This window comes from Esox lucius, chromosome 17 (genome assembly GCF_011004845.1).
Source record: "Esox lucius isolate fEsoLuc1 chromosome 17, fEsoLuc1.pri, whole genome shotgun sequence".
In the NCBI taxonomy this organism is placed as follows: domain Eukaryota; kingdom Metazoa; phylum Chordata; class Actinopteri; order Esociformes; family Esocidae; genus Esox; species Esox lucius.
Window position 1 is genome coordinate 10,971,924 of NC_047585.1, and position 144,179 is coordinate 11,116,102.

General features: G+C 40.5%; 3 protein-coding genes across 11 annotated transcripts; 1 reads left to right on the plus strand and 2 right to left on the minus strand.

The window, feature by feature from the left end:
- Positions 1 to 24,969: 24,969 nt before the first annotated feature.
- On the minus strand, positions 24,970 to 30,433 carry LOC114828859. The gene is made up of 2 exons (XM_034287368.1): positions 29,148 to 30,433; positions 24,970 to 25,374 (listed from the first exon to the last, which is right to left on the minus strand). The coding sequence occupies exon 1, from the start codon at positions 30,130 to 30,132 to the stop codon at positions 29,182 to 29,184; it is 951 nt and encodes a 316-aa protein (XP_034143259.1). The 5' UTR covers positions 30,133 to 30,433; the 3' UTR covers positions 24,970 to 25,374; positions 29,148 to 29,181.
- Positions 30,434 to 30,887: 454 nt separating this feature from the next.
- On the minus strand, positions 30,888 to 93,358 carry LOC105008641 (adenosine receptor A1). 9 transcript variants are annotated; one of them, XR_003777258.2, is made up of 4 exons: positions 37,145 to 41,248; positions 36,711 to 36,805; positions 34,340 to 34,407; positions 30,888 to 31,027 (listed from the first exon to the last, which is right to left on the minus strand). XR_003777258.2 is itself a non-coding variant. In XM_020044453.3 (4 exons), exons 2-4 carry the CDS (start codon positions 57,388 to 57,390, stop codon positions 43,516 to 43,518), a joined length of 870 nt encoding a protein of 289 aa, XP_019900012.1. In that variant the 5' UTR covers positions 57,391 to 57,591; positions 78,127 to 78,363; the 3' UTR covers positions 42,425 to 43,515. The 9 variants fall into 9 exon arrangements, 3 of the variants coding, with proteins under 3 accessions (XP_019900012.1, XP_012988460.1, XP_012988459.1); XR_003777256.2 differs by having other exon boundaries at positions 30,888 to 31,030; XR_002196334.2 differs by lacking the exon at positions 30,888 to 31,027 and adding an exon at positions 34,060 to 34,213.
- Positions 93,359 to 102,971: 9,613 nt separating this feature from the next.
- LOC105008158 (adenosine receptor A1) lies at positions 102,972 to 131,944 on the plus strand. Its single transcript, XM_020044454.2, has 3 exons — positions 102,972 to 103,468; positions 130,678 to 131,628; positions 131,856 to 131,944. The coding sequence occupies exons 1-2, from the start codon at positions 103,113 to 103,115 to the stop codon at positions 131,324 to 131,326; spliced, it is 1,005 nt and encodes a 334-aa protein (XP_019900013.2). The 5' UTR covers positions 102,972 to 103,112; the 3' UTR covers positions 131,327 to 131,628; positions 131,856 to 131,944.
- Positions 131,945 to 144,179: the final 12,235 nt, after the last annotated feature.

The following is a 144,179-nucleotide window of genomic DNA, read 5'->3' on the forward strand; positions in this document are numbered from 1 at the left end:
TTTAGACAAGAAGAATAATGTTAGATAGTGTGTGGGAGAAGGGATCTGGTCTTTGCTTACCTGTTTATGGTCATCATTGAATGGTAACAGTAGATCATTAAGGTCCTCTGTTAATCTGTTTAAACCATCAGTTTTGTATCAGTTCTTTGTCTTGAAGGTATGTGGCCCATCTCAGTTGAAAAGGTCATATACCATGCCCATTTTGTCCTTTGGGGGAAGGCGGGGCAATTTGCCAACTTGGGTAAACACTTAAAAAGGGAACAGGTATTGTACAGATGATTCTCTGAGCTACCTCAGAGATGTTTCACGGTTTACTATGTGAACTATGATTTGGCTTTCCTTGCAAGTAATAAAACTGCTAATTGTGCCAAGATAATTTTGTCCCTGTACCTAATTCCAAATGTGTTCTAGTCAATGGAATTTCCATCACAACACCCACTGAAAATGCATTCTCAGTTTGACATCAGTCCTAAAACATTTAAATCAATATTGTGGCCAAATGTACAGACAACAAAAAGTCTTTTTTTGTATTTTTGATGTCTTCCAACAGGAGGTGGCAAAAAAAAAAAAAACAGGCTTTGCTTTCTGTTAAGGTACGTCACACTGATTAGTGTCACTATTGGTCCAATGTGTAAAAGTGTGATCTCGTTGCACAGTATGAATGCTTGTACATTTTCTAAGCAGTTCTTCAGTTGGCAAAAAGATTCGGAGCAGGACGTGACATTGGGTCAGAAGGATGCTCCGCCCCCAGAGTAGGATGTGACATTGTGTCTTTGGGAACTCCGACGTGGTGTCAGTCAGCACCACCACTGCCCTGGATGGATCATTCTGTCTCAGATGGTTTTCAGGACATGAGATTCAGAGTGGTAGTGGTTAATCATTTCTTTTATTCATTTTCAAAACCAACAAAAAAAAAGGAGAGTTATCAAACATGAAATTATGGGCACAAGGCACAAACAATGATCCACACTATAGTGGGAATCAACAGAACTTAAATAGGATCCCCAATTAGAGGAAACACAGGACAAAGTCAATATTTCTTATAGGCAGTGTAGTGGCGATTTGTCCTCAACTTAAATCAAAAAAGAAATTAAAATAAAATATACAAACTCAAAATCAAACGGCCACTGAGGCACTTAAAGATTAAATCTTACGCAGGGCACAATGAGTCCAATGTCCAGGCAAGCGTATCGCTCATGGGGTTTATTTCCCATTTGAGCAAGCATACACTAACGTTTGCATCCTCTCTTTCCCTGGTAAAAAACCAACAACCTTTCCCAGTGCCTGCCTGTCCTAAGTGTAACCACCATTTTATACATACAAACAGGTGCTCAGTACTATCAAAATAAAAGTCCCAAAAATATGCTCAAATTGACTAAAATAATAACATTAACATTCTCTTTCTACATCAATGAAATACTCATACAAATTATTTAAAGTGAAACTAAATAAAGTAATTTAATTATTAACTTAATTACAAAACAAGGAAATAGCTCCAACAAGCAGCTTTGGCAGTAATTACATCCATAAGCCTCTACCAGCTTTACATGTCTTCCAAGTCTCAGGTCTCATGTAAACCTGTAGGTTTTCTTCCAGGATTTCTCAGTACTTTCCTGCATCCATTTTGCCTTCTATCTACACAAGCTTTCTAGGCCATGAAGCATCCCCTCACCAAATATCAGAATATTAATATATATATATATATATATATATATATATATATATATATATATGGAGAATAATGCAGCCACCACCATGCTTAATGGTAGGGATGGTGATCCTAGGATGATGTCCTGTATTATGCTTGCTCCAAACATAGTGCTTACTGTAATTTTCCATTTGCAAGCCGCGGCAGATTTTGTAAACATTTTCAACCACTCACATACATGGGTGCGGCTAATACACTGTTTTTTAAAACCATTTCCACCAGTGAACGTTTTTATACATGATTGTTTGATGACATAGAGGTCTCAGAAACTCATACAGTGGGGAGAACAAGTATTTGATAACACTGCCGATTTTGCAGGTTTTCCCACTTACAAAGCGTGTAGAAGTCTGTCATTTCTATCATAGCTTCTATCATTTCTATCACATTGTATGATTTTTAAGTAATTAATTTGCATTTTATTGCATGACATAAGTATGTGATACGTCAGAAAAGCAGAACCTAATATTTGGTACAGAAACCTTTGTTTGCAATTACAGAGATCATACATTTCCTGTAGTTCTTGACCAGGTTTGCACACACTGCATTTTGGCCCACTCCTCCATACAGACCTTCTCCAGATCCTTCAGGTTTCGGGGCTGTCACTTGGCAATACGGACTTTCAGCTCCCTCCAAAGACTTTCTATTGGGTTCAGGTCTAAAGACTGGCTAGGCCACTCCAGGACCTTGAGATGCTTCTTATGGAGCCACTCCTTAGTTGCCCTGGCTGAGTGTTTCGGGTCGTTGTCAAGCTGGAAGAACCAGCCACAACCCATCTTCAATGCTCTTACTGAGGGAAGGAGGTTGTTGGCCAAGATCTTGCAATACATGGCCCCATCCATTCTCCCCTCAATACGGTGCAGTCGTCATGTCCCCTTTGAAGAAAAGCATCCCCAAAGATTGATGTTTCCACCTCCATGCTTCACGGTTGAGATGGTGTTCTTGGGGTTGTACTCATCCTCCAAACACGGCGAGTGGAGTTTTGACCAAAAAGCTCTATTTTTTTCTCATCAGACCACACGACTTTCTCCCATTCCTCCTCTGGATCATCCAGATGGTCATTGGCAAACTTCAGACGGGCCTGGACATGCAAATGCAAATTAATTATTTAAAAATCATACAATGTTACAGACCTCTACATGCTTTTTAAGTAGGAAAACCTAAATAATCTGCAGTGTATCAAATACTTGGTCTCCCCACTGTATAGCAAATATGATACAATTAAAATTACAGGGTTTTCTGGAATAAAACATGTTATTCTTTTTTTATTATTATTAATTAATCTTGGTGGCACCCTATGACAGATTTTCAACATTAATGTACAATGCGTGTAGGAGTCATAAATGACCTTTTGCAAAAGCCCTACCTATTTTAGTTTCTGTTGCTATGCCCATCAAGCTGCGCTTCTTTGTAAAGTACTGTAAACAGCCAAGCACGGAGGAAAAATGTAGCATATTTCCGGTCAGTGTATGTGATTCTTTTTGGAGTAATACCACCACTATATCCTCCAGATTTAGGCTTTACAAAATACATTAGAGGGATTGCAATATGCAGTGGAAGGATATGTTCACAATATTCAGATAAACAAGGAAGGGGACACAATAATTGAAACAAGCATATAGATCTCAATCAAAGAATGAAAAACCAGATGAACTCAAATGTGACCACCACAGCCTTGTGGACCCGCCATGCTCTTGCACTGCCTCATATGTTTTGTTTATACAGCTATTATTGAACTCTTTTATCAGTCAACATCATCCTATCAATGTCAGCAGAAAGTCACCTGTTAAAGTAAAGCCTACGAGTGCCCTGATGTAACAAGCTAATATTAGAGGATAGCTATCTATCTAGCTAATGTAGTAGTAGCAAGTAAGCCATATTAATGGTCACGTTTGCACAAATAACTATAACGTCAGAGTTAGATAACATTGTCGTTTGAGGGAGGGGTTTTGCGAAAGGTCAATAATCTGGGGTTATTTAAACCGCACCCATATATACGGTTTATATATTGGTGCGGTTAATACTCAGGTTTGTATACACACAAAGCTATAAAATGAATGGTGTGGTTTATAGGTGGTGTGGCTTATAAATGAGGAATTACAGTAGCATTCAGGCCAAAACACTTAATTTAGGCTCATCAGATCAAAGAATCTTATTCCACTTCTCAGTCTTTCACAAGGCTTTGGTCAAAAACTCTAGTCAAGATTTTTATCTGAGTTGTTTTCAACAATGGCTTTCTTTCTCCCTCCTCCAGGAAGGCCCCTTTTGTGAAGTACCAGGGCTGTTGTTGAAGTATTCACGGTCTTTCTCCCCTCAGCAGTGAAAGACTGTAACTCTTTTAGAGTTGGAATAGGCCTCTTGGTGGCCTCCTTGACTAGTTGGTCTGGATTCTCAGTTTTTGAGGACAGCCTTTTCTAGATAGATTCAGAGTTGGGGCATAATCTCTTTGTTTCTTAATAATGGAATTTACTGTGCACTGGGTGATATTCTCTGTCTTACTAATGTCCAAATGGATGTTTTTCAAGAAACTTATTCCAGGATTTGCTTTGAATATTCCTTTGCCTTCATGATGTAGTTTTCTTTAGGAATTGTACTAACCAACTGTGGGACCTCACAGAGATAGATGTATTTAACCTGAAATCATATGAAACACCTACAGTAATTGCACACTGATGGACTCCATTCAAATGATTATATGCAGTAACTTCTGAAGACAAGCTTGCACCACAGCTCATTCAGATGTGTCATGGCATAGGGGGTGAAAACCTATTTTCTATTTGTAATTCCTTTAGAACAATTTGTAAGATTTTATTATTCACTTTGATAGATGTTTTTGTTTTGATCAGTGACAAAACTCTTGATTAAACGTGGAAGTCCAAGGGGGTGATAACTTTTGAAAACCACTGAATAGATGATCAGCTTAGCTGTAAGATGCTTCTGTGAAACACGGCCCTGTGTAGCTCTTCAAATTTAACAGTTGACTTTGCAATACAACTTAAATATAACAGTTTTTATCTATATAAATGAAAGATGCACCCTGCAAATGTATACACTAGTGCAAAAACCCAACAAAAAAGTATTGATACAATATAATATTAGAGCTGATATTAGAGGAATAGAGTTCAAAGTTATTCACCAATGTTAACCTTAATAGATACCTATACCCAGTGAGCAATCGATGGCGGGCCGCAGGAGGCTATAATGTCCTACAGCGAGCTTTTGACGCTTTTCTCCTGATCTCAATTTGCATAAGCTAATTTGCATCTCAGGTGGCTTTCCACTGGCGGCCCGAATGCGTTACGCTGGTGGCTAGCCACAGAAGAGAGGGCGTGTGCTGTGATCTGCTTTATCTGCTTGTGTTGCCATTTTCCTCCAGCAGAGATGCTATTGTTCCCCTTTTATTCTTCTACTGATTATTTGTATCATTATTTTAATATTGTTAAACTTAGTGTACAGAATCTTGGTCAACATTGGTAGTTTATAAATAAAATAGTATTTGACTTTTGCACTATTGCTTGTGTAAAGGGCCTTTCTGTAGATAAGTACAGTAAACACATAGAAACAGCCGTCTCTCGCGATTGCTTACCATAATATTTTCCCGAACTAATGGCCATTTTCCACTGTACTGGTAAGTGTGTAAGGTATAAGCTATATGTTCTGAATTGGACAATATAACGTGGATTATCACATTGTTTTACTGTAATTTGATGAACTCCCGAAACAAACAAAGATCAAGATTTTTTTGGACATCGGATGGAAAATTATTGAACGCTGAGTCACCTACATAGTTATGGTGAGTTCTGTTCTGCGATATTATAAATAACTAGCGTTAAGTGTTGTTAAGTTACTGAGTATGAACGTAATGACTGTTTTGTATTAAACAAGGACTCTCTTCTTTAGTTCTATTGACATTTGAATTCAAAGTCACTGGTAGCTGAACGCAAGTTCTAAACCATTGGCGGGAAAACAAGTTATGGAATCTGAGCTTGAAAAAATCAGCGTTGGCCTGAGATGAAATTCCTACAGTAATCCTTGTTTCTTCATGTGTCCACAAGTTTGGTTGCTTACAATTTTTTGTTTCTTTGTTTATCCTCAAGTTCGGATGTTTTGTGCTTCTTTGCTTATCAACAGTTGAACAGGTAGGTAACATTGTTAGCTAACTTATCTAAATCGTGTTTCTTAGTGTATCAACAAGTTAGAATGTTATAATATGTGCTTATTCCTTGTAACATTTATCAACTGATACGTAACATTAGCTAAATCGTGTTTATTTGTGTAACATTATCCACATCGTGTGGATAACATCGCTCTAGGCAGTAAATTTTGCTAGACTAGCTAAACCTTCACTTGTTACAATTCCGTTACTGAGGTGTCTTTGTGTATCCACATTGTTCTTAGCTAGCCTGTGTGTGTCTTATGCTGCCGGTTTTTTAAACCTATTTTCTAAACATTGCCTTCAGGTGATGATGTTTTCTGTAGTTTTGTTCCCAGAGGAGGATGACTGTGTGGCAGTAGTTCCACGCCTGTGGCTCAAAGGGGGACTTTGCTACTGGCCACCACACAGCATCACCAGAAGGAAGTCCTTCAGCCACGACAAGTTTGCCAGTACTTGTTCACCACCTGAAGACAACTGGGAGGCTGTCCCTTATAAGCTCATCAAGCATGCATGTGAATTTGAAAATGTATTAACAATTTGAAACTTGGAATGAAAATGTTTTGCAGGGTAAATGCTTACAAAACCTAAATGTTTCCTAGACACGTTAGAGACCGGACGAGTGAAAATCGTTCCAGTGTGGGCAGTGGTAGGGGGAAGTTTTAGCTCTGCACTTGAAGGTAAGAATGAATGTTTGAGTTCACTGCGATTTGAGTTCTGATTGTAAAATAACCAGATATTTAGGACTGAATAACTAACTGTCTGTCTTTACTTTCAGAACATTTGAAGAAGATCAAGTGGGGCTGACTGAAGAGAAGGTCGAGCTGAGGGCACAGCTGGCTCTACAATCAGGTAAAAACAAGACTATAGTTATGCTTGCATCTTGTCTTCATGAAACTGCATTTGTCTGAATGTGTGCCCTTTACTAAAATGCAATACTATACAGCCTTTCTGAAATTACATGTATATGGCAGTTTTATTTATTTCACTATTAAGCTATTGACATTTCATTGTGCTTTTTAGCTTCTGATAAAGTTCTGACTGAAGAGAGTGTCAAGCTGAGGCTACAGCTGACTCTACAATCAGGTAAAAACAAGACTATAGTTATCTGGCATGTTGTCTTCATGAAACATTTAATTTGTCTTGAATGTCATGCAATTCTCAAAATCATGTCAGACCATTTAAGTACAATATCTGATTACTGGAGCCATAAGGAAGAATCCTTCCAACCGGGATGCCACTGACGAGGCTGTCCAGAACCAGGTCCCCAGGTACCAGAAAGGGGCAGCTGACCGTACAGGTGGGAGAAGACGTTGTGGCGGTAAAAGGGACCTGCCGTGAATATGAATGAGATCTCCAGCACAACCAATATTGTTGCTAAGCTACAGTAGTCTATTGTTTTTTTTTGTTTTTTACTGCTGCTATGTACAGTGATGTAGTGTTATGCCACCATTCATAAGCTTATTGCACTGATGTATCTATGATTCAATAACTATTGATTGCTGCTAGGTCATACTTATGTATATTACTGCCATTCTAGCCCTTGTTTATTTTGTATTGTATTGTTTATTTTGCACTTTTTCACATTCAAATACTGTAATTTTACTATATCTGTTGCTGGACATGTTTTCTTGCACTATTTAATTTTTGCACATGTTTATTTTGTATGCTTGCTGTATAATGCATGTTTTTTGTATGCATCTTGCACTATTTGAAATAAATTGTTTAGATTGAATTCAGTTCATTGTCATTTGTGATATGACCAAAATTATTATTAAGGATTATTATAAATAAAACCTAATATTGGAGCATGAGGCATCCCGCTGGGTTTAGTGCATAAAAGCAGCTAGCCGCCGTCGGGTCGCTGGTGAGCCGATGATCAGGATATTGTTAGAAGGCATTGTAATGAAAGCGGCCCACAGGTGGCCCGACTGCAACGCAGGCTATTAAAAAAAGCGGCCGGCGGTGGTCCACTGGCGTGTTGCTTGGTGTGTAGTGGTTAGCTAAGCTAACAAACTGGCTAAATAGAAAACATTCGGACTGAACTAAAACAGTTTCTGTTTCTACATAGTGTTGTGTGTGGAATTAAAATGCTGTCCTACAAAATGTAGGAAGCACTGTTTGACAGTATTTCACCAAAACTACACTAAGTTTCAGAAGTTGAGCAATTGTAGCTCTTGTAACAGTCTTTTTAAACAGAGCAAAACAAACATTAATTGTCAAACTCCAGTTTGCGGTGGCTTTGGACTGATTTGCATGACCTTGACCACTAAATGGTTGATTGTCCAGTTGCTAGACTGATTGTTATGGGGCTGGACATCTGTTCCTCTTTCACTTATGGCCTGGAGAATATGTTTTAGTCTCCTTTAAGGATCCACAGTGAGAGCAGCAAGCCCATTTCTATCTAACACAATTACAGCTGGACTCATTCATATATGGATATGTGTACATTCCTAAAGACCCTGTGTGTGTTAACTAGTGGGCTGCCTTTTCCCCACTCTATCCAAGGGCGGTGTGAGTGGATCACAGACCAGCCAACACACAGAGACTGTATCACTGCCTTTCAGAGACTTTTTAATCTCAAAACCACTCCCAACTCTTTTGATTCCTCCCCTTTCTTTTTCAAGGGACACTTCAGGGTTTGAGATTTTGTATAATTTCCTACTCACTCAAAGTCTGACACATTTAGTGATATCACTTGTATGTCTCTGAACACACGTGAAGGTAGCATTTGGACACAGCCACAGGAAAAAAGGCTGTGGCAGCCCTCCGATACAGCATCATCACCCCTGCCGAGATTACGGCAGTCCATTAGTTGGTCGTCTGTGCTAGTGGTTGTCACATGTCACTATGGCTGACAGGCTCATGTCTCCCATGCATTCAATAATTCCACCCCGCGATCAACCATTATCAGCACATCTTTCTCAAAACATCTTCCTATGGCAGTGCTTCTGAATAGTTTAGCTTGAAATCTTCAGCAGTCAATCTCCTCTCAAAAGAACTTAACTATATATAACTAACTTTTAACTTCTTAACTACTTTAAAGCTGGGTGTCTGGTTATTTATAATGTTACAAAACTATTCACAGTATTTCTAAACTCTCTACACATGCATTCATTTTGAATGTGTTAACAAATTCAATATTTGAACATTGGTGCGTAAAAAACAATTCTATTGATGTCCTATCATGGTGCTTAAGTGCATGGTCAGCTCTACTGAGCCAGCTTTAAGTTAGACTTCTTGATGATCTCTATACAACTGAACAATAGGTAATGGCAGTTGGGGCTCCTGATCCCTTCTGTTCCCTTCAGGGAGAAAGTGTATAATAGCAAAATTATTTTTTAATTGAATTGGCTAACATACCAATACAGTATGTGAAAATAATTGTTAGAATTTTAAATTAAGAAAATTAACACAAGAGGGCAGGGTAAAAGGACTGCCATGCACAAAACTCTTGAGTTACATACTTTTCAATTTGCAAAAACAGAGCAACCTCTAACATGTTGTGGTTAACTTGCTTACTGTATAAAGTGGTCTGTGGATAGTTTCGTTAAGCTTGTTCCTTCCTCACTAAAACTCTTCCTGTATGTGGCCAATGCAGTCTGAAAATGTGTTTCTACTTATGTGCCAATCACCACTGATCTACTTTGAGTGACAGTGTAGACCCAGAGAGGGAGTGAAACATTATCATGCCCTGTTATAAATAACTCAGTGTGCATTTGAGACTTCTTTTTTTGTGTCCTTTTGTCCATTTATAGGAGATATTCCTTTTTTCTATAGGCTATGATAGGAATTTATAGCTGGACTGGAATTTTTTAAAATTGGAAAGTCTTTAAAGGGCTGTTCACCTCCAATTTGTGATTGAGAGCTTACAACAACTCCCAGTGGACTTGTGACATTCATTGTTGAGATTTGATTCTTGTAAAGCACACCAAATGCCATGCTAGTTGTTTTTACTGATATGAATTGAAGATTATACAAACACACAAAGGAGTGCTAGCAAATACAAAGAACATAGATCACAAAACTAGTTCTATGACAGAGACTCTAGGATAAATCCTGCAGCGGCATCTACGCACAGACATCACAGCAATGCTAAATATTAGGTACAGAACAGGGGATATTTGTACATGGTGACTGATGAGACATGGGGAACAGGTGTGACGAATAAACCAGGGATGCGTTTGAGTGAGGGAAGTTGCAAGTTGTGACCGTTGGAATGGTGATGGCTAATACGAGGGTGGATAGGAGTGCCGTGGTGCAGGGGGAGACGTGGCATGCGTTACAATGAGCAGGATCTGAACCCTGGTCTCTCACAACTTGCTATGCATTTTAAAATAGATTTCAATAAAAACTGCAACTAGACCACTAGAAACACATTTTGTTTTAATCCTGCTAATGTTTGGACTTTAAATCAAACAATTTCTATGAGGTAATGTAGATGTAAACTTTTATTTAAGTGTTTGTGTATATACCGGTTTCACAATTTACAAAAGATAACACTGTTTATATATAGTCCACCTATTTCAGGGCACAAAAAGCAAAAAAGTGACAATTAGTTTGACAAGTGTTTCTAGTTAGTCTGGTGTGTCCAGTCATCATTTAGGCAGCCACAGGAAATCTGTCAATATCTAGTCTTGACTCTGGTTGACTTCTGGTTTGGGTCAACTATTTATGTTTGTTGATATAAGAACAAAACAGGTGTCAATTAATGACTTATAAACCAGGGGACAATGATTAAGTTACGAAAGCACTTTTTTTGTGCTGCCCCAGGTGAACACAATGTCACAGCTCACTCTACCGCTACGCCATTTGCAAGCCCCAATTTCAAAATTTCCAATTGATTTTCACTACTTTTACAAAAAACTCACATACAGTGAAGTGCAACTCACATCAGATCTGGGTTTATCCTTTACATTCCCACATACACTACTGGCACTTGCACTATGATAATTATGTAAATACATTATAATTCATTAACACTAAACCAATAACTAAACTTATAATTATAAGTTCTAATAATGATTTAGTATATTAAATCCTGATATGTTTTTAACTGTGCCCAATTAGAAAGAAACTGCCCTTCTCAAATAAAAATGTTCACATGTTGAAAAATATCACTAACACTCTTAAAAGCTAGTAGTCCCAAAGGCAATACAAGGCAAGATTATTTGTATAGCACATTTCATACACTGGGGCAATTCATAGTGCTTTACATTAAAATAAATATAACTGCTATGTAAATACATATTAACAAGGGTATTAACAATGTAATGCCTCAGGTATTACATTATAATTATAGTAGAATAATGATTTCCATGATTAGCGGTATATCAGTGTCTGAAATTTTCTTTTTGTCTCACCTGCCAAGGGGAATTGTAGAAGAAAATAATCCACCAACCAAGTATATTCTTTCCCAGCCAATTATTTTTATATATGAAAATTTTAATGGCACAAACCAGCACAAACGAAGCACAAACGAACGAGACAATTTTGGGTGAATTTGGAGCATGTGGGGGGGCTGAGTGACCTCAGATTGACCAAAAAATATTATTTTAATATCTAAAAAACGGAAGCAGCACAAACGAAACTTTTTACAGCACAAACCAGCACAAACGGAGCACAAACGAACAAGACTATTTTGGGTGAATTTGGAAATTGAAATTTGCCTTCCGGTGTTGTGCTGGTGGCTGGCACATGTGGAGGTGTTAGCCTGCTGACTTAAGATTGTATAAGAAAATAATGTCCTAAATTTAATAAGAGGGATAGATTGGAAATTGGTATAATGATGCTTCTCTAATTTGGTAAAATATGGTCTTGTGGTTTCGTAATGAGGGGTTAAAATAGTGTTTTCTTTCTCCTTGTATGGAGTAGAATGGCCAAAGTCTTTAATATTAAGATCACATGCTGTTTTCCATAAAGACTGGATTCGCAGCCAATATAGACATAGCCTGCAAAAGAGGATAAAATGGCCACGGCCTGTTTATTCCCCGAATAAATAAACCAGTAATATTAGACGTCCTATTTAAAATGTTCAATTGGATTTGGTTAATTAATGTAGTTTCACTTAGTTTGTATTTACAATGATACCTGGGATAATACTTGTGTTCTCAGACCTACGCCTGATGCTCGTTACTGGCGTTTTAAATTCTAGCCTGGTAAACTGACAAATGGGGTTGATTGATGTGACTGTGTTTAGAGATCTAGGTTGGAGTATCCTGGGGATCACTCCCTGATTGTTCTTTGCTTTAAGTGACTTCGTGCATCTGTTTTCTTTTAACTTGGCCTCTCTTGAGAGTTTTTTCCCCCTACTGTTGCTGTATTGATTAGATAGGCGATGTTTTGCATACAGCAACGATATTAGATGGGTAGAGCAATAACTCTGAATTTTTAGTTAACGGGATATCGGCTAAGTTGTAGGCATGACGTCTTTTACTCCAGGCAGCCTGAAGACCATGTCACATTTTTGTGTGGGGAATTTCATTGGCTCCAGGAAGGGGAGCAGACCCCCTGGGTTGGCCTTTGCACTAAGGGTTCCGTTCGAGTGTTCTGCCTGTCCTCACCTGTGGTAATTTCCCCTACGTTAGTATGTTTAGTTTTAGGATACTCAAACATAAAGTGAAAGCTGAATACATTTTCCTCCCAATGGCTTTAATGTTGAAATATATGATTTGGAAACCAACTGTAGTAAGGGTAGAGACCTTAAGTCATCCAATATTGTTACTTGCTAGAACAATCTTGATGTCATTGCATGACAGTAGGGATTTTTGACTGATCACCACCATTCTGAATAACAAAGACATGCATCTAAGTTGAGAAATTCCCTAGACTTTAGGAGGTTCACTGTGGAAATGCAAATTTTGATATGCTACTTTGGGCTATAGGTTTTATGGGTTCCTTCACACGTGTGGCACGGTTGTTTTTTTAATTTCCTTTGTGAACGTTATCATTTTCATATTTGTTTTTGTTAGATGTTCAGTTTGCGACTTTTATTGAATGTATGTTAGATTCCTCCCAACTATCGATTTTCTTTTCATGTCGGTTCTGCTTTCACACTTGGAGTCATTTTCCATTGACTCCAAGTGTGAAAGCAGGGGAGGATTGTATGAAATGATTATCTATGATGAAAAGTAGTTGAACTTAGAGTTCAAAGCGAATTAAATAGGTATTTAAAGAGTTACGTGAAGAATTTAGTTTTTCTGTTTCCATAGTTTGTCTAATTGGGTTTTTTGAAAAGTTTGTTTTATACAAAATCGAACATGATTATGGTTGAGTAGAATACATCTTACCATTTTGACTAGGTTCAGATAAGAAATAACTAATTTGATGGGATGAATAGGTGACTATGGGAATGTTACTGTTCAGTTTGTGTGATATGTGATTAAATGTAATCATATTAATCTCATGCATTATGGAATAAGTGGGTGAAAAACGTGCAGGGAGCACATTTTGTTCTTTCTTACATGTTTACTAAATTTTGCCATGTTTTAATTGATACTGAGAAAGTAATTCTGCGTCACGTTGTATTCTAGAAAACCAAGTTGAGAAGTTTACATAGTCTAAATTGTAAAGAGAAGTACAGACCCCCTGGAGTGCTCAACTCACTCACACAAACACCAGTCTGTGGTATGGGGGCTGTATGAAATGTGTTGTTGACTTGTTTTAACTCTTTAGAAGAGAAACAGACTTACTGGTGACATTATCAAAATTGGGTATTCTAATTCTAATTTAATTTCTGTCCTAGTAGGCAATCATTGGAATGTTAATGGTTAACAGATGTTTCTGTGAAGTGAATGATGAGACAAAAAGGTTTGCTTTCTATTGCAACTAATCTTCTCAAAGAGAATTCACAGACAGGTACAGGACACTTAAAAGCGATTTAGCGATAGAGGACTGGTTGGAGCCCAGAGAGACTTGGCTTAAAGGACAACTGTGAGGTGGGCTGGGATGAGATGGATCTCACAGACACACACAACCACACACACACACTGTCCTACAGCTACGAGCGGACTCTACCCTGGGGCGCCGCACGTCTACAGCGATGGCTGGTTCCTGTGAGAGGATGGAGGCTAAGGAAAGCTCCGGTTTTGGACAACGTTTACGGGGGCGTGGAAAGACCAACTGCACGACATCATGCCACGCTGATTGGGTCCATACCAGGTACATCTCATCTGCTGTCCAGGTAGCTGACAGAGGAACCTGGGGTTGACGACACACACTACAGGAGGGCTTCGGTGTTTAAAGATAAGGCACAGTGAATTGAAGTCACTGAGGGAAAAGTGAATTTTCTGGTACTAGTAACCATTACTTCCGACCCGGCCTGCAGCTATAGAGCCTTTAGCTAAAACTGGTCATCTTGGCATTCACAAAGGAGAACACACAGACTCTCCTGACTTGGCTCATAAAGCAGCTAGTATGAAGACAACAAGAGCTGTGTCATGATTACCTGCATTTGAGCTATGAAGGACAACACCTTAGAATATACATCTGACTTTTACGTTCTGTTACACCAGCCTGCCAAGAAATGGTTCATAACTGACTGTCAGATGTTTGGAGGAGCAGAACATTTGTGATGACTTTGGAAGTACATCTAATTGGAAGGATGTATTCAGTGGTAGGTGTTTACACACCCATGTGTCGATGCTACATACCCCATACTGTCAATATATGTGTCACCTGAAATTATTTCCTTTGACCAATGATTTTAACATAAGGTTTTGCTGTACTATGTTATAATTCTTTATAATGAAAATGTGTGATTTTGGAGTTACACCGAAGGTAATGGTCTAGAACCATTTAAATGAGGATCCAGACATTTCAGATTTGTTCTGTTCTCTAATCATTAAGGGTAATTATATTGACTGGGTCATGTTGTTAAAGAGTACTGGTTTGTTGCATTCTACATCCTAATGTGTAAACTGTTTAAGGATTGATCCCAAGGTTTGACTTGGTATCAAGAGGAAGGATTGTTATGGAAATTTTGAACTAAGGTGCATTTAAGAAATTTCTGTCTTTCCATTGGCTGGTATGTAAATCTTTACTTTGATTGTGACACACATGTCTGTATGATATCAGAGGATTATTAGGTATTTGGGCCATGTCCTCCTGCCTAGACAAAGAAGGGTGTCAGTCCTCTCTGTTCCTTAGCAATGTGGTCCTTGGGGGGGAAGTAAGGTCAGTTGGCCCCTTTAGGTAAACACAACAGTAAACATTATGGCAGGAAGGATAAGGTGGGGGGGGGACAGCCTGCCCTTTGGGTAAAAACCTATGTGACAAGACAGATGGGCAACAACTTACCACGCCCCTTTTTACTGTATTAAATACTGTTGAATGACCTGTATTGAGTTAGAGACTCCTCGGACGATTATGTTTGTAAGCATTTGACGCGTCTCTCTTATTTGCAAATAATTAATAAAACAGTAAATTGTGCCAAGAGAATTTTGTCTCTGTTTCTTACTCCTTTAAGAGTGTCGATCGATGGAATTGCCATCACAGCAATGACTACTAATGTATCTCTGATCGAATGTGCTGTCTGAGCTTGCTACCATTAGCAATAAGTGTCATGCCAATACCATTGTTAGCAATGTACTGCATCAAGATGTAACCATCGAGACCTTTAGAGTTCTGTGCTATAAATGTGTAGTCATTATATTTTGGTTGCCTAAACTTTTGGAAAAAAGCAGCAACGCAACCATCTCCGGCTGAACACCATGTCTTGCATCAAAGCATATTCCGCACACAAAATGTGCAGTGTACACATCATTGCAGTGAGTTTGCATCACAGAGATCAGAGGAGATCATGTGAAAAACAGGGGCTTCTAAGCTTGGTTAACAAACCATGCCTCTGAGGATTATTGTGATCATCGCTGTGTAACAAAGTAATGGCCGGTTCATTTGTATTTTGCGGTGTGGTCTGTTGATTATGTGTAGATGTTGGTTGTTCCGTGTCTGGTCTGTTGTTAGCATTATCTTTCGCCATTTATCTAACTTAACATGTAAATAACGATCCACTTACAGGTTAAAATATTCTTTGACTTACACAAAAAGTATCTGTTCAGGTTGTGTATGATCACAACCTCCAAGTCCAACTGTCACTGATGTTGGTCACTTGGTCTGAAATAAATACAAAGAGGGTTAACAAGTGTATACAGGTAATTAAAACTGATTAACAATAATGTCAAAAGTCTACTTACCAAGGCCCAAAAATGTGTTTACCAAACACGGCTGCGTTTAATTCCACTCACACTAAACCAGAGATTTAAACAGACAATATGAAAGACGGATAAAAGCGCATTAATTGCTCAATCGTAAAATGTATTTACACATTCTTGAAAAGTTCAAATGTGTCATTTGTTAGCATTTGTAATTGCAACACAATTCAAATCAGTTACTTCAAATGAAATAACTTTTACTTACAACGTAAACGGCAAACTCCGCGCTGGAAACAACAGCTGACTTCTGTGGAAGCCGTGGATTTAATATTGTCTTTACGTCGCAGCCGAGGCGCCTCCAGCAGGTCACACCTCTTAACTTTGGTTACATGTCATCATTCTTCACGTTAGATATAAATTGTGTATAAAGCTTACATATCTAGTTCAGATAGTTGTTGATGTTTGACAACCAAATATATTGATTAATGTTTTGATTACCTGAAATAACATATCTTGATCTGTCAACAATTTACTGTTCAAAAATCACCATTGCTCATACATACATACATACATACATGTACCGAAATCATTGTTTTTATTTTTAACAATATTTTAAACCCAACCACGATACAATCAACCTAGTCACAATGTGTGTTCGGCCCACGCCATGACTGTTCCTCCAAAATAATAGCATGCAATCTGCTCATGCAATGTTTGTTTACTATAGTGCTTTGTTGGACTACAAAACCTTGGGTGAAACACAGGATGTTTTTCAACCAGCATATACTACAGTTTGTATTAGTGGTTTTTAATGGAACATTACTAGGGGCAGATCTTGCACAAAAAAGCATGTTTCTCACATGTAATTATGTGCTTGTGGAAAAACACCATACTACCATGCAACGTGACACAATATACCCTACATTTACTACTCCTAGGCCATCTTTATGTAGAGCAACAATTCTTTTTTTCAGATCCTCAGAGAGTTCTTTGCCATGAGGTGCCATGTTGAACTTCAGTGACCAGTATGAGGGAGTGTGAGAGCGATAACACCAAATGTAACACACCTGCTCCCCATTCACACCTGAGACCTTGTAACACTTACGAGTCACATGACACTGGGGAGAGAATATTGCTAATTGGGCCCAATTTGGATATTTTCACTTAGGGGTGTACTCACTTTTGTTGCCAGCGGTTTAGACATTAATGGCTGTTTGCTGAGTTATTTTGAGGGGACAGCAAATTTACACTGTAATAGATGCTGTACACTCACTACTTTACATTGTAGTAAAGTGTCATTTCTTCAGTGTTCTCACATGAAATGATAAAATCTAATATTTACAAAAAGGTGATGGCTGTACTCACTTCAGTGAGATACTGTATAACCATATACAGTTAAGGCTTACTATAACGTAACTATAGTAAGCCTGAAATAAAACAATTTACTGTTATATTGTGACTGTTTCTGGTGGATTTTCGAAATAAGCATCCGTGCATGTGTTTTGGGTCAGGATAGACTGACATGTTTGCTGGCTTAACATACAGTAGTTACTTTATAGTAAGCCTTAACTGAAACTGTATATGGTTATATTGTGACTGTTTCTGTCATGGAAAAGTTCATCTTCAGTCTCGCTAGCAATTGCTCAATTGTTATGATTATTCCTAGGAAGTTAGTAGAAAGTAGAAACTGGCTAATAAGCTGTTAAAATGGCCAGTGGCAAAAGCAATACAGTTCATAGACGCTATAGTGGAGGTAAACTTAATAAGAAACGTTAGTAAATTTAACACAATCCTCAATGGAGTCTAGTGACTGCTGAAATGTGTAATGCCATGGCGTTATTAGATACAGGTAAAGCATATTACTCGCTAATACACTCTTTAAACGGCCAGTGACAAACGGCATACATAGACGTTATTTGTGGTGGAGGTAAACTTAGTAAGAAATATTAGTCAGTTTAACTGTATCAATGTCATTAACGAATGGCCAATGAACTATTAAAATGGCCAGTGGAAAAAGAGGATTTATTCAGGATATACAGATGCCGGGTGTCAGTATAGACCAAGACTGTAGCCATGGAGTCAACATTGGGGGGGACCAAATCAGCTGGGGGTCTTGGTATCCCCCCCAGAAGAACATTAAAAGGTTTAAAATATTTATAAGTCTCTTAACCATCAATATTTACACAATCTGGTATCACCGTTTTGGTATTGTTCCTAAAACATCATAATTAATGTTTCTCCAGGACCATCATTACAAATGACCTGTAGTTAGTTACCCCAGTCCAAGAGAGAATATTCCCCTGCCCACCACTATTTAACCTAACCCTAACCTCAGAGACACCTGTGCCTAAACCTATCCTTAGTGGTACCTGTGCCAACATGAATTGTGATGTTATTGGAAAAACACCAACATGGCAACCAACAATAAGCAAATATAGCTATACGAATATGCAATCAATGAAAACGCCTACTGTCTGCACAAATAACACATGCAGCACAACATAAATGATTGACACTTTACTCAGGCTTCATGTGGGCTTTCTGACATTCCTAACAAAATCATTAACGTAAGACATTAACGTTAGTTGAATACACACATGAGCACCATTGTGATGGTTGATTGACTAGCACTCACAAATTGGCCTCTTTTACCTAAAACTTTTGTTTACACTCCATGCAATTACTGACGCTTTTTAGTAAACTATTATTTATTTCCACAGTTCCAGCACAAAATGACGTGTTGATGTTAAAACTATCCCAATCAACTGAAAGATATACGTTGCACTCATATTCCATTTTAGTTTTCCACTATTTAATATATTTGAAAGTAATAAGAGAGTACAGTGTTCATCATAGATAATAATCGACTGACAACTTCTGCTGGATTACGGCAACAACACTTGAACAAACCACACACAGAACTGCATTAAACAGCAAAACTAGAACTGGTAGTAATAATAACGTCAATTTGTTAAGTTTAGTTATGATTATGTTTACATTTGCTAATGATTATTTTTGGACGGCAGTGCATGGTTGCCTGTCTAGCATAGCAAATATTTATTTTATAAATTGTATTAATAATGTACACTCACCTAAAGGATTATTAGGAACACCTGTTCAATTTCTCATTAATGCAATTATCTAATCAACCAATCACATGGCAGTTGTTTCAATTCATTTAGGGGAGTGGTCCTGGTCAAGACAATCTCCTGAACTCCAAACTGAATGTCAGAATGGGAAAGAAAGGTGATTTAAGCAATTTTGAGCGTGGCATGGTTGTTGGTGCCAGACGACCCGGTCTGAGTAGTTCACAATCTGCTCAGTTACTGGGATTTTCACGCACAACCATTTCTAGGGTTTACAAAGAATGGTGTGAAAAGGGAAAAACATCCAGTATGCAGCAGTCCTGTGGGCGAAAATGCCTTGTTGATGCTAGAGGTCAGAGGAGAATGGGCCGACTGATTCAAGCTGATAGAAGAGCAACTTTGACTGAAATAACAACTCGGTACAACCGAGGTATGCAGCAAAGCATTTGTGAAGCCACAACATGCACAATCTTGAGGTGGATGGGCTACAACAGCAGAAGACCCCACCGGGTACCACTCATCTCCACTACAAATAGGAAAAAGAGGCTACAATTTGCACAAGCTCACCAAAATTGGACAGTTGAAGACTGGAAGAATGTTGCCTGGTCTGATGAGTCTCGATTTCTGTTGAGACATTCAGATGGTAGAGTCAGAATTTGGCGTAAACAGAATGAGAACATGGATCCATCATGCCTTGTTACCACTGTGCAGGCTGGTGGTGGTGGTGTAATGGTGTGGGGGATGTTTTCTTGGCACACTTTAGGCCCCTTAATGCCAATTGGGCATCGTTTAATTGCCACGGCTTACCTGAGCATTGTTTCTGACCATGTCCATCCCTTTATGACCACCATGTACCCATCCTTTGATCCTTTGAAATCTCCATCAACTGCAAGATGCTATCCTATATATGGGCCAACATTTCTAAAGAATGCTTTCAGCACCTTGTTGAATCAATGCCACGTAGAATTAAGGCAGTTCTGAAGGCGAAAGGGGGTCAAACACAGTATTACTATGGTGTTCCTAATAATCATTTAGGTGAGTGTATATATCAGTATATTGGGGGGACATTTTGAGCATAAGTGTTCCCGCCCATTATATAGTAATTATGGCCTTGGTATAGACAAAAGGCTATACTGACAACCGGCATATCTATAGCTCCGTGGTGTAGGGGTACACGACACAGCCTTTCACGTGGGCAACCTGGTTTTGAATCTCGAGATGGCAACGCTTTCTATTGCAGGCTGGCTGAACTAGGCTTGCCTGCTTTCTTGATTAGCAATATTTATTGTTGTTCAAATAATGTCTAATTTAGACTACTGCAAAAGTAATAGGAATAGGAAAGAAAACACTTCTCACCCACAAACCGTTATGATTCAAAACATTGTGGAGGAACGTTTAAATTAAAAGCAAAAGTAAAGCGGGATACGAAACTCGTATTTTACTTTCACTTTTCAAGTAGCACGCTGTTATGGAACTTTTTAACTAAGGTGCATTTGAGAAATATCTTTCTTTCCATTGGCTGGTATTTAAATCTTTACTTTGATTGTGACAGACATGTCTGCATAATATCAGAGGATTATTAGGTATTTGGGCCATGCCCTCCTTCCTAGATAACGAAGGGTGTCAGTCTTTTGTTCCTCAGGAATGTGGTCCTTGGGGGAAGTAAGATCAGTTGGCCCCTTTAGGTAAACACAACAGTAAACATTATGGCAGGAAGGATAAGGTGGGGGGACAGCCCGCTCTTTGGGTAAAACCTATGTGACAGAAGACAGATGTCTAACAACTTACCACACCCCTTTTTGTATGTGATATATACTGTTGAATGAGCTACATTGAGTTAGAGACTCCTCGGACGATTATGTTTGTAAGCGGTTGACGCGTCTCTCTTATTTGCAAATAAATAATTAATAAACTGTTTATTGTGCCTAGAGAACTTCGTCTCTGTACTTCCTTATTTAAGAGTGTCGATCAATAGAATTACCATCACAACGCACACCAAACTGTTGAGCCACGAAATACGTTCTGTTAATGTGAGAAAATGCGTCTCTATGGACACTGAACATCTGATTATTATTTCTGACCGGCAGATGTCACTGTCCAGTAAATGTTTTGAGCATTTCGTAAAGCCTCGACAAAATTGTTTCGATTGTATCTGTGTTTTGGAAAGCGTCATGTTGCCCATCACTACTCGACAAAGGGCTGACAGAACTGAATAGGGTGATAATGTGGGCTAACAACAAACAGGTTCAAACAATCAGAACAAAAAGGACAGGCTACATTTAAGATCAAAAGCAAAATCCTAACAAAATTAAAAAGAACCTCATGTCTACCTCTCTAGGTTTGTAAAGACTAAATGTTTTATTGCCTTTTACAATGGGTCATGAGGTATGAGGAAAATGCCATAAAAATGGGGTTGAGCATTAAAGGGGGGTCCAATATCCTGAGTTGAATATTCAAAAATTTTGCAAGCCCCAGAACTTAAAATTCACTCTCTGCCTGAAGAAATCAAGAATTTGATAAATCTTAAGGCTAATCTCGGGCCAGTCATCGAGAAGGAAGCTAAATATTGGTTCATAATATTTGGATTGTTTGGACAGCTCCCAATAAATGGGTGACTTTACAATTACTGTAGTGTAGGAGCTGTTCTACTGTACGCAACGAAATGCTGTAATTTTTGTTTGGACCCCACGCTTTTCGATTGAAACTCTCATTGATCGTAAAACTTTCCAATGAGATTCCAATGAGAAGTCTGGAAAAAATCCCATGTACAAACTGTGTGTTTAATTCTGAATAAAGCTTTAGTCATGTGCACTCATTCCTAAAGTGGTTTAAATTAACCTTGCTAGAGTGTTTCTTGTATTTCTTGAGTAGAATAAACTGTAATAACAAATTAATTGGTTCATAGATAAATGTTATGGTATTATTATTGCTCATTTTGATCTCTTATTATTTCTACAGGCGTGTCTTTAAATCCAGTTAATGTCAGGCAGAATGAATGCTTTATTCTAGCTGACATATTTTAGGTTAGATCAGACACACAACCATTACATACAATAACCATCACACGACACAGAGTCTGAAACACTCACACAGGGAGGGGCTAAAACTAGTTATTAAACTAAATCCGCCCGCAGCTCTCTTCCTAGTGTGAGAGAGAAAGCTTGACCCTATGAGTCTACCCCTGGACAACCCCCCTTCTGAGGGAAAAAGGGGCAACTGTGATGGCAATTTCTAAAGTACAAAACAGTTCTGTGAAAATGGTAGGTAAGACAGGAGAAATCAATTGCGCAATAAACGGTTTTAATAAAACTTGCAAGGAGAGAGTACGCAGGTTACAAAGTAACAGTGAATAGACTCTAAATAAAAACAGGCAATCGACAGTATTTAAAGACAGGCGAGGGGTGTGACAAATCCTGGACATTCCAGCTCAATCAGGACACATTCCCTTTGTTCCATTATAACCTAAACATCACACAAAGGACAGCTCTTCTTCCTGCCATAAATACCTTCTTCAACTCTAAGGGTTCCAACTGAACCCGAACAGACAATAGATGCCCTGGTGAGTTTAGACAGATAAGGAGATAAAGAGTAACCCTTTCATCAGCTGATACCAGTCAATGATGCCCCCTATGCAAATACCAGATCCCCCACATTCCTCTACCCATCTAAACAGTGGGACTCAGTCCTTTAATCAGTGAGAATACATTGTATAAAGAAATTTCCACAACAATCTGCCCTATATCATGAAAGATCGTGTAGTAGTCACATGCAACTTTTAACCAATTTTATTCCTAAGACAAAAAACATCAACTCACTAATCTTCAAACACAATCTTACACAACATGATTTTTTATGATATCATCATCCCAGTAGTTTGGGAACGGAAACACCTCCGAAATGTCTAACTCCTCATTTACATGCTCCTGGACCATTACCTGTGTAGCAAATTTAGAAACACATAGTTTGATTAAACAAGACAAGAATATACCACAAACAGACAATAGGGCAATAGCGGCTAAGGCAGTAGTCAATAACTTGTATATTGTCATCCCCCAGGGACCAATCATAGAAGTCAACCCTGAGGTCCCATCCATGAACTGTATGAAGTATTTCTATTCCTTCCTTAGTCTCTTGTACCAAATAATTTACCTTTTGTGATGCGTCTGAAATGTATGTACAACACTCGGATCCCACCACCTTACAGACACCGCCCTGAGAAGCCAAAATCAAATCTAATGCCATCCTATTCTGCAAAGCAACTGAGCGGGTTTCACTTAACTCCATGCCTTTTGCTGCAATGGTATCACTGGTCAAATTCATGTGTTTCTCCAACACTTTGGACAGGGCCATTATCTCTTCCTGTGAGGTGTATGTGCCATATCCTGGGATCAACACACTAAATATACATTGAGTTCTAGTAAGTGTTCGCTTACGGCGAGATTGGGATTGATGTAAAGCTCCCATTTCCCCGTGGTCAGCCCGCCTAATCAAAGGGACCAAGTACGCCATGTAGCATACTCCACCTGTGTCTCTAGGGATGCAACTGTATGCAGTCCCACCACAGACTATATAGACCTGCTCCGGCAAAGCTCCTAGAGCCGTGAAGTTGGCTTGAGTCGTGGTGGGACAATCACTTTGTCCTAAACTCCGTGTGGCTCCTGGAGCATCTGTAATACAGAGCGAGACATTATGCAATTCATAAACAGGTATTGATGGCCAAGTCTGGGCACAATCACGAAAACTGAGCTTCTCAGATATCAAGGGAGTAGAACATGCAAATTGATGGTCATTGAATCTATGTTCATGTATGTTTCCCATGGGATATAGTTAACCACTGCATCAATACGAACAGAGAAACCTGTTGGTAAGGGAGTACAGGTCCTACCTGTTCTGATTCTATGCTCCATAGTGCGACAGTCTGTCTGCACCAGGGTCATTTGTATCCTTACAATTAAGCCACCTTTTCCTATTTGCTCAGTGTAGGTTAACTTAAATAATTTGGAAATGTTTACCCCCATAGGACGACGGTGATTGTTAAATTCTGCTATCACCATATAGACCAAATCTAAGTTAGCCCCACCCGGCTGGTCAGGAATGGCTGATGTGGTATAACAGTCCTTATCTGGTGGTATCATTTGGGCTGCCACATCTGTCTAACCATGTGTCTGCCAGTCCGCTACTGAAAATGGGATAGGGGTTAACATAGGAGAACGTGAAGATGTTGGTATGTGTTGGCAAATCCAACAATTAGTCATGTTCTTGTGTTTTGCATAGTCAACCATTATCCTAAGGGCTATGTTGTCTGGCTCTAACAGTGCTCTCCTTACTCTACCTGGTTCAGAACGACGTGGTGCAGGAGTAGGAACTACAGTAGTACGTGCAACTGTTAAGGGACATATCATAGCGGGTCTACCTTTAGGGAAGTTGGGTGATCTGCAAGGGGTGGTACCCTCATTGGTACTGAAACACCAGTAATCCTGGATTACCCCTAGAGGTTTGGAAATGTTAACAGCACAATAATCATTATCATAACATCTCCACCTATTCACTTGGTTGGGAAAATGGTGTGAGGGGAACATAGTGTTCCCTCCTGTATTCAGGTGAGACCAATACCACTCATTATCCTTCAACACTGGGCTTGTCAGTACATAGCAATCCCCATCCGGGGGGCAACTCATCATGTCACAAGAGATTAACATAGTCTGTTTAAAATCAAACCCTGTCTGTTTCTGTGGTTCGGGCCTCTTCTCACGGTGTACAAATGTCTCTTTCCTTGCTTCATCAGGTGTCATATTTACAATCTGTCCATGATCATCACAGTGTGGTTTGGAAATCCACACTATCGGTATGACGATGATAATACTTAAAATCAGCAGGCACCCGATGGTGCATCTCATTCCTCCAGACCTCCTGAAGGGGTTCCATGGTCCTTGTCTCTCTGGCTCCATGATCGCAGGATGAGTTGGAGTTGTTAGTTACTAGCACCACAACCCACGCCGCCCTTAGGTAACTTCAGTTTACCTATTCTTTCGCCGTATCTTCTAATGCTGGAGCCTTCTTACAGTGCGTGGCGTGGACCCAGGTACCTCGTTCAGCAACTTTGACCGCAGACTGAGTGACCAGTTGAACTTGGTATGGACCCAACCAGCGTGGCTTGCTCCAGTGCTTTCTCTTGCAGTCCTTGTTGACAACCCAGTCTCCAGGCTTGATGTCGTGCAGTGGGCCTTCAATGGGAGTTGGTAGAGCAGCTCTCACACTCCTGTGGATGTTGTTCAGAACCTTTGACAGATTAGTGCTATATGTTAACATTGTATCATTCACATGTTCTGAGGTGAGGTCTGTGTGAGTAGGGGCGCCTAGGCCTGTGTTCATTGGTCTTCCAGTGATGACCTCATGAGGGGAGAGGCCTGTTTTCACCCTGGGCCTTCCTCTCATGTATGTAAGCACAAGTGGGAGTGCTTTAACCCAGTTCAACCCCGTCTCCTCACCCAACTTTGAGTTTCATTTTAATAGTCCCATTTTCTCTCTCCACTGCCCCCCCACTCTGCGGGTGGTAGGCACAGTGGGTCTTCAGATCAACTCCTAGGTACTCAGACATCTTCTGAATAGCTCCGTTCACAAAGTGTGATCCATTGTTCCATTGCCGGGAAAGCCTCAACCCATTTGGAAAACATATCAACAAACACAACACAGTATTTCTTACCCTCGCAGGGGTTTAACTCAATAAAATGAATCATCACATGGTCAAAGGGGCCATCAGGGGAAGGATGGCTGGACTGGGGGACTACTTGTCCCCGCCCTATATTAAACCTCAAACACACAAAAATGTTGAGCATAATTCGTAAAGCCCTGTGTGTACCAATACTTATTTACAATATTCACCATCCCCCCTTTTGAAGTGTGATCTCTGCCATGTGAGAGCACCGCGTAGAAGAGGAAAAGACATTTAGGTAAACAGGGGTTACCGTTAGGACCAATCCAAACCGTGTTTACATAGGACGCCCCCGCCTTTTTCCAGGCGGTTCTCTCCTTAGGTGAAGCCTGAGATTGCGCTTCAACAAGGTCAGAGAGGGACACCGTGGGGGTCAGATGAGTCATCTGCAGAGCAGAATGAGGAGGGGCCTGAGCAGCAGCTTTGGCAGCCGCATCTGCTCTGCGATTCCCAAGGGAAACAACATCTCTGCCTGTAGTATGGGCCTCACATATACATATCGTCACTTCCATAGGTAACAGGACATCTTGCAACAGGTTACGAATAAGTTGCCCATGTTGGATCTGAGTACCAGAAGACGTAATAAACCCCCACATTTTCCACAATGTACCGAAATCATGTACAACACCAAAAGCATATCTACTGTCTGTGTAAATGGTAACACTTAGACACTCAGCCAGGATGCAAGCTCGAGTGAGAGCAAACAGCTCCGCAGCTTGAGCGGAGAGGTGATGTGGCAGTCTGTGACCCTCAACCACATCATGATCAGTGACAATGGCATAACCAACATGATTAACAGTGGAAATAGGAGATTTACTGGCAGACCCATCAACATAAAAAACAAGATCACAATTCGGCAGAGGTTCATCAGACAAGTCATCACGAGGGGTACACTGTTGGTTAATAGCAGCAAGGCAGTCATGCGGCTCGCAATCTACCTCCGTAAGGAGGAAAGTGGCTGGATTTAAAACAGGACTCCTTACAACAGTGAGATGGGGCAATGACAGCAAAATGTTATGGTAATGTAGAAACCTAGCCCCAGACAGATGACTAGTCTTGTGTTCCAACAAAATAGAGGCAACAGAATGACAAACCCATAGCTCAAGCGGCTGATAACACACCAGAGGTCGTGAACGCAGAACAGCATCAGCCGCCGCTGCCACAGCCTTCAGACAATAGGGAAGGCCTTGTGCCACAGCATCTAATTTAGAAGAAAAGTATGCAATTGGCCTCAACTTATCCCCATGTTTCTGCATTAAGACAGAGGACATATAACCATCCTTTTCACACACTGCTTGGATAAACTTATTTTTATTATCGGGGAGCCCTAAAGTAGGAGAGGTAGTTAGGGCCTGTTTTAGAGAAGTAAAGGAAGCATCCCCCTCAGGAGTCCACACAACTCTATCATGTGAAGCAAGCTTCTGGCCATAGGCCATGTCCTGCAAGGGCTGTACCAAACGGGCATATTCAGGAACCCATTGCCTACAGAAACCTGTCATGCCCAGAAAGGACAGAAGTTGAGTTTTAGTAAGAGGTTTTGGGATGCAAACAATTGCTTCTATTCTATCTGTACTGAGACTTTTACCCTCTGGTGTAAGTTTATGGCCCAGAAAAATAACCTCCTTTTGGACAAACTGCAATTTATTCAAACTGGCTTCATGACCTTGGGAGGCCAAGTGCTGTAACAACAGCACAGTGTCTTTTTCACACGTATCTTTATCTGGGGAACAGACAAGAAGATCATCAACGTATTGGATAAGGGTACTACCATGTTGAAATTGAAACCCCTCCAAGTTATCTTTGAGCGCGGCCGCAAACACGGCAGGAGATTCACAATAACCTTGAGGCAATCTCGTCCACGTGTACAATTGGCCGGAAAATTCAAAAGCGAACCAAAATTGCGATTCCTTGTGCGATTCCCCAAAAAAAAGCGTTAGCTACGTCGACCACTGAGAAAAAATTACTATTGCTCGGAACCTGAGTCATAATTGTATATGGATCAGGTACAATCGGTGCACGCGCATATACTGCTTCATTAACTTTTTTAAGATCTTGTACAAACCGCCAAGCCACAGGTTGTCCAGCAACCTTGGCTTTCTTAACTGGGAAAATAGGAGTGCGACAAGGACTGTTTGGACATGAAACAATTATGCCTTTTTCTAACAATGCTTTAAACACGGGAGCTATCCCTTCAATAGCCTCTGCTCTCAGTGGGTATTGAGCCTGGCATGGTCTATGGGGTCCTCTAGGTGTAACTACAAGAGGCTGTGCATTGTGAATTAACCCAACATCATATTCATGCTGTGACCACAAGGAGGGTGGAACTTCCACTAACCTAGGATCTGTAGCAGCCACCTGGACTGCGCAGACCTGACGGACCCAGTCGTCATGCAGCATAAGATGTACTTCCCGTTTACCCAAAACGGAGCACCCAAACCTCTCCCTATAGGCCTGGGCTGCCGCGGAAAATTCCACTCCCACCATGTGACAAGGGACCCAGTCCACTACTGTATTGCACCCCTTCACCCAAGGACCCAGGCTATCCCATTAGCCAAACACAAGTTTAGCAAGGGGAACATGGGGTTCTGAACCCTCCACATCAAAAAAGCGAGACACCTCTCTCACATTCCGCACAGACCAGGCACAAAAACCCTCCACAGACCAGTATACATATTCACCCGCCAAAAAATCACTTTTACCATTATCAAACCACACCTTCTTAAAACCAACATCCTGACTTTCTGAAAACTTCGCCGAGCAACGCAAGTCGCTCACATCCATAAACAAAACCAAACCAGTGTCTACTCTATTCATCGCCTTATTTACCAACTCATGTGAAACAGCTCTATGCCCTGTTCTTTCTAAATCCCATGAATATCAATAATCAACAGGTTGAACACCATTTTGAACTGCTTGCAAAACAGTACGTTTAATTCGCATGCCTTTGTCTGAACATTCTAGTGTGATCCCTAACTGTGTCATCAAATCCCTAGCTAACAAATTAACTGGACAACAATTGGAAAACAGAAATGAATGTTTTGGATAACGCTTGCCCTCGTCGTCTACAACCGACAGAGGGGTTGTAAATCGCTCAGTGGTCTGTCCCCCACTAGCCCCTACTGTAACTATAGTTCTACCACTTAATTTTGGAAGCGGGTCCCATTCCTGAGCTCTAAGGACAGAATATCCCGCTCCGGAATCAACCAAAAAATCTGTTTACCATTAATTGTAAGAAACATTGTGGGTTTAACTTGGTACTCTACAGTCTCTCTAAAAGCTTGTACATTAAGTGTCTGCATAACATCAATATGTGCGGGGTCCTGTAATGGGTCGATCTTACCGGCTGATGTGCTCTGGACCGCCCCGCCTGACCGTCAATACCCCCTCACCCTTGGGTTGTTCACTGTAAATCCACTGGAATTAAAATTGTCCCTATTCATTCGTCCATCCTCTCTTGGGTCCTTTTCAGGACACTCGCGAATCCAATGTTCAAGGGAACCATAACGGAGGCAGGCATTGTCCGACTTTGAGCGGTTAACATAACCTCGTCCTCTGCCTCGAATCGGTGCCCGTCCTCTAGCTCTACCACGTCCTCGGCCTCTCTGGTCATAGCCGTTGTAGAAACCTATTTGGGCCATCTGTAGTCTCGTTTCACGCTTTTCCCTGTCGTCTTTTTTCTTATCTTCTCGGCCCTCGTAGACTCTTTCGGCGTTATTGATATACGGCCAAACGATTTCTATGCGGCCCTCGTCCAAGGCCACGCAGTGCTCTTTTACATGTTTCCGCAAATCTGGGAGCAACCCAGCCACCAGTCTTATCTTACACTGTTGTTCCCAGGGAGAATCATTAGCCCCGTCTGGTTTTCTGTCCATCCCGCTGTGAATTTCAAATTCTTTCTCAAGTCTGTTACGATAGTCTGTGACTCTTTCCCCCAGCTTCTGTTTGCAGACAGAAATTTTCTCCCAGTTCATCCGTCTCAGGAAAAAGGCACCTATCCGTCCACACAGCGCCATGATGGTTATCCTGTATTGAGAACCAGCACCCCAATTATACGGGCCATTCTGCACGGGCCAGTCTCCTTTCACCCTTCCCCACCTGAGCCTTAGAGCTTTCATCATTACCATTTCGATTTCAACTATATTTGGTCTATATTGTTCAAGCATCTGGAGAAAAACACGATTGAATTCTTCTCCTCCTTCCAAATCCGGGTTGGGTTGTGAGACGGCCACGTCTTTAAGGTCGGCAGGCGACCATGGCCGGTAGACGAAAATAGTAGAGGGCCCATGTTCTTCACCTCCCACGGATGGATTAGCAACTTCTACCATCGGGAAATGACCTTCAGGCTTCTCAGACGACGTGACGCTCCTGGTCCTCCAAGCAATTGGGGATGTCGCACAAAAGTCGGCCGCGAGTGAAGGATAAATCTTCCGGACAGGAGTGGGACTCGCAACATTTTCGGCGACTTTTCTGTTTGTGGTTCAGGATCTGCTGTGGACCTTCGTGGTGAGGCAGCAGAATATGAAGGAGGGCCGCCAGACGGAGGGCAATCCAGATCCACATCCACCTTAGTAAGAGGAGCCAGAACACATTGATCAGTAGTCCCTACACTACTCTGCCTAAATCTTTTATCAGTCTCTTCCTTCCACATACCATAAGCTTTCCAATCTACTTTCCGTCTCCCCTTCTGTATTTTCTTAATTTTCCCCTGCTCGTATTCCTCCAACTTCTCTTTCAACCCAAGCAACTGTCTTTGGCTAAAGCTGCCATTCTTTGGAAAACCCAAAAACTCCCAGAGGTACAATTGTTCACATGTCCAAACACCATACTTATCTTTCATTACCTCTGCCGGCCCAACGTAACTACAAGGGACGTTCAATGGTTTACTGCCGCACTTTCCCATGTTCCCGATTCACACAGTAAATCTAGTTTACCTCAACCAACGTGCCCAGCATGCGTTGTTGAGCTCGTCAGCCCACAAATGAGATATTATAAAAGGTCCAACCTTTTACTGCAGATATTAAACTATAAAGTCCAACTTTAAGTTTTTAAACCGTTAACCGTATTGCGTTCTTACCTCCAAATTCAATATCCGCAGGAAACCTGTACTGATCAGGCACGAGTCACAGCTCCAGTCAGGTACTCTCTCTCAACCCCTCACAGGATAGCCTATTAGGACGATAATAGAGTCCAGAGAATGTTCTCAGGCCGTGCACGGTAAACCTGCTGTGGAAAAAGACTCGAACCGATCAGGATTTGGACAACCCGGGCGTGCCCCCAAAATGTGATGGCAATTTCTAAAGTACAAAACAGTTCTATGAAAATGGTAGGTAAGACAGGAGAAATCAATTGCGCAATAAACGGTTTTAATAAAACTTGCAAGGAGAGAGTACGCAGGTTACAAAGTAACAGTGAATAGTCTCTAAATGAAAACAGGCAATCGACAGTATTTGAAGACAGGAGAGGGGTGTGACAAATCCTGGACATTCCAGATCAATCAGGACACATTCCCTTTGTTCCATTATAACCTAAACATCACACAAAGGACAGCTCTCCTTCCTGCCATAAATACCTTCTTCAATTCTAAGGGTTCCAACCGAACCCGAACAGACAATAGATGCCCTGATGAGTTTAGACAGATAAGGAGATAAAGAGTAACCCTTTCATCAGCTGATACCAGTCAATGATGCCCCCTATGCAAATACCAGATCCCCCACATTCCTCTACCCATCTAAACAGTGGGAATCAGTCCTTTAATCAGTGAGAATACATTGTATAAAGAAATTTCCACAACACAACTCATGACCACAACCCTTAGGTTTCCTAATTCCCATCTTCCAAGTGTTAGAAATCCGGCGTTTCGTATAGTGGTTGAAATAATGATTGCATACCTGGTTGTCAAGGGAGAGAGTAATTCAATTATTTATTGCAGCGTTTGGTAGTCTATTTTTCAAGATGTTACAGACTCGGTCTTCATACACGGGTCTTACAAACTCAATCTCATCTAATTTCAAAAAACATCTGGTCATACCTCAGATTTATAGACATCCCAACCTGCAATACACATCTCAGTACTATAAGTGTGACAGATTGAAAAGGAACATGTATTTTAAAAATGCACATGTCTGTGTACATGGTGATATATAATTAGATTCACTATTTTCAATAAGTAGAAAAGTCGATAAAAAAAAAATGTAGTTTATAGTTATACTGAGTTTATCTGGGATCAGTTTATGGGCACGATAAGTTGGACGATCGATTGTTCTGGTCTGTGTTAACACTAGGGGGAGAGCTCACAGGTTTTCTCCATTCTACATAAAGCTTGCAGTGGAAAAACAGTGTGTGAGTTTTGTGTATTAATCTTCTCCCCTTTTCAGGTATGAAGTGTGATGATTAGTTAAAATACTTTAATAGGATTAATAATATGTTTAAAAGTACACAGAAGCAATTGTTATATTGATGTGTGTTTGAAATGTGTAGTTTAGTAATGCGCAAGCTCAGGACTCCATTTTAAGCACGTTGGGTATGGCGTTGGGGCTATATCAATCAATCAATCAAATTTATTTATAAAGCCCTTTTTACAACAGCAGTTGTCACAAAGTGCTTTACAGAGACACCCGGCCTTAAACCCCAAGGAGCAAACAACAGTAGTGTTGAATTTCAGTGGCTAGGAAAAACTCCCTAAGAAGGTCGAATTTTAGGAAGAAACCTAGAGAGGACCCAGGCTCAGAGGGGTGACCAGTCTTCTTCTGGCTGTGCCGGGTGAGATATTAAGAGTCCAATTGGAATAATAAATAAATTACTCTGGGCTAAATCCAGAGTCTATTTGATTTTAGACTAGGTCAGAAGTATGACCAGGTGGACAAGGACAGTGACAGCAACGGACCCCCCAAACCAGGTAATCCGCAGGTGTGGACCAGGACCTAATCTCCTCCTAAAATTTAAAACTGGAGGAGACTGAGAAAAGTTAGTAGTGCATTCCTCATATCCCTCAGCACAATAATATAGCAGCGTAACACCTTGGAACTGAGACGGGGGGGTCTCAGTATATAATGGCGCGAAGCTCGTGTATGTTCAATATTTGTGTATTTAAGGTGTAATCCTGTTTATATAGTGCTGATTTGTCGACTTGCTTAAAATATGTGTAGAGTAAAAGTACATTTTGAATTTCAGGCTAAAACAGTTACATTTACATGCTTATGACTGATTTGCCATTGAGTAAATATGCATTTATGATTTAATAGAGTAAAATTTAAAAGAGCTGAGTCTCAGGGAACCGTAAAATGCTTTAAATGTTTTATTGTATTTCTGTGTATACTTTATAGGGTCTTGGGTTTCATAGAGCCTATATTATAAAGGAGTGTACTCACGTACTTAAATATGTGTACGGTACAAATTGTTGAATGCTGATATGATAATATGTCAATGAGTTTAATTTGAAATAGAAATGTTTAATTTTGTTATTACAAAGAATGACCATTCTACATAAAGCTTGCAGTGGAGAAACAGTGTGCGAGTTTTGTGTATTAATCTTCTCCCCTTTTCAGGGCTACAACATAAGCCCATTGGCAAATTACTGTCACTTTGAAAGAACGTGACTTCCTGTGTACAGATAACACAAGAACATCTGTTTATCTAAACATAACAAGCATACACTTCAAAAATCCCCCCCATCAAACATTTTAACAAAAAGCATTACATGTTTGATAAAACATAAAAAATTCAATTAAATTCCTAATGAAAAGAAAAGGCCCATACACTTATGTTACAAATGACTAAGACAAAACAACAAAAAGGAGTATCTGACCATCATCATCATCCATGCTACAATATCATACAAAATACTAGTGCATATCCTCCTGAACCTATAAACAAATTCTGCCTTTAATAAGGAAGGATTCACTATCCAAACATACCGTGATAGCTATCATAATATCAATAATTAAGCATCATCACAAATACGTCAAAGTCCAATATTGGGATTGTCATTATACAGAGTTACCCACTTGTCTTGCGCGAAACAAACCTTAATACATATGAAATCACCCTATCAGGTAATTTAGGAAAATCTTAGATTGTAAGGAATTAAGTTAGTTTCCAATCAAGTGTCCTTAAGTTCTTGTCTTCAGTTTTCTTTGTCTTGTATCAGTGATGTAAATTTCCAATATCAGTTATTGCAGTCAGTGTGTTGTGGACCCAACAAATTGCCTGGTTGTCCCAACAAGTCAGTGTAGGTTTATAATGGAACAGTGAGCTTCCAACACTTCACTAATTCAAGATTAACACCACAACAGTGTTTTCCACTGTGTTGGGACCATGTGACCTTTCCTGTCAAATGGCCCATGGTACTCTGACACGTAGTATATGGAGTCCTTCAGGTGGATTCTGCTCTCGCTGTTGATGATTCATCTACAGATGGAGTGTGATGAAGTGATCTGACCCTGGCATCGTTCTGACATGTGAGTGGTCAGGAAAATTTGGAAAAGATTCAACCAGTGTGGAAAAATCTTTAATGAACATGTTGCTGGTACTCACACACTCAGATGTCTGTTTCCAGTCGGTAATGTGATGTATCATCAGAAAAGGGTTTGTGATGTCCGGATCTGTTGAAAGTATAACCGCAAAAAACAACGATTAGTGTGGTACAACAGTCCAAACTACCATCCACTGGGTATTGTTCCGTCAACTCCCAACAACAAGACAATAGATCAGTCCTGAAAAGGTGTGGATCTCATTAGAGTGAAGCGTACACCCTATCAAGGCAAGTGAACCCTCAATTCAATCCTGTGAATGGAAGATGTAAAACATATCAGATGCCATTGCTCTGTTATAACTATGGAAACAGGAAAAACAAAAGTTTTCATGTAACTCCTTATAAGCACCAGTTTGATTCACTCTGAACTCTCGGTTCAGCTCTTTCCAATCATAATCAATTATTATATCATACATCCCCCTGCATTCACTTCATTAAGTCAATGGAAAGTGACACCATAAGTGAAAGCAGAACAATGACAAATACAGCCACAGGAGGCGCCATCCTAAACCCGCACTGACCATAATTTAAGACAGATATGAATAATAGAGAATTGGTAGTAGGGATGCATTCAATATGGAGTTGCATACTGTATATTCATCAAAAAACAAAGTGGAAATGTTAAAAACACAACATTCACAAACACAGTCAAAGACGTCAATGTGCAACACGGTCACTTGTGCGAAGGAATTATAAACCATATAACCTACTGACAAATGTGTCTTTCATATCCAAACAGCTGTCAAATGTAACTTTACCTCAGTACCTTCACACCGGTCTGCGAACTTGGCTACCATGCATTCATAAACCCTTGTAGTTTCTTGGCACATGCCTAACTAGGGGATAAGCTGCTCAACTAAATTGTAGGAGAGAAAAACTCCAGCCCATGTACAGTGGTTTACCTGCTGCAACCACCAGGGTGATTGTATTTGCATATCTACAGCACTCAAATTTAGAATTTTCACAGGCAACGGCTAAACTACCTCAGACAAACAATGTCTTGATTAACATAGGAATTTCTCCAACTTCATTTCAATTTTATTTTAAATAGTGGCAGTCAGCCAAACCCTAATGAATTTGAAAGATATTGAGCATGAAAAGTAATTGAATTAACTGACACAATGTATTAGAATACTAACTATCTTTGTATGGAGGACACTAGGTAGGAAATGTGATGCCCCATTACTGATGGGTCCCAAACACCCTGTCCATACCTCCTGATAGGCACAGTGTATGTGACTGTCATAGGACTCTCTGAATAGACCCTTGGGTCATAGGTTGTAATACGCCATTCAAGGGTATTTTGTAGGACAAACTATTTCTTTTAATAGTCTGTGTAATGGTTGGCTATGAACACTGACCACCTCCTGGTATAAAAGACGTTGTAATCATTTGGAGAGAGAAAAATTAAAGAAAGAAGTTTAACATTGTAACCTCATGCTGAATAAAGATGGCTCTCCCCTGACTTCCTGTTGCATTCATTTTGTTCATGGATCAGAAATGGACAGAATCTAACAAATTTGTTGACCATGTCTGTGGTTCTATTGACATTAAGATTGTACTATCATCAAAAATCGGGGATGACTTTTGGTCTCTACCCTTAGTTCAGTTGGTTTCAAAATGATACATTTCAATGTTAAAGCTATTGAGAGGAAAATATATTTTAGATTTCACCTAATGTTTGATTATCCCATTACTGAAGATGTGTCCTACCCATCTAATATTGTTTGTATAAATGTGTTAGTCATATCTACACAGGAACTCAGCATTAGGGAGTAAAAATGTGCTTGTCATATCTACACAGGAACTCAACATTAGGGTGTAAAAATGTGCTTGTCATATCTACACATGAACTCAACATTAGGATGGAAATTTAAGGCAACTCATAAGAATGGCGATGTAGACAGAAAACAGATGTATGACGTCACTAAAATCAAGGTACAATAAGTAATCCAAAGGAAACTCAATGTAGGCCTTAAACACTGTTATATCAATTCTCTATTTGTTCATTAGTCAATTTACCATTTTAGAATATAACCTCCATTAACGAGTATCAGGCGCCTGTTTAAAAGCACAAGTATTATCTCAGTAATCATTGGTAAACACAAACAAAGAAAAACTACATTATTTAACCAAACACAATTCAACATTTAAAATAGGTGATCTTATTTTATGGGGAATAAACTCGCTTTGGCTGTTTTACACTCTTTTGTAGGCTACGACAATTTAATTTTCAATTATTATCATGTGGATTCTTCATTCTACCACTTATACAATATACAAGGAGAGAGAAAACCATGAGACTATTTTACCAGATTAGAAAATGATAAATGTACCAATTTCTGATGTATCACTAGATTTAGATGTACTCACGTGGGCCAGCGAACAGCTCAGCACGCAGCAGAATATTACCATGCGGTGGGCCTGGTAAAGGCCTAACCACATTGTCGTGAGACCTCCCTTGAAGCCTAATGGATTATAACATAACCAAAGCATTAAATGTGTTTGACTCTTAATGACATCAGACATGACAAAGCACAACAAAACAGGCTATTTCTTGAATACCTATTAAAACATGTTCAAGCATGACAGGACAAAAGAGGATCTTTTGAATGCCCATTAAAGCATGCTATATACCATCAAAGTGCTTTTCAAACTGCATATAATATTCAATTAAATAAGCTTGGCAATTACCAAGGAAAGTGATCAGGTTTCCTTGATAAGTTCCAGCTTTATTCAAAGGTTAGGTATGATACATTTTAGGAAATAAACATTTAAGAACTGAATCAATGATTTTGAAAGCTCACGTCAGTTCCTTGTATAGTCCATGATTCCGTGGTCCCACCAAAGCGACTCTATCCTGTGACTGTCATTGGTTGGCCAGGTGGTCAAACTAAATAAATCTTCATCCATTTTGAATGTCTCCTTTGTCTCCTTTGTCTCCTTTCGACTGTTGTCCTTTCTCGGTCATCTTAACTTTCCTTAGTCTTTTCTTTATTTATGTACCACACTCTCCATCGGTCCTCCATTCACGAATTCCTCAGAATCCATCTTGTTTAGCCAGAAAACCTTCTCAGGTATTGTTGTGAATTATTCTTTTCATTTGCGCCATGATATTTAAACATGAATGCATCATGAGTGTCAGAGGCTGCAGTCCTCCTTCTATTGTATTTGTACAACTGGACGGCATTATATATTACTTGTACAAGTCACTGTATGATCGCCAAAAACACAAAATTGCATTATGGTCTTGCACGAAATACAGTTGAGCGCTTCAACATACCGGTCTACGCCCTAATCAGCTAGGACAGACTACCTATTCTCACAGACAGTTTCTGCACAATCAAAATCCTGGCCTAGACGGGGAGGGTACTAGGACTTGTTTGACTACCAAAAACTTTTGCAATCTTGACAGTTCGTTATATGGCTGTATGACTCACTATTCATCTGTATCCAAAACTCCTTGGGTTAGTCAGTTGGCAGTTAGCTAGTTAGCTCAGAAGTTCAGTCAAAACAGTAGATCTTCTAAACATAACAAGCACACACTTCAACACAAGGAAGCATTGATCTCAAGAATTCCCATAGTCAACAAACACAAACACACAGACCATTCAGCTTTACATAGTCACCATTTATGCAAAAGAAAGTAATTATTAAACCTGCATTCAGGTCTCTTCTTAGTGTGTGAGAGAGGATACCGCTTTATACAGATATTGAAACAAGTCACCACTGATCCAGAAGACCCTATGACTCAGTGAAACCATCTCTGGTCAACCCCCCTTGCGGGAAAAAGGGGCAACTCATGGCCATAACCCTTAGTCAAATCACACCTTTCTATGCACAATAAGACCATTTCAATACATAATTCCCTTAGACACCCTGAGAAGGTCATAAAGACATAAAACCTAAAGTCTCCGCCTGTAAGTCTCTTCCTAGTGTGTGAGAGGAAGCTTGATCTTTGTTAATGACGTACAGTACTTGAAGGGGTCTTGCCATTGGCCACCCATTCCTGGCTTCCTAACTCCAACCTTCCAAGGATGTATTGATCTCAAGAATTCCCCTTAGTCAAAACACACGTGCATATGCACACCCCATTCAGGTTTATACATAGTCATCATTGATCCAGAAGACCCTATGGAACCAACCATGGTCATTCCCCCTTCCCGGGGAAAAATGTACTTCTACCCTTAGTCAATGCACATACACCTTTCTAAACATATGCACAAATAGCCACTTTTATTCCATAAATCCCATAGACATCCTGGGAAGGTCATAAAAACAAAACCTAAATCCGCCCGTAGGTCTCTTCCTAATGTGAGAGAGGAAGCTTGACCCTATGGGTCTACCCCTGGACAACCCCCCTTCCAAAGGCAACTCGTGATCCCTTAGTCAATGTATACCTTTGTAAACATTTGTACAATAAGGCCATTTTAATACACATTTCCCCTTAAGCATAAACCCTGAATGACCTGTACTATAACTAGTCCGGAAATTACCTGAACGGTCGTAGAAATTAATATCTATATGTATCCCTCTAATGTTTGTTTTCTCACTTCAACAAACATTTTGTGAACTATGTTTATTTTTCACAACCAGCAAATGAGGGATTCTGCATGGCCCAGGATACCAATGTTCATCAATGTGCTTAAATAGGACATGAACACGTCTTAAGGACAATAAAGGTGCAGATTTTCCATTTTGGTCCAACACCATGTCTGCATTGTAGAATGTGCTTAACATAATTCCTGGCTGAATAAATATTGTGAACACTGTCCTTTCACTCTACTGCAGATTTATTAGAGACATTTTCTGATATTACCCCTATTAAGTTAATAGAAATATACAAAGTGGGTGGACAAAATAACTGAAATACCACAGAAAAGCAAGGACTGTTACTTTGAAGTTACTAAATCACAATTTGAAATGTTGCACCACAAGTCACATTAGGTTGATTGCCAATTATCAACTATAAAGAGATCTGACAATCAGAACTTTGACATTTGAGTTCTCAAAGTAGCCTGAAGAGGCCAAGTAGTTGTTGCCCAAATAACTAAATTATTCAATTGTCAAGGAGAACAGTCTTAAAAATCACTACAGCATATGCAGAACATGGACAAATTGCATCAGCAAAGAAGATAAACCTTCCAAACAGGAATATGCCTCAAAAGCACCGCCTCAAAAACTACAAATGCATTGTTGCCAGGGGTTTCAGCAAAACAATATTTGAAAAAAGTTATCATTGGGACTCAAACCAGGCTTTCTAAAGCAATTGCTGTAACGCTGCAAGCGAGGCTGAGGCAAATGCAGGGTTGCAAGTGCCATGCAATACTGATACAAAGTAGACTCTACACAGAATCATGGAACGCCACAATACAACACAATTACTGCCAAGGATGGGGCAAAAATGCCTGAACTAAATACACAGACTAACAAGATGAACAGAAACAGGTGGGGGCTAAACACGTGAAAGGAATTAACTGATTAACTGAAATGAGAACAGGAAAGAGCAAACAAGGAACTGACAAACCACAGACACACAACATAATTACGTATCCGTCTACAGCTGTTGAGCTATCGGCCAAATGATATCCAACAAAAAATTCTAAGATAATTGTAACAAAAGTCTATGTTGTGGACTGATATGAATGAATGATGTGTAGCACAATTTTTTTTTACATTTACCTTTTAATTTGTGAATCTCATTAGTTCAAGACTTAATCATTAGTTGGTAGACTAATGAAGTTTCATATGTATTAAAGCAGGGTTAGAAAGCACCATGTCATGTTTTAAAACCTTAACAGAAGGTTGAGTGAAGTCTGAAGCTTCAAATGTCATCAATCACGTGATATTGTTGCTTGGATGCAAGCCTCGGCTCTTTCACTTTGAGCAGACTGGGTTGAGATTTTGAAGCAAGACTCGAAGCATCAGCTTTGCGTGTCCCATCACTGGTGGATGTTCCCTGTGTTTTGCCTCATTACAATATATGACAAACCAACATGTTAATGTATATATACAGTGCCATGAACAAGTATTTTCCCCTTCCTAATTTCCTCTATTATTGCATATATGTCCCTCGGAATGGTTTCAGATCTTCATACAAAATGTAATAAAAGATTAAGCGAACCCGAGTAAACACAACCTTTTGTGTTTAAATTAGAATTTTCTATTTTGAAGACAAAAGTTACCAAACACCAACTGGCCCAATGACACTGGTCCTGTTATGACATCAGGTGTGAAGTAAACATAACATCACAATAAGAACATAATCCCAACAGTCAAACCTGGTGGTTGTACTGTGATGGTGTAGGGATGCTTTGCTGCCTCAGGGCCTGGAAGACATGAAGGAACCATGAATATCTGCTCTCTACCAGACATTTCTGAAGCAGAATGTCCAGTTCTCAGTCCGTGATTTGAAGCGTAATTTGGTTATGCAACAGGATAATGATCCTAAACATAAGTATGTCCACCGCAGAATGTCTCAAAATAAATTAAATTAAGGTTTTAGAATGGCCTAGTCATGACTTGAACCCCACTGAGATGCTGTGGCAGGACCTTAAACAAGCAATTCATGCTCAAAAACCCTCCAATGTTTCTGAATTACAGCATTTCTGCAAACAGTGTGCCAACATTCCTCCACAGCGATGTGAAAAACAGACCTCTAATTACAGGAAGCATTTGGTTGCAGTTGTTGTTGCAAATGGTGGTGCAAGCAGTTAAGTTCAGGGTAGAAACCACTTTCTCACACAAGGCCAGTTGATTTTGGATAACTGTTCTCCTTATATAAATATAATTATAATTTCACCACTGAATATTGTTTACTCAGGGTCTTCATATATATTACATTTTAAATGAAGATCTGACACCATTCAGTGTGACAAATATACACTAAAAGAGGAATTATAGATAAAAGAGGAAATCAAATACTTTTTCATGGCACTGTGTGTTTATATATACATATTATATACAGTGGGGAGAACAAGTATTTGATACAGTGCCGATTTTGCAGGTTTTTCTACTTACAAAGCATGTAGAGGTCAGTAATTCTTATCATAGGTACACTTCAACTGTGAGAGACAGAATCTAAAACAAAAATCCAGGTTAATCACATTGAATGATTTTTTAATAATTAATTTACATTTTATTGCATGACACCTACCAACCAGTAAGAATTCCGGCTCTCACAGACCTGTTAGTTTTTCTTTAAGAAGCTCTCCTGTTCACCTGTTTGAACTTGTTACCTGTATAAAAGACACCTGTCCACACACTCAATCAAACAGACTCCAACCTCTCCACAATGGCTAAGACCAGAGAGCTGTGTAAGGACATCAGGGATAAAATTGTAGACCTGCACAAGGCTGGGATGGGCTACAGGACAATAGGCAAGCAGCTTGGTGAGAAGGCAACAACTGTTGGCGCAATTTTTAGAAAATGGAAGAAGTTCAAGATGACGGTCAATGTCCCTCGGTCTGGGGCTCCATGCAAGATCTCACCTCGTGGGGCATCAATGATCATGAGGAAGGTGAGGGATCAGCCCAGAACTACATGGCAGGACCTAATCAATGACCTGAAGAGAGTTGGGACCACAGTCTCAAAGAAAACCATTAGTAACACATTAAAATCCTGCAGCGCACGCAAGGTCCCCCTGCTCAAGCCAGCGCATGTCCAGGCCCATCTAAAGTTTGCCAATGACCATCTGGATGATCCAAAGGAGCAATGGGAGAAGGCCATGTGGTCTGATGAGACAAAAAAAGAGCTTTTGGTCTTAACTCTGTTCGCCATGTTTGGAGGAAGAAGAAGGATGAATACAACCCCAAGAACACCATCCCAACTGTTTTAGAATCCGTCACTCACAGTTGAAGAGTACCTGTGATAAAAATTAACGACCTCTATATGCTTTGTAAGTAAGAAACACTGCAGATTTTGCAGGTTATTAAATACTTGTTCACCCCACTGTATATAAACATATACATATATATATATATATATATATATACATATACATATACATATACATACCTACACATGTATACATATATATATATATACACACACACACAGTATATAAATATATATACACTGTCTGGCCCCCCAAAAAGTCACAGTTTGGATTTAAATAATCAAATACTTAAATGCCTATGATTGAATAATTACTGCAGTGACTAATATGTTTCAGCAGGCAACAGTTATTTTATCACTAACTGATGCGGTGAGTAGCTTCTCATTTCTTAAACCACCATGTTGTAAGACATACCCCGTGGTCGTGGAAAAGATGTTACTGTGTTTCAGAAGGGTGAAATTATTGGCCTGCATCAAGCAAAGAAAACAACTAAGGAGATTTCTGAAATAACTGGGATTGGGTTAAGAACTGTCCAATGCATTATTAAAACCTGGTGAACCATCAACCTGGAATTTATATATATTTAAATCTTGAATGACCATGATCAATGATCACTTATGCTTGGTGAAGTTGCTTAGTGAAGTCGAATCGTAAAAAAAATAGACAGTAGCACTCACGGCCATGTAATAGTGAAAGTAAGAGCATTTCCACATGCACAATGCGACGAGAACCGAGGATTGGGACTAAACAGCTGCGTGGCCTCAAGAATACCACTTGTTAGTGAGACTAATCGGTAAACAAGCCTTCAATTTGCAAGAGAGCATATAGATTGGACTCTGGAAAAATGGAAAAAGGTAATATGGTCTGATGAGTCCACATGTACCCTATCAAAGAGTGCCCACTGTACAAGCCTCTGGAGGCAGCGTTATGATCTGGGGTTGCTTCAATTGGTCAGGGCTAGGCTCAGCAATGTTTTCTTCCCTGATGGTACAGGCATATTCCAGGACAACAATGCCAGGATTCCTCAGGCTGAAACTGAGTGGTTCAGGGTGCATGAGGAATCATTTTCACACATGAATTGGCCTACCACAGAGTCCTGACCTTAGCTCCATTGAAAGTTTTTGGGATGTACTGCAGAACTTTACGAGATCAATACAAGATCTCGGCCAAAAATGTATGCAACTCTGAATGAAAATAAATGTTTTGACGTTGCATAAGGTTGTTGAAACAATGCCACGTCGAATGTGCACCATAATCAAAGTAATCAACTTTTTTGGGGCCAGGCAGTGTATGTACATTATCATTATCAGTAAAAAATAAGAAATAATTTCTAGTCATCATCTATCCATTGATCACAATATTAGGGTTGCTGCTGATATTGTTCTCAGTGGTTTGATTGCTCTGAGAGCCCTGATTGTAATCTCTACACATTAATAAATTCCTCCAGATCCTCATGTACGCTTCCTGGATCTTGGGTATCTTAAAGGCATAGACAATTGGGTTGACTGCTGAATTAGAATGAGACAGGAGAATTCCCACGTGGAAGCCCATCCGGGGTACATCTGACTCCTTGCCAAAGTAAGCAATACAGTTCATTATGTGCAGGGGAAGCCAGCCAAAGGCAAACAGCACCAAGACTAGAACCAGGGATTGTGCCAGACTCCTCTCCTTCTTGAAGTAAATGTGGGATGTGGAACCACACCTCACTCTCCCCCTCAAGTTGCTCTGGATCGCAAAGAAGATATAAAAGTACAAGGCAGCCATGACAAGCAATGACGTGAGGGTGCAGAGGAAGAAATTAAAGTATACAATGTATGACATGGGGATAACCTTTATGAAACGGCAGTTAATGGTTGAATTCCTTGATTGTGAGGTTTCCTGGTTGTTCCATCCAAATATAGGTGGGGAGCTCAATATAAAAGCAACAAACCAACATGATCCTACCACCAACCAAGATCTTCTCTCTGTTACAGTCTTTTTGTACCTGTTGAAGCAAAAACATTGTTATAATCAATTGCTTTGTAAAATAAGTAATTTGATTCCACTCATGTATGATATTCTTGAAAATTGAGACAGCTTTGTGGTCAATGGATTAATAACATACCCACACCAGAAAAGAATACATTAAAGGCCCAGTGTAGTCAAAACATGACTTCCCATACCATGACAATTGTTTTTTGTGAGAGCTTTTTACATCTTCAGCAGATGACTCTTTTACTTGACCTCATAACATGCCTTTGGGATTTGTTTTTGTCTGGTGATGACAGGTTATGACATATTGCAATCTAGTGCCATATATACAGTGGGGATAACACGTATTTTAAACACTGCCGATTTTGCAGGTTTTCCTACTTACAAAGCATGTAGAGGTCTGTTATTTTTATCATAGGTACACTTCAACTGTGAGAGACAGAATCTAAAACAAAAATCCAGAAAATCACATTGTAGGATTTTTAAATAATGAATTTGACATAAGTATTTGATCACCTATCAACCAGTAAGAATTCTGGCTCTCACAGACCTGTTACTTTTTCTTTAAGAAGCCCTCCTGTTCTCCACTCATTACCTGTATTAACTGCACCTGTTTGAACTTGTTACCTGTATAAAAGACACCTGTCCACACACTCAATCAAACAGACTCCAACATCTCCACAATGGCAAAGACCAGAGAGCTGTGTAAGGACATCAGGGATAGAATTGTAGACCTGCACAAGGCTGGGATGGGCTACAGGACAATAGGCAAGCAGCTTGGTGAGAAGGCAACAACTGTTGGCGCAATTATTAGAAAATGGAAGAAGTTCAAGATGATGGTCAATGTCCCTCGGTCTGGGGCTCAATGCAAGTTCTCACCTCGTGGGGCATCAATAATCATGAGGAAGGTGAGGCGTCAGCCCAGAACTACACAGCAGGACCTGGTCAATGACCTGAAGAAAGCTGGGACCACAGTCTCAAAGAAAACCATTAGTAACACACTACGCCGTCAGGGATTAAAATCCTACAGCGCACGCAAGGTCCCCCTGCTCAAGCAAGCGCATGTTGGGGCCCGTCTGAAGGAGGAATGGGAGAAAGTTATGTGGTCTGATGAGACAAAAATAGAGCTTTTGGTCTAAAATCTGTTTGCCATGTTTGGAGGAAGAAGAAGGATGAATACAACCCCAAGAACACCATCCCAACTGTTTTAGATTCCGTCACTCACAGTTGAAGAGTACCTATGATAAAAATTACAGACCTCTATATGCTTTGTAAGTAAGAAACACAATGGATTTTGCAGGTTATCAAATACTTGTTCTCCCCACTGTATATAAACATATACACTCACCTAAGGGATTATTAGGAACACCATACTAATACTGTGTTTGACCCCCTTTCGCTTTCAGAACTGCCTTAATTCTATGTGGCATTGATTCAAAAAGGTGCTGAAAGCATTCTTTAGAAATGTTGGCCCATATTGATAGGATAGCATCTTGCAGTTGATGGAGATTTGTGGGATGCACATCCAGGGCACGAAGCTCCCGTTCCACCACATCCCAAAGATGCTCTATTGGGTTGAGATCTGGTGACTGTGAGGGCCATTTCAGTACAGTGAACTCATTGTCATGTTCAAGAAACCAATTTAAAATGATTTGAGCTTTGTGACATGGTGCATTATCCTGCTGGAAGTAGCCATCAGAGGATGGCTACATGGTGGTCATAAAGGGATGGACATGGTCAGAAACAATACTCAGGTAGGCCGTGGCATTTAAACGATGCCCAATTGGCACTAAGGAGGCTCAAGTGTGCCAAGAAAACATCCCCCACACCATTACACCACCACCACCAGCCTGCACAGTGGTAACAAGGCATAATGGATCCATGTTCTCATTCTGTTTACGCCAAATTCTGACTCTACAATCTGAATGTCTCAACCGAAATCGAGACTCATCAGACCAGGCAACATTCTTCCAGTCTTCAACTGTCCAATTTTGGTGAGCTCGTGCAAATTGAAGCCTCTTTTTCCTATTTGTAGTGGAGATGAGTGGTACCCGGTGGGGTCTTCTGCTGTTGTAGCCGATCCGCCTCAAGGTTGTGCGTGTTGTGGCTTCACAAATGCTTTGCTGCAAACCTCGGTTGTAACGAGTGGTTATTTCAGTCAAAGCTCTTCTATCAGCTTGAATCAGTCGGCCCATTCTCCTCTGACCTTTAGCATCAACAAGGCATTTTCGCCCACAGGACTGCCGCATACTGGATGTTTTTCCTTTTTCACACCATTCTTTGTAAACCCTAGAAATGGTTGTGCGTGAAAATCCCAGTAACTGAGAAGATTGTGAAATACTCAGACCGGCCCATCTGGCACCAACAACCATGCCACGCTAAAAAATTGCTTAAATCACCTTTCTTTCCCATTCTGACATTCAGTTTGGAGTTCAGGAGATTGTCATGACCAGGACCACACCCCTAAATGCATTGAAGCAACTGCCATGTGATTGGTTGATTAGATAATTGCATTAATGAGAAATTGAACAGGTGTTCCTAATAATCCTTTAGGTGAGTGTATTTCATATTTAGTTTTCTTTAATTTTCAGTATCCAAACATAAAAGTAATTTCACCTTACAATCATTGATTTAAAATTTCAGTGTTTCGAAATCAAAGAGCACAAAATATCAATGTACCATTTACAGTTAATTATTATGGTAGATATGGTCCGGGTTCTGGATACTTTTGCAAAGTACTGTTCATCTGCAATAATATTTATATCACTCATTAATTATCAGAGGGGACAAGTCACACAAGGTCAAGTCCAAGCAAGTCTCAAGTCTCGAGTCAAGTCTCAAGTCACAGTTCAGATAAATCAAGCAAGTCAAGTCAAGGGTTCACCCTAAGCAAGTCAAGTCGAGTCCTTATAAGTTTCAAGTCAAGGCAAGTCACAGTACTAAAGAGATGAACACACACACACACACACACACACTGTCCTCTGTTTCTGACGTGCGCTCGGTGCGAAGCTCGATTTCAAAATTAAATATTTTTCTCCTCCGTGGTAAAAATTTTTGGGGGGACGAAGCGGAGGAATCTTGAATCAGCCTGAAGGGGTTGTATTCGCTATAACAACCGCCTCGCTATACCTTATCCCGCTTATTACATGGCTATAATACATCTATAATTTGACACAAAATATTTATTTCAAAAGGAATGTATTGATTAAAAAACGATTGTATTGCTTCCTCTAAAGAAAATAGTCCGTTCCGTCTCTGGTTAGAATCCTGCTTCGTCCATACCAACGCGCTGTTTTTCATGGCAACGGTCTGTTATCAAGAAATAACACGCATTCTGCACTGGAATTCAGCCAATCCATGTAATAAGGGCTAATAATAACAACGTTATAAACTAATTCTTGTGACTGAAACACTGCCTAATATGTAATTACGCTGTAATTATTCTTGTCTGTATGAGTAAAAAAAAAATAATATTCGAAATGTTTAGGTGCTAGTAATCACATCGGCGCCTCCATGTTAGCCTTTCATGCAGTAATGTTAACTGTTATGGTGTAAGCACAATGCTTTTTAGTTTCCACACGCAGTCCACAAACACTTGAAAATGCCCACATTTAATACAGACATTATAGCCTACGTGTAATAATATACATGCCCGCTCATTTTAAGATGCCCATCAACATTAAAATTCAGGCTGTTATAGTCAAATTCCCTTACATCTATTTACCAGACGTATTCAGTAATGATAATGGTCACATTTCTAACAAGAAAAAAACCAAACATAATATGCAACATAAGGCCAAATTATGACAAACAAAAGATTAATTAATTACATTAGTAAGTTAATCGTTATAGATCTTAGTGAAACTGAATATAAAGAGATTACTTTCTTACCTTTCCTTGTGGTTCTTAAAATAACGAACGAAATTGACGTTGTTGCATATTTTGCATCTGGCAAATCTTTTTTTATTCACACGGTCCAGTTCAAAGTCCTTGTATCCAAACGATACTAATTGTGGAGCTCGACTAACGTTACTGTCTGCCATGTTTGGCGCGGTTTGAATTGTGCAGCGTTAAAGGGACATAAGCTGATTAGTGGTGCTGATGTCACAACATATAAAGTAATTGTATTGTATTTATTATAAGTTCAAGTCATTGTCGAGTCTTCCACTTCAAGTCAAGTCAAGTCTCAAGTAAATTGTTCTCAAGTCAAAGTCAAGTCATTTTCATACTTTAATCAAGCAAGTCACAAGTCCTGAAAATTGTGACTCGAGTCCCCCACCTCTGTTAATTATTTTGGGTGGATACAAACATTGCTTCCGGATATGTTTTGGTCAGGGGGTGCTGAGAAGGAGTGGTAATGAACAGATACCTAAAACATGTGAGGGATGTCACACATTCATTTGTGATTGACAGGCAGTGGTGGATCTAGCTTGTATGGATCCCTGGGCGATCCCTTATAAATATTTTATTTTTTTACTAAAAAACAAGACTCATAAATATTGAAGTATATGAAGTAAAAAAGACAAATACAAACAAATATTATATAAATACAAATAAAGAAGAGAATTTAATATTTACTATTGCTAGCAAAAGATACACAACAATAACTAAACTGCACATAGCCTAGATGGCTCCTCATCCTGGCCAGTGCAAGAGGGTGCTCCAAAATCTTTCGGAAGTGCCCCTGAATTTGCAATGAAATACTGTATACGAGTCTGACACTCTGTATACATTTATTGCACAATTAAACTTCAGAATAAGAACCAAATACACCATACAACCTCCTTAGCTAACTATTGGCATAAGACACCCCAAAAGAGTAAATATATCAAAAAATATACCAAATATCAGCATAATAGATGTCTTTTAAGTTAGCCTACAGCATTGGAAATTCCCCTTACTGAGCTCAATACCTAGTCAATACAATTACTGAAATCCTTCATGATGTCACCTCAATGAAAGTTAACCAAATGAATAATGTGCTAGTTAGGTTGGAATTGTATGCTGCAGGCTACACACATTATCATGGTAAAACTATGTGAAATTATATCAAATGTTATTTAAGCTAGTTGGTGTCACGGACACCTGTTTTCCCTCATCACGAACCCTAATCAAGTTCAGCTTTCCCATTGTGTCTTATCGATCTTTGTATTGGTTTTACCCATGTGTAAAGTAATTTTATTTTCCTTTGTCCTGTGATTTCATTTTGGTTTTTGTCATGTTTTAGTCCCTTTTAAATGTTTTTATTCTTGTGTCCTACCTCACCATGCTCAACGGTCTAGTTGAACAGAAAACTGAATATTGTTGCCCTCTGTGCAATAGCGTAGCAAGCAACATAGACTAACAAACACAAGTGTTATACTAGCCTATTTCATTTTACATGCATAATATTATGGTCATAGAGCGATGACATAGCTTCTTTGCATATTTGTCCTCTTTCCTTTTTTTCCTTAAACTGGGCACCTGATGGCTTAGACCTTTTCTTATCCATTTGTGTTAATTTGGCACTCGAGCATCAATACATTACCCATCCCCTAGCACTGTCAACCAAGAGTCAAGATTAAACCAATTCACCTTGGTGGTATGAAGACTGGTTTTATACAATTCTTAATGATTTTGCACAAACCAGAACATTTTTTAATACTATGTCTATGAAACTACATTTTTACAGTGTTATGAATGAATTGTGGTTAATTTGCTAGCATTTAGCAGTGTGACTGATTTTACTAATTGCATTACAGGGGCGCTATTTGATTGATTCCCCCAACCCCCCTACCTCAGGCTTCCAGTGGGGATACCTTCCCAGGCAGTAATCTGCCTAGCTCACAGACTAGAATTAGGGTCCTACTCCGACAAGGCTAATTGACTCACAGTTCCATACGATGAAATGAGGCAAATGAGTGATAGAAAAGGGATCACGCGGGAGTTGACTTCCGGTAGGCAGATGGAGTAGACGTGTCTGCGTGTCTCTCCCGCGTTTACTTCTTCGTATAAGCCCATTTATACGTGTATTTCAGTTTTAAACGGTTCATGCAGACGACATTTCTACCCCTTAGCTAACATGACCTCCAAAGTGAGCAAGCAAAGCAGAAAAGAAACTAAAACGGACCTCGCAGACGTCGATTCCGGTGAGCTCAACATGGCGGGGATTGCCAAACTGTTAGACGAACACCGTCAGACCCTCTTGTCCGAATTTAAGTCGTCCATATCCGCACTCGAGGCCAAGATAGACTGTGTCCGGTCAGCAGTGTCTGACCATTCCAACAAGATTGCTTCCCTTGAGGCCAACGCTAACTCCCTGGATGAGCACGTGCTCGCGCTGGAAACAACTTGTTCCGCGTTGTCTGACAGTAACGCTAAGCTGCAAGCTAAAGTTTCGGACCTGGAATCTCGCAGCCGTCGTAATAACATTCGCATAGTTGGTCTGCCGGAATCGATCGAAGGACCTCGTCCTTCTGACTACTTTTCTCAGCTCTTGTTTGACGTCATGGGAGAAGATGTTTTGCCTTCTCCACCCGAGATCGATCGTGCGCATAGGGCTCTCGTTAGTAAACCCGCGGCCGGAATGAAGCCTCGCGCGGTCATCATCAGGATTCACCGCTATCAGCAAAAGGAGCGGATTATCCGCGAAGCTCGTGTTAAAAGAGGCAAGTTGATGTTCCAAGGTAACCCCATCGCTATATACGAGGATTATGCGCCCGAAGTGATGGCACAGAGGTCTAAATATCGGCAGGTGATGGCGGATCTGTATAACCTGGGACTCAGACCAACTGTACTCTTCCCTGCGAGGTTGTCCATCAGGGCCAAAGATGGGAGTAAGAGGTCGTTCTCGTCGGTGACTGAGGCTGAAAAATACGTGGCATCTGTACGAGCTGACTCTACTTTGTGAAACGATTCGTTCCATATCCTTTTTCTTTTCACTTAAACTTTTGTCTGTCAGCTGCTCATTCCTAACACATGTACTGCAGATGTTGGATTCTAACCTTTAGGTGTATGGGCGCACAATGACAGAGGTTGTGTTAAAATACACATGTTAATATGTTATATTCATAGGGTTTATTTTTGTATTTGTTTGTTTTGTCTGTAATTTTTACGAGAGCATTTGTTCTTAAAGACTTAGGTTGAAAGTGGGCTATTCACTACATCTAGACTAATATTATGTTGGATCATGAGCTTGGTTTTTGATAGGCCATTGGATATGTAGTCACAATATCTTTGAATTTCATGTTTCATCTCAAGTTTAATATGTGCTACGTACGTAGACGTTAGCAGCTTTGTTGGCTGTTTTTTTTTTTTTTTTTTTTTTATTGTATATATATATTTTTTTTAACTAACTGGTACTAATTCATATTTAATTTAGCAGCAGGCCACTTATTGTATTTATATTAATACTACATTGGACTTGTAATATGATAGTGCTGCTGTGTAATTTATGTTGGTACTATTCATATTAAGTTAGACCATTGGCTGAGGGCTAAGTGGCCATGTCATTTTTGAACTTCATGCTTTATTTTAGGTTTGATGTATGCCTTTCTGTAAGGCGGTTCATTTTGTCAATTTCATCTTAAGTGCCTCGCTTAGTCAACGTTTTATATATATATTTTTATTTTTTGTTCTTCTTTCTTTGCATGCTTATCTCCTACGTTATAGTATGGTATGGTTGAAGTCATGTTCCTGATTTCTTGTTTTGATCTGTTTCTGGGTGTATGTAGGTTCTAATTTTTGATAACGTAAGGGAGGTTGACCCTAGTGAGATAGGTGTGTGGTTTACAAGGTCAAGCCTGAGTGCTCAGTCGAGTTTTCTAGTGTGGGGGGGGGGTGTTTGTCCTTTTTTTTTCCTTTTTTTTTTTTCTTTTTTTTTTCTCTTCTCATCAACTCTCTATTTTTGCATTCTCTTTATCCTCAGTTCCTTCAGAATGGACCCTATCAGGATTTTATTATGATCTTAATTTTACATGATGGCTAGTGTCACTACGTTGACAGGTCGTGGGCTCCGTCTGGTCTCTTGGAATGTCAAAGGAGTGAATAATAGTGTCAAGGCTGCCAAGGTCCTATTGCATTTACAGAACCTAAAAGCTGATATTATGTTCTTGCAAGAAACACACTTGCAAAATACAGATCTGCTCCGTATTAAGAGATCCTGGATGGGTCAATTGTATCACTCCAAATTCTCTCAGAGAGCCCGTGGAGCTGCTATTATTATACATAAAAAGGTCATGTTTGAAGAGACCCATACTATTTCTGACCCTAATGGTCGCTTTGTGTTGGTCACAGGTAAACTTCTAAATGTGCCAGTCGTTTTAGTTTCAATATACGCCCCCAACTGGGATAATGACGAATTCTTTGTTACATTTTTTTTAAGCCTTCCAAATGTGGACGATCATCAAATAATTATTGGGGGGGATTTCAATCTTGTCCAGGATGTTTCGCTTGATAGGTCTTCTTTTAAGCAATCTGTTTTATCCAAGTCAGCCAAAGTAGTATCGGAATATGCCTCCCAGCTGGGACTCTCTGACCCTTGGAGATTTAAGCATCCTCAAGATAAAGTTTTCTCGTTCTTTTCACACGTCCACCACACATTTTCGAGGATTGATTTCTTCCTCCTGGATAATAAATTGTTAAATTCTGTTACCGCATGCACATATCACACAGTAGTCATTTTCGATCATGCTCCTGTGTCTATTGATGTCGTTTTTTCTCCTGGTAGACTCGCACCTCCTACTTGGAGATTTGACTCTTTTAGATTATCAGACAATAAATGTAAAGATTTTGTTGCTTCTCAGATTAATTTATATTTTGAACTTAATCAGACTCCGGGTATTAATAGTTTCACTCTTTGGGAGGCTTTCAAGGCTTTTATTCGTGGGCAGGTAATCTCTTACGTTTCGCATTTAAGGAAGACTGAAACATCTAGACTGTCTGCTATTACAGATGATCTTTACAAGTTAGATGCATTATATGCCTCTTCCCCCTCCCCTACCCTTTATTCTGAACGAGTACAGTTACATGCAGAATATGATCTCTTGATAACAAACATAACAGCAAGGCACCTTAAACAATGTAGGCAACGTTTTTTTGAACACGGTGATAAAGCGGGGAAGCTTCTGGCACACCAGGTTCGTAAGATTAGTGTATCTAGATGGATTTCAAAAGTTAAATCAACATCAGGTGAACTGATATCAGATCAAGTGGGGATTAATTCTACTTTTTTAGATTACTATGCTACACTGTATATGTCAGAGAGCTCCTCTAATTCTTCTGCTAGTTTTGATTTTCTCAACTCACTAACGTTTCCGAAAATTGAAGACCACTCCAACAATCTAGGTGGTCCAATCACTAAATTGGAGATACAAGAGGCGATTAAATCTATGCAATCTGGAAAATCCCCTGGCCCAGATGGGTTCACAGCTGAGTTTTACAGAGCTTTTCTCTATTCACTAACCCCTATCTTAGTAAGGCTATACAATGACTCTTTTAAGGAAGGCCGCCTCCCTCCAACCCTATGTGAGGCCTCCATCTCCTTGTTGCTTAAGAAGGATAAGGACCCCACCGCATGTATCAGTTATAGACCGATTTCACTCCTTAATGTTGATTTGAAGATTTTAGCCAAAGTCTTATCCTCTCGTCTTCAGTTGGTACTACCATCTTTAATATGCCTGGATCAGACAGGTTTTACACCAGGGAGACATTCGTTCTTTAACACTAGGAGGCTTCTTAATATTCTTTGTTCCCCCCCATCTGAGTCACCGGAAATAATTCTGTCTTTAGATGCCGAGAAGGCATTTGACAGAGTTGAATGGCCTTATTTATTTTTTATTTTAGAGAAGTTTGGGTTTGACTCTAACTTTATTTCTTGGATTCAACTTCTTTATTCTTCACCGGTTGCCTCTGTACACACTAATGGCTTTCATTCACCCCATTTTTCTCTCCAACGCGGAACCCGTCAGGGCTGCCCCCTCTCCCCTTTACTTTTTAACCTCGCCATAGAGCCTCTTGCTATTTTGCTTCGTAGCCATAATGGTTTTGAAGGAATATCACGTTATGGTTTAGTTCATAAACTTTCTCTTTATGCTGATGACCTTTTACTGTATATTTCTAACCCTGTCTCCTCCTTGCCAGTCATTTTAGACATTCCAGAGAAATTTAGTTGTGTCTCCGGTTATAAGATAAATTTGCAAAAAAGTGAACTATTTTTTGCCAACCCTGAGGCCAGTAAGATCTCATATTCTCTTTTTCCCTTTAAAATAGCTTCAGGTGGGTTTAAATACTTGGGAGTCTCGTTCACAAATTCGTTTAACCATCTATTTGAGAAGAATGTTCAACCACTAATCGATAAAACCAAGTCAGACATGTCTAGATGGGCTTCACTTCCTTTGTCTCTTGTGGGTCGCATTAATCTAGTAAAAATTGTTATTTTACCTAAATTCCTTTATCTCTTCCAACATATTCCAATTTGCATCAATAAATCTTTCTTTACAAAATTTGATGGTATTTTGCGTTCATTTATCTGGGGTAACAAACCGGCACGACTCAAAAAATCAGTTCTTCAGCTCCCCAAGTCTAAAGGCAGTCTTGCACTTCCCAACTTTCAACAATATTACTGGGCTTGTAATATTAATAAAATTCTTTACTGGAACAATTCTGCCCGCACTGATAAATGCCCCCCTTGGGTCCATTCAGAGACTACTTCTACGACTGGCACTTTGTATTCTGTTATTTGTTCTCAACTTCCCTTAGTTATTAGTAAAATATCATCTAACCCAATTGTCAGTAACACTATCAAAATTTGGGTTCAGTTTAGGAAACATTTTGGTTTACAGAAAACCTCTATTTACTCACCTATCTTAAATAATAATTTTTTCTCCCCGTCCTGTTCTGACCCTGTTTTTCTAACCTGGTCAGCTAACGGACTTGTCGTGCTGAATGATTTGTATGAAGATGGGGTGTTTGCATCCTTCTCTTCCTTGTCCGCTAAGTACAAACTGCCCAATAGCCATTTGTTTCGTTTTTTTCAGATTAGACACTTTGTTCAGAAGTTGTTTCCCCACTTTCCCAACCGCCCGCCTGAATACCCTCTTGATAGTTTTCTCACTTTAGGTGTAGGCCAGAAACGTCTAATTTCAGCTATTTATAACTTAATAAGTACACTTAATGCAGATCCAACTGTTTTTCTGAGAGAGTTGTGGGAGAATGACCTGGGTGTTTCGATCACTGATGATCAATGGGACGAAACTCTAAGATTGGTTCACTGCTCTTCCATATGTGCTAGGCATGGCCTACTGCAATGTAAGGTGCTCCACCGAGCTCATTTAACTAATGCCAGATTGGCAAAATAATTTCCAGATATGAGTGATGCTTGTCATCGTTGCAAGCAGTCCCCTGCCAATCATCTTCATATGTTTTGGAGCTGTCCTCAGTTGACAGACTTCTGGTCCAATGTTTTCGATACACTTAACAATGCTCTTAACATAGAGTTGGACCCCAATCCCTTGACTGCACTGTTTGGCATTCCTTCGAGACCTGACCTGTCTATCGCATCTCGCCAGGTTATTGCCTTTACTTCTGTTTTAGCCAGGCGAGCCATTCTTCTTAAATGGAAACATGTGACTCCCCCATCACACAACAGGTGGATCCAAGACATTTTTAGATGTATAAATCTTGAGAAGTTAAGATTTTTGCTTTCAGGATCCCTTAAAACTTTCCAGAAGACCTGGGAACCTGTCCTAAACTACATAAAAGGTTTACCGTGCTCCCCTGACACTAATGTACAGTAACTGATTGTTGCTGGTAAAAGGAAAGACCAATATCAGAGAGAGGAGTATTTATTTTTTTGGGCAATATAGTTAACCCTTCTTTATTTATCTTTTGATTATTATTTATTTATTTATTTATTTTTATTATTATTTATTTATTTATTTATTTTTTCTCCTTTTTGGGGTGGGAGGGTTATGGTAGGGTTTAAACTGAGACAGTCTGTAATTTCTTGCTTTTAAATGAATATGTCTTGTATTGTCTTGTTAAATACCAATAAAAAAAAGAATAAAAAAAAAAAAGAAAAGGGATCACGCAAATGTCACCATTCTGATTTTTATTTTTGGCCTGCTCGTACTGCCCCTGGCAAGATGCCGCCCTGAGTTGTTGCCTATGTCTCCCAGAACTAAATCCGCGGCTGTTGACATGAGCTAAAGGTTAATTTTGGAATCTTCTCAGGGGGTGCTGAGGCTGCGACGGGGGGTATAATAAATTGGCGATTTAAGCAGAATAACACACTTTACGCAGCTGTGCATAGAAAAAGCACCTTTCTATAACACAGACTTTCAATTGCCCAACAAAAGCCGGACCAGCTTCTGTGTTAAATTGAAAAGCTGCACACTCTCTCTCTATCATCATCACTAAGAGACCTGGTCATCTCTTCAAGCATGTCATAGAACAATGGCAGACTGGGCCAAGCTACTTCTTAATTTTCAAAAATTCTACATAGTCAACTCAGCCATTGTGTCCTCTAAATTGCTGAAATATAAAAAAAAATTACAACTTATGGAATTGGCGGACCAGATGTGTAAGTAAAACACTCCAGCAGGAGTGGGCAGCAGAGGTTGTGTGAGTGGTCTTTTGAGTCACCTAATTCCCACATGAAGAATACATTCTTGACACAGCAACCTTAAATATAATAATGAAATATACACAAAAATCCTTTACATGTATTTTCCGTACTGTGTGCTTAAGTGTGAGTATCTCTTGTACTCGAAAGGATTGCAAAAATGTTAACTTGAAATAGATTCAAACAGGCATAACAAAGCAGTGATAGCAAATGTATTACATTTAACATGTCCTAAAACCCATAAATGTATTTTCTTCTGGTATGGGTGATGTGTACCAATGGAAAACAAACTTTTATATGTTTAAATGTTACCTGAGAGGGATTAAGACTCGTAGGTATCGGTCCACAGCGATGGCTAGCAGAGACAAGATGGAGGCCATTGTCAACATAATGACCACACAGCTAATTAATAGACAGACGGTGAATGAGGTGCACACCTGTCCGTCAACAAGCACAGCAAATGGCACGGCCACAAAACCTACAAGGAAGTCAGCCACTGCAAGTGAAAGTATAAAGCAGAAGGTTGGCTCCCTCAGAGCACTGCTTGACCACACAGCCCAGATCACCGGCGCATTTCCAAGACAGCAGGTAATGGCGATCAGCACCTCCAAAACTGTGTAGACTGTGGTCTCTTCAGACATCATTGTTGTTGTCCGATTAAAGTGGACTTGATGACTGTGTGCTCTGTGTGCTATATGCAATGTACTGTTCCTGAGGAAGTACCAACTATTTGTTGTTTGGACCGCAATGCTTTTAAAGGAAGTTTGCTTGCTCAATAAGAAAGTCGGTTAAACTTATATAACTAACCCCTCTGACCTCTTGGTGGACGTTGTTGATGTCGGGATCTGAAAGTAAGAATAAATACAAATATCACAGTAAGATACATATCTAATATTATTATATCAATTATGCCTAATTTCAATTAATCACATCAATAAAATGCAAAATGTAAATTCCTTTTCCATGAGATCTCAATTAACAATACTTTATAAATGCTGCAGTTCTAAAAAAAAGGTTATACATTGCTAAGATGTAGGCATGTCAAATTTAAGGACACTTATGTTGTTGAAATATTCTGAAAATATGATGTATTACATTTTTTTCATAATCAACTGAAGTCTGGGAAAAGGCCTGGAAATGCTGCAAAAAACACTTAATTTATATTAATACTTAATTAATAGAAATATACTCAAACTTGGTTACAGTACTAAAATGGCACCATTTTATGTCTGACAACGACCCTTCCACTGGGGAACCACATACACCATTCAGTTGGATGCAGACTCTTATTATTATTTATGAAACACAGCCAGAACCCGTTTTGAATAACTGTAAGGTCCCCTTGTCTGACAATATTTCACTTCAGATAATTTTTTCATATACAGTGGGGAGAAAAAGTATTTGATACACTGCCGGTTTTGCAGGTTTTCCTACTTACAAAGCATGTTGAGGTCTGTAGTTTTTATCATAGGTACACTTCAACTGTGAGAGACGGAATCTTAAACAAAAATCCAGAAAATCACATTATATGATTTTTTTATAATTAATTTGCATTGTATTGCATGACATAAGTATTTGATCACCTACCAACCAGTAAGAATGCTGGCTCTCACAGATCTGTTAGTTTTACTTTAAAAAAGCTAACAGTGTTCTCCACTCATTACCTGTATTAACTGCACCTGTTTGAACTCATTAACTGTATAAAAGAAACCTGTCCACACACTCAATCAAACAAACTCCAACATCTCCACAATGGCCAAGACCAGAGAGCTGTGGAAGGACATCAGGGATAAAATTGTTGACCTGCACAAGGCTGGGCTACAGGACAATAGGCAAGCAGCTTGGTGAGAAGGCAACAACTGTTGGCGCAATTATTAGAAAATGGAAGAAGATCAAGATGATGTTCAATCTCCCTCGGTCTGGGGCTCCATGCAATATTTCACCTCGTGGGGCATCAATGATCATGAGGAAGGTGAGGGATCACCTGAGAACTACACGTCAGGACCTGGTCAATGACCTGAAGAGAGCTGAGACCACAGTCTCAAAGAAAACCATTAGTAACACATTATGCCGTCATGGATTAAAATCCTGCAGCGCACGCAATGTCCCCCTGCTCAAGCCAGCGCATGTCCAGGCCCGTCTGAAGTTTGCCAATGACCATCTGGATGATCCAGAGGAGGAATGGGAGAAGGTCATGTGGTCTGATGAGACCAAAACAGAGCTTTTCGGTCTAAACTCCACTCACCGTGTTTGGAGGAAGAAGAAGGATGAATACCACCTCAAGAACACCATCCCAACCGTAAAGCATGGAGGTGATCATTCTTTGGGGATGCTTTTTTGCAAAGGGGAAAGGACGACTGCACCGTATTGAGGGGAGGATGGATGGGGCCATGTATCCCGAGATCTTGGCCAACAACCTCCTTCCCTCAGTAAGAGCATTGAAGATGGGTCTTCCAGCATGACAACAACCCGAAACACACAGCCAGGGCAACTAAGGAGTGGCTCCGTAAGAAGCATCTCAAGGTCCTGGAGTGGCCTAGCCGGTCTCCAGACCTGAACCCAATAGAAAATCTTTGGAGGGAGCTGAAAGTCCATATTGCCCAGCGACAGCCCCGAAACCTGAAGGATTTGGAGAAGGTCTGTACGGAGGAATGGGCCAAAATCCCTGCTGCAGTGTGTGCAAACCTGGTCAAGACCTACAGGAAACATATGATTTCTTTAATTGCAAACAAAGGTTTCTGTATCAAATATTAAGTTCTGCTTTTCTGATGTATAAAATGCAAATTAATTACTTAAAAATTAGATTTTCTGGATTTTTGTTTTATATTCCGTCATTCACAGTTGAAGAATACCTATGATAAAAATGACAGACTTCTACATGCTTTGTAAGTGGGAAAACCTGCAAAATCGGCAGTGTATCAAATACTTGTTCTCTCCACTGTATATTGTATAATGACTTGTCTTATTCTCACACTTTTCTAATTCTGTTATTGGTCCAAAGACAAATCACTTGTTGAACATCCTTCACATTTTACATGCATAACTCTAAAAAACATGAGTCTCTGGAAATGCCTGGAAAAGTGAGCTGTAAGGTCAAAACCACAAAACAACCACAGCTAGAGTCCAGGGTTTCAGGACTCAAAGCGTTTTAGCATGAAAACCAGCTCATAAATCTGGGAAAAGTTAGGATTTGTCAAGAAGGGCTGGCAATCTCCCTCTTAAACAGGTTGATGTTTAAGAAAAATGTATTGGCACTGAGTTTTAACAAGTAACCCTTCAAAATTGCGAGGTTATTATGATCATAGTAGAGCTAGTCAGGGATGCAGTCACTTCACCAAAAAACAGAAACAACCCAGTAACATTGGACATCAAGGCCGTGACATATCTATGTTGCTTGGCCAAAGGGAAAATGCAGCAATGCGTTGCAGACGAACTACGTATATCTCAACCATCTGTCAGTAGAATATTACATAAAATAATAAATGCCTTTCCCAGACCCCATATCGTGTGACAAATATTTTGGTTTCTTCTTGATGTTACAAAGAAACCAAGCCAACTTCATTGCCATAGCTCTAACACCCGGTTTAGTTGGTCCTGGGACACATAATTGCACAAATTATTATTATTGCACCATCAAAAGATTAACACACATTTCTTTACGATCTACCAGACATGTAAGAGGCTGAAAATTTGTTGAACATTTGTTGACTAGTCAGCATATCATTCTTGGTTTCATGTTTAATCAGTGACTCTTAGCCCACATTTTAATAAATTTATTTCAATATGGCAACATGACACTTTCTTTTACAGTATTGCTATGATAAATTCACTGAGAGAGACCCCTCCCGTATCTGCCAATCACTGTGGGCATAGTAGGTAAGCCTGTTCCTGGAACATGACATCATCCATAGCAACAGCCTGCCCTTTCTCTAAGCTTAAGATTTCTCCCCAACCCTTAGTAAAAGTTGGGCTTAGCAGCTTTGTGAATAGGAAGAAACTTTTAGCTAGGAACTTTTAGTGCTCTTTAGGACTTCTCCTAGTAATAAGATAAAATGTTTTGTGAATATGGCCCCAGTAGTCCATTTAAATGCACACAATAATGAAAATGTTTTGGACAGCCCAACATTGTAAAGGATGCTTGATACAATTCCTAAGCTTGCAAAATAAAATGTTTAACCATTTAACCTTAATTTCACTCGGGGCACAATTCCTAGTAGTTAGCACAATTCCTTAGCTTAGCACAATTCCTAGTAGTCTTTGTCGATAGTCGTGTCCTGTCAAGTCTGTTAGTCCGTTGTGTACTAAACACTGAATTGTGTTATTAAAGACCATCCACCTGCATCTGCATCCTTCTCTCTTGCCTCTGTATGTTACAGTATACATACATATTGTGGACAGAGTGCCCCTGCCCCCTACACTCTGAGAAGAGGGGTGGTGCGGGTCTTCTCCACACCTAGTCGCTGGCACATTTCGGCGAACACCCTGGATTCAAAGTTCCTCCCCTGATCACTGTGGATTGACTCAGGTACCCCAATGACCGTCTCTGCCTTCTGGTCAGGAAGGGCATATGCTTCGGGCCATTTTGTGAAATAGTCCATCGTGGTCAACACCCACCTATTTCCTTTCTCTGAAATTGGTAAGGGGTCCAACACATCCACGTCCACCCTTTCCAAAGGTGCCACCACAAGGAACTGTTGCAGTTGGACACGTTCTTCTGCACAGCTGTCACACTGTCTGCAGTAGTCCTTGACATCACGTCTATGTAGCCCCCAGTAAAACCCTTTCCTAAGTCGTCTAAGCTTCTTGGATGCCCCAAAGTGCCCAGAGCCTAGTCTGCCATGTAACTGGCCTAACAAAATCTGCTGCAAAACGTTTGGGACCACTACCTGCCAGGAGACCTCTCCTGTTGCTGGAGTCTTCCATCCATCTGCCTTTTCCCAACAGGAAAGTGAGAGGTGCAGCGATGGTGGAAAACCCCCTCACGAACCTGCGGTAGTAGGATGCCAGCCACTGGAAGCTCTTAACGTGTTGTTTTGACTTCGGGGTCAGCCAGCCCTTCACAGCCTACACCTTCTCCGGCTCGATGCTGATGCCCCTCCACCCTACACGCTTACCCTCTTTTTAAGGAATTACGACTACAGGGGCTGACCGCGGGCTATTAGACTGCTCAATGAAACCAGACTTCTCCATCCACAGCTTTGTCCACAGTCTCATGCCTTGCCAGTGGGATGCGTCGGGGTCTAATTTTCACTGGTTGGGCGTCACCAGTGTCAATGTTATGCTGTACTTGGTAGGTAAGGCTGACATCATGCTCCCACCACGCGAAACAATCCTTAAACTTCGTCAGGAGATGTCCCAGCCATTGCTGCTGCTCTGTGTTGAGTCCCTCACAGTTCCTCCAACAGATCTCCTCCACTGCTGCTCGAGAGACGTCAGACATCCCCGTAGCCTGTTGGGGAAAAGCTAGGGCAGGTGACGTGAGTGGGAGCGTGTCTGTGGTCTCTCTTGACACAAAGACGGGGGCAACTGGAGACAGCTGGTGGACAGGAGTGGGAGTTGAATCGCTCTCCACCCCCCTCCCCGCCTGCACAGGAGGCGTGAAGCGGCAGCCCCCCCTCTAAACAGCTTCCCCAGTGCGGAAATTTTAACCTCAGGCACACCCCCAAAGCAAATGGTGCCCAGGTCCAAATGACAGCCAACATCCCTGAGAAAATATACAGGGGTCCTGCAATCTAGCCACCAACAATAGGTGCTGCACTGTCTTACGCTGTCAGTGACATAATCTTCTTTCCTGACATAGGGGCGGTCTCATCCGTGACAGTTGTCCACCAAGGCCATGCAAGACATCCCTTCCACTGACAGAAGTCCCCAGCCGTGGTGTCCCACCACAACAATGTTTTTATCTGTAGCAGCAGTCCCTGCTGTGCCAGTGTGCAGTAGCTGTCCTGTAAGAGGGTCTAGGGTACGAGCGCCCTCCCATTTCCCTGTGATTTGTCAGCAGAATGACAGTCTCGGATCAAGTGACCAGGTAGGCCACATGCCCAACAAACCCAGTTGTTAGGGCGACAGCGGGGAATAGCTTCGGGCTGACGTGTGGCAGGCAGGGAGATGACCCGAATCAACTCAGTTATCTCTGTTGCCCACGATGGCTTGTCACCACTCACCCTGCATTCTCCTGCAGTTCTCAGCATGTCCGGAACCTCTGCCCTTCCCCCTGTAGCTTCTCACCAAATTACTTCATGACGCCTTGCAGTGTCGAGCACTTCCTGTAGCAAGTGAGGGGCAGGCCAGCTGAGTCTGAGCTCAAAGCTCCAGAGGAGACAATGCCAGGATGAAGCAGTTGCGGGCCAGGTTATCCTGAATAGCCAACGGCATGTGATCATACGCCCAACAAGTTAAGTGCTCAATATCGTTAGCCAGCTCTCGGAGAGATTCACCCGGCAACCGTGTTCAACGGCCTAGCGTTGACAGTGTGAGCTCCTGGTGTTTGTCCCTCCCGAAGCCCCGTTCTAGTACCGCTACTAGCTCTCTGTAGCTGCTTCGTTGCTCAGGTGGTAGCATGAGCAGGCAGGAGACAGCGTCCCTTGCGAGGCACATTGCTAGCTGCAAGTATTTTTTTCCTCTCCCCAACTGGCCGAAGCCACTAGTAACTCAAACTGTGCCAGGAAATCTTCCAAGGATGCGTCGCCGGCGAACTTTGGGACCTTGACAGAACAGTTAGCAATAGTAGGTAGCGCAACGCCATCTTTGTTGTTGTACACACTGAGGTAACTTCCGTAGCGCTGTGACTCCTGCGCATGCTCCGGGTTGACCCCTGCACCACCAGCCACAGTCAGAAGCTAACACGCCCTCACCTTATGGTGATGTCAATTCCCGTGTGGGGAGCCACAATGAAATCAGAGGTTTGACTTCGCCACATTAAATTCTAAAGTCTGCCTATCCTTCTTGAACTTCTGACACCAATGTAATGTCTGGGACGGACAGAAGGAGCTGGAGGCACAGGAGTGGTTCTTTATCAATTTAATTGGTAACAATACTGGGCAGTTATCGGCTATTGCCTACGCCAAACCAATCTAATAATGTCTACTGTTGATGTATAACACTTCCCCAAGTTGGTTTGTTGGAAAGGAGAATAACACACCAGGAGTCAGGTCAATTACCGTACCGTAAATTCAGTTTATTACAAAAGCTTTTGGAGACAGTGTCGCCGCACAATGTCTAAAGATCAATCAGTAACATCAGCATTATTTATACTTCAAAACACGCCTAAAAGTGGCGGTTGAATATGCCAAGCATGTGTGCCATTGGTCCAGTTTATGTTCTATACCTTATATGTGTAAATGCAGTACAAGCGTCATCTAGCCCTTTGTGGTTTCTGTCTTGTCTATTCTTAATCTGATACACAAGCTCAATTCTGCTCTCTCTCCCCAGCAACAGCCTAAACAAGATTTCCTGTTTTCTACTTGCAACTTTCAGTTTCAGCTTATGCTACAGACAATCAACATTTTGCTTCAATGCTCACAACAGTTTGACAGCTTATACACTCAATGGCCCTCATTTATCAAAAGTGCGTACACCAAATTTCCAGCGTACACCCAAAACCACGGTGACTTTGAGATTTATCAATATGGACGTTGGCGTACGGCACTCTCAAATCCAACGCCAGCTCAGGAGGTGGTGTACGCACGTTTTGAGTTAGTGCGGAAATGCACAGAAAAAAAAATCCTAACGCACTGATCGACAAACTAAGATATGATATATTATGACCCACTGGAAAAAAATAAAACTACATAATTACAAACTTCAGTGTTTATTTTTGTGCAACATGGACTTCAACGTTTAATTTGTGTGACTTTACCAAAGCATTTGATTTATATGTATTCCTTCAGATGCGAGCCTGTGCGCTTTACTTGACATTTCAGGGTTAGGCCCGGCAGTTGCGCACGGACTGGGTTCAGTAATAAAAGGCTTTTAATGACCAAAATATAATTCAGACTGACAAAATAATAAAAATGACATTCTTCTTCTTTTAAATAATAATAATAATAGAAATAATAATAATAACAACATTCTTCTTCTAAATAACAATAAACGTCATTAATAATAAATATCATAAAATAATAAGACAAATATTACAAATTGTCATGCAATTATTAATGTGAATGAATGGTACTCCACATCACATCATCATCTTTTATTCCGCTTTTTAAACTGCCAAATAAAACAATTTTATTTCTTTCTACCTCCCTGGTGATCGTCTCAATCTCCACGTCAGAGAAGTTTCTCTTTTTTGCCGTCTTCCGTGTGTCCATGGCGTAAAATGAGGGCGTGGGGGAAGTGGAGACTTGAATATATAGGGGCGTGTTATTCTAATGACGATCGTTTTCAGCCGCGGCATTTATCAAGGGCAGGTATTGTGTACACCTGGATTTTAAAGGTACGCACAGCTTCATAAATCAGGCGGTGAGAGGAGTGTAAGCAAAATCTTACACCAAAATATACGCCCGTTTCTACGCAAGAATGATAAATGAGGGCCAATGTATCCACACTACACACCAGAACATAATTCAGAAAAGATGCTAATACAGGGTTTTCCACTTCTCAGGTCGCAGGTGTTTCCCACACAACATGAAATGTCCCAAAAAAAAAAAAAAAAATACTGCCAAAACTCCCCTAAATAAAGGTTCCTACTCGGGTATACCAGGTAAGTCCAGCCCTCAGAACAATCTAGAACTTTCTTAGTCCAATATTTTTGTTTGCAGCATTTCCCATTTTACAATATTGTTATTGTTTAGTCAATAATAAAAGCTTTGCTTTTCTGTAGTTCTTGACCAGAACTACAGAACATCTGTGTCATGGGGATGCAGGCAGAACTTTGCAGGGACAAATTATTGTATAAAAGGGCTAACCAACTTAACCTTTGATTTATGTTGCCCTTGGGGTCCATTTTTAAGAAACACAATATTTATTTTCCCTGCTTTGCTGATCATGTACAAATCTATTTGTCTTCATAATTAGATAATGATGATATCATTGTTCATTTAAATGTTCAAAACGTAGCCCCATTGTCTTACTGAGTGTTTGACAACGATGGTAATCATCTTATTTTCTTCAATCAAATTTTCAATAAAATGTATTTATAAAGCCCTTTTTACAACATCAGTTGTCACAAAGTGCTTTACAGAGACACCCGGCCTTAAACCCCAAGGAGCAAACAACAGTAGTGTTGAATTTCAGTGGCTAGGAAAAACTCCCTAAGGTCGAATTTTAGGAAGAAACCTAGAGAGGACCCAGGCTCAGTGGGGTGACCAGTCCTCTTCTGGCTGTGCTGGGTGAGATATTAAGAGTCCAATTGGAATAATAAATACATTTCTCTGGGCTAAATCCAGAGTCTATTTGATTTTAGACTAGGTCAGAAGTATGACCAGGTGGACAAGGACAGGGACAGCAACGGGCCCCCCAAACCAGGTAATCCGCAGGTGTGGACCAGGACCTCATCTCCTTCTAAAATGTAAAACTGGAGGAAACTGAGAAAAGTTAATAGTACATCCCTCATATCCCCCAGCACAATAATATAGCAGCGTAACACCTTGGAACTGAGACGGGGGGGTCCGGTGACACTGTGGCCCTACCCGGGGGAGGCCCCGGACAGGGCCCAACAGGCAGGAAATCAATCCAACCACATTGCCAGGCATCAACCAAAGGGACACCCACCAACCGCAACCCCCCTGAATGAGGGCCGAGTATTGCTAGCGGCGTACAGCCCAATTGCACAAGTGCGCAACAGAGAGTCAACAACAAGCCAGTGACTCTTCCCCCGAAAGGCATTGGAGGGAGGGCATCGCAGTGGCGACGAGAGCCCACCTGGCAAGACAGCAAGGGGGGACAGTATCAAGCCTACTGGTCACCTTCACGCCCCCGGGCCAGGCTACACCTAATTATAAACCGTGCTGTAGAGATGAGTTTTTAGTAGACACTTGAAAGTTTGCACTGAGTTTGCATTTCTAACCTTAATTGGCAGATCATTCCACAGGAGTGGAGCTCTATGAGAAAAGGCCCTGCCACCAACTGTTTGTTTAGAGATTCTAGGTACAATTAAAAGGCCTGCATCTTGCGATCTAAGGTTACGTGTAGGTATGTATGGCTGGATCATTTCAGCCAGGTAAGTAGGAGCAAGTCCATGTATTGATTTATAGGTTAAGAGTAAAACCTTAAAATCAGCCCTAAACCTAACAGGCAGCCAATGTAAGGACGCCAGGACAGGAGTAATGTGTTCAAATTTTTTTGTTCTAGTTAGGATTCTAGCAGCCGTGTGCAGCACTAATTGAAGTTTATTTATTAATTTGTCTGGATAACCAGAGAGAAGAGCATTGCAGTAATCTAATCTAGAAGTAACGAAAGCTTGGATTAATTTTTCTGCATCAGTTTTTGATAGAAAGTTTCTAATTTTTGTGATGTTTCGAAGATGAAAATAAGCAACTCTTGAGAAATATTTTATATGTTCTTCAAAGGAGAGGTCAGGGTCAAGGGTAACGGCAAGGTTTTTTTTACAGTTTTTTGGGATACGACCATGCAGCCGTCGAGGTTCACAGTGAGATCTGCTAGCAACGCTCTTTGTTTTTTGGGTCCTAAAAGGAGCATTTCTGTTTTATTTGAGTTAAAGAGCAAGAAATTCTCTGTCATCCACTTCCTAATATCTGAAACGCATGCTTCCAAAATAGCTAATTTAGGGGCTTCTCCATGCTTCATTGAAATATATAACTGTGTGTCATCAGCATAACAGTGAAAGTTAATATTGTGATTTCGGATTACATCGCCCAGAGGGAGCATGTATAGTGAGAACAATAATGGGCCCAGAACCGAGCCTTGAGGAACTCCAAAGCATACCTTTGACTTGTCAGAGGATATGCCATCCACACTAACGAACTGATATCTTTCAGATAAATAAGATTTAAACCAGGCTAGAACATGTCCACGTAGCCCAATATTGGTTTCTCTAAGTGAAGGGAGTGATCAATAGTGTCAAAAGCAGCACTAAGATCAAGAAGCAAGAGGACGGATGCGGAACCTTTGTTTGAGGCCATTAGAAGGTCATTTGTTACCTTCACGAGTGCAGTCTCAGTACTATGATGGGATCTAAAACCGGACTGGAATATTTCATAAATGTTTTTTGTCTTTAGGAAGGCATTCAGTTGTTGGGAAACACATTTTTCTAAGATTTTTGAGAGGAACGGGAGGTTCGATATTGGCCTATAATTGTTTAATATGTCGGGATCTAGATTAGATTTAGAGGCTTAATTTCCGCAATTTTTAGAGAGTTTGGTACGCATCCGGAGGAAAGGGAGCAATTTATTATGTTCAGCATTGGCTGACCTAGCACAGGAAATAACTCCTTAAGTAATTTTGTAGGAATCGGGTCTAGCTGAGAGTTTGTGGGTTTAGAACTCATTACAAATTTTGTAAATGTGTCGAGCGATACGGTATCAAAAAATTCAAGTGTCCCCATTGACACCTGGTCAGGGAGGTTCAGGAAATTTTTTGGACAACTGAGATTTTGAGGACCATAACTATTTAAGGAGTCAGTTATTTGTTTTCTAATGGTGACGATCTTTTCATCAAAGTAGTTCATGTATTCATTACAACTAAAGTGAAGAACCACTTCACTTGCTAAGCTTTGCTTTTTTGTTAACTTTGCAACTGTATCAAAGAGAAATTTTGGATTGTTTTTGTTCGCCTCAATCAGGTTGGAGAAATAAGCTGATTGAGCAGACGTGAGTGATTTTCGGTATTGTACTGTACTGTCTATCCAGGCTAGTCTAAATACTCCCAACTTGGTGGAGCGCCACTTTCGCTCCAATTTTCTGGAGGCTTGCTTAAGTGCTCTAGTATTGTCGGTGTACCAGGGAGCAAGTTTCTTGTTGCGTATTTCTTTAGTTTTTAGTGGTGCAACTATGTCTAATGTATTTCGCAGTATTGAGTTTAGATCCTCGATTTGATCGTTTACAGATTTATTTACTCTGTCATTAATGAGCGAACTAGTAAGAATATCAAGGAATTTATTTGTAGTCCGAGAATTTATAGTACGGCTTTTGAAACTCATTGTTTGGGGGGCAAGTGGATTTCTTGTTTTAACGGTAAATGTAATAAGACAGTGATCCGATAATCCAGGATTTTGGGGGTAAATTATTAGATCTACAATATCTATTTCTCGTGACAGGACTAAATCTAAGGTATGATTTTGGCAATGTGTTGGACCTGAGACATGTTGGATGAAACCCATTGAGTCAATTATGGCTTCAAAGGCTTTTTGAAGAGGATCATTGGAGTTTTCCATATGAATATTGAAATCGCCAAAAATTAGAATACTATCTGCCATGACTACAAGGTTAGACAAGAATTCTGGAAACTCATTGAGGAACAATGTGTATGGCCCGGGGGGCCTATAAATAGTAGCTATGTAAAATGATTTATCGGCCTGGTTAACTTTCATGAGTAAAATTTTGAAAGAATGAAACTCTGTGATATGTTTGAGAGTAAGTTTATATTTACTGTCATAAATATTAGCGACACCCCCTCCTTTTCGGGACGCACGAGGGATATGATCACTAGTATAGCCAGGAGGAGAGGCCTAATTTAAGGCAGTGAATTCATTAGGCTTTAGCCACGTTTCACATAAACCAATAGCATCTAGTCTATGATCAGAGATTAATTAATTTACTGCAACTCCCTTTGGAGCAAGAGATCTAATATTTAGGAGTCCCATTTTGAGATGCGCAGTGATACAATTATTTTTATTTCTGACCGAGGTGGAGGAAGGCTTTATCTTAATAAGGTTGTTTTTGTTAGCACTACCTTGTTTAACTTTTCTCAGCCTGTAACGAGTCACAGTGGCAATAGGTAAAGCTGTACTAACTACTCTGGCTATGCTATTGACAGACTCCACTATGCTAGCAGGCTGGCTAACAGCCTGCAGCCTGACCTGCACCCTATCTCATGTTAAAGCTATAGGAGTGAGACTCCTGTCAATGTTCCTAGATAAAAGAAGAGCACCACTCCAGCTAGGATGGAGTCCGTTGCTCCTCAGCAGATCAGGCCTGGCCCTATTTCTGGGAGAGTCCCAAAAAGAAGGCCAGTTATCTACAAACTCTTCCTCCTGCGACGGGCAGAACTCCGTTTTCAGCCAGCGATTGAGTTGCGCAAGTCTGCTGTAGAGCTCGTCACCACCCCTAGCTGGGAGGGGGCCAGAGACAATTACTCGATGCCGACACATTTTTCTAGTTTCATCCTAACATCGTTGGTGCCAACGTGGATAACAATATCTCTGTACTCTCTATACTTGCCAGTTTTAGACTTCGCTAGCACCAACCCCAGATTTGCGGCTACGTCGGTGGCTCTGCCCCCCGGTAAACAATGTACGATCGCCGGCTGATTCTTTAGTCTAATACTGCGTGTAATGGAATCGCCAATGACTAAAGTTTTCAGTTTTTCAACGCCACCGGTAGAACATGCCTGCCGATCATTCCCCTCCGAAGACGGCTCGGGCCTTGACTCCGACTCCAGTGGGGAAAACCTGTTCAAAGTCTCAGTTGGTTTTAGCAATGATTCAGGTTTAACTGGTCGATGGCATTTCTTCCCAGTGACCAAGAGAAAGTTATTGCCCGGCAGCAGGAGCTGTGCCGGGGGGCTAACAAAACTATCGCTTCTACCTGGTGGCACTGACGCAGATTTTTTTATTTATACACTAGCATAATCCTTGCCTGGCATTTGCGTCAGAAGCCGAGCCTCTAACTCTGCTATCTTTAACTTAAGACAAACATTCTCCTCCGTGTTGTTGCTACAACAATTACAGTGATAAGGCATTGTAATGATACTTAGCCTCAGGTGTTCAGGGGTGAGTAGTTATGTTAATTATGTCCAAAAAGAGTCCCGGTGTAGAAAAGTTGGGTAAGTGGTCAACAGATAAATATTGTGTTGGTAAAACTCTAAAATAGAATTTTGACCAATTAGTTTATATCGAGTAAACTCGAAAAAGTTTGGCAGATAGCCAGGTAGGTAACAGCAAGCAGAGTACAGCACGTCAACAAAATGACATGGAGCTACATTGTACTGCTTTACATTGCGGCCTACTATAATGCATTATTTATTTACACTGCCTTTATAGTAATTGGTGTATATTGAGCGTCTAGGCTTTATTTAATAAACCTACTTCTGGTTGAGCCTCAATATTGGGTCTCAATGCAGTGCATATCAGAGAAAACCAAAGCCATTAGACTTGTGAGGATTGAAATGTGTTTAGGCATAGATCTGGGGAACATTATTAAAGTTCCCAGGAGCATAATGGGCTCCAATATTGTGAAATGGAAGAAGTTTGGAACCACCAAGACTCTTCATAGAGCCAGCCAAACTAAGTAAATGGCAAGAACGGCCATGGTCAAGGAGGAGACAAAGAATCCTATGCCCCTCAAACAGAGCTTCAGTATTACTCAGCAGAGATGGGAGAACCTGTCAGAAGGATTACCTATGCAGCACTCCATTAATCAGGCAATTATGGTAAAGTGGCTAAACAGAAGCCACAAATTAGTAAAAGGCATGACATGGCCTGACATGGCCTGACATGGCATGTCAGGCCTGAAAGACTTTGAGAGCATAGGGAAATATATTATCTGGGAAGATGAGACCAACATCAAACCATAAGGCCTGAATGCAAGCAAAAGAGCATTCTATTGAAGATTGATTAAGGAAAAGGTACAAAATATGTAGAAGCACTGAGACAAACCACAGAGGCCAACAAATACATTGAAGAAGCAAGAGAGCTCAGTTGCACCTAAAAGTGGCCTGTATTGGAGGGAAGCAAGAATCACTTGCCCTAGTTACTCTTTCAGTACCATATGAACCCGTGAGTGACCCAGCATGTTTGTGGTCAGATGAGATCAAGATAGAGCTGTTTGGAAGGGGAAAAAAACTGCTGTGTGTGGCACAAACCAAACACTGACCACCCCCTAAAAACTAACCATCCCTTCACTGAGAAATGCTTCCTCAAAAATACAGAAGAAAAAAAGCCTTGATCTTTCAAAACAATCTGCCAAGGGGGTGAGAACATTTTGCTTGTAACAAGACTTAACAAGTACCATGATCAGGCACAACTTAATTCTTAAAATGAGACAATAAGATTTCTGAAAACAATAATATAAGGGTTAAGCTTTATTGCTTTATCTGAATTGTTTTTAGAACCTTTTGTCTTTTTAAAAACAACATCTCACCCTATTGGCATATCTTGTTTTCTTAATTTAAGTCATTTTTTCTTTCATTTTTGAAGAAGCATCTTATGCAGTGTACAGTGAAGTATGGTGGTGAATTGGAATAAAAGAGATGAGTTTTGGAAGCCTGTGAATGTGAAAGGTTTTCTGGCGTCTCAACTCAATGGGACATTCTGAGCTAACCTGGCTGACACCTGACTCAAACTACTTAAAAGTCTGGTGTTGATGTCTTTGATGTTGTCAGCAAGAGGTATTAATAATAAATGGGATGCACTGGTTGGATATCCCCATTTCAAACTGAATGAATCATGATCTATGTTTTCCTAACATACAGCTCACAAAACAAAATTGACATTCAAAATATTTGTGTAGTAATTTCATGAGGAAGGTTGTGGAGATGCACATGCAAATAGCTTGCAAATAAGAACCAATGAATGCTAGCACATGCTAGCATTCATTCCATCTAAGCAGAGTTGCAGTCTGAGAGTTAGATCTCAGACTGGCCAACAAAAAGAAAATATTAAGATTTCCAAGAGAACACAGACACTGGAAAGAGGAAGATTGGAAAAAAAGGCCACATCCTAGAGTTGCCTCTTCACTGATGACATTGAGACTGGTGTTGTTCATTTTAAAGAAACTGCCAGTTGCGGACAGGTGAGGCATCTTTCTTAAACTAGACACTGTATTTGTCCTCTTCTCAGGTTGTGAACTGGGGGCCTCCTACTCGTCTTTCTATTCTGGTTAGAGCCAGTTTGCTATGAAGTGAGTCGTCAAAGCTGAAACATGAATGGCTCTAATATTGACAGCGACAGCAAATACGGTTCAGGCTGCAAGCAAAACTAAGCGAAGGATGGGCGGTCAAATCATATTCTATTTGTTATTATACGGGTTGTTTTTCCCTCCTCCGAATTAGAGAGTTCCGTTATGCCATTCTAGTCCGTTCCGCCCCAATTTAACCCCTGGATACAAGGACCTATAATGTGAAGAAATGCAGTGCTTCACAATTACTGGGACATCTTTCCTTAAGTATCATACAGCATTAAAATGATAAAAACTGCGATTCATCAAAATGATGGGGTCAATGAGCAGCAAATCACTATTAGTGCATCTTTCGTGGTGTGTTATAGCATACTTATACATACTTAAGCCACAATTAAGTAATCTTGAATTGCTTTAGGTAGAGTGATGAAATGTTTAATCACACAAATATAATACATTACTATGGTCACTGGCCCTCCAATAATGGGGCTGGGCGGAGAATTACTTCAGAAATACACCTGTATTCAAAGAAAAATATATGCCATCGACAAGGCAAACTTTTCTCCGTTGTGGTTTTCATTATCTTGGGTAAAATAGTCACTAGCAATCAGTGCTTCATTTGTAAATTTAGAGCTCCAGGATTACAAAGTGAATGTCGATCCTTTAAATCTTTGGCAGGAACGAGATGCCGGATCAAATGAACTATAACAGGAGCACAGTGATGAAACAACTGAGAAAAAGGCTCACACGTGCTGATAAATAAGTAGAAAATATAAATATAGGGTAACTTGGGGGAAAATGCACCCCCTTTTAGGGAAATCTGTATTTTCTGATCATAAAATCAATGTTTGGTCAGTTTTTTTTATTGAACATGTTGACTATAGTCAGACAAACACATTTAGAAAAAGAATACTGGCCAGAATGATTCTATTTTATTGCATCCCAAACTATAGCAAGTGCCAAACTATGTAAATGGGGCATTTTAACCCACTATCAGGGCAAAATGCCCCTGTTTTTGTTTTACCCAAATTAAGATTTTTTCCATATTTAGGTGTCAAAATCTATCTATTATAGTAATAGATCAAATTAAATTATTTGAGTTAACAAAACCTATTTTAATTGTGATATTGTACATTACAATATCCAAAGACAAAAGGCTATGTTGAACATTTATTACAATTTCAAAAAACTTTTCAGGACTATTTTTAAATGTTTTGTCAACTGTGTATTAAGTTAAGTATTAAGTTAAAAACATTAAATCACTAATATGGAGCAATTTATTCAATATCAGTGCCAATTGATAGGCCTACTGTATTATATGTTACAATATGTTCAGTAAATTAGACTTTAAACTAAAAACTACTTTTATTAGGCTATATCTTGACCTTCTGTTATATTTCAGCACATGAAATATAACATATGTTATTATTTTATTCTCAGGGGTAAAATACCCCCTGGGGCATTTTGCCCTGAAGGATAGGGGGCATTTAGCCCCACACATGATCCCCACAAAAAACAGGATTGCTATAAAAACTGCGAAAAAAAAGTGTATTACATAGCCTAAAAGGACTTATTGACATACAGTGGGGATAACAAGTATTTGATACACTGCCGATTTTGCAGGCTTTCCTACTTACAAAACAGGTAGAGGTCTGTCATTTTTATCATAGGTATACTTCAACTGTGAGAGACGGAATCTAAAACAAAAATCCAGAAAATCACATTGTATAATTTTTTTATAAATCATTAGCATTTTATTGCATGACATAAGTATCCCCTACCAACCAGTAAGAATTCCGGCTCTCACAGACCTGTTAGTTTTTCTTTATGTAGCCCTCCTGTTCTCCACTTATTACCTGTATTAACTGCACCTGTTTGAACTCGTTACCTGTATAAAAGACACCTGTCCACACACTCAATCAAACAGACTCCAACCTCTCCTCAATGGCCAAGACCTGAGAGCTGTGTAAGGACATCAGGGATAACTACGCCGCCATGGATTAAAATCCTGCAGCGCACGCAAGATCCCCCGGCTCAAGCCAGCGCATGTCCAGGCCCGTCTGAAGTTTTCCAATGACCATCTGGATGATCCAGAGGAGGAATAGGAGAAGGTCATGTGGTCTGATGAGACAAAAATAGAGCTTTTTGGTCTAAACTCCACTCGCCGTGTTTGGAGGAAGAAGGATGAGTACAACCCCAAGAACACCATCCCAACCGTGAAGCATGGAGGTGGAAACATCATTCTTTGGGGATGCTTTTCTGCAAAGGGTACAGGATGACTGCACCATATTGAGGGGAGGATGGATGGGGCCATGTATCACGAGATCTTGGCCAACAACCTCCTTCCCTCAGTAAGAGCATTGAAGATGGGTTGTGGCTGGGTCTTCCAGCATGACAACAACCCGAAACACACAGTCAGGGCAACTAAGGAGTGGCTCTGTAAGAAGCATCTCAAGGTCCTGGAGTGGCCTAGCCAGTTTCCAGACCTGAACCCAATAGAAAATCTTTGGAGGGAGCTGAAAGTCCGTATTGCCTAGTGACAGCCCCAAAACCTGAAGGATCTGAAGAAGGTCTGTATAGAGGAGTGGGCCAAAATCTCTGCTGCAGTGTGTGAAAACCTGGTAAAGAACTACAGGAAACGTATGATCTCTGTAATTGCAAACAAAGGTTTCTGTACCAAATATTAAGTTTGACTTTTCTGATGTATCAAATATTTATGTCATGCAATTAAATGTAAATTAATTATTTAAAAATCATACAATGTGATTCTCTGGATTTATGTTTTAGATTCCGTCACTCACAGTTGAAGACTACCTATGATAAAAATTTCAGACTTCTACATGCTTTGCAAGTGGGAAAACCTGCTAAATCGGCTGTATCAAATACTTGTTTTCCCCACTGTATCAAAAATCAGTTTAGTGGTCTAACTTCATCACATTACATGACAATGTTTTCTAAATTTAAAAAAATAAGATCAACTTATGTCAAAATTGTTTTTGTGGAATTACTTTCTCAGTTTTATTGATGAACAACAGTGGCAACCAAGGAATGTGTGAAAATTAAAGTTGGCTTCATTTTAAGGTTTGGTGGAGAATTACGGGGGCATTGTGTAACCCAGTGAGGTGTTTAACCCCAAGCCACCCTAATGAACACAATGGTTTAACACATCCATAATGGTCATCACTGCCAAAAGTAGTCTGTCAACATTATTAGGTGTGCTTGCCGAAGCCAAAGCACAACTATAGGTTTCTCCCATACTACTTCTTCTTATGATTATTCCTCCAGCTCTACAGCCTAAACGGTAAAAGCTCCTCCTACAATGTTTAAGTTATCAAGTCCAAACCAACGCTAAGATGTTTAGACTGGCCCAACTTGAGTTTCTTATATTCAGATTTTTGATACTATGTTTACTTTTGTAATTATTAACATTCAAAACATGCATAAATTAACAAGTGTTTCAATAAGAGCCAAAGTAATACAGAGGTTTCAATTCAAAATGTTCATGCTTAAGGGCCAATCAAACTTTGATAACTTTAAAGGTTTGAGGCTATCCTAAATAAGAATTATATTACATCTTCATAAACAATTTACTATATAATGACTAACTTACATTGATAAGATAAAACTAAGAATTACTCTTGAAGCGTTTGTGCTACAGACACAAAGCCAACTTTGTAGGTGTAATTTGCATAATTAGTGTTGACTAGCTATTAGGCTTTATCTTTACCTATGCTGATTAGTGTATTCAGCATTCATTTCTTATTAGGCTGTATCTTTTGAACCGTTTGAGCTACCGTCACAAAACCAAAATTGTTACACCAGTTTAGGCTGTCCCTACTTCAGATTGGGAAACGTTTGTTGATTTAACATATGCTAATTTGTGTAATTAGAATTAATTAGCAATTAGGCTGTATTTTTTTAACCGTTCAAGCTACAGACATGAAACCAACTTTGTTTCAACATTAGGCTATCCCCAGTTCATATAATGAAACCTTTATTGGTTTTACGTATGCTAATTAGCGTGATTATCGTTAATTAACCATTAGAACGTATTATTTGAACTTTTCGAGCTACAGACATGAAATTTGCGATTGGTTACAATTTTATTAGCTTTAACTATGTCATGTATGCTAATTTATGCTAATTACCCCCACCAACAGTATCTCTTTAACCTTAAAAAATACAGATTTCAAACAATCGATAGGTAAACACTATTTCAATCCATCGATACTTTTTGAACAGCTGCAAGTACACCACATTTTCTTCAGGAAATGTACTTGTCTAGTTAATAATTATTATCTGTCAAAAAAGTTTGCCTTTTTGAGGGCATATATAGCAAGTGACACCATTTTCTGTTTAATGTGAGTTCTTTGAATACAGGTATATTTCTGAGGTAATAAACAAGGGCCTGTTCTCCGCCCAACACATTCTTGGAATGCCAATTACTCCTTTATAATGTTATAGTAATGTCTAATGGTATATCATTTTTGTGTGATTAGACATTTAATCACTTTACCTAAAACAATGACTTTATAGTGGCTTATACGTATGCTATAACACACCATGAAAAAGATAATGCTGCACTAATAGTGATTTGCTTCTCATTGTCCCCATCTTTTCAGAATCACAGTATTGATAATTATAATGGTGTATGATCCTTGAGGAAAGATTTCCCTGTGATTGTGAAGCACTAGGTTTCTGTACATTATGGATCATTATAATAACACATATAATGCATTATGAGTATTTATTACTATGCTTATACTTATATTCATTATTACTGTATTATATTGCATTATGAGTACATATATAATGCTGTATAATATGTTACGCAAATGGCCTTTAAATTAAGTGTTACCAACAATTCTCACCACCGAAACAGCCCCCAACACATTGGTGGTAACTCTCTGCTGTGACATATTAATTAGAAGTGATAGTTTAAACACTACGTATACATAATAAATGTACACAAACTGACGTGCACTCATATATAAAAGGCCTAATTGGTATAGTTATTTCATGTTTCAAAATGTCATGTCAAATTCTTATGGACATGCAGAGATTCATACAATCTCACAGTGTGGATAACAACAAATTCTCAAAGACTTAACTGACGTTTTTGCACACATTGCCGATTTTTTATCTTATGAGAAGAAACATGAACGTTTTATATGTCCTGTTCAACAAAATACATAGAACTCTGTGTATATGCAAATTCAAATATAAATGGTTTGGTGATTTAAGAAAACAACTTACAAAATTAAATGTGTGACTATTCACATAGAACCTACATACCTATGTAGGCTACATTTTGCATAAACAAGCCTGTCTGAAAACAAGCTAAGTAAAGATAAATATATTTACCTGAATTTCAAAGACAACTTAAAATGTAGGCCACAGGGTTATTTGTTGTCAAAGGTGGAGTTGTTTGGTTGCAAGCAGTAACTCCCTTGTTGCTGGACTAATAACTTAAATGTTTACAAAAAAATATAAAGAAATATGCAGGCATGTCAACACTGATCAGAGCTCCATCTGGTAGGAAAGTTTCTGAGCTACTGTAAGGGGAATTCTACACTGAATTCAACATAATTCTACTATGCTTATGAGTAAATTGCAGGCTCAATACTGCAGATTTAGATTTCTTTTAGTTTGTTTTATTGAAAAAGGGATGATGTATTGATGCTATCACATTTGAGAAAAACGTTGATCTATAGATTTCTTAGAGCAAACTAACGGGGCATTTTTCTGTGTGGGCAAGCACACACAAAGATTAGAGGAAACAATTCTTGGAACTCTAGTTACTAGTGGATGCATGTCTGGATATCAGTACTCTGCATCACCCATCCTACTAAGCCAATCAGGAGCTGCCCCTGGTCCTCATACATGCCTAATTCAACTGTAAGAATGTTTACCTGAGGTTGCATTGTGGCTTTTCATACGCTTATTGCTATTACCTGCTTCATCTGTATTTTGGGAATACAGCTTCTCAAAAATTCAAACTTTGCTTTATCCTAATATTTGTTACTGGTATTGTTTTGCTTTAGTATAGTCTTTTTAACACTGCCTACTTAAATGTTGTTGTTGTACTAGCTGATTGCTCAATACTTGTGACTGTGACTTAGTTTAATTTCAGCCCAATTTGCAGTAATTCACCTAATTTATCCAGGTATCACTATGGGTGTTGCCTTAACTGCCTTTCTGGCTATGCCTCCTGCAAATCTGTGGACGTGTCTCTTCACGTGTGGCTAGCAATTAGCAATCGGTCTTAGTATTTCAGTGCCTGTTGTTTTTCAGTGGCAGCTGACAGCGGCCATCTTGTAAGCGGATGTGTTGTTACTGAAACAGACCTGCTGAAACAAAGATGCTCTGCTGAGAGGTTTTGCAGGAGTTAGTCGAGGAAGGATAGAAGAAGGCCTCACTCTCCCACTTGAGTAGCTTTGTTGTTAATATTAATATATGTATAGCTTTTCTATACCTTTGCTTTGATAAGTATGTGTTTGTTTTCTATTCCTGTCCATTCCTCCCTTTGTCAGCGTTTTAGAAACTCCCCTCCCTGTCATGCAAACTCTTCTAACCTACTGCATCCTACATGTACAACCCATGTGGAATCCCTGGTTTCTGGCAGCCTCTGGAATTGCCAATCTTCTGTCAACATAGCAGACTTTATCTCAGCCTATGTGGCCCTTCAATCACTTGACTTTTTGGCCCTGACGGGACATAGATCACTCCAGAAAACACTGCTGCCCCGTCACCCTTTCTTCATTAAACTATATGTTCTCGCAAACCCAGAGAACATCCAGTTGATGGGGTGGTGGCACAGGTTTTATTCTTATCTCTACTAAGTGGAGTCTCTTTCTTTCCACTTCCCCCCTTTCCAAATCCTAATTTCAATTCCATGCTGTCGCTATCACTAACCCACTAAAGTTAAATATTCTTGTCACCTATCGTCCACCAGGGGAATTAGGGGAGTTCCTAAATGAGCTTGACACTTTGTTAAGCTTATTCCCAGATGATGGCTCACCCCTCGCAGTGATAGGTGAATTTAACCTTCCAACGCCTGTCTGTGATTCATCTCTGTGATCTCTTTTTCCACTCCTTTCCTCCTTGGACCTCATTAACACCCCAGCCCCTCCCACCCAGAATGCAGGCAAAGTGTTTGATTTTATCCTCGCAAGATGCTGTAACCCAGTTGATCTTACTGTGCCTGTCCTATCATTGCTACGCTGATGACACTCAACTATTCTTCTCATTTCACCATTCTGATTCCCAGGTTGCAACACGCATATTTCCATGCCTGGCAGACATGTCAGTTTGGAAGTAAGCCCACCACCTCAAGCTTAACCTTGATAAGACAGATCTGCTCTTGCTCCCAGGGAAGGCCTGGCCACTCCAAGGTCTGTCCATCACGGTTGACAACTCCACTGTGGTCCCCTCACAGAGCGCAAAGAACCTTGGCGTGACACTCGACAAGATCTTGTTTTTCTCTGCAAACATCAAAGCAGTGACTCTCTCTTGTAGATTCATGCTTTACAACATCCACAAAATACGACCCAACCTTACACAGGAAGTGGCTCAGGTCCTGATCCAGTCACTTGTCATCTCCCACCTGGACTATTGCAACGCACTGCTGGCTGAACTCCCGGTTGTGCCATCAAGCCCCTGAAACCTATCCAGAACGCTACAGCCTGTCTTATGTTCAACCTTCCCAAATTCACCCATGTCACCCCTCTCCTCCACAAGCTGCATTGGCTTCCAGTAGAAGCTTGAGTCCATTACAAGACCATGGTGCTATGGAGCAGCAAAGGGAACTGCACCTCCCTACCCGCAGGCTATGCTTACACCTTACAACCCTAACCGTGCACTCAGATCGGCCACTTCATGTCTTTTGGCCACTCAACCCTCACGGCTGAGCAGGGCAGCTCCTGCTCAGCCAAGGCAAAACTCTAGTCTGTCTTGGCACCTCAATGGTGGAACAAACTTCCCTTTGAAGCCAGGACAGCAGAGTCCCTGCCAATCATCCATCCCCACCACCCACCATCCCCATCATCTGAATGGTCAGATGAGTATGAAAATGGTAAATTATATCCTATGGCCTTCGCACACATCAGGTCTCAAGCGAAATGAACGAAATGAAGCCTGAGGTGTTCGAGAGCGTTCTTCATTACCATCATCAAAACATCAGATAAGGGAATATCTTTTTAAACTGTATTATCTTTTTATCAGAAATACAGTTTAGACATTGTTAATATTTTAAATGACTGTTGTAGCTGGAAACAGCAGATTTGTAAAAGGTGTACATAGGCGTACAGAGACCCATTATCAGCAACCATCAGTCCTGTGTTCCAGTGGCACGTTGTGTTTGCTAATCCAAGTTTATCAATTTAAAAGGCTGACTGATCATTAGAAAATCCTTTTGCAATTATGTTAGCACAGCTGAAAACTACTGTGCAGATTTAAGAAGCAATAAAACTGTCCTTCTTTAGACTAGTTGAGAATCTGGAGATCAGCAATTGTGGGTTCAATTACAGGCTCAAAATGGCTGGAAACAAAGGACATTCTTCTGAAACTATTTTTTGTCAATCTATTTTTTGTTCTGAGAAATGAAGGCTGTTCCATGCGAGACAAAGATCTCGTGCAACGCTGTGCACTACTGCATTCACAGAAATGCGCAAACTGGCACTAACAAGAATAGAAAGAAAAGTGGAAGGCCCCGGTGCACAACTGAGCAAGAGAACAAACACATTAGAGTGTCTAGTTTGAGAAACAGATGCCTCACAGGTCCTCAAATTGGCAACTTCTTTAAAAAGAACCCAAATAACACCAGTCTCAACGTCAGTAATGAAGAGGTGACTCTGGGATGCTGGCCTACCAGGCAGAGTTGCAAAGAAGAAGCCAAATCTCAGACTGGCCAATAAAAAGAAAATATTAAGATGGGCAAAAGAACACACACTAGACAGAGGAAGACTTGAAAGAAGTTTTATGGACGGACATATCTAATTTTGAGGTGTTCGGATCTCAAAGGAGAACATTGTGAGAGGCAGACCAAATAAAAAGATGCTGGAGGAGTGCTTGACGCATGGTCAAGACAATGTGATGGTCTGGGGGTGCTTTGGTGTTGGTGAAGTGGGAGATTTGTACGGGCTAAAAGGGATCTTGAAGGCTATCACTCCATTTTGCAACACCATGCCATACCCTATGATTGCAACCAATTTCGGTTTACAACAGAACAATGACCTAAAGCACAGCTCCAAACGATGCAAGAAATATTTTAGAAAGAAGCAGTCAGCTGGTATTATATTTATCATGGCGCGGCATACTGGCGACGTACTGGGTTCACAGACAATGGTTTTCAGAAGTGCTTCCGAGCCCATATAGAGATTTCCACTACAGAATCATGTCTGTTTTTAATGCAGTGCCGCATGATGGCCTGAAGATCACTGCCATCCAATCTTTTTTTTCTGCCCTGTGCTTACAGAGATTTCTCAGTATTCTCTGAATCTTTTAATTATATTATGTACCATAGATGGTGAGATCCCCAAACTATATCCCCAAAAATATTTGCCTCCACAGTCTTTCACAGAGTGGTGAACCCCTCCACATCTTTACTTCTGAAAGACTCATCCTCTCTGGGATTCTCTTTTTATACCCATTCTGACCCGTTACTGACTTGTTTCCAATTAACTTAATCAGTTGTAATATGTTCCACCAGGTTTTGTTATTTTTTTTGCTTTGTAAACAACTTTTCAAGTCTTTTTTGCCCCTGTCCCAGCTCTTTTGAAATATGTTGCTGGCATCAAATTCAAAACGCATAAAATTGACTGACTGACTTAACTGACTGATGTTGTGGAAATTTCTCTAACCAGTGTATTCTCATTGATTAAAGGACTGAGAGCCCCTTATTCAAATTAGAAAAGGAATGTGGGGGATCTGGTATTTGCCAAGGGGGCATCTATTGTCTGTCCAGATGCTGTATGAACTCTTAGAATTTAAGAAGTTATCTATAGGGGGAAGGAGAGCTTGTCCTTTGTGTGAAGCTTAGGTAGTAACATAACAAAGGGAATGTGTTTTATTGACATAGGACAGCTGGGCAGCATCTTGCCACACCCCTTTTATCTGTGATAAATACTGTTGAATGTTCATGTGTCGAGTCAGAGACTACTCGGATGATTATGTTGGTAAGTGTTTGACGCGTCTCTCTTATTTGCAAATAATTAATAAACTGTTAACTTGTGCCAAGAGAATTTCGTCTCTGTACTTCCTTATTGAAGAGTTCTGATCGATGGAATTGCCATCACAATTTGGGGGCTTGTCCTCGGTTACTGATCCTGGGGTCTCCTACTTAAATCTTGGCAGGTTATCCATACACGGCCCAATTCCTCCCCCGCTCGTGGACTGGCTGCGAAAAGGCTGAGAGTTAGGGCACCTAGCTTCCATGATTTTTGGGATTCCTCAGTACAGGTACCCGGGTTTAAATTTCGAACTCTGGAGGTACATGAACATTACAGTCAACGCTTAAGAGTATACTGTTAACAGTACGGTGGTTGGACCACTGTGTTAAACACTGGTGTAAGGTATATCTCGTGAAAGAGCTGATGAGGTTATCAATGCATGCTGGGCACGTTGATCGAGGTACCAGGGTGACTGGTGGCGGCTTGGCGGCTGCACCATTGTGTTCCCTCTGGATCCGGCGTTTTCGCCACGCTTGGGTTTGCTGGGTTTAATTATGGGTACGTGCGCCAGTACATCTTTGACGGTCTCTCGTGTTTACGCTGGACCGGCAAACTTTGTGTCTGTCGTTTATGGTATTTGGACATGTGAACAACTGTTTCTTTGAGTGTTATTAGGTTTTTCCGGCGAATGCCGTTTTCGTTCGGTGACGGAATGCGCGGCCTGCCGGGCTGATTGGAGGTAGATGGACGTGGTAACGTATAGGAAGTTGTAGAAGGCGTAACGTGAAGTTTTTTGGAAGGTGTGGGCTATGATGTGTAGAAAATGGTGACTGATGGAAGCTTTGGGAAAGTTGTGTGGGGTTTATTGATCTGTGTTGTAGTCCTTTTCGTTCAGGTTAGCTGGCTCATTTCTCTCTGACCGCACGTCACAGTTGGTTTCAACGTCACAGTTGTGTCTACGCGTTTCAAGAGAATGTCCGAAAGTGGAGAGTAGTTCACACCAGATTCAGTGTTTGTAGCGACTGAGCACACAGAAGACTACAGACCCGGGGCTGAAGAAGAGACTTTGCTAACCGCTACGTTTGTATTAATGGAGCTACCACTAGCCATTCGACTGGACATTGGATTTGGGAAGATACCAGTGTGCATCAAGACAACGGCTGTTTAGACGTATTGTTCCCGCAAAAATATAGACAGTTTCGGCTTCTCTTTGGCCTTGCCGTGAGCGATCCGACGGGAATACGCAGGAACGCTGAACCGCCTGAGGCTGGGGTGCGGAAAGTCAGAAGACGGACCCCAGGGAGCATCGACTGGTGAAATTGTTGCTTCATACAGCTTTCATATGCTTTAGTAAATTATGTGGTTGGGTTTTGTATGTCAGATTTGATGGTTTTGTGGAAGTTGATTGATGGATTTGAGTAAGTATGGTAATTAGAGGTTCTTTTTGGTGTATTTTGGTTATAGCACCTGTAGTTAGCAGAATGTCATTTTGTTCCATGTCCTGACAACCATTCCCATGCAGCTAACCGATTGCTTTGCGATTAGTGCTGGATATTAAATAGTTGGACTGTGTGATGGAGTATAGTGTGCTCCTGTATATAATGGTTTTGGATGTTGAATTGTGAATATGTCTGGTTATGGTCGACCTAGTAATTGCATTTGTCCATTTTGGTATTCCCTGTGCACGAGGGTTCCGATTGGCTGCGTTGTGTATTCCTTGATCAAATTTTTTTGATCAAGGAATCAACCTCTTTTACCGAGGTTGGTGTTAACTTGGGTGTTTTGTAATCACACTGTCTTGTTTGATGTCCGTTTCGGTGAGCGCATTCATTGTGTTGTTCATATGGTTATTTTGCGGGGCTCGCTTTTTCGCATTTTGCCTTTGTGAAATTGACATTTGCCTTCTAGTATTGTGCTGCTGGCTGGCACACGTGGAGATGTTAGCCTGCTCACTTAGGTTTGTGTACGACCATGATGTCCTAAATTTAATTGCGATGATAGACTGGGAAATTGGTATGATGATGGTTCTTAAATTTGGTGAACTGTGGTCTTGTGGTTTCGTTATGAGGGGTTAAAATAGTGTTTTCTCTCTCCTTGTATGGATTTGAATGGCCAAAGTCTTTAATTTTAAGATAACACTCTGTTTTCCATAAAGACTGGATTTGCAGCCAATATAGTTATAGCCTGCAAAAGAGGGTAAAATAGCTACAGCCTGTTTATTCCCCCAATAAATAAACCCCTAATATTAGTCGTCTTATTTAAAATGTTCAATTGGGTTTGGTTAATTAATGATTTACTTTCACTTAGTTTGTTTTTACAATGATACCTGGGATAATGCTTGTGTTCTCGGACCTACGCCGGATGCTCGTTACTGGCGTTTTAAATTCTAGCCTGGTAAACTGACACATGGGCTTGATTGATGTGTCTGCGTAGAGATCTAGCCTGGGGTATCATGGGGTTCACTCACTGACTGTTCCTTGATTTTAGTGACTTCATGCATCTGTTTTCTGTTGATTTGCCTTTATTTTGAGAGTTTTTTCCCCGCTACTGTTGCTATGCGATTTTTTTTTGCAAACAGCAGCGATATTTAATGGGTAGAGCTATAACTCTGAACTTTTAGTTAACGTAGGATATCGGCTAGGTTGTAGGCATGACGTCTTTTACTCCAGGCAGTCTGAAGACCATGTCACGTTTTTCTGTGGGGACTTTCATTGGCTCCAGAAAGGAGGGCACACCCCCTTGGTTGGCCATTGCTCTAGGTTTTCCGTTCGAGTTTTCTGCCTGTCCTCACCTGTGGTAATTTCCCCTGCATGAGTATGTTTTGTTTTGGGATAATCTAACATTAAGTGGAAGCTACATGCATTTTCCCCTCAATAGCTTTCATGTTGAAATTTATGATTTTGAAACCAACTGTAGTAAGGGTGGAGACCTTAGGTCATCCAACATTGTTAATTGCTTAAACAATCTTGATGTCTTTGCATGACATATACTTCGAACTAGCGATTTTGGCTGTCCCCCACTATTTAGTATAACATAGACATACATCTAAAGTTGAGATGTTTCCCTAGACTTTAGGAGGCAAATTGAGTCATGATGCTTGTTTTGTTTCACCTTGGTTTGGCTGTTGCCTGTGGAAATGCTAATTTGGGAGTTGTTTCAATATGCTTCCTTCACACGAGAAGAACTCTTAGAATTTAAAGGTCCCCTGACATGAAATTTTCATTTTGTGAGGTTTTTTAACATTAATATGAGTTCACCTAGCCTATATATGGTCCCAAATTTTCTAAAAATTCCATTCGGTGTAAATTGAGCATTTTCTATCTTTCTCTGACTTGGAGAAAACGGAGAATCAAACAGGCTGATCTGGACCCGTCTCTTTGTGACGTCAAGGAGAAATTGTTAACTCCCATGGTAACTCCCCTTTTTCTGCTTTGCCTGCCCAGAGAAAGAATTTAAATAGAGCCAGGTGTGAGGCACACATGTGTGTGAGCGCGACTTCAATTTGTCTACGCGACGAGGAGGGGCATCATGGCTTTTGAGCGAAGGAAACACAATAATTGCTCAGTAATAGGATGTAGAGATGAGCAACGAAGCCTTTTTTTACTTCCTTCGTACATGCCACAGAAGAACCAGTGGAATGATTTCATTTTCTCCGGAAAAGCGCAGACACAGCTTCCCAAAGTTTTGCATGTCTGTGGCAAACATTTCACCGACGACTATGTACATAATGTTACACAACAAAATGATTTACTCCTGCGCGCACATAAATATATAGGCTTTATATATCTTGTGTAACGTGACTTCATGATATGAAGGGAGAATTTTTACATTTAAAAAAACCCTCTTCTCTAAACTAGAATATTTACTGATATAGATGCAACAAGCTTTAAAATCATCACAAATCAGAGAAACATGAAAAGGCAAAAGCAGATTAGCTTTAGCTTTAACTTACATGATAATCAGACATCCTAACAAAGTATCATATAGACATAATATTTTTAACTAACCATTCGGAAACATCCTTCTGGAGGCGCTGAGTTGCAACTTCTTCATCCGTTGCTTCTCCATCTGGATCGGATTCTGGGTCAAACTGAAATGCTTCAATGTGTCTTCGTGCCATTGCAATATGATCCGGACATACCGGTAAACATGCACGTTACCTTTGCCGCAAGATAGTAAAGGCCACGCCCACCCACCACCTTGCCCCGCCTTTTTCATCCTTATTAAAATTTACAGACACCAATACGGGCCGTTTGAAGGAAGCTCATTCTGTGACTGTATTGTAGCAAGGCTGAATTTTTGAAAAAAGATTTCAGATACAGTACTCGGGACCACTATGGCCTATATTAAAGCCTACAAAAAGTAGCATGTCATGGGACCTTTAAGAAGTTACCTATGGGGGGAAGGAGAGCTTGTCCTTTGTGTGAAGCTTAGGTAGTAACATAACAAAGGGAATGTGTTTTATTGACATAGGACAGCTGGGCAGCATCTTACCACACCCCTTTTATCTGTGATAAATACTGTTGATAGTTCATGTGTCGAGAATCCTCATGCAATTATGTTGGTAAGCGTTTGACGCGTCTCTCTTATTTGCAAATAATTAATAAACTGTTAACTTGTGAGAATTTCGTCTCTGTACTTCCTTATTGAAGAGTTCTGATCGATGGAGTTGCCGACTGACTTACTGACTGACTCACTCACTCACTCTTGTTAAATAGCGTAGTGGTTAGAGATGCAGACCTGCAACCAATAAGTCCGTGTACACATCTTGTCACAGTCAAAGAAATGTATGGATTAGGATTTGTTCCGGATAGATAAAAACATTGCTGGCTACAAACTTCAGAAGCTGTGTTATAGTAAGCCTAAAATAAAACTGTTCACGGTTATATGCAACTATAGCTGTATATTGTTAATTATTGTCATTCCCAAATTAAAGAAAAAAATAAAGTTTTTGTTCCATGAATAGCCTTGGCTGTGTTAAGTTCATATTCAGTCTTGCTAGAAATTGCTCAAATTTTATGACTATACTTATACACTAGTAAGCCTATTACTGGCCAATAAGCTGTTAAAACAACTTGTTATGTGGCAAAAGCCATATATTTCATAGATGCTATTTGTGGTGGAGGTAAACTCAATAAGAAACTTTTAACACAATGCTTAATGGTGTCTAGCGAAATATTCAAACTCGGCATGATGTTAATGCGTGACAAAATGATCTAATGTTGAGATGCTATACTGACACTAAGCTAATGTATAGCACTGTGGTGTAGTGGTTAAAGACATTGCCACTCATTTGGGAGACTTGTGTTTCAATCCAGTGTGGGCAATAACATTTATCACTTTTAATTGCGGGCCGGCTTGGGAGTCAGGTAAACATAAAGGCAGAGGGATCTGCGTTATTGTTGAAGGAACCGAAAAATGTCAATTCTATGTTTATTAGCATATTCAATGATTCTTCATTTATTTTGTATAGAAATGTATACCTTGATAGATATTGGGCATGAAAAGTAGCTGAATTACACAATGTATGAGAGTATTTATGATCTCTGTACGAAGGACACTAGGTAGGAAATGTGATGCCCCATTTCTGATGGTTTCCACACATCCTGTCCATACCTCCTGATAGGAGTTTTTCCATCTGACTTTCATAGACCCTATGAATAGACCCATGGACCGTAGGTTGGCACATACCATTTTGAGGAAACCTGTCTGTACCTGATGATATGCATGTATTTTAGTTATATTCTCTTGTTAGAGGAGTGGTTCGTTATCTTGTGCTATATCTGGTACCGTATCACAAGCAGTTGGAATCTACTACTGAGGGGCCCCACATAACCTGATAAGCTGTGGAGCCAAGAAATGTAAGAGGGGACACTATTAGGCCATGTAAGGTTAGGATATAGAATACACGTATGTGATTGGAAGACAGCCAGATATTGGAGGGGATGTGCTGGGGCATAAATACTGTGTCCACTTTGTAATCATTGGAGAGAGAATTAAATGAGAAATGGAAGGTCAACATCATAGACTCATGCTGAATAAAGATGTCTCTCCCCTGACGTCCGGTTGCATTTATTTTGTTCATGGATCAAACTTGGACAGAATCTAACAACCTATGCACTTAATTTTGGTCTTAGTAGGCATTAATTGGAATGTTAATGGTTAACTGATGTTTCTGTAAGGTGTGAATGCAGGGACAAAAGGTTGCTTTCTTCCTGAGATAACACCACTCCATCATATGAGATGGCCCCAGAACAGATGTGTCCCTTATTGATAAGGGGTCTATTCTACAGGGCTAGTTTTTTTATCCTCAGGTCAGTAAACCAACCCCCAGATCTTTAGTTTTAGGATATAAGGGTGATTCTATAATTTAGGGTACACTGCATGTCCACTGATGTTAAATATACTTATATATAAAATCTAATTTCTTTAAACAAATTGCATTTTATGTGTAAACTTGCTTCATGAAATAACATCACACAGACAATATGTGCAATATATTCTTAATTTTGCTTAAAATGTGTCATTATGGCCCTAAATGTGCAGTTTTGTCCATGTCCGATTTCAATGTGAGAAAGTTTAGGGTCCAAAAACATCCATTAAAATCATGAAAATAAATAAAATCTTAATATTAAAGGAAAATAATAGTTTAAAATATAAGTTATTTATTTAAATACTTAAAATATATTCATTTATTCGTGTCCACAAAATGTTGGTCAACTATGATACAAACAAAACCTCCCCCAGCATCTCAAAAGTGGTTTGTCCCAAGACCATGTGTCCAGCACCAAGTCATTTTCCTCTGTGGAGGCCATTTCAAACACACCATGGTGAGTCTCCTCTCAGTTTTTTCTATATTTGATGTAGAAAAGCATATTGTCAACGGGCGTATTATTAACCATCAACTATGTTGTGTACATTGTCATGGCTAAAAAGTTTTATTGATTATAATGAACATTTTGTGTTGAATTCTTACATTAACCTGTTCAAAAAAATGACATGTGGTTAGCTAGGCTAGGTCCACCATTTCTGTTATGGGGAAGAAACATGGAAATTGGCAACTAAGTTATGGTCAACTAAGTAACGGTCAACTATCTTTCCACTAAGTTACACCCGTGCTCAACTATCTTTCAACTAAGTTACATCAGTGCTCTATGGCATATCATGATCATTAATTGTTTCTATGTTATTTATATGGACTGAACGTGTGTGTATGTGTATATATATATTATTTTACTTTTAAAAATTATACATTTAAATAGGTCTCCTCATCTGAGAGACAGCGGAGATACAGGGCTTGGCTTGATGCAGATCCTGAAAAAAGGGCAGCATATTTGGAGAAGCAGAGAGAGGCATGGCACATGCTCAGGTCACAAGGAAAGGTGAAGACAGTGGCAGATATGAGTGAGCGAGAGAAGAAAGAGGGCTTACTGGAAGAAAGCAAAACAGAATAGCAGAGCGAGAAAGAGCAGGCTTGAGAATGTAATTACACCAAAATATACTGGTTGTTTATTTCAGACAGAAGAAAACATGAAGAATAAAGGCCAAAAGAGGAAACTCAAAATTACATAAAGAAATACAGAAACTGAGAGACTTGCTTGAAAAGCAAAAAAGAAAATCAGATAAACTTCGTAAGAAACTAAAAAGATACAAAAGCACTTCAAAAGAGCATGTGTCAGAATCCCCAGGATCAAAGACTAGGCGACAACTTCAACATGCCTCTGTTTCCTCTGAGGTGCGCAGGTCACTGCTTGTGCATAACGCACTTATGGCCAACATGAAAGATGCCTTTTTCACCAAAAAGAGAAGGGCACATAGGCGGATAACATCAGGGCTTGTAACAGGAAGAATCCTGAAAAAATATGGTTTACAGCATGAAATAACAAACACTACACCTGTCCAGAAGAAAGAAGAATCTAGTTGATGCGGAAGGGAAAATTAAGTACAGAAGACTGTACTATAGATTGCAAGAAAATGTTCATGAATTTTTGACAAGGGATGAAAACAGCCGTTTGACGGCAGGCAAAGCTCAAACAATCACGAGAGGGAAGAAGAAAAAACAGAAGAGGTTTTTAAATGACACCTTGAGAAACCTCCACAGGAAATTTCTCATTGACCATCCTTATTCCAGCCTTTCCTACTCCTTGTTTTGCCATCTACGTCCATTCTGGGTAGTTCATCCAACAATCGCAGACAGAGAAACCTGTCTTTGCAAGGTCCATGAGAATTTTTCATTTCTTGCCGAAAAGCTTCACACGCTTAAATTAATTAAGGGTGTAGACATGGAGGATATGATGACATCCATAAGCTGCAATACAAAATCAAAGGACTGCATGTACAACGTGTGTCCTGATTGCAAAGGGCAGGAGTTTGCTATACTAGCAGAAGGTGACCTAGTGTCAACTGTGTGTTTTTCATTGTCACCTAGGTTATACTTAGATTTTTAAAGTTAAAATAGCCAATATTGATGTTTCTGACATTTTTAAGCATCCTATATATTTGAATAGGTTGGAGTTTACTATAACATCTTTTTTAATGATCAAAAATAACTTTAATGGAGATTTATGATGAAAACATCCTTGTCCATAAGGACAATTATAAATGCATTGTATGTTCATCTTTACAAAAAGGTTGATTATGAAAATTATTTTAAATAACAATTGTATGTGTGGCAGAAATAGACTCAAGAGCCTTCTAAATTGCATTTCATTTCAAGTGCAAAACTGAATTGAATGGTTTTTAATCACACCCTGTTTGTCCGTAACATAGTTGACAAACTCTGAAGTAAAAACATGTTTTTAATTAAAATAAAATTAAAAACTATTCATGTTTAAGCTCTGCAGATAACATATATGTAACACTGAATTAATATACACTTAATGTTCCACTGAAAAAGGACAGTGCTCTTGTGCTTTTTTGCTGACATGAAATGTACCCTAAATTAGAGAATGACCAATAAACCTATTGTATTTTCCTCACTTATTCCTGCATCTTTACTCTTGCAAACATCTTGAATTTCCTGAGAACTTTTATCTTTGATACATACATAATTGTAATACCCTCTTTAGATATTCAAAATCCAGGTGGATCATACCTCGGTTCTTCTCCCTTCCTACAGAAAACACCTTAAACAGGATAAACCGTTTTTTTAGGTAGTTTAACACTGGAATGAAGTATCCATTACCACTCTCCAGGACTGCTTTGAACCAACAGATTGGCAGATGTTCTGTGATGCAGCCGATGGGGACATTGATGAATACAAACACTCTGTTTCAACATATCTCCAAGTATAGCGATGATGCTGACCCGAGGTAAAATTTTCAGACTTTCCCCAACCAAAAGCCTTGGGTTAATGGCAATGTCTGTGCTATGCTCAGAGCACAGTCCTCTGCCTATAGTTCCGGGGACCTGGAGGCTTTGAGGAGGTCCAGATATGACCTATGGAAGGCTGTCAGAGATGCCAGAGAAAACTGATAAAAAGCCACTGTACTTCCTGAGGAGACTCGAGAACTTTTGCATGTCTACAAAAACTCTCCCCAACTTCTACAGGTGCACCATTGAGAGCATCCTCTCAGGCTGTATTACCGCACTCCAGAGAGTGATGAAATCTGCGGAGCACGTCATCGGCTGCCAATCTTTCCTCCGTGCAAGGCATTGACAAACACACAGTGCATTGGGAAAGCACGGAACATCATCAAAGACTGCAGCCACCCAGGCTATGGTCTGTTCACACTGCTGCCATCTGGTAGACGTTACCGGAACATCAGGGTATGCACTTCAGACTCACAAACAGTTTTTTTCCCCAAGGCCATAAGGCTCCTTAACCAGGAACACTGATCTCGGATCATATTGATCACATGAACATTCCAAATTCTCTGATGTCTTTCTATGTACATTTAATCTATGTTAGAATATTTTAATGTACCATTCAAAGGCCTTTTTCATTTATATTTTATTTATAATATTCAATACCCATATTATTCCCCATTCTACACTCTATAAACGTGTTGCTCATTTACAATATGTATATTCTTGCTATATTTTTGCTTTATATATTTCTTCATTCTTACTGTGTAGTTGCCATATGCCATGTCACAAGAATTTCATTGTTCAGAATGACGCTGTTTTTCGGTGCTTTTGATAAATAAAATACTTGATAAATAAAATACTTGATAAATAAAGTACATAGCCTTAATCCCTGGGGTTCACAAAGGAACACATACACTTCTTGTGAAGAACATAGTGCTGACTTATTCTCTCCTTATACTTCATTTACAAATACTGACACAGAAAATAGATATGCACCTGACAAAAGAAGCATATATAACAAGAAAGAGCAAAGTGAACAGAATCAAGTATTGAGTACAACAAATTCATGCAATCCTTACCAGTAACTTAGTTATTTGTCTTTGTATGATATTGATTTATTTCCAGATTGCAGCCAAATATTCAAATATAATTGAGTTGTTATTTCTCTATATCTAGTCTACTTTATCTATTAAGCCCCAGTTGCAGCTGAAGTTGTGTGGGCGGTAATGCAGTAGCAGGCTGAGCTCCTCCTAGCCTTCTGAGATGTGATTGTCATTTTGCTTTCAATGCCATTGTTTTTTTGCTCTCTGTCCAGGAAAAGAAAGCAATGTCCTTTGTTTTACTATTTGAGTAGCTTTATTTGGTCAAAGGCGTTCTCATCCAGTCCCTGCAGGTGCACTGCAGTAGTCATAATAAGACAGCTATACATGTTAAGTAATTTCAGAGCTGCATTAGCACTGATGAGTCATGTGAAACATCCTTCATCTGTAGGAAAGGAGGTTTGGTGAGGACATGGAAAACATTGCACTCAAATGGTAACTGGTAATAGAACTATCTCACAACAGCCACAAAATCCCCAGAGGAATCTGAAATGGCAGATCTCTGCATAGCACTAATTAAATTAATTACCCATATTCATGGAAATACAGTCTCTGAGGTGTAATCACATGCCAGGGGCTTTCTGTTGCAAAAATATACCCAGAAGTCAGAAGTCTGCCATTTCATATTAACTCTAGGTCTACTGTAGATAAAATACTAAGGCAGCTCACAGCAGTTTTGTACATGTTTCGTAGTGATCCGGGTCTTTCAATCGTTGATGTTCAGTTTGACTTAAATATTCTCACTGGCCTAATACAGCTCTTCTAAGAGTTTACTGATCCTCTGGATTTTTTTGTGGTTATTCATTAACCAACCCTTACATTAAAGATCACTATGACTGTGTCACGATTTGCCTATTGCTCAATCATATAGAAACATGCACACACCTCTATAAAAGAGACATATACAAACACACAATAGCAACTATGCCTGGTCCTACATCTCTGCAAAATAAATACCGCAAAACAGGAAGCTGATACTATCTCTACAAATAGCGAGTTAACTGGCTGACTGGGTCCAAGTCGGATGCTTCTGCACAAGTCGGAAGCCAAGTAACAATCATCAGTTTCCTCCAAAAGAACCATTATAAAATGAACATGTTTGTAGATAACTTTTAATAGACTGAGCTTGGCAATCACATGGATTGCTTCATTACAGAATTTTTTTTCAGTGGCTGCCAAGTCTTTGATTCAGAGACAGACTAGAGAAAACTATGTTTTAGGATAATTAAATGCTTTTGACTAAGCTATATATGCTGGCAGTCACAAAACATGCATTGCCACTGCAACTGAATAAACTTCACTGAGTAGAATTTTATATGTCAATATATCCCCACTCCAATTTGGAGATATGTCGTGGGCTGTATTTGGGTTTATTGTCTTGTTGAGGTAGAGAACAACTGATTTCTTTAGCTCACTGTTTAGGTAGAGAACAACTGATTTCTTTAGCTCATTGTCTTTTTCATTAGTCTCCATAATGGACCAGGTACAATTAAAAAGTAATGTACTATTTGAAATGTTCTGAAATTATATCATTATAACATAATTCCAATTACTTCCATGGGTCATACAGTTGTGCTCAAAAGTTTGGATACCCTTGGAGAACTGATATTATATGTACAATTTGTAAAGAAAACATGAGTGAGCAGGTTTTTTGTTTCTTATGGGATTCACATTCAACTGTAGGTCATAACAGAATTGCACAATCATAAAACAGGTAGATAAGACCGGTAGGTAAGACAGAAGAAAAATCAGTTGCACAATATACTGTTTATTCTTGCAAGGAGAGAGTAGACCGGTTAAGTAATGGTGAATAATTTCTAACTTAACCCATCAGAGTCTATCTACTGTTTGTCCAGATGCTCTAAGTCCTCTTAAGAGTTGAGAAGGTTACCCATGTGGGGGAGGACAGCCTGCCCTTTGGGTGAGACCTAGGTAGTGATAGAACAAAAGGAATGTGACATATTTATTGACATAGGACAGCTGTGCAGCATTTTACCACACCCCTTTTTTCCCTTTAGGTACTGATGATTGTCATCTATTAATCAATAAGAATACATTGGTCAGAGAAATTTCCCTGACAGTGTCCTCGCTGTTTTGAAACTTGGTAAAGTGACCATCCCTTGTTCAATGAAAGACAACAATTGTACACCCTGTCATTTCTTCCAACCAAACAATATCTGTGAATGCCACAAAATCATCTAACGCTAAACCAGCTCCCGTATGTAACTCACAACCACTAACCAGGGCCTCAGCATATGTGTACTGTGGGTTCATCATACCCATCAAACAAATGGAAAAACATGTAGAATCATTATTCACCGCCACATAAAAATGCCTTTTTTTTAATTGATAATCTGTTCTATCAACAGTGTTTGTGCTTTACGTCGTGGGGCACCACCCTCATGGTTGTTGACAATTTGTACCACCAGCTCTAGTGATTCATCAATCATAATCTCAGCATTACTTTGCATAACACATTCAAGTAAATTATGTTGTGGAAGTTTCTCTAACCAATGTATTCTCACTGATTAAAGGACTGATAGCCCCTTGTTCAAATTAGAAAAGGAATGTGGGGGGATCTGGTATTTGCCTAGGGGGCATCATTGACTGGTATCAGCAGATTAAATGGTTACTCTTTATCTGCGCATAACTCATCAGGGCATCTATTGTCTGTCCAGATGCTGTAAGAGCTCTTAAGAGTTCAATAGGTTACCCATGTGGGGGGAGGACAGCTTGCCCCTTGTGTGAAGACTAGGTAGTAATAGAACAAAGGGAATGTGTTCTGTTGAGTTAAGACAGCATCTTGCCACATCCCTTTTTCCTCTATAAATACGAGCTGTTCATGTATTAAGTTAGAGACTCCTCGGATGATTATGTTTGTAAGCGTTTGACGCATCTCTCTTATTTGCAAATAATAAATGGTTAAATTGTGCCAAGAGAATTTTGTCTCTGTACTTCCTCCTTTAAGAGTTCTGAACGATGGAATTGCCATCACACTTACCAAACGTATGTTCATTATATTAATCTGCTCTCATGGTCACATGTACGGGGGGTATCAGAGATTCACCAATCAACTCAATCTGCAGACGATCACCAGGCCCGTGTACAAAGTCTGAAGCTCTAACAATCAAAGTATCCAAGCCTGCCATAATGATTGCATAGAATGTGCCAAAATCACCAACTTCACCAGTATTTTGTAAGTGTATCAATTGTCATAATTCAGCGTTGTCAAGCGCATTATGTTTTATAACTCTAACATCGCCTTCATTGCAATGAGTTTGCATCACAGAGCTCTAAGGAGAATCTACTAGATCATGTGAAAAACTGGGGCTACTAAGCTCGGTTAACAAACCTTGCATCTGAGGATTATTGTGATCATCGCTGTGTAACAAAATAATGGCCGGTTCATTTGTATTTTGGAGTGTGGTCGGTTGATTATGTGTAGATGTTGGTTGTTTCCGTGTCTGGTCTATTAGCAGTATCCTTCGCCATTTCTCTAGCTTAACGTGTAAATAACGATCCACTTACAGGTTAAAATATTCTAACTCAAACATACATTTACATACATCACAGATTTGATGAGCTGATGGTAAAATATGTCTTACCTTCAGCTTTCAAGCATGAAAGAAAACAATGAAACAAAAATCCCCTGATGCTGTGCAGCTACAAGGTGGGGTGTCCGTAACTGAAGCCATTATGGTGATGTACTCGTTATCATCACCGGGGGTCCTCAATCTGTTGGTTGGCAAATAGAGTACAAAGGTTCAGCCGTATGCATTTTGTCGTAATTCTTAATAACATTTTAGTACAAGACTAAAAATGTATGTCAATAATTAGACTTACACAAAAAGTATCTGTTCAGGTTGTGTGAGATCACAACCGCCCAGTCCAACTGACACTGATGCTGGTTACTTGGTCTGAAATAAATACAAAAAGGGTTAACAAGCGTATACAGGTAATTAAAGCTGATTAACAATAATGTCAAAAGTCTACTTACCAAGATATGAAGGCCCAAAAATGTGTTTATGTTCTGGACATTTTGTGGACATTTTTGTAATAAGTTAGAAACTCCTCAGATGATTATTCTGTAAGCGTTTGACGCGTCTCTCTATTTGCAAATAAACAATTAACTGTGCCAAGAGAATTTTGTCTCTGTACATACTCCTTAGAAAGTTCTGATCCATGGTATTGCCATCACACTTATTAAACATGGCTGGGTTTAATTCCACTCAACCTAAACCAGAGCTAAAAAGCAGACAATATGAAAGACAGATAAATAAATACAGTTAAATAAATACTACAGTTTGTAACTATTGTTTTCTTCACATTGGTGGAAATGTTCAACAGGCAACAATCTATCGTTGATCCCTGTTGTACAATTTCGTAAGACACCTTTACAAAGGTTTTGATTACCTGAAATAACATATCTTGACCTGTCAACGATTCACTGTTGTTCATGCAAATTTATACGCTACCTTCCAGGGAACTTTGTAAAGTTTTGCCATATAATGCAACTTAAATGTTATTGCTGACTAAATAAAATAATAAATGTACCAAAATCATTGTTTCTAAGTTTAACAATATTTTAAACCCAACCACGATACAATCAATCTAGTCATAATGTGTGGTCGGCCCAGGCCATGACTGTTCCTTCAAAATAATAGCATTGCTCATTCAATGTTTGTTTACTGTAGTGCTTTGTTGGGCTACAAACTTTTTGTAAAACACAGGATGTTTTTCAACATGTATATACAACAGTTGTTACCAGTGGTTATTTAGGGTCTATTACTACGGGCAGATCTGATCTTAAGGCCCATCTTTTGCTAAAATGAAAAATGGGCCGACCTCTTCTTTATATCTTACACAAAAAAGCATTCCCACACGTAATTCTGTGCTTGTGGGAAAAACACCATGCTACATGCACATTGTAAAACATGGAAGGTTAACACCCACTGGTTGTAGAACATCTGTTGTAGCACTTATCTGAATATAAAATGCGGCGGGGGGTTATAGCATTGCTGAACCTTGGCGCCCTTTTGTTAAACACCAAACATCTTACCACTGATATAACAGTTATTGCCTGGGAATTTAACATTCCGGAACCCTAAGACCCCATTGTTAAACATCAAACATATTGCACCTATTATAACACTCTTCCGGGGTGCTTATCAGTCGTTGTAAAACACCAAACATGGACACATCAATGTAATCATAAATTACAAAGTCACTGGACATGCATACGTCATTCCAGAAGTCCTGCCCTCCTGTCATATCAATCTGGAAGCCCCGCCCACCAGGGTCATAAATCACCAAATTGACCCAATATTTCCGACATTTACTACTCGTTTTATTTGCCCCTGGGGGTTATGTTTTGTGCAGACATCGCATCTATTTTAGGTAAGTTATGTGCAAGAACTGACACCTTGTTCACCATATCATGCATCCCCCCGGATGACACATGGCTTGCTCCATGTGTCAATATGCCAGATATTGAAATTTTCCTTCAGGTCATCTCCATAGGGAGTCTTCTGTTTTAGTTGTTCCGTTGGTTTTCCATTTATTTTGTTCTACTCTAGGAGCATTTTTTTTATAGTTCTAAAGTTAACTCAAGTTCAGAAGTAATGTAAATATTGTCTCTGGTAGGGTCTATATGACGATTTAAGGGTTACTGAAACTGGCAGTACTCCTTTTATCAATCCCACATCTGCTACTCCCTTTGACCACAAAGTCTGTGGTATATCTTTTAAAGAATAGGTAGGTAGGCAGGGCGAGTCAGACAGGACAGCGGGTAGGCAGAGCAAGTGGCTGGCAGGCGGGCAGGTGGAGGTGTTTGGAGGCTGAGTAAGGTGGATTTTGGAAACAAGGATAAACAGTGTTAGCAGGAAGGAACAACTATACTGGGTGCTCCAACTATGGTTTGGAGTGGCCATGAACGTTACTACGGGGTAGTGAATAACAACGATCTAGCGCCGGACGGACGGAAACCAGGGTATTTGTAGGCTGATGAGGGAATGAATAGCAGGTGTGGAAATTTGAGGGGCAGTGGGGGAAAGCAGGAACTGGAGTGCAGGAGCCCGGATCTGACGCCCAACATATACGGACAGACAGGAGAGAGAAAAGGCCTGGCCCGGACTATGAGGAGGCAGATGCGGAGGGCGTGACAAAAGGGTAGATGTATTGCTGGATCATTTCAGCGCGGTAAGTAGGAGCAAGTCCATGTATTGATTTATAGGTTAACAATAAAACCTTAAAATCAGCCCTAACCCTAATAGGCAGCCAGTGTAAAGGGGCTAGTACAGGAGTAATATGTAAAAAAAAAAAAAGTTAGAATTCTAGCAGCCGTGTGCTGCACTAATTGAAGTTTATTTATTGATTTGTCAGGGTAACCGGAAAGTAGAGCATTGCAGTAATCTAGTCTAGAAGTAACAAAAGCATGCATCAGTTTTTGATAAAAAGTTTCAGATTTTTGCAATGTTTAAAAGATGAAAATAAGCAACTCTTAAGACATATTTTATATGTTCATCAAAGGAGAGGTCAGGGTCAAGGGTAACGCAGAGGTTTCTTACAGTTTTTTGGGATACAACCATGCAGCCGTCGAGGTTCACAGTGAGATCTCACAGTGAGATCTAAAACGAGCATTTCTGTTTTTCTTGAGTTTAAAAGCAAGAAGTTCTCTGTCATCCACTTCCTAATATCTGAAACGCATGCTTCCAAAGTAGCTTATTTTGGGGCTTCTCCATGCTTCATTGAAATATATAACTGTGTGTCATCAGCATAACAGTGAAAGTTGACATTGTGATTCCAGATTACGTCGCCCAGAGGCAACATATATAGTGAGAACAATAATGGGCCCAGAACCGAGCCTTGAGGAACACCAAAACATACCTTTGACTTGTCAGAGGATATGCCATCCACACTAACAAACTGATCTTTCAGATAAATAAGCTTTAAACCAGGCTAGAACATGTCCACATAGCCCAATATGGGTTTCCAGTCTCTCTAAGAGAAGTGAGCGATCAATAGTGTCAAAAGCAGCACTAAGATCAAGAAGCAACAAAACGGATGCGGAACCTTTGTCTGAGGCCATTAGAAGCTCATTTGTTATCTTCATTAGTGCAGTCTCAGTACTATGATGGGGTCTGAAACTGGAATGGAGCATTTCATAAATGTTATTTGTCTTCAGGAAGGCATTCAGTTCTTGGGAAACACATTTTTAAATTATTTTTGAAAGGAACGGGAGGTTCGATATTGGCCTATAATTGTTTAATATGTCGGGATCCAGAGTAGATTTTTTTTAGAAGAGGCTTAATTTTCGTTGTTTTTAGTGAGTTTGGTACACATCCAGAAGAAAAGGGAGCAATTTATTAAGTTCAACATTGGCTGACCTACTGTAGCACCAGAAATAACTCCTTAAGTAATTTTTTTGGAATTTGTGGGTTTAGAACTCATTATAAATTTAGTGAATGTTTTGAGCGATACAGTATCAAAAAATTCAAGTGTCCCCATTGACAACTGGTCAGAGAGGTTCAAAATCACTAGTCAGAGGTTGTAAGGCTCTGACTTATTAGTTGTAAATCAAAAGAACCCACTGGAAACAGTGAACTGGTCTTAAGCATTTATTCTGAGAGCTCTGATACAATTGGAAAAACACATACATTTTATACTTCTCAGTAGACAAATCTGAATACTTCCTTGTCCTGCCCTGTCCTATTTCTCTCCCTTCATATTGGTAACACATGTGCTAAGACTGTTTTAATGTGACACCTGGGGTTGCCCTGTCTCTGACCTTTTTCTACTCTGCAACATACATGGAAAACAGGAAACACGTGAATGAAACAAGAACAAGTATATGTAATTTTTTTCACCCTTAACCCCAGCTGTATTATTCTAGATGGTTCATCAGACAGTTCGTCTGGTCATTTCTACTCTTAGTAAAGTTTTTGCTTAAAGCCAGCGAATAATAGGGAGCAACATCAGCATTTAGTAAATGTCAGTTCTTGCACAAGCCTTATGTATGAGTGACATTAAGCTCCTCAAAAAGGTTAATCAAAGGTTAGTCATGTAAGCACAATTCTCTAGTAATATTGATTAATGCATACTATATTACAATTTTATCACTGTGGATCTGACTTTACTTTGCTATTTACTTTTTCAGACTATAGAGATTTATTTTTAAAAAAATGGTTCTGAAAAATGGTTGGTTTAATCTGGATAAAACATTGGATTTGCCTTTCTTTGTGTCCTGCTGATTTATATATTATTTAAGTATAATGGAGGCTTTTACATGAGAGATTACATTACATGCTGTTAACTATGAGTCTGACATGACTTCATAGAGTGCATTATACTGCTATCCAGTGGAGGCAGAAAGAGCAAGTTGAAGGCTGTCATTGATAAATGTTCATTGGTTTAGAAAGGGTCATTAAAGATTAAGTTTACCTCATTTGAACAATATCAAAATTTGATTTCCACTTGTAAACCACGCCATCTAAATTGGAGGTATGCGCGGGGGGTTGCTATAGTCTGAGCTCCATGCAAGCAGCAAAATATTGTGTTTATCTTTTTTTCAGGAAGAATTAAAAACATGACATGTCTGATATAGTGACAGTGTGTTGCACAAAACTGCGTGCCTGGGCCTTGGAAGCTGATTGGTCTATTGTTTGGAATTCATTATATATCAAAATATGAAAACTTCCAAATTACTTTTTTTTTATTTACTTCATAGCTTCACAATACATTTACAAATAAAGTAGTTGAAAGGGTGAAAAAAATGATCTTTCACAATAATAATGTACATCATTTTGTGTTTGACACACCATTTTCATTAGTTATATATACAGCTATGTCATTGTGGAATGCTCAGCCACTAGGGGTTACTCAAGTAAAAAAGTTAAAAACATTTTGTTTCACAGAGCCTCCTCTTCCTAAAGCTCTAAATTAACTGTAATATGTACATTATATATAAATATATGTTTGTTTTTTCTGTGTTAATGTATTATTCTTATTTATTTTTATACAATATAATCAATAGTATGCTGTCATGTCTACACGTTTTGTACTCATATGTTTGATGCTTTGTGTGGGTCCGTGCTGAATGTGAAGAAGCTAATGGGAAGCCTAATACACTGAAATTTAAATCTGAACACTGCAAAGGTTTAATAATTTATGCAAAGACATTTGAGAGATTACAGCAGTCTTGGTTACTACAAATCCTCTTGGGTAAGTTTATAGGTCATGTCTGCATTGACTGAGTAGAACAAACATACCATAGCACCTTGGCACTTGACATCTTAATTGCTTGAGTGACACTGTCAAATAGGATCCAGTATCCCAAATGCTTGTTTAGGAAGACCAACCTGCAAGATAATAGTGTCCCTCCAATAGACACACATGCAGCCACACACACATTGCTGGTATGCAACTCCTTATAGAGGAATGATAGAAAGGAGGTGGTGTTGCAGACTGCTGCAAAGAGAATGAGGCCCCTCCCCTTTTTTCAGGGAGAGCAATTGCAGGGAAAGAGGAGAGAACGAGACACCCAGGGAGTCAGCACATCAGTCAGTCATTGGGTCCACTCAGCCAATGCCAGGTCACCAACAACCCACACATCCCACAACAACAGCAACTCAGATGAAACATGAAGAAATGAAAGAGGCCACAACAAAATGAGTTGCATCCATAGGACCAGCCAATGAAAAAAAACAAGCTTTAAATTACTCTTAAACAAATTCCAAATTGGAGGTGAGCCAATACGAGCGCCGGCAATATCAGAATGTCTTCCTCTCCTGGGATCAAGCTACAGGAGCATGTGGACATGATGTACATCTCCATGGAGACAGCCATTGCCCTGGCCTCTGTGCTGGGGAACGTGCTGGTGGTGCTGGTTGTCTGTGTGAACCGGGCTCTGAGAGACACTACGTTCTGTTTCATTGTGTCTCTGGCGGTGGCGGATATTGCTGTAGGTGCCCTGGTCATCCCCCTGGCTATAGTGGTCAGCCTGGGGCTCAAGACTCAGTTCTACACCTGCCTCTTCCTATCCTGTCTGCTCCTCATCATCACCCAGGGCTCCATCCTGTCTCTAATGGCCATCGCCATCGACCGCTACCTTCGGGTCAAGATTCCCACCAAGTGAGTCCACCTACGGCTATTCACCTTCAATTGTTCTTAGGTCCTGTTTATGCAAAAATGTATCAGAGAGCTGTCTTTTCTAAAGCAAACATATCTTTGAATGTATTTTAGAATGTACTGAGGGATAGGAAAAGGGAGTCCACTTGTGATGTGTAGAGGTGCAGCAACATGTTTTGGAGATTTAGCTTTATCTAATAATGCAAATAATGTATAACGTGTGTCACTCACGTTTACGTCATTGGCACTACTGCTGATTATAAATATATGGAAGAACTAGAGTGTTCTCTTGAGTGTTAAAAACTCTTTCTTGGGGGGTGTAAAGAAAATGATTAGCTAATCACCTGTTTTTAAAATGTTCTACATTTGAAGATTCCACTGATACTTTGGGGTGTTTACATTCTAAGTGTCACTTGGTGTTTGTTATTTTACATTAAAAAAATATGTTTAGTAAACAAATATTTAGCAGATTTGATTACATGAATCATTTAATGTCATTAGATATTTTAGAATGGAGAAATTTACCAAAACATATTTCAAAGCACAGAGTATTCTTTTGAAAAGGCATGTAAATACCTACCAAGAATATTACAATTTAAGAACATCCCATCTCAGGATTATTTCTCCTACTACTGGAAAGCCATAAACTGTATCTTTGCTTAGTTTAATAGAAATCAATGGGCCAGACGTCGAAAGCTTTTAAGAAAATTAAAATGTTCTTGCCTGTCCCAAGGAGTGAATTTAAGGCTGGTTCTTCAGGGATTTTTGGCATAGCTCCTAGTGTGTGTTCTTTATTTGTTGTGTCATATGGACATGGGCAGGGCCGGATTCTAGCAAGGGCTCATTAGGACTGAAGCCCTTGGACCCAATCCTCTACTCCAGGGGTTCTTAACCTTTTTGATATCGGGGCCCAAATTTTAAAATACAAAGTGGCCCAGGGCCCATTCAAATATTAGCACTGTATTGGTTTATTGATCTCACCCGTGGTTTGATTTGTATTCAATACTTTAACGAAATTCACTTGCAGTTTATCAGTTCATTATTCATGTGTATGTAAACCTGCACACAACAAGATGCCAAACACACAATTCATGGGACAAATCAGTCTGCATCAAGAACAATTTTATTTGAGAAATTTTACTTACAAAAAAAAAAATATATAGAAAAAGTATATCAATAAAAATAAATAAAAACAAACAAAAATAAATAAAAACAAACAATATGTTTCTAAAATATTTTTCAAATTAAATAAATAATTTGTTTGGTTTCTAGATGCTGCTTTAGTTTCGAAGGCTTCAGTGCTTCATTGGATAGCATCAGCCCACACTCCACACACTGGGCTCTCGGCTCTGCCTCGTCACCTCCATTCACAAATCCATACTTAATGAAGTCAGGATTGTATTTGCGGCAAAATCTTGACTTTTGTGCCGGGTTGGCGCGACTTTGGTCTCCACTTTTCCGCTTTAAAAACTTCTCCATATTAACTTTTCCATAACAGGCTACGGTTGACTGAGTGTCTTCTTCTGCTTATTGGCGCGTGATAGTCAACAACTAACAGAGGCATTACTGCCACTAGTGGTGTAATGGTGTATTGCAGCTGTCTTACAACAGTGGTCATTCTGCTGTCTTCAATTGATAACTTGTTCGGTCTGCGGCCCTCCCGGCCCACAGGTAAAAAACATAAACTTTTTTGCGGCCCTCCAGGTGGCGCTCGCGGCCCAGGTGTGGGCCGCGGCCCTATGGTTAAGAATAGGTGCTCTACTCAATCCTCTCTTTGGATCTTGTTTATATGTGGTTTCTTCTTTGCATGGTAGAGTTTTAACTTTAACCTGCACTTTTGGATGCAGTGACAAGTTCTGAGACAATGGTTTTCGGAAGTGTTCCTGAGCCCATGCAGTGATGTCCACTACAGAATCGTATCTGTTTTTAATGCGTAGATGATGAGATCCCCAAACTCCCCAAACAATTTTACCTTGAGGAATGTTAAAAAACATCTATGGACTGCAAGCACTGGGCTAATAGTCCAACCTATTGTTGCTAGCTTTACAGTCTCGAAGAGCTAAATTCAGGTCATATCTTAGCAGAAGCCAGATTACTGACATAAGTTTGTACATAGACAAACAATTTGTAAACAAATGAATGAAGACGTAAAGTAAGACTTTAACCTGTAAAAAGTCGTAAAAGGGCGTTGGTTATCTACACAGATCTAATGTCACGTTTACGTTTCAGGTTTGACATATAACTTTTTTCACGATCATACCAATTCATTAATATATTTTCTTATGATCCTAACAACATGTACACTTAACCTTTTGACAGATATCTAACTCCATAACACTTGCATCTTCAAATATCTGTGACACAAACAAAATGTATTGTCGCATTTGGGGTTATGTATTGTTTGGCTGTGGGCTGGTGGGTGGGGCTTGGGCACTGTGGACTCAACTGAGTTAACTTGTTGCAAGCACCTTACAGTATTAGCTAGCTTCGCTTTACAGTATTTGCTTTGGTAACTAGTAATAATGTAAAATAAAACAGACAAAATCATGAATTACATAAAAATACGAAGATACTTCAATTATGTTAGGTATTACAATTGAGCAAATTACGTTATGGAATATATTACTATGTTAGCTAAAGAAGACAGATGAAGTAAAAAAGAAGAAAAAGCGATAGTATTATATGGTATCTTATGTAACGTAGCTAACACGTTATTGGGTTGAGTCCACTCTATTTTAGATGGACTTTACAAAAAAAACATGTATGTATATAAGCTAAGCATTTGCTTATGCAATAAGGACTATAATATATTTGAATTATTTACATTTGCATGTACATTTGCCAGTGATGTTTTATGTAGCTGTAGCGATTCAGCAGTAATTTTTTTGAGTTTGTTAAATGGTGTATCAATAGTTGAGTAGTTAAACAAAGATAATTCTCTAGTGTTTGGCGACCATTTGTTTGTCCATAAGCCTTAATAAAGTAAGCACCGTACTCATTTATTTTAACATGCACAAGTGATAATATTTGGTCCCGTTCTTATTGAACAGATGCACCAGTCAATTTTAGTAGCAGATGACCAGGCTTCATAGTGCCCAACGAAGCTTCACAGTGCTCAACCAGGCATCACAGTGCCCAACCAGCTCCACAGTGCCCAACAGGCCCTACCAGGCTTGGTAGAGCCCAAACAGGCTTCATAGTCCCCATTCAGGCATCATTGTGCCCAGCCATGCCTCACCATGTGCAACCAGGACTTACAGTGTCTAAACCAGGCCTCACAGTGTCATTGTCATTACAGGTTTGAAATCTCCAACAGATGAACAATCTATATACATTGATTTATAAACTAAGCTAGTCTACTGTGTCAAGGTTTATGCTTGTTATGTTTAGATGGATGCAAAAGAACATCTGTTTATCCGTACACAGGAAGTCACGTTCATTCAAAGAGCAACAGTAAGTAGCCAATGGGCTTACAGTAATTCTGTCCTCTTTCTTTGAGTTTCTTTAAGATGAGATTGATTGAGCTTGAATAAGCTTGAGTTTGTAAGAATGAGTATCAAGCCACAAACATTATGAACAATCGCCTTCAAAGGCTACAATAAATAATTGAATTACTCTCTCCCTTGACGACCCGGATACGCAATAATTATTTCAACCACTACACAAAATGGTTCATTTCTTACAGCATGGTGTCGTGACCCGGATGGATAATCTTATCGATTTTTCTGAAGATCTACTGGACGGAACTTCTGAGCTAACTAGCTAACTGGCAACTGAAGGAGTTCTTGGTTATACAGACGAACAGTGAGTCATTACGCCATATAACGAACTGTCAAGATTGCAAAAAGCATTTGGTAGTCGACTTTAGCCCTATGACGACCCATCTAGCCTGTGATTTTTCTCACACGGAACCTGTCCAAGGGTATGGACAGTCCGTCTCATTTATGTGGGACACCAGTGTGTTTCAGTGGTGAACTGTATTTCGTGTGGCAGAGTGGTAGAATGAAGAATTCACAGGGTGATAGTCTTTAACGTTAAGGAGACTCGGCGTGTCCCATGAGGACTGAATTTGAATCCAGAATAGTAATGTCCTAAAAAAGAGGGTAATACAGCTAAAGCGAGTTTACTCCCTACAACAAAATTAGATGTTCTATTTTAAACACTGAATTGAGTTTGGTTAAATAATATAGTTTTTTGTTTATATTTACAAATGATAACAGAGATAATACTATTTTTTTTAAAAACAGATGCCTGATACTCGTTAATGGAGTTTAAATTCTAAAATGGTAAATTGACTAATGAACAAATAGGGCATTGATGTAGTGATATCATATCTGTTTTCTGTCAATATCATCATTTTTAGGAGTTTTCTAAATCTTCAGTTAATGAAGGATATCGGCTAAGTTGAAATAATAACATATCTTGCTACAGTCTGAGGAACATATCAGATTTTTAATGTGTGGGAATTAAAATGTAATTAACATTGTAAACAATCTATTTGGCCTTTTTAATGGCTCAACATAAATGGGTGAAGCTATGGGTTCCAAGAAGCGGGGCAGACCCCATAGGATGGCCCCAACCATTGTTTCCCATTAAATCAGAGCTAAATTTGTTTCCTGTAGCTATGCTAATACAATCACCCTGGTAGTTGCAGTAAATAAAACACCTGCACATGGTTTGGGGTTTTTCACTCCTATAATTTAGTTGCGCAGCTTATCCCCAAGGGGGAAAACAATTGTTTATTAACGCATGTGCCAAAAACTACAGGATATTATAAATGCATGATAGCCAATTCCATACAGACCTCCAGATCCTTCAGGTTTCGGGGCTGTCGCTAGGCAATACAGACTTTCAGCTCCCTCCAAAGATTTTTTGTTGGGTTCAGGTCTGGAGACTGGCTAGGCCACTCCAGGACCTTGAGATGCTTCTTATGGAGCCCCTCCTTAGTTGCCCTGGCTGTGTGTTTCGGGTCGTTGTCATGCTGGAAGACCCAGCCATGACCCATCTTCAATGCTCTTACTGAGGGAAGGAGGTTGTTGGCCAAGTTCTCGTGATACATCCATCCATCCTCCCCTCAATACGGTGCAGTTGTCCTGTCCCCTTTGCGGGGAATGTTGGGCCTTGTTACAGACACACAAGTTTTGCTCGAACTGCATTGTGGGATTGTTGCCGTTCTGTACTCCGCTTGCTGTTACCTACCTGGCTACCTGCCAAACTTTTTCGAATTTACTCAATATAAACTAATTGGTCAAAATTCTATTTCAGAGTTTTACCAACGCAATATTTATCTGTTGACTTCTTACCCAACTTTTCTACACCAGGACTCTTTTTGGACATAATTAATATAACTACTCACCCCTGAACACCTGAGGCTAAGTACCATTACAATGCCTTATCACTGTAATTGTTGTAGCAACAACACGGAGGAGAATGTTTGTCTTAAGTTAAAGATAGCAGAGTTAGAGGCTCGGCTTCTGACGCAAATGCCAGGCAAGGATTATGCTAGTGTAGAAATAGAAAAATCTACGTCAGTGCCACCAGGTAGAAACGATAGTTTTGTTAGTCCCCCGGCACAGCTCCTGCAGCCGGGCAATAACTTTCTCTTGGTCACTGGGAAGAAATGCCATCGACCAGTTAAACCTGAATCGTTGCTAAAACCAACTGAGACTTTGAACAGGTTTTCCCCACTGGAGTCGGAGTCAAGGCCTGAGCCGTCTTCGGAGGGGAATGATCGGCAGGCATGTTCTACCGGTGGCCTTGAAAAACTGAAAACTTTAGTCATTGGCGATTCCATTACACGCAGTATTAGACTAAAGAATCAGCCGGCGATCGTACATTGTTTACCGGGGGGCAGAGCCACTGACGTAGCCGCAAATCTGGGGTTGGTGCTAGCGAAGTCTAAAACTGGCAAGTATAGAGAGTACAGAGATATTGTTATCCACGTTGGCACCAACGATGTTAGGATGAAACAGTCAGAGGTTACAAAGCAGAACATAGCATCAGCGTGTAAATTAGCTAGAAAGATGTGTCGGCATCGAGTAATTGTCTCTGGCCCCCTCCCAGCTAGGGGTGGTGACGAGCTCTACAGCAGACTTGCGCAACTCAATCGCTGGCTGAAAACGGAGTTCTGCCCATCGCAGGAGGTAGAGTTTGTAGATAACTGGCCTTCTTTTTGGGACTCTCCCAGAAATAGGGCCAGGCCTGATCTGCTGAGGAGCGACGGACTCCATCCTAGCTGGAGTGGTGCTCTTCTTTTATCTAGGAACATTGACAGGAGTCTCACTCCTATAGCTTTAACATGAGATAGGGTGCAGGTCAGGCTGCAGGCTGTTAGCCAGCCTGCTAGCATAGTGGAGTCTGTCAATAGCATAGCCAGAGTAGTTAGTACAGCTTTACCTATTGCCACTGTGACTCGTTACAGGCTGAGAAAAGTTAAACAAGGTAGTGCTAACAAAAACAACCTTATTAAGATAAAGCCTTCCTCCACCTCGGTCAAAAATAAAAATAATTGTATCACTTCGCATCTCAAAATGGGACTCCTGAATATTAGATCTCTTGCTCCAAAGGCAGTTGCAGTAAATGAATTAATCTCTGATCATAATCTAGATGCTATTGGTTTATGTGAAACGTGGCTAAAGCCTAATGAATTCACTGCCTTAAATGAGGCCTCTCCTCCTGGCTATACTAGTGATCATATCCCATGTGCGTCCCGAAAAGGAGGGGGTGTCGCTAATATTTATGACAGTAAATATAAACTTACTCTCAAACATATCACAGAGTTTCATTCTTTCGAAGTTTTACTCATGAAAGTTGACCAGGCCGATAAATAGTAGCTATGTAAAATGATTTATAGGCCCCCCGGGCCATACACATTGTTCCTCAATGAGTTTCCAGAATTCTTGTCTAACCTTGTAGTCATGGCAGATAGTATTCTAATTTTTGCCGATTTCAATATTCATATGGAAAACTCCAATGATCCTCTTCAAAAAGCCTTTGAAGCCATAATTGACTCAATGGGTTTCATCCAACATGTCTCAGGTCCAACACATTGCCAAAATCATACCTTAGATTTAGTCCGGTCACGAGAAATAGATATTGTAGATCTAATAATTCACCCCCAAATCCTGGATTATCGGATCACTGTCTTATTACATTTACCGTTAAAACAAGAAATCCACTTCCCCCCAAACAATGAGTTTCAAAATCCGTACTATAAATTCTCGGACTACAAATAAATTCCTTGATATTCTTACTAGTTCGCTCATTAATGACAGAGTAAATAAATCTCCATACTCCACTCCATCTTCTACCGCTTATCCGGGGCCGGGTCGCGGGGGGCAGCAGTCTAAGCAGGGATGCCCAGACTTCCCTCTCCCCAGACACTTCCTCTAGCTCTTCCGGGGGGACACCGAGGCGTTCCCAGGCCAGCCGGGAGACATAGTCCCTCCAGCGTGTCCTAGGTCTTCCCCGGGGTCTCCTCCCGGTGGGATGGGACCGGAACACCTTCCCAGGAAGGCGTTCCGGAGGCATCCGAAAAAGATGCCCAAGCCACCTCAGCTGACCCCTCTCGATGTGGAGGAGCAACGGCTCTACTCTGAGCTCCTCCCGGGTGACCGAGCTTCTCACCCTATCTCTAAGGGATCGCCCAGCCACCCTGCGGAGAAAACTCATTTCGGCCGCCTGTATCCGGGATCTTGTCCTTCGGTCATGACCCAAAGCTCATGACCATAGGTGAGAGTAGGAACGTAGATTGACTGGTAAATCGAGAGCTTCGCCTTGCGGCTCAGCTCTTTCTTCACCACGACAGACCGATACATCGACTGCATTACTGCAGAAGCTGCACCGATCCGTCTGTCAATCTCCCGTTCCATCCTTCCCTCACTCGTGAACAAGACCCCTAGATACTTAAACTCCTCCACTTGAGGCAGGCACTCTCCACCAACCTGAAGTGGGCAAGCCACCCTTTTCCGACTGAGGACCATGGCCTCGGATTTGGAGGTACTGATTTTCATCCCCACCGCTTCACACTCGGCTGCAAACCGTCCCAGTGCATGCTGAAGGTCCTGGTTAGAAGGGGCCACACGACAACATCATCTGCAAAGAGCAGAGACGAAATCGTGTGGTCCCCAAACCTGACACCCTCCGGCCCCTGGCTGCGCCTAGAAATTCTGTCCATAAAAATTACAAACAGAACCGGTGACAAAGGGCAGCCCTGCCGGAGTCCCAACATGCACTGGGAACAAGTCTGACTTACTGCCGGCAATGCGGACCAAGCTCCTGCTTCGGTTGTATAGGGACCTGACAGCCCTTAGCAAAGGACCCAGGACCCCATATTCCCCAAGCACCCTCCACAAGATGCCGCGAGGACACAAGTCGAAATGCCTTCTCCAAATCCACAAAACACATGTGGATTGGTTGGGCAAAACTCCCATGAACCCTCCAACACCCCGTAGAGGGTATAGAGCTGGTCCAGTGTTCCACGGCCCGGACGAAAACCACACTGTTCCTCCTGAATCCGAGGTTCTACTATCGGACCGTATTCTCCTCTCCAGAAACCCTGGCATAGACTTTCCCGGGGAGGCTGAGAAGTGTGATCCCCCTATAGTTGGAACACACCCTCCGGTCCCCCTTCTTAAAAAGAGGGACCACCACCCCGGTCTGCCATCCCAGAGGCACTGTCCCCGACCGCCACGCGATGTTGCACAGGCGTGTCAACCAAGACAGCCCCACAACATCCAGAGACTTGAGGTACTCAGGGCGGATCTCATCCACCCCCGGTGCCTTGCCACCGAGGAGTTTCTTGACCACCTCTGTGACTTCAGCCCGGGTGATGGACGAGTCCACCACTGAGCCCTCATCCTCTGCTTCCTCAATGGAAGACATGTCAGCGGGATTGAGGAGATCCTCGAAGTACTCCTTCCACCGCCCGACGACATCCTCAGTTGAGGTCAACAGCTGCCCACCTCTACTGTAAAGAGCGTTGGTAGGGCACTGTTTCCCTCTCCTGAGGCGCCGGATGGTTTGCCAGAATCTCTTCGAGGCCAGCCGATAGTCCTTCTCCATGGCCTCACCGAACTCCTCCCAGGCCCGAGTTTTTGCCTCCACAACCACCCGGGCTGCAGCCCGCTTGGCCTGTCGGTACCCGTCAGCTGCCTCAGGAGTCCCACAAGCCAACCAGGCCTGATAGGACTCCTTCTTCAGCTTGACGGCATCCCTTACTTCCGGTGTCCACCACCGGGTTCGGGGATTGCCGCCTCGACAGGCACCGGAGACCTTACGGCCACAGCTCCGAGCGGCCGCTTCGACAATGGCGGTGGAGAACATGGTCCACTCGGACTCAATATCTCCAACCTCCCTCGGGATCCAGTCGAAGCTCTGCCGGAGGTGGGAGTTAAAGATCTCTCTGACAGGAGACTCGGCCAGACGTTCCCAGCAGACCCTTACAGTACGCTTGGGCCTGCCGAGTCTGTCCAGCTTCCTAAATCTGTAAACGATCAAATCGAGGATCTATACTCAATACTGCGAAATACATTAGACATAGTTGCACCACTAAAAACTAAAGAAATACGCAACAAGAAACTTGCTCCCTGGTACACCGACAATACTAGAGCACTTAAGCAAGCCTCCAGAAAATTGGAGCGAAAGTGGCGCTCCACCAAGTTGGGAGTATTTAGACTAGCCTGGATAGACAGTACAGTACAATACCGAAAATCACTCACGTCTGCTCAATCAGCTTATTTCTCCAACCTGATTGAGGCGAACAAAAACAATCCAAAATTTCTCTTTGATACAGTTGCAAAGTTAACAAAAAAGCAAAGCTTAGCAAGTGAAGTGGGTCTTCACTTTAGTTGTAATGAATACATGAACTACTTTGATGAAAAGATCGTCACCATTAGAAAACAAATAACTGACTCCTTAAATAGTTATGGTCCTCAAAATCTCAGTTGTTCAAAAAATTTCCTGAACCTCCCTGACCAGGTGTCAATGGGGACACTTGAATTTTTTGATACCGTATCGCTCGACACATTTACAAAATTTGTAATGAGTTCTAAACCCACAAACTCTCAGCTAGACCCGATTCCTACAAAATTACTTAAGGAGTTATTTCCTGTGCTAGGTCAGCCAATGCTGAACATAATAAATTGCTCCCTTTCCTCTGGATGCGTACCAAACTCACTAAAAATTGCGGAAATTAAGCCTCTTCTAAAAAAATCAAATCTAGATCCCGACATATTAAACAATTATAGGCCAATATCGAACCTCCCGTTCCTCTCAAAAATCTTAGAAAAATGTGGTTCCCAACAACTGAATGCCTTCCTAAAGACAAAAAACATTTATGAAATATTCCAGTCCGGTTTTAGATCCCATCATAGTACTGAGACTGCACTCGTGAAGGTAACAAATGACCTTCTAATGGCCTCAGACAAAGGTTCCGCATCCGTCCTGCTGCTTCTTGATCTTAGTGCTGCTTTTGACACTATTGATCACTCCCTTCTCTTAGAGAGACTGGAAACCAATATTGGGCTACGTGGACATGTTCTAGCCTGGTTTAAATCTTATTTATCTGAAAGATATCAGTTCGTTAGTGTGGATGGCATATCCTCTGACAAGTCAAAGGTATGCTTTGGAGTTCCTCAAGGCTCGGTTCTGGGCCCATTATTGTTCTCACTATACATGCTCCCTCTGGGCGATGTAATCCGAAATCACAATATTAACTTTCACTGTTATGCTGATGACACAGAATTATATATTTCAATGAAGCATGGAGAAGCCCCTAAATTAGCTATTTTGGAAGCATGCGTTTCAGATATTAGGAAGTGGATGACAGAGAATTTCTTGCTCTTAAACTCAAATAAAACAGAAATGCTCCTTTTAGGACCCAAAAAACAAAGAGCGTTGCTAGCAGATCTCACTGTGAACCTCGACGGCTGCATGGTCGTATCCCAAAAAACTGTAAAAAACCTTGCCGTTACCATTGACCCTGACCTCTCCTTTGAGGAACTTATAAAATATGTCTCAAGAGTTGCTTATTTTCATCTTCGAAACATTGCAAAAATGAGAAACTTTCTATCAAAAACTGATGCAGAAAAAATAATCCACGCTTTTGTTACTTCTAGATTAGATTACTGCAATGCTCTTCTCTCTGGTTATCCAGACAAATTAATAAATAAACTTCAATTATTGCTGCACACGGCTGCTAGAATCCTAACTAGAACAAAAAAATTTGAACACATTACTCCTGTCCTGGCGTCCTTACATTGGCTGCCTGTTAGGGTTAGGGCTGATTTTAAGGTTTTACTCTTAACCTATAAATCAATACATGGACTTGCTCCTACTTACCTGGCTGAAATGACCCAGCCATACATACCTAAACGTAAACTTAGATCGCAAGATGCAGGCCTTTTAATTGTACCTAGAATTTCTAAACAAACAGTTGGCGGCAGGGCCTTTTCTCATAGAGCTCCACTCCTGTGGAATGATCTGCCAATTAAGATTAGAAATGCAAACTCAGTGCAAACTTTCAAGTGTCTACTAAAAACACATCTCTACAGCACGGTTTATAATTAGGTGTAGCCTGGCCCGGGGGCGTGAAGGTGACCAGTAGGCTTGATACTGTCCACCCTTGCTGTCTTGCCAGGTGGGCTCTCGTCGCCACTGGGATGCCCTCCCTCCAATGCCTTTCGGGGGAAGAGTCACTGGCTTGTTGTTGACTCTCTGTTGCGCACTTGTGCAATTGGGCTGTACGCCGCTAGTAATACTCAGCCCTCATTCAGGGGGGTTGCGGTTGGTGGGTGTCCCTTTGGTTGATGCCTGGCAATGTGGTTGGATAGATTTCCTGCCTGTTGGGCCCTGTCCGGGGCCTCCCCCGGGTAGGGCCGCAGTGTCACCGGACCCCCCCGTCTCAGTTCCAAGGTGTTACGCTGCTATATTATTGTGCTGGGGGATATGAGGGATGTACTACTAACTTTTCTCAGTTTCCTCCAGTTTTAAATTTTAGAAGGAGATGAGGTCCTGGTCCACACCTGCGGATTACCTGGTTTGGGGGGCCCGTTGCTGTCCCTGTCCTTGTCCACCTGGTCATACTTCTGACCTAGTCTAAATTCAAATAGACTCTGGATTTAGCCCAGAGAAATTTATTTATTATTCCAATTGGACTCTTAATATCTCACCCGGCACAGCCAGAAGAGGACTGGTCACCCCTCTGAGCCTGGGTCCTCTCTAGGTTTCTTCCTAAAATTCGACCTTAGGGAGTTTTTCCTAGCCACTGAAATTCAACACTACTGTTGTTTGCTCCTTGGGGTTTAAGGCCGGGTGTCTCTGTAAAGCACTTTGTGACAACTGCTGTTGTAAAAAGGGCTTTATAAATACATTTGATTGATTGATTGATTTGCAGAAAAGCATCCCAAAAGAATGATGTTTCCATCTCCATGCTTCACGGTTGGGATGGTGTTCCAGGGGTTGTACTCATCCTTCTTCTTCTTCCAAACACGACGAGTGGAAAGCTCTAGATGGTCATTGGCAAACTTCAGACAGGCCTGGACATGCGCTGGCTTAAGCAGGGGGACCTTGCATGCGCTGCAGGATTTTAATCAATGATGGCGTAGTGTGTTACTAATTGTTTTCTTTGAGACTGTGGGCCTCACCTTCCTCATGATCATTGATGCCCCACCTTGAACTTCTTCCCTTTTCTAATAATTGCGCCAACAGTTGTTGCCTTCTCACAAAGCTGCTTGCCTATTGTCCTGTAGCCAATCCCAGCCTTGTGCAGGTCTACAATTTTAGCCCTGATGTCCTTACACAGCTCTCTGGTCTTGGCCATTGTGGAGAGGTTGGAGTCTGTTTGATTGAGTGTGTGGACTGGTGTCTTTTATACAGATAACGAGTTCAAACAGGTGCAGTTAATACAGGTAATGAGTGGAGAATAGGAAGGCTTCTTAACCTTTTCACGAGTGAGTTTCAAATATTCCTTAACGACCCCCCAGCATGAGTTTTTTTGCGCGTGAGTTCAGTACTCACTCAGAGTTCCAGCATTTGAACAGTCACCTTGCCAGGTAAGGAACATACAGTAGCATTGCAAGCTTCTCTTGTTGACTCGAATTCAAAGAGCTGCAAAAGCTGGTTGATGTGTAACTGTAGCTAGCTAACAAATGTCAGCTAACTGCTAGCAAACAAAGCGTAACCGGTAATTCAGTGCATTGAAAATGAATAAACTATATAAAAAGCATAGCGGCGCCCACAACGGGTAACGCAACTTCTGGAAGGTTTTTACTATGGTTTTGATCGATTGTCAGCTCTTCCAGAAAATGTTAAGATGCTTTATAGTAGTCGCTAATATCATTCGTTTTTGTGTATTAGTGTTGGCTGTCTTTTGGTACATAAGTAACACTTCTTGTCCCGATTTGAATGCTTTCTACCTGATTAATATCATAGTGTGAACTTGAAACAATTACAATCAGGAAATAAAGTTATAAACACTGTTTGAGCCAAATGTGAGTAAATAACAGCGCAGTCTGACCAGCCATTGTTACGTTACTTGTACCTAGGTGTGCTAATGGTGCGTTTTTATCAGTGTCTCCCAACCTTTTTCAGTTACTGTACCCCCCAAATTTTTTTGCACTGCTTTCAGTACCCCTGAACTACCCCTCATGTTAATTTCACTAGTAAGTCTATGGTGTCATGAGTGTTTTCAAGTACCCCCTATGGAGAGGCCAAGTACCCCCAGGGGTCCTAGTACCCCTGGTTGGGAACCACTGCTATACAATAAGTTCTAATCACACCAGTGTGATTGTACGCTTCAGGGACCACTCTAGCCTGATCACACTGGTGTGATCGTACGCATCAAAGGGTTAAAGAAAAACTAACAGGTCTGTGAGAGCCGGAATTCTTACTGATTTGTAGGTGATCAAATACTTATGTCATGCAATAAAATGCAAATTAATTATTTAAAAATCATAATGTGATTTTCTGGATTTTTGTTTTAGATTCCGTCTCTCACAGTTGAAATGTACCTATGATAGAAATTACAGCCCTCTACATGCTTTGTAAGTAGGAAACCCTGCAATATCAGCATTGTATAAAATACTTGTTCTCCCCACTGTATGTTAGACAAATTTGTTAATAGGTTATATGGTTTATAATTCCTTCACACAAGCGATCGTGATGCACATTCATGTCTTTGATTGTGTTAGGGAATGTTTGTGTTTTTAAAATTTTCACTTGTTTTATGAATATACAGGATGCAACTCCTTATCAAATGGATTCTAGATCCATCCCTACTACCAATTCTCTATTTTTTCATGTCCATCCTGTATACACATGTCCACCAGTGCGGGTTCAGGATGGCGCCTCCTGTGGTCGTATTTGTCATTGTTCTGCATTCACTCATGGTGTCACTTTCCATTGACTTAACGAAGTGAAGGCAGGGGGGATGTATGATATGATCATTTATTATGATTGGAACGAGTTGAGCTTAGGACTCAAAGCAATTCAAATTGGTACTTATAAGGAGTTACATGAAAAATGTAGTTTTTTCTTGTTTGCATAGTTATAACAGAGTGTAGTGGCGATTTGTCCTCAACTTAAATCAAAAAAAGAAATTAAAATAAAATATACAAACTCAAAATCAAACGGCCACTGAGGCAATTAAAGATTAAATCTTACGCAGGGCACAATGGCCCTCATTTATCATTCTTGCGTAGAAACGGGCGTATATGTTGGCGTACGATTTTGCTTACACTCCTCTCACCGCCTGATTTATGAAACTGTGCGTACCTTTAAAATCCAGGTGTACGCAATACCTTCCCTTGATAAATGCCGCGACTGAAAACGATCGTCATTAGAATAACACGCCCCTATATATTCAATTCTCCGCATCCCCCACGCCCTCATTTTACGCCATGGACACACGGAAAACGGCAAAAAAGAGAAACTTCTCTGACGTGGAGATTGAGACGATCACTAGGGAGGTAGAAAGCAGTTTAAAAAAGCGGAATAAAAGATGATGATCTGATGTGGAGTGCCATTCATTCACATTAATAATTGCATTACAATTTGTAATATTCGTCTTATTATTTTATTATATTTATTATAAATGACGTTTATTGTTATTTAGAAGAAGAATGTCGTTCCATCCATCCATCCATCATCTTCCGCTTATCCGGGGCCGTGTCGCGGGGGCAGCAGTCTAAGCAGGGATGCCCAGACTTCCCTCTCCCCAGACACTTCCTCTAACTCTTCCGGGGGGACACCGAGGCGTTCCCAGGCCAGCCGGGAGACATAGTCCCTCCAGCGTGTCCTAGGTCTTCCCCGGGGTCTCCTCCTGGTGGGACGGGACAGATGCCCAAGCCACCTCAGCTGACCCCTCTCGATGTGGAGGAGCAGCGGCTCTACTCTGAGCTCCTCCCGGGTGACCGAGCTTCTCACCCTATCTCTAAGGGATCGCCCGGCCACCCTGCGGAGAAAGCTCATTTCGGCCGCCTGTATCCGGGATCTTGTCCTTTCGGTCATGACCCAAAGCTCATGACCATAGGTGAGAGTAGGAACGTAGATTGACTGGTAAATCAAGAGCTTCGCCTTGTGGCTCAGCTCTTTCTTCACCACGACAGACCGATACATCGACTGCATTACTGCAGAAGCTGCACCGATCCGTCTGTCAATGTCGTTATTATTGTTATTTCTATTATTATTTAAAGAAGAAGAATGTCATTTTTATTATTTTGTCAGTCTGAATTATATTTGGTCATTAAAAGCCTTTTATTACTGAACCCAGTCCGTGCGCAACTGCCGGGCCTAACACTGAAACGTCATGTAAAGCGCACAGGCTTGCATCTGAAGGAATACATATAAATCAAATGCTTTGGTAAAGTCACACAAATTAAACATTGAAGTCCATGTTGCACAAAAATAAACACTAAAGTTTGTAATTATTATGTTGTTGTTTTTTTTAGTGGGTCATAATATATCATATATTTTAGTTTGTCAGTGCGTTAGGATTTTTTTTTCTGCGCATTTCCGCACTAACTCAAAACGTGCGTACACCACCTCCTGAGCTGGCGTAGGATTTGAGAGTGCCGTACGCCAACGTCCATATTGATAAATCTCAAAGTCACCGTGGTTTTGGGTGTACGCCAGGTATACGCTGGAAATTGGGTGTATGCACTTTTGATAAATGAGGGCCAATAAGTCCAAGGTCCAGGCAAGCGTATCATTCATGCGGTTTATTTCCCATTTGAGCAAGCATACACTAACGTTTGCATCCTCTTTCCCTGGTAAAAAACCGACAACCTTTCCCAGTGCCTGCCTGTCCTAAGTGTAACCACCATTTTATACATACAAACAGGTGCTCAGTACTATCAAAATAAAAGTCACAAAAAGATGCTCAAATTAACTAAAATAATAACATTAACATTCTCTTTCAACATCAATAAAATAATCATACAAATTATTTAAAGTGAAACTAAATTAAGTAATTTAATTATTAACTTAATTACAAAACAAGGAAATAGCTCCAACACAGAGCATTGGCAAATCTTATGTTTGACATTTTCCATTCACAGTATTTGTTTTAATTGGTTATTTGGAAATTGTTTTGTTTGATGTTAGGTCTTACATTTTAATGGTTGAATAGAATACATCTAACCATTTCTGATTTGGCTAAGCAAAGTCAACTCTATGGTCTTGTTCCACTGCTAGTTGCTATCGGGCATTAATATAGGACAAGGAATCAAACATCAACTAAGCCAGTTCCGGATGGAAAAGGAAATTTGACATAGACTTTTATGGAAACTTGTCTGAATAGGGTGTACGCTTCACTTTGATGATGGATCTTTTGAGATCCACAAGTTTCCAGGACTGATCTATTGTCTTCATTGTTGGGAGTTGACTGAACAATACCAGTGGATGAAAGTCTGATGGACTGTTGAAAGCACAGTAATCGTTGTTTTGCAGTTATACGTTCAACAGATCGGGACATCACAATCCCTTTTCTGATGATACATCATGTTACCAACTGGATACAGACAACTGAGTGTATGAGTACCAGCAACATGTTCATTAAAGATTTCTCCACACTGGTCGAATCTTTTCCAAATGTTCCTGACCACTCACATGGCAGAACGATGCCAGGGTCAGATCACTTGGATTCACACTCCATTTGTAGATAAATCATCAACAGCGAGAGCAGAATCCACCTGAGTCCTGAAAGACTCCTGAAGGACTCCTTCAGGGTCAGAGTACTACGGGCCATTTGACTGGAAAGGTCACATGGTCCCAACACAGTGGAAAACACTGTTGTGGTGTTAATCTTGAATTAGTGAAGTGTTGGAAACTCACTGTCCCATTATACACCTACACTGACTTGTTGGGACAACCAGGCAAATTGTTGGGTCCACAACACACTGACTGCAATAATTGATATTGGAACTTTACATCACTAATACAAGACTAAGAAAACTGAAGACAAGAACTAAAGGACACTTGATTGGAAATTAATTTAATTCCTTATCTAAGATTTTCCTAAATGAACTGATATGGTGATTTCATATGTGTGAAGCTTTGTTTCTCGCAAGACAGTTGGGAAACTCAGTACGATGACAATCCCAATATTGGACTTGAACATAATTGTGATGATGCTTAATGATCTACATTATGATGGCTATCATGGTATGTTTGGATAGTGAATTGTCCCCAATTACAGGTAGACTTTTTCCCTATTTAAATGTACAGTATCTCACAAAAATGAGTACACCCTTCACATTTTTATCTGAAGAAATGACACTTTGCTACAATGTAAAGTAGTGAGTGTAGAGCTTGTATAACAGTGTAAATTTGCTGTTCCCTCAAAATTACACAACACACAGCCATTAATGACTAAACCGCTGGCAACAAAAGTGAGTACACCCCTAAGTGAAAATGTCCAAATTGGCCCCAATTAGCCATTTTCCCTCCCGGTGTTATGTGACTCGATAGTGTTACAAGGTCTCAGGTGTGAATGGGGAGCAGGTGTGTTAAATTTGGTGTTATCGCTCTCACACTCCCTCATACTGGTCAATGGAAGTTCAACATGGCATCTAATGGCAAATAACTGTTGCTCTACATAAAGATGGCCTAGGCTATAAGAAGATTGCCAAGACCCTGAAACTGAGCTGCAGCATGGTTGCCAAGACCATACAGCGGTTTAACAGGACAGGTTCCACTCAGAACAGGCCTTGCCCATGGTCGACCAAATAAGTTAAGTGCACATGCTCAGCGTTGTTAGAAATCGGCCATTTCGTATAGTGGTTGTAATAATTAGCATACCCGTTTGTCAAGGGAGAGAGAAAGTATATTATTTATTGCAGCATTAGAAAGTCTTGTTCATGAGGTTACGGACCTGGTCTTCCTTACACAACCTCAATCTCATCTCAGTCAATCTCTTCTCACTGTAATGTTGGTTACCAGCTAGCCTATACATTAAGGGCGTTTCTTTTTAGAAGTCAACCCCCATGCCATATGGCCATCGTAAACATTCCTGTCATTAGAGCACTACCTACAGAGAGATAATCTAAACAGAGAGGTTTCTGTTGTTCTCATTATTTAGGCACATTCACTTCCAATGAAACGTACATTCATACACTCAGATTCCACAGCATCATATCCAGAGGTTGTCTTGGGGAAATAGACGTATGAGTGCTGCCAGCATTGCTGCAGAGGTTGAAGGGGTTGGGGGTCAGCCTGTCAGTGCTCAGCTCATACGCCGCACACTGCATCAAATTGGTCTGTATGGTGTTATGGAACTTTTTGACTAAGGTGCATTTGAGAAATGTCTGTCTTTCCATTGGCTGGTATGTAGATCTTTACTTTGATTGTGACACAGATGTCTGTATTATATCAGAGGATTATTAGGTATTTGGGCCATGTCCTCCTGCCTAGACAAAGAAAGGTGTCAGTCTTTTGATCCTCAGGAATGTGGTCCTTGGGGGGATCTTTAGCTAAACACAACAGTAAACATTATGGCAGGAAGGATAAGGTGGGGGAGGACAGCATTTGACTTGTGTGATAGAACAAAGGGAATGTGTTTTATTGACAGGACAGATGGCAGCATCTTACCACACCCCTTTTTCTATGTGATATATACGGTTGAATGAGCTATATTGAGTTAGAGACTCCTCAGACGATTATTTGGGTAAGCGATTGACGCGTCTCTCATATTTGCATAATAGTTAATAAAACTGTTAGAATGTGCCAAGAGAACTTTGTCTCTGTGTTTCTTACGCCAAGTGTCGATACATGGAATTACCATCACAATAGCTGTCGTCCCAGAAGGAAGCCTCTTCTGAAGATGATGCACAAGAAAGCCCGCAAACAGTTTGCTGAAGACAAGCAGACTAAGGACATGGATTAATGGAACCATGTCCTTTGGTCTGATGAGACCAAGATAAATGTATTTGGCTCAGATGGTGTCAAGAGTGTGTGACAGACACTTATTTGTACACTGAAGAAAATTATAAACGCAACACTTTTGTTTTTGCCCTCATTTATCATGAGCTGAACTCAAAGATCTAAGACTTTTTCAGTAAAACTACACATTTTAGAGTGGCCTTTTATTGTGGCAAGCCTAAGGCACACCTGTGCAATAATCATGCTGTCTAATCAGCATCTTGATATCCCACACCTGTAAAGTGGATGGATTATCTCGGCAAAGGAGAAGTGCTCACTATCACAGATTTAGACAGATTTGTGAACAATATTTGAGAGAAATAGGCCTTTTCTGTACATAGAAAAAGTCTTAGATCTTTGAGTTCAGCTGATGATAAATGGGGGCAAAAACAAAAGTGTTGCATTTATAATTGTGTTCAGTGTAGTATGATTGAGATGTAAGGACAAGTAAAATAGCCAAAATATGTGAAAACAATTCAAATAATTCATTTATGGCCTACACATGGGATACATCTCTGAAATTGACCCATTACTCACTGTTAATGATTCAAGATCTACTCCATAAAGCACCTAGGTTGTTGGACTACCATTATTAATTTTATGATCAAATACCATAATATTAATGTTGTTAAATTACTTCCTATTCACATAACCCCCCTCATCTTCTCCCAGGGGTGCTCTAATGGGGGTATGCGTACAGTCAATTGCACCAATCACATTTGGGATTCCTATGGAAAGAAACGTGTTACGTATATAGCCTAGGCCCAGCCGATGGATATAAAAAAGTTTTTTTGCGAATTACTTGTGATCACATAAAAAGCATATTTGATCTTTTTGAATGCTTAAATGGCCAGGGAACACAACAAATGCATCAAGCAGTTTAGTGAGAGTGTAATGAATACAGAGTTTATTTGAATGACGGTTTATTTAATCAAGGTACAGAGAGCAGCAGTACAAAAGGGGGCAGGTAGGATAAAACATTGTTAAACAGATAAGCTAACCAGAAGAAACTAAAACAGAAAATACTTTGAATGCTCAGAATGCAGATAACACTGGTAATACCTCGCAAACAAACAAGGGAACTGAACTGAAATATTTAAGACGGTGCATAGGGACAGGAGTGTGTGCACATTTATTCAGAATTCTGGTGATTGGGATCTGAGTGTGCTGTGTTCAGGTGAGCTAGGGAGTGTGCTGTGTTCAGGTGAGCTAGGGAGTGTGCTGTGTTCAGGTGAGCTAGGGAGTGTGCTGTGTTCAGGTGAGCTAGGGAGTGTGCTGTGTTCAGGTGAGCTAGGGAGTGTGCTGTGTTCAGGTGATCTAGAGAGTGAAGGAACTGGATTTTGACCCTTTTAAGATTAATTCCAAATAGTCAATAAATTAATGTAACCAATGAATTTAATATATAAAGAGTGTATTACAATTACAGTACAAGTAAAAAAGATAGAAAGTCCTCTGGAGATTGAAGATGCAGACAGGAGGAAAAGGAAAATGCAAGAGAGCTTCTTCAAACCCTTGCTCTGGTTATATCCTAAAACTCAAGTAGTGGGGGTTGGTTAACTGACCTAAGGAAAACAAAACCAGTCTAGTTGAAAAGACCCCTTATCAATCCCTGGGTCTCTTCCTATGACACAGGGGTGTTATCTCAAGGATCAGGCAAGCTAGGCAATTAAAAGCTACCCTTTTGTCTCTGCATTTGCTTCTAACAGAAACAACTGTTAACCATAAACATTCCAATGACAGCCTACTAGAATAGAAATTAAGTCCATAAGTATACATATCTATAATACATAATATAGAATCATCTAATGTGTAAATAGACATAGAATTGCAATTTTTCGGTTCCTTGAGTGTGCTGTGTTCAGGTGATCTACGAAAGGGCAGAGGGCGTGACCTGACGGCAGACCTCAAAGAGAGCAAGTACCACCTTGCGAACTGCACAGCATACAGTATTCTTGCTTAGATGTTCAACATCGCTGATGGAATACATGAAATGTCCGCAGGCAAAATATCATAAAGCAAGGCACACTTGTCTGCTCAACAGTGAGGGCATTACTCTCGCGAGTGGCATTGGAGACATCTGGCCCTAGAAGCCGGCTAAGATTCTGAATTCCCACAGATGAGAATCGATATCTTTATTAGAAAAAACATCATCGGGGTAAACTAGTGGAGTAACACGGTCTCTGAACACCCTCGCCCTGTGGAGTGAGCCTTTCACAATCCGTGCGCCAATGTCGATTGGGTCTTCCAAATGTGCCGTCATTTTTGTGGTGGAAGGGTTGTGCTTATTTTGGGTAACAGAGTTAACCATGAAGATAAAATGCTCTGAGCAGTTTAGAGATGCAGCGAAAATTGCCATGACAGCATACCTCGCATAAAACGTATTCACCATTTGTAGTACATGTTAATCGGGAAGTTATACCCGACGTCACTAAGTTACTCCTGAAGTTACCTCGATAAGCCAGTTACCTTACTTTGTAGTACACCCCTCAGGGCCATCGCCCTGGTGGAAGATATCTTTGTTGGTGTAACTCAGCGGGCCCCGACCAATTAACCAAGTGGGGTTCTGGAGAGCTCTTACGTTTTCCTCACCTCTGCATGCATCTTTGCTCTTGCAAACAACTTGAATCTCTGGAGAAATTTTATTTTAGATACGTACTGTAATTGTTATACTCTTTATATACAGTATCTCACAAAAGTGAGTACACCCCTCACATTTTTGCTAATATTTTATTGAATATTTTCATGTGACAACACTGAAGAAATTACACTTTGCTACAATGTAAAGTAGTAAGTGTACAGCTTGTATAACAAATTTGCTGTCTCCTCAAAATATCTCAACACACAGCCATTAATGTTTAAACCGCTGGCAACAAAAGTGAGTACACCCCTAAGTGAAAATGTCCAAATTGGGCCCAATTAGTGTGATGGTAATTTCATCGATCAGATCTTTTAAAGGAGTAAGGACAGAGACAAAATTCTCTTGCACAATTAACAGTTTATTTGCAAATAGAGAAACGCGTCAAACGCTTACAAAAATAATCATCCGAGGAGTCTCTAACTTAATACATGAACAGTCATCAGTACTTATAGTGGGAAAAGGGGTGTGGTAAGGACTACATTCCTAAGAAACAAAGGAACGGCATCCTTCTTGGTCTAGGCAGGAGAACAGATGGTCAAAGTACCTAGTGATGCTCTGATGTTATACAGACTTGTGTGTCACAATCAAAGTAAAGATTTACATACCAGGCAATAGAAACACAGACATTTCTCAAATGTACCTCAGTTCAAAATGTCCATAACAATTTGACATTTTCCCTCCCGGTGTCATGTAACTCATTAGTGTTACAAGGTCTCAGGTGTGAATGGGGAGCAGGTGTGTTAAATTTGGTGTTATCGCTCTCACACTCCCTCATACTGGTCACTGGAAGTTCAACATGGCACCTCATGGCAAAGAACTCTCTGAGGATCTAAAAAAAAGAATTGTTGCTCTACATAAAGATGGCCTAGGCTATAAGAAGATTGCCAAGACCCTGAAATTAAGCTGCAGCACGGTAGCCAAGACCATGCAGCGGTTTAACAGGACAGGTTCCACTCAGAACAGGCCTCGCCCATGGTCAACCAAAGATGTTGAGTGCACATGCTCAGCGTCATATCCAGAGGCTGTCTTTGGGAAATAGACGTATAAGTACTGCCAGCATGGCTGCAGAGGTTGAAGGGGTTGGGGGTCAGCCTGTCAGTGCTCAGACCATACGCCGCACACTGCATCAAATTGGTCTGCATGGCTGTTGTCCCAAAAGGAAGCCTCTTCTAAAGATCATACACAAGAAAGCCTGCAAACAGTTTGCTGAAGACAAGCAGACTAAGGACATGGATTACTGGAACCATGTCCTGTGGTCTGATGAGACCAAGATAAACGTATTTGGTTCAGATGGTGTCAAGCGTGTGTGATGGCAACCAGGTGAGGAGTACAAAGACAAGTGTGTCTTGCCTACAGTCAAGCATGGTGGTGGGAGTGTCATGGTCTGGGAATGCATGAGTGCTGCCGGCACTGCGGTGCTACAGTTCATTGAGGGAACCATGAATGCCAACATGTACTGTGACATACTGAAGCAGAGCATGATCCCCTCCATGGGCCGCAGGGCAATATTCCAACATGATAATGACCCCAAACACACCTCCAAGACGACCACTGCCTTGCTAAATAAGCTGAGGGTAAAGGTGATTGATTGGCCAAGCATGTCTCCAGTCCTAAACCCTATTGAGCATCTGTGGGGCATCCTCAAACGGAAGGTGGAGGAGCAAGGTCTCTAACATCCACCAGCTCTGTGATGTCGTCAAGGAGGAGTAGAAGAGGACTCCAGTGGCAACCTGTGAAGCTCTGGTGAACTCCATGCCCAAGAGAGTTAAGGCAGTGCTGGAAAATAGTGGTGGCCACCAGAGCATGTGAGCGGAGTTGAGTGGGAGCGAGCGGGGAGCGGGAGTGGGCGGATTTTGGACAGAGCGCAGACCTGCATTTTTAAAAGGACGGAGCAAGCGCCCTATTTCCCGCTCCGCTCAAACGCGAGTCTAAGCATGCTCAGTCGGGCCTGACCCAGAATCCATCTGTGTCTTGCAAAGTCATCAACACACAGTACAACAGACAGTAGACATAATGGAGTTCAAAAAGTACTTTAAAAAAGAAAATGAAAAGTCATACAGGTGTAGTATTAAAATAAAACTAACAATGATAATGTGGTACAAGAAAACAAATGTGGAGACATCGTTTTTGTAAGTAAAGATTCATTTTGGAATCTGAAAAGACACATCTCTCGAAAACACGAAAGTGTGCTACGTGAACATGTGAGGTTTTCGCGTCATTCCCGATCCAACTCCTCCCCGCCACGCTCCTCACCTGCCACCGTTACACCTTCACTTCCCGAAACGCATGAACGCACCCAACACTCCAGATCCCAATCACAGGAATACTGAACACCTGTGCCCTGTTAATCCCTCTATTTAGCCCGTGCTCTACCTCCACTCCAGTGTGAGGTATTGTTCTTAGTGGACCTGCCAAGCCTTCGTATCGCGCTCTGTATTTGCCTTTTGACTCCCAGCCTGTTGTGTTTCTACCCTCCTGTCCCGTCCTATCTCCTTATTCCTTGACCTGTTCGCCTGCTCCGTAGAGTCTCTCCCCGCCTAACCCTGCCTGTGTTGTTGCCCTTACGGACTGATTACCCAGAACGCCGACCTACCTGCCTGCCCCTGGATACTCTTACCGTCTCTCCCTGCCTGTGCTGTTGCCTCCGCGGACTGATCACCCGGCTTCCTGACCTGCTTGCCTGCTTCTGGGTTTCTCGTCCCTGTCCATTCCTGCCTGTGCCTTCGCCTTCGAGGACCGATCTCCTGGTTACCGAACTATCTGCCTGTCTTTATCGTTCTTGTGCTAGCCTACTCCCTACAACGAAAAATAAATCTACAATTGCACTTCTGCCATTGGACCCACACTACTCTGGTCTTGGTGTTCACTACAGAACACGCTGGGAAGACAGCAAAAGGTTAGCAAATTGAATACTTAACTTGTAACAAAGTTTAAATTAAATATAGTGTAATATTCAAACAAATTTGTTTTGTCATTCAAGTAGGCCTAACGGTTAGTTTTATTTAATGTGTCGTCCGTGAATTTGAATTTAATAGAGCGAGAGGAGGAGCAGCAGAAACAAAAAAAAACGGTTGACGAATTCAAAAGTTTCTTCACTGTGTGCAAAGGCCCAACAATAACAAAGGAGAGAAAAAGAGAGCTGGATGTAGCATTTTTTAAAAAGGTTGTGGTCTGAGCTAAAAGTGAAATCTACATGTAGATTTTTTTCCTTTTTTGGTGCGAGCGGGGGGCGATTTGAGTGGAGCGCGGAGCAAATGCGTTGAACGCTGAGTGATAATGAGCAGAGTGGCCTGATGTGGCTTTGAGCGGGGGAGCGGAGGGGTGAACAGTTCTGTGAGCGATGAGCTGAGATTCTCACCGCTCCACTCCGCTCATGTGCTCTGGTGGCCACGCAGAATATTGACACATTGGGCCCAATTTGGACCTTTTCACTTAGGGGTGTACTTGTTTTTGTTGCCAGCGATTTAGACATTAATGTCTGTGTGTTGTGTTATTTTGAGGGTACAGCGAATTTACACTGTTATACAAGCTTTACACTCACTACTTTACATTGTCGCAAAGTGTCATTTCTTCAGTGTTGTCACATTGAAAATATATAATCAAATATTTGCAAAAATGTAAGGGGTGTACTCACTTTGGTGAGATACTGTATATTAAATTCATTAGTTAAATTTGTTTGACTATTTGTAATGAATCTAAAACGGGTCAAAATCCAGTTCCTTCAAGGAAAAGCAGCCCCAGATTTTGACATTCCTGTCACTATGCTTGACTGTTGGGATGAGCTTTTTTGCGAGAGGATTTGTTGGATTTTCTGGTCCCTCCTGCTTCGGCCTAGAAAGAATGTGAGCTCCCTGAACCACAGTGTTGTGGTCCCAGTGCGCAGTTACCTTGGAGTCCCTGGGAACGATCAGTGAACGGAGTTAGCCATCCCATCCTTGTCGCCAAATTATTGTGGATTATTTTCACAAGTAAAGCAGTTAACACTCTCAGCAGAGTCAGTTCAAGAGCTCTCTATTGAAGGTTGAGCTCAGGCCTATATACATTCAGTACAGCCCATTGTGTCCACCTCCCATGCATGATTAGTCTACATGTCTTACCAGCTGCTCTGCGCACTTCAGTTTACCTAGATAAACTGAGAAGACCGCCAAAGCTATAGCTATCTGTAGGTACATCCTGTACACAATGATCTTATTAATTTACTGGATTATACTTAGAATAAGCAATATGTTTTCATTGTACTATGGAATAACAAAATGCCTACCACAGTCCCACCCAAACTCTTCCTGAAACTTCCCTGCTTTGATTGGTTCCTTTGATACCCAATTATTTACCCATCTGATTCTACTTATCAACTTGATTTAACCAATGCAACTTGGAGTTCACTTATTTGTTTGTTTGTTTTTCTGCATGCATGTTTTCCTTTAAACCAACATGTGGAAATGGTAAGTCAAAACCTGTTATGTCAAATTTAGACAAGATGTCATTATGATTAATCAGTAGCACTCTTTCAAGATGTGCTTTATCTGCATTCCATTTGTAACTTTAGCTAAGGATCTTCCGTAGCTCAGACCTTAAGCTAAACAGCTGACAAGATTGGACGTTACATCCCCACGGTTGCAGATTTGTCAATCCAAAAAATGCATTGTTAACAAGAAGTTTATCACATCAATGTCAACTTAAGTATTCTCTTAACTAAATACTAGAAATAAACAACAAAAACTTTTGTAATATATTTTTATTCAGCTTGCAATAATTAATTTCAGTGATAAAACATTATTGTGGGCCCCTCTTATTGGCAACCATGGGTGCCGTCCACCGATAAAAGCTCTGCCTCGGTCTGTAGGGTTTCAGACCAGTGGTTCCCAACTACGGTCCTCAAGTACCCCCAACAGTACACGTGTGCTGCTGGGGGTATTTGAGGACTGGAGTTGGGAACCACTGTTTTAGACCTTTTCTGTTTCCACCATTTGGGTACCAGGACAGAAAACCTGATGGAAGGGAAGACAGTTCCCTATTCCAGTTTTCCATTTCACACACGTGACATAAAAATTGTTTCCAGATCAGTTTCACTGTATATAATTTAACATCTGAAAACCAACAGTATTCCATTATTGTCTGCATTTTTTAAATAAATAGAACTATTGATCTTTCTCTTCAGGTACAGCATCATCGTGACCCAGAGGAGAGCATGGGTTGCAGTGTTCCTGTGCTGGCTCCTCTCTACCCTGACGGGTCTAGTGCCAATGTTGGGCTGGCACAATGACCACCTTATCGGTAACCTCAGCATCACCAGCGATGATGTAATAGTGTGCAAGTTCACCACAGTCATGCGCATGGACTACATGGTCTACTTCAACTTCTTTGGCTGGGTGGTGGTTCCTCTGATAATCATGATCACCCTCTACTCCCAGATCTTCAGGGTGATCCGGAAGCAGCTCAACATGCGCGCCGAGGCCACCTGTGACACCAGCAAGTACTTGCATAAGGAGCTGAAGCTAGCCAAATCGCTGGCACTCGTTGTTTTCCTGTTTGCTCTGTGTTGGCTGCCCCTGCACGTCATGAACTGCATCCTATTCTTCTGCCCCAAGTGTAAGGTGCCCAAGAGCGCAATGTACGTGGGCATTTTCATGTCCCATGTGAACTCTGCTCTAAACCCTCTTGTCTATGCCTTCCGAATACAGCGGTTTCGCACCACACTGGTTCAGTTCGCCAGCCGCTACATGCTGTGTAAACCCACACAGATCAACACCTGTCCCAACCGGCCCAGTCCCCCACCCCTGTCTGAGAAAACCCCAGTCCATCCATAACCAGCCATCGTGCAATAATGATGAGACCCATGTTATGCAAAAAAGTGTTTGGTTAGGATGATGGAAACAGCATGCGGACTGCAATCCTTTCTTGTAATTGCCCTCATTATTGGAATGGAGTCCAATAAAAAGCACTTCACTGACTATCTTATTTCACTGTCTGATGCCAGCTGCAGTTCATATAAAAAGTGTGCTTCATAACAGGATCCTCATCAAATTGGCCTATAACACTCATCACACACCCTTGGAATCAAATTGTAAAAACGTCTTGCTTCTAAATTGGCATCATGCAATATAAACATGTAAGCCTTTTGTGGATTTCTTTATCAATCTGAGGTGTGTTTTGACATTTTCTTTTCATTGCCATCTTTCAGCTAAGCTTTATTGCTAAGCTAGTGTTATGTTAATTGGTGGGATGTTGATACCTTGCCTTAAGTCTATAACTGTAGTGTGACAAGCATTGTAACAAAAAAATTTTTAAAAGTGGCATTTACACTAATATGAAATCCAACACTTGACCACTTCTCAGGATTTTACAGTCAAGCTAATGACCATCATAATTCCAAAAAGAAATGTCGATCAAGAAGATTCTCTGTAAACTAAGAAGTATTCTAAAACCTCCACCCAAAATACGCTGTTTCAGGTAAACATGTTCAACAATACCTGTCATATTTTCTTCTGAGCTTGGTTGTGTAAAGATTTTTATAATGCTGACTAGGTATTGGAAAAGGCTCCAGTGAAATAATTACATGCAGCATATTATTGCTTTTGTGATTAACAAGACCATAGAAAAACTTTAAGGCTAAGCTTTATCAGTTCTGCTTTGTCAGCAACTCACAATTGGGACTGTATAACTTATGCACATGGAGGTATGGTTTGGAAAAAGATGAACAGCCTATCCAAATTCCATGAACATTCACGTAGGTGGCAGCAAATTTTTTCAGTTGTGCTAGTGATTACACAGTACTATACATTCACTCAATGTTGTAAGATGCACCCGGAAATGTGCAGGAGCTCAGCGCCTCCTGGCTCCTGCGCAAGTTAAGCACTGTGTGCATGTTATTTAAAGATTCCCATAATGGTAAAATCATTTGTAGGAACTACATGACACAAGAGATGCCAAAACACAAAAACTGAGTTGTGCTGACAGTATGTTAGTATTAGGTGGGGGAAAACACCTTCCTATAGTGTTTCAAGAATGTTCACAGATCTTATCTTGATATGATTTTTAATTTCCCAAAGCAGTTAATGTGGGTACAGTGTATGTAGGATCAAACTCTTTACTGTACATTGTGTAATTCATTGAGAACAAAATGACAGTCAATGGAAACCAAAATCACCAACCAATTGAGGGCTGGATTCAAACTCACACTGAAAATCAATGTAAACAAACAAAATCACAGGCTCTGCCAACTTACGTGATTTTCATCATGGCAAACTCATAATGTGACTCAGTAGTGTGTATGGCCCCCACGTGCCTGTATGCACTCCCAACAATGTCTGGGCATGCTCCTGATGAGACGGCAGATGGTGTCCAGGGGATCTCCTCCCAGACATGGATCAGGGCATCAGTGAGCTCCTGGACAGTCTGTGGCGCTATTTGGCGGCGTGGGATGCAACAATACATAACGTCCCAGAGGTTCTGAATTGGATTCATGTCTGGGGAACGTGAGGGCCATCAATACCCTCGTCATCCAGGAACTGCCTACACACTCTAGCCACATGAGGCCAGACATTGTCCTGCACCAGTAGGAACCCAGGGCTCACTGCACCAGCGTAAGATCTGACGATGGGTCTGAGGATGTCATCCCGGTACCTAACAGCAGTCAGGGTACCGTTGACTAGCACATGGAGGTCTGTGCAACCTCATGTGAAAAGAAAAGGGCGCCAATGGCCTGCTGCTGGGTTGATGCCCTTCTACGGTCCTGTCCAGCTCTCCTCATGAAACAGCCCATGTCCTGGTATCTCCTCCACGCTCTTGAGACTGTACTGGAAGACTGTACACAGCAAAACATATTACGACATCACGTATGAATGTGCCATTTAGGAGGAGCTAGACCACCTGTGCAACCTAATGGGCTACAGGTACTGCCTCATGCTACCAATAGTGACAAGGACACTAGCAAGATGCAAAACTAGAGAATAATTTGTCAGGAAGGATAAGGAGAGAGCAATTGTCTGTGGCCATCACCTGCAAAACCATTCCCTTTTTTGGGGGTTGTCTTGCTGTTGCCTCTCCAGTGCACCTGTTGTCACTTTCATTTGCACCTAAAAAGGTCACATTGATTCACAATTTTCATTCTTCCTAAATGGAGAGATTGATATCCCTGAAGTTTAATTGACTTGTTGTTATACTGTGATTACGTATTCCCTTAATGTTTTTTGAGCAGTGTAGTTCTATTGTATTTTGTAGACAGTCACAAGCAGAGATTTAAAATGTGAGATCTGTGCAGTAAATGTATTCCTAAACTGGCACTATTTGTCATGATGTTGGTAATACTTTCCCAACAGGAGTCATTCACCAAGGGAACAGTGTATATTAAACATATTTTGTTACTTCAGTCCCAAAGAATAGTCCCAAAGAAACATTAATTCAGACCAAGCTAATTAATTCAGAGCAGATTTCATCCTTTGTCATTTAGTGTCCATAGGCTAATTCGCTGGTCATTGTGGCTGAATAATTAACCTTGGGAATATGTTGGCTTGACAGGCTCGTTGCAACCTGAAAATTGGAAAGGGTAAGTCTGACATGATTCTGTTAATGACTGAATAATTCCCCAACCAATAAAATGTCTCTCCCCTTTCTCACAGTCTCTAACCATCTGTTACATTGGGTCAAAAGCACTCCCTCAACAAGGAGGATTTTAAACTGCTGAGCATGGCTTAATACCCTATATCTTCTTAGGTAAGTGCCCTAATCAGCTTGATACTTTCTGCCCTATAGCCAGTCCACCACAAGGAGGAAACAAGACACAAGAACACACGATCGAGCTCATCACTGTTTTTACATTGAGGAAAAAATATTCAGAAAACAGAGACAAAACAGAACTAAACTATGGAAACTAAAATGTCCATGATCTGAGAGCACTTATCAACAGATGAAATACATATTACCCAGCATTACTGGTGCTGCAAAACGTTATATATCAGACACTGCAGTTTCTCTATATTTAATTTTTTCTCATTGTTTTGATTAAGTTGAATTGCCTCCAATTGAGGAGGTCTTAAAGAAATGGCGCAGGGAGATGGAGTTACTGAAGAGGAGAGGGAGACTGTGGCTGAGGAGATCTCCGAGGGGATGGCTGAGGAGGAGGATGCCTTGCTACACTTTAGCCGCTACGCAGACGCCCGCAGCTCTGTTCCCTGGGACCAGAAAACCCGCAGAGAGAAGATTACCTACTACACAGACCGCTGCTTTCTCATCTTCATCACCCTCTTCCTCTTTGTGATGTTTGGGGAGACTCTCTATAAAATATGGTGGGTGTCCAACTGGGTAAAGATCAAAGCCTTTTTCTTCAACATTGCCGCGTACCTGTTTGCCCAGGAGGGTGGAGAGAATAAGACTGAACTGTAGACCTATGGTTTAGAACAAGATTGCTGGAGATGTTAAACACATCCTCATGACTATGTACGGATTAGCATACTAGCCATTATTATACTTTGACATAAACTTTCATTGTCTTTCTATTTGTGGAATGTGTGCAAAGAAAACTCCTAGTTGTGATTTTAGTAGTTGTTTAAACTTCAGGATTTTCAATTACTTAATAAACTCAAAATCCAATACTTTCAAAAGCCGAGCAAAACTTTAGAAACTTAATAATTATTCTTGCACTTCCACTGCGACAACTACCAGAAAATCTACCAACACCAGAAATGTGCAGTCTGTTTTCATGTTGCTTAAATAATATACACTATAACACTATAAACACACCATATTTGCATAAGCAAATAACCATATTTGCATAAGTTCTAATGCATTTCAATGGCTATTTATTAAGTAATTATCTATTTCTTAGCACTTTTATTCTACTGAATACCATTTGGTAACAACATGAACTAATGTGCAGATATTGTGTTTGACTTATTGAGAGTGAATTCTTGCATCTTCCTAATCTCAGAGTTATTAGTGCTGCATATGGCCATATCATTAACAAAACAGCTTATCTGAGCTAAATTGGGGTGGGCTTACCCTGACCACAGAATGGTGAACAGATCCGGAGTTCATTACATATATTTAAGCCAGCTTATTCTGGTTGGCTTGATAATTCCCCTCAAGTTATTGCATTACACCATATGTCATTCTTAAACAGTCTCTTTAAGATGCACATTTGAGGGTGGGGGGTTTATAGTATTTTTTGTTCTCATGTTCATACCTTGGCCGCAGAAACAATTCTATTTTGGTATTGAATAGTGTGAACTGACACAGCATTTTAATGCTGCCAGCATGTGATTGTTTTCCTCTGTCTGTTGTGGATTGTGTTCTCACCCGAAGCGAACCACACCACAGTATGAATGAAATCAGATTTATGTGTATTCTATGTGCATTGTGTATTGAACAACTACTGCAAAACATTTGGTGTGAAAGCCCCCCAATACAGACACATTCTCAAAGATTTGTATTATTTCAGCCAGTAGTTCTGAGATTAACGTTTTAGAAATGAAATGGGTCCTTACAAAGGCTGTACTAGGTCACTATGTGCAGAAATGTGTGCTACGTCATTGCTCTCCCTGTGACCTTATTGGATATCGCAGGGCAGTCCTGGGCCAGCTTTCTTTCACTATGCATCTTGCTAGTTGTTACTCTGATGGTGAGGGGCTGAAGCTTATTAGCTGAAATGGAATTGCTACTGTAGGTGGCTAGCATAAGGAAGTTGAGTTTGTAGTACTCTATGATGATAGCACTTTAAAAAACAAAGTTTAGTGAAAATTGTTGCCTTCAAATTACAGAATTGTTATTCATTGAGGTAAACAGGGATTCTGCTCATAGATTATCTATTCGTAGACACATTCGGCTAAAAGAGGTTTAAAAAAATATATACTTACGTATTTGCCAACGTTCTTGATAATGTCTTTAATCCCATATATCTTCTTAGTGAGGTACCTTGACCTAGCTAATCGGCCCATGCAGCCAGTCTACTACAAGCTGCTCCAGAAGACACTTGAGCTCTGACACGAAGAAAACAAGCACACTGTAAAAGGCTTCTATTAAGTTTTAAAAGAACCATTCAAAGGATAATTTTTAAGCAGAAGACAATTGGTGGACTACAAGCCAAGAGGTATCAAGGTGACTTGGTTAATAGAATCAACTAATAAAGGAAGGAAAAAATGGCACAGGGAGACAGGGTTACTAAAGATCAGAAGGAGAATGCAAAGAAAGCTCTGGGGGATGCGACCGAGGAGGAAAAAGCATTGCTGGAGGCCATGGGGTGGATGAATGGGGAGGACGATGCAATGCTAAATGTAATCCGCTATACAGAGGCCCGCAATGCCTTACCTTGGGATCAGAAGACACGTCAGGAGAAGATTACTTACTACATTTACCGTTGGTTTTTCATGTTCATTATTCTTTCTGTCCTCTTTTCACTATTTATGGTGTCTGGGGTGACTGTGGTAGGAGTCAAAAGGTGCTTGGTGACAGCTTGGCATGAGATTTCATTGTTTTTCTTAGAATTTGCCACATACCTATTTGCGCAGGATGAAGGGGAGGAGATGATTGAACTGTAGGTGTATGGGACAATATTAAACAACATATCCTCATGAAAACTTCTGGATCACCAGGCCAAAAAGGATTATTTATTTTATTTGTTTGGAAAAATATGTTTTTGTTTGTTATTAAGGAAATCAACTTTATGTAATCTGGATATGATCTGAACTCCATCAATAAACAAAACTGTGTTCATTCATAATTGGTTATTATTCTACTACATTGTTAAGTGTATCAGTTATAGTTTAATAAAAAATAAATAACAGAAGGGTCAATACCAGAGACAGCAGTGGATATAAAATGTGGTGTAAAAAAGGTTGTTGTACTAAATTTAATTTTTGCCGGACCGCGTAAGCGGAGTCTGCTAAGAAGAGCGAGTGACTCCATTGAGGATTGTGTTAAACTGACAAGCATTTATTATTAAGTTTACCTCCACCCTAGTGTCTATGAAATTTATTGCTTTTGCCACTGGACATTTTAACAGCTTATTAGCCAGTAATAGGCTTACTAGTATCTACTAACGTCGAATGTCTCTTACTGAGTGCCTGACAGAGTGACTGACTGACTGACTACTCCTTGTTAAATAGCGTAGTGGTTAGAGAAGCAAACCTGTGAACTATAGGTCTCGAGTTCGTATCTCCACGCAGGTGAAGCGCAGTACGCATTATGAATGATTCAGTATAGACAAAAACTTCGCTGGCTAAAACCTCTAGTGACCATGTTATAGTAAGCCTGAAATAAGACAGTTTACAATTATAGTGCGACTCTTTCTGGTGGATTTTCGAAGTACGCATCCGATGTGTTTAGGGTCAGGATAGACAAACACATTTGCTGGCTACAACATAGGCTACAATAGTGACGTTACATTGAGCCTAAACTAAAACTGTATACGGTTATATTGCGACTGTTTCTGGCATGGAAAAGTTCATCTCCAGTCTTGCTAGCAAATGCTCAATACTTAAGATTATTCCTAGGAAGTTAGTAGATACTAGTAAGCCTGTTACTAGCTAATAAGCTGTTCAAACGGCCAGTGTGTCACGGTACGGTGAGCAGCAGCACCACCGTTCCGTGCACTCTCACATCCCTTCACTTATGAACACATCCCAGACTTGTTTTGTCTTTAACCATGCACACCAGGTCCCTATCACATCATTTGTAAGTGTTTAAATGTTTCCCCTCTGCTCCCCGCATTTGTGGATCGTTGTGTTTGACGTCGTTATGTGTTGCCGTTATGTGTAAGTTCCTTATAACTGTTGCTTACATTAATTTTGCTGCCTAAGTCAGCCCTTTCTTTTGTTTGGTCACGCTTGATATTTTGTTTACTAAAGCTGAAACGACCGCATTCCGCCTGTGCCTGGTTCCTTACTCCCGCACCCGACGTGATACAGTGGCAAAAGCTAACAGTTCATAGATACTATTTGTGGTGGAGGTAAACTTAATAAGAAACGTTAGTCAGTTTAACACAATCCTCAATGGTGTTTAGCGATTGGTGAAATGACCAAAATAGAGCTTTATGGTCACAAACAAAAGCGCTGTGTTTAGACAAGGTCAACAAGGCCTATAGTGAACAGAATACCATCCCCACTGTGAAGCATGGTGGTGGCGCACTGATGTTTTGGGGGTGTGTGAGCTCTAAAGGCATGGTGAATCTTGAGATAATTGATGGCAAGATGAATGCAGCATGTAATCAGAAAATACTAGCCGACAATTTGCATTCTTCTGCATGAAAGCTGTACATGGGACACTCTTAGACTTTCCAGCACGACAATGACCCTAAGCACAAGGCCAAGTTGACCCTCCAGTGGTTACAGCAGAAAAAGATGAAGGTTCTGAAGTGGCCATCACAGTCTCCTGACCTTAATGTAATCGAGCCACTCTTGGAAGTTCTCAAACGTGCAGTTCATGCAATATGACCAAAGATTTTGCATGACCTGGAGGCATTTTGCCAAGACGAATGGGCAGCTATACCACCTGCAAGAATTCAGGGCCTCATTAGACAACTATTACAAAAGGCTACACACTGTAATTGATGCTAAAGGGGGCAATACACATTATTAAGAACTAAGGGTATGCAGACTTTTGAACAGGGGTCAGTTAATTTTCTTTCTTTGTTGCCATGTTTTGTTTTACGGTTGTGCCATTCTGTTATGACCTACAGTTGAATTTGAATCCCATAAGAAATAAAATACATGTTTTTCCTGCTCACTCATGTTTTCTTTACAAATGGTACATATATTACCAATTCTCCAAGGGTATGCAAACTTCTGAGCACAACTGTACATAGACACATTTGCTATTGATTTGCTATTGAAATGTCAGTAAAAAGTATACTACCTTACTATGGTGGTGGTCTTATAGTTTCTGATAGGAATACCATAGTACAGGGCTGCCAACTCTGTTCCTGGAGATCTACTGGAGATCTAAATAAGTGTAGGTAAGGATATTAATGTGGAAATAGTTTGTATGGAGGAATGGTCTAACGGCACTTTCATGCTCTGGTTATAAATTGACAGTTTTGACATTACAACTGTTTGCTAACCTAAAGAGTCCTTTCACTAAGGTGGTGGTTAGGCAGTCCGCTTTTAGTGGTGCCGTCCCTCCCTTGGAACCTGTGCTGGCTGCACACTTTCTACCGTCGTGGGCTCAGAATATCCTCTTTTCCCTCAACCTGTGTCGCCCACCTTGTGTGCGATCAGTTCAGTCGATCATGTCGTTGTTGGGCACGGTGGCAGCTGCGCATGCGATGGTTCCCTTGGGACTGCTGCATATGTGACGACTTCAAGCTTGGTTCTCCCTCTGCGTCATCGAAAACGACTCCTATCCCTGCTGACCAGCCTATGGGGGGGATCTGGCCTATTGGAGAGACCATGTCTAACTCTTTCTGGGTGTCCCCATGGGGAAAGTGATATCATTCGTTCAGGTGTTCATGGACGCCTCCCTGCAAGGGTGGGGAGGCATATGTCAGGAGCAGGCGATAGTGGGAGTGTGGCCTTCGGGCTCTTATCACATCAATCTTTTGGAGTTGGACAACGTTCTGCTGGTGTTAACCCACTTCCTGGTCCTGATCAGAGGCCACGACGTTCTGATGGGCTCAGACAATCAGGCCACGGTCTCCTACATGAATTGCCAGCAGGGAGTCAGGTCTCCTGCTCTCCACCTGTCGACCATGCGCCTGTGTCCCTGGGCTCACATACACCTGCGCTCTCTCTCAGCTGTTTACATTCCAGGACGGCTGAAAATTGTCTTCGAGACGACGAGCGTCTGGCTCACTGGCTTTGCGATTGTATTGTATATGCCTACGAATCTTCAGGGTGCACGGCTCCCGAGGGTCTCAGAGCCCACTCCACACGGGGGGATCGCTGCCTCCTCTGCCTTTTTTCAGGGGGTTAGGGTAGACGATTTGCACCGTGGCGTCGTGGTCGTCACTGTCGGCTTTTATTAGTTTCTTCTCCGTCTCTGACTCACTTGGTTCTCAGTACTGACACTGGCAATGTGAAATTATTGTTGTCAGAGCCCATACATTGGTGGGTTCTCTTTCTTTCTTTTACTGTGTGTCATTTTGCCCCAGACTCCTATCGGGTTGGGGCATGTGAACTTGCATGGCCCCATTGGGGGAGTGGTATGAGTGATGTCTCTCAATACCGCAGCCTGGGTTCGCCTCCCATCAGGGGCTTCTTCTTGTTTTCTATTGAGTTGAGGTCTAGCGGGATCATTCCCGTTAGACTCGGCCCAACACATTGTGTTGCTTTTTCTATGTCCTGCGCCGTTGCGTGTTTTTTGTATGGGCTTTATGTGAGCAATTTCCCGTCTTCCCACGGCCTTTTGTTGCGACTTATGGCGATCACACCCACACCTTGTGGCGTCGGGCGCATTCTCTATTTCACAGCCCTGTGATCTAGCAGGTTTGCATCTGCCTATCATTTTTGTGAACCGGGTTCAATCCCCTGTTGGTTTAGTATTTTGGTCCTTTCCTTTACAGTCGTGTCTTCACTCACTCTGTAGGGTTGAGATGGTCTATTATACACGTTTTTTACGCATTCCTTGTATTCACTTGTTCCTTTCTGCCTTTGGCGGGCTGCGGGGTTTGTGTGGGATTTGGGTTGTAGGCATAGTCTGGTACTTGACCCAGCGGGTCCCTTGCTTACTGTTGGGTTCAGCAGGGAGTATATCCTGGCTCGCTCGCTCCGCCGTAAACCACTAGGAGCTAAGCCCTCTAGGGGGCGGAGCTCCATGATATATAACGTTAGTTACCAGGAATGTAACTCCGGTTATATGAGTGGAGCGGAGCCCCCTAGACTTGTTGCCCTGCCTCACCTGGCTTTTCTGCTGGCTGAAGAAATTGTGACTGCCGCTTACGTGGCGGGGGTAAACCACTAGTAGCTAAGCCCTCTAGGGGGCTCCACTCATATAACCGCAGTTACATTGCATTGAATATTAAGTAACTCCCTCTGATGTTCGCTATTGGTCAGTTTAAATGGGTGTTCCTGAATATTAAGTTACACCCACTGATGCTCGCCATTGGTCAGTTTGGGGACATCCTGGTTTGACACACGTTTCACCGCTAGGTGTCACTTATGGGTATGACGTCATTACGCTGAGTGTACTAATGGAGGAAGAGTAAACTAAAGTTAGAACTTTATTTCAGAGTCCATGTGATTTAATTCAATATCATTTGTCAAGATATAACACTAGGTTCAAGCGGTTCAAGCCCTGATATAGAAAACAAAAGTGCATTTGCTTTGACTACATGTTGAAAAAGCACTCTAGTCTAGTTATTTTCTAATTACATTTAATTGTATTTTGTTTCAGGATTAAAATTGTTTGATAACATACAACTACAAATATATTAATTTGAAGACTGAAGTGCCTCTAAAAAAGTTGTAAATGTTTTGGTTACAGTCAAGAATGAAACACTGGTGGTTTAGAAAGCTGCTGAGTGCAGTTATAATACAGACACATGCATACATACACATGCACAGTCATACTCACTATACCTGCCATGGTCAGTTTTTCTTTGAGTAGCCATTGCTTGGTTATATGTGATACAGTAGAAGGCCATCATTAGGAGGTTGATGGTTGAGAATGCTGCTTATTGTAGTTAAAATATAGTTGATCTGAGCTGTTCATTTTACAAAGTGAAACAGGCCTCCCTTTTGCACAAGTTTATACAGTATTACCATGTATGTATTTTCCATAGATTCAACATATTACACAAATGTGAACATGCTGTGTAAGGTACATTGTGCGGTGGACCTGTGAACAACAACTTCAGTGACAGTTAAACTGTTCTGATGGTCCTTTGCCGAGACCTGTGGGTTCTGCCGTGTAGATCTGACCAGTTTTCATACAAATCACTGTAATGGTTTCTCTTTCCTCTTACTTGCACTGTTCAATTTAACAGCAATCTTCTAGAAAGTTGAAATTGGTAACTGGAAGTGTGGAATTTTCTATAGCCTGTTGCAAGTTTTAATTTGCATCATATAGAGGTCAGGTCAACATCTGTTTACAGAACAATTCATTTTTCCAGGGGTGCCTGGAACAAACACATTTTTTATTATATAGTAATGACGTGGTTATGGACTTAAAACATTGTTGGGAGGAATATAAGTGTTAAATCTAATTTAACCCTTATCCTAAAAGTTGATTCAATAGCATAAATTACAAGTAGAACAGGTCCAAAAGAGCACAACATACATTATTGAAAGTTAATTAATATAGCCCAAAATCTTAAAGTTAATGGCATAACCTAAAAATACAAAATTAGTTGATATGCCAGTTAGACAATTAAACATTTAATTACCCAATTAAATATTGAAAACATTACATTCCAACACTGTCAAAACTAAACTGTTTCTTTATGTACTGTGTATTCAGCTTTGCCCAGATTCTGTAGGCTTTTGGTTCATCCTATCATGTTGTATGGCCAGGTGAACATTTACAAAACACTGTCCAGTTTACTCTTGCTAAATAAATGATGTGCCTTATCTCTTTGTCTCATCAAATTGTATTGGTTCGGCTGTGTTCACCACTTTAGGGAAGTATCTGGTTAAGATCTAAGTAACCAGGTAAAGCAAGCAAGTTTATTTATATAGCAAAATCATATCATACATCGAAGCAATTCAATGTGCATTACAAAGAAAAAAATTAATAAATATAAATATATATATATATATATATATATATATATATATATATATATATATATATATATTTATATATATATAGTCGGGAGAACAAGTATTTGATACACTACCGATTTTGCAGGTTTTCCTATTTACAAAGCATGTAGAGGCCTAAAATCCAGAAAATCACATTGTATGATTTTTAAATAATTAATTTGTCTCTGATCTTCTTGTAGTTTATTCCATTTGTGTACAGCATAAGTGCTAAACCTTTCAGAAATTTATAAACTAAAAGCACCACTTTAAAATCTATTCTGTAACTGACTGGAAGCCAATGCAAAGATTTAAGAACCGGAGTGATGTGCTCTTTTCTCTTGGTCCTGGTTAACATTCTAGCAGCAGCATTCTGAAAGAGCTGCAGCTGTTTTACAGTCTTTTTGGTGAGTCCAGTTAATATGCCATTACAGTAGTCAACCCTACTAGAGATAAACGCTTAGATGAGCTTCTCTTGGTCTTTCTGGGGCACCAAGCCTTTGATTCTGGCTATACTTTAGTTGATAGAATGCTGTTTTGGTGACCGTTTTGGTATGACTGTTAAATGTGAGGTCTGAGTCTATCAGAACACCAAGATTACGCACTTGATCCCTGGTTTTAAGGGCCTGAGAATCCAGCTCTTTACTAATCCTTGTTCTTTTATTTTTGTTGCTAAACACAAAAATCTCTTGGTTTAATTGTAAACAATTTCGGGGGTTCAAAACTAACCAGTGATCAATAAAATTAGAAGGAAGTGTGTAAATAATCAATTAAGGTCACTGGTTAGTTATTTATCTCATCCTTAGCAACTTCACAAAACTGGTGAACACAGCCAAATACTATTTTTTACACCACTGCATAGACGATGGCCATGACAAATTATTATTTTGTTTACATTTCTAAATAATGACAACATAGTGTATATTAAGCTACAAAATAAATGGAACTTGCCTGCTTGAATAGAGTGACAGGTGCATCACATCTTTGGCTAGTT

Bases quoted from the DNA above. Each gene is read 5' to 3' on its own strand.
- LOC114828859 (XM_034287368.1), bottom strand. From the start codon at position 30,132: ATGGTAGAAGTTGCTAATCCATCCGTGGGAGGTGAAGAACATGGGCCC.
- LOC105008641 (XM_013133006.4), bottom strand. From the start codon at position 57,390: ATGATGTCTGAAGAGACCACAGTCTACACAGTTTTGGAGGTGCTGATC. The intron at 44,159-57,058 runs GTAACATTTAAA...TTGCTTCAACAG, and splicing joins CGAGTCTTAATCCCTCTCAG to GTACAAAAAGACTGTAACAG.
- LOC105008158 (XM_020044454.2), top strand. From the start codon at position 103,113: ATGTCTTCCTCTCCTGGGATCAAGCTACAGGAGCATGTGGACATGATG. The intron at 103,469-130,677 runs GTGAGTCCACCT...CTTTCTCTTCAG, and splicing joins CGGGTCAAGATTCCCACCAA to GTACAGCATCATCGTGACCC.